The sequence below is a fragment of the Furipterus horrens genome, unplaced genomic scaffold (genome assembly GCF_987537825.1).
Source record: "Furipterus horrens unplaced genomic scaffold, mFurHor1.1.pri manual_scaffold_17, whole genome shotgun sequence".
Lineage (NCBI taxonomy): Eukaryota > Metazoa > Chordata > Mammalia > Chiroptera > Furipteridae > Furipterus > Furipterus horrens.
Window position 1 is genome coordinate 29,813,064 of NW_028327187.1, and position 144,179 is coordinate 29,957,242.

Consider the following 144,179-nt stretch of genomic DNA (forward strand, 5'->3'; position numbering starts at 1 on the left):
TGCAATCTCGCTACTGAAGAAAAAGTATTTCTGGCCCATTTAAAATACTATGGTGGCATATACCTTTGCTTTTATTTTCTGACTACCTATTAGAGTGACATATTTAAGCAAATTAAAGTCATTACTCTGTTGTCTAGAGGTGTAGTTGATCAGAAATTCCCTGAGAATATCAAGTGAGTTTAATGCTGTGTTCTTTTTCTTTATGACTTACAGTATTGGTTACTACATATTGTAAAATTTGTGGGGTGTGTAGAAAGCAAACCAACCACCTGGGACTCCTATTTGAACTTGGTGGGAAATTATCCAATTCATGACATGGATATAGGAAGCTCTAAGGAAAATATTTCACAACTAGTCTAGTTTATTTTGTTGACTGCAACTTGCCTTCCACATAATAAATGCAAAACAAAACCCATTTCTGTCATTAGATCACATAGTACGTGGTAAACTGTGTATTTTATATAAATCTCCAAATCGATGAAAAGGTGACTAGAGTAAGACTACGTCTCTACCTGACTCTTTGCCCATATTCTGTTATCAAAGACATTACTTCAGGAAAAAAACAAAATAAACGACAACAACAAAAACTGTACTGGATGGTCTGGTTCCTTGATGGAGACTAATAGTCAAGTTATTTAGCCTTTTTAGGCACTGGACACAGAGTTTCTTGAGATGAAATAGAGGTGCCACTTTAGAGAATAATCTTGCAATGGTGTGCAGAATAGATTGGAACATGAAAGAGATGGAAACACATTGAAACTAGTTGGAAAGCACAATTAAAATTCAGTTAAAACATTACTTGTTTGCATATTTTACAATTTACCATATATTAGTTAGAAATACTTAACCGCTGTTACACTGTTTAACTATTAGTCTCTCTCAACTTCAAATTTTAAATACTTTTTATCTCATACAATTACTTGAATGCATGTCTTTCTTTTTTTTAAATATGTTTTATTGACTATATGGTTACAGTTGTCCCAATTTCCCTTCCCTCTGCTCCCCTGCACTCGGTGGCCCTCCTCCATCAAGTTGTCCCCCCTTTTTGTTCCATGTCCATTGGTTGTGCATATAGTTCTTCTCAACCTCTTCCTGTCTACTCCATTCCCTCCTACTATGCTTCTTAATTCCTGTACCATCTCCCTCCCTTCCTCCATACCCCTCCCTGCTGACCTCCCCCCAATATGTTCCCCATACCTATAGTTCTTTTCCCACTCTTGTTACCTATTTAATTTGCCTTTGTTTCAATTCCCTAGCTTCTGTTGTTGGTCCTTGTGTTGCAGTTTTAATTTTAGTGTTCATGGTTTTGGTCCTCCTTTTTCTAAATCAGTCCCTTTAACATCTCATATAATAGTGGTTTGGATCTAATGAACTCCTTCAGTTTTATTTTGTCCTGGAAGAACTTTCTCTGCCCTTCTATTCTGAATGACAATTTCGCTGGATAGAGTATTCATGGTTGTAGGTTTTGAATTTTTTTTTTTAAAGAGATTCTATTTATTTTTAGAGAGAGGGGAAGGGAGGGAAGGAGAGAGGGAGAGAAACATTAATGTGTAGTTGCCTCTTGTGCGCCCCCAACCAGGGACCTGGCCCACAACCCAGGCAGGTGCCCAGGCTGGGGATTGAACCGGCGACCCTTTGGTTCGCAGGCCCTCGCTCCATCCACTGAGCCACACCAGCCAGGGCTGAGTCTTAGTTCCTTCAGGTGCATAGTGATGTCTCCTATTTCATTCCTGATTTGGCAAGCTGTCTTCTCTTTCATTCCTTGGTTAGTCTAGTCTCCTCAGGGGGAGTTTCTAGGAACCTATGAACCACTTCTGCAGTGCATGGTCTACATTTTATTGTTTCTTTGACCGTCTCATAATTTTTCATTGATTACTGGTTTGTTTTTTTTTTTTTGAGAGAGAGAAACACTGATTTGTTGTTTCACTTATTTATTGGTAGATTCCTATATGTGCCCTGACTGGGGATCAAACTTGCAACCTTGGGTATTGGGACCGGCGCTCTCACCCACTGAGCTGTCGGGCCAGGACCCCTACCGAGAGCTTTAGAGAATATATTGTAGAAACTCTGGATTCTGGCCGCCCCGTCTCCCCTCACTGGGTGCCGTTATGGGAGCTGGTGTGTGTGTGCCAAGTACCTGGCCTTCATGCATCTGTGGAGCCTGTCCCCCGAGGCCGTCGGTGTCTCTGCTAGATTTAAAACATTTTTTAATTTGTCAGCCTGGCTTCCGAAGGGCTGCCCCGGCTCAGCACAGCCCAGCAGCCAGGGAGCGGTCAGCGGCTCATGCACGGCGCGGGCAGGCCCCACCCATGGGGGCAGCGCCGTGTGTGGCCCGGGGATGCAGCCCGAGGTCAAGCAGCTCAAGTTCTTCCTGAAGACCCCCTGCCCCTCCCCGCCAGGCCGCTCTTCTCCGAGCCACAGCCGGGTCCTCAGGCGCCCTGGCCGCCGCGGGAGGGAGTGGATGGAGCCGCACAGAGAGCTCGCAGACTCCCACTTCATTACTTCCGAACGCCGTTCCGTCGCTTAAAAGCCCCGTGTTTCTCACACGCCGCGTGCCTCTGGTCAACTTCCGGGGCCCAGGACGGCTGCGTCTACCAACCCCGGTCCCGCCCCCACGCGAGTCCGGCGTCTCCCGCGGGCAGCCGCTCGGAGAAGATGCAGAGGGAGCCGCGCTGCGTGGCGCCGTGGGTGGGCGTCGCCCCGGGCCGGGGGCTCGCTGGAGGGACTTGGGGTCCGGGCACCTGCCCGGGTTGGGGGTTGAGTCCCCGACGCAACCGATTGAGGTTTCTCTCCCTCGCTCCCTCCCCTCTCTTCTAATATTTTTTAAAGCTTTTTAAAAATTAACATTAGGAATAATAAATAATAAATACAATCTTAAAAAGAAACCAGAACAGCGAAGGCGGCGACGCAGTCGGCCCCCGCGAGTCCGCACGCGACGGCGCGCCCCGAGGCCCGGGCTGGTGCCGCCCGGCTGGGCGTCATCTGCACGGGAGGCGACCGCGGGGCCCCGAGTCGGAGCGGGGCGGTCCCGGCGCCCCTGCAGCGCCGCCCCGGGAAGGGGCTCCACGCCGCCCGGTGGCCGCGCGGGAGCCTCGGCTGGGCTCTGCAGTTCCGTGGCGGGGCAGGGCGTCGGGCAGTGACCCCGCGCATAAGGCGCGGGAGAAACCGAAGCCAGAGGGAACCGTGGAACCACGAGACGCGCGGCCGTGCTCGCCGGGCCGGGGCGGGGAGGGGACCAGCGCGGGCCCCGGGAAGGCCGAGGTCCCCACTTCTCACGATCTCAGCCCCGGCCGCGGCACGGGCGGGACCCCCGAGTTGCCGCCCCGACCTCCAGCCTCTCGCCCCCCGAATTTTCATTACTTTGAATATTTCTTGCCAGTCCCTTCTTGGCTGCAGGGTCTCCCTTGAAAAGTCAGCTGATAGTCTAATTGGGACCCCTTTGTACATGATTCTTTTCTTCTCTCTTGTTGCTTTTAAGATTCTCTCTTTATCTTTAACTTTTGAGATTTTGATTATAATGTGTCTTGGAGTGGTTCTCCCTGGGTCCAGTTTTTCTGGAACTCTCTGTGCTTCCTGGACCTGTAAGTCTATTTCCTTCCCCAAGTTTGGGAAGTTCTGCTTTACTATATTTTCACATAATTTTTCAATTTCTAGTTCTTCTTCTTCGCCCTCTGGCAATCCTATAATTCTTATGTTCAGTCTCTTGTAGCTGTCCCAGAGGTTTCTGATCCTCCTCTCACTTTCCTTGCTTCCTGTTTCCTCTCTCTGCACTGGTTGACTGTTTGTTCCTTCTCTATTTGTTAATTTGAACTCTGGGTTTTATTTCCTCACCATTTGTCTCATATGTGTGTTTGTTCTTTTCAGTATAAGTGGTTTTCAATCCTTTCTCATCTTTTTTTAAACTCTTTTGTTAATTCTGTAAGCCACCTTAAAACAATGGCTCTAAACTGAGTCTCTGACAAGTTTCTTATTTGTTCATCTGTCATATTCTTCATCTGCTGCCTGGTGAGCTGTGCCACTGGGATTTCTATAGGTGTCTGCCTCATTTTGACAGATTTGAGTTTTGCTTTCTTGGGCCAGCTATAGGGGGCAGTGCCTGTGTACTCCTCACAACCCGGCAACCGGCGGCAATTTGCAACCTTTTTTGCTGCGTTGTGGCCCTTTGTCATCACTACCCAGTGACCGGTGGCGATCCGCAACCTATTTCGCAGCGCTGTGGCGTTTCGTGTGGGGGCAGGAGTTCAAGATGGCTTCCTGCCATTATTCTCCACTAGGAGACCCGGATCCGTTCTTCCGCTCTCTGGGCCTCACTGTCCGAGGCAATGCGGTGGCTGCTTTTTCCAGCATTGGAGTCGGGAGCTGCTGTGACTCGACTGCAGCCAGGATTGCTCTTCCTGCCACTGTCCCTGATGCTACTGCAAACAGCACCGCCCACCTTCACTCCTCTTACCTGCCCAATGAGCGCCACTGGTTTATAACTTTGTACTTTGGGCTTCCGTGAATTTTAATTTTCTGGAATTTGTAGTCATCTTTTGTTTTGAGGTAGTTGTATTCCTTTCTAGTTGTAGAGGGAGACCGAGCATGTCAGGCTAAGCCTCCATCTTGGCCGGAAGTCAAATGCATGTCTTTCTGAGTGTCAAAATACTCACTGTAATTGTTGAAGACAAAGGGAAACATGCTTTAATGATGCAATTACTCAGTTTTTAAGGAATATGTGAGCTAAAATGTGTCTAATTAGTAATAGCACAGATAAAAATTCAATTGCAGTTTGATTTAAATTTAAAATCAATGCTTTAATATAATAAATTAATTTTGTGCTAAAGGTAGACTACTTAAATTGATTCCAGGTTAAGATACAGATTTGATAGAATGTCACCATTACATATAAGATGTGATAGTCTGATTTCCTCAGAAAACTGCTCAGGAACTGCCTTTTGGTCCAGTGATTCCACTGCTGGGATTATACCCAACAAATCCTGAAACACCAATTCAAAAGAACCTATGCACACTTATGTTCATAGTAGCCTTATTCACAATAGGCAACTGCTAGAAACTACTTAAGTGTCTATCAGTAAATTAGGTGATCAAAAAACTGTAGAACATTTACACAATTGAATACTACCCAGCAAAAAGAAATAATTCCTGCCTTTCACAACAACATGGATGAAACTGGAGAGTATTATGCTAAGGGAAATAAGCCAGGCAGTGAAAGACAAATGCTATATGATCTCACCTATAAGAGGAACCTAATGAACAAAACAAGTATAATAGGCAAAATAAGACTAGAGGCATGGAAACAAGAAAAAGACTGACAGTCACCAGAGGGGAGGGAGAATGAGGATAAGGGGGGAAAGAAATAGAGGTGTCTAGTTAAGGAATATCTATAAATGACCAATGGACACAGACAACAGGGTGGGGATTGACTCTGGGAGTAGGGGGTGGGTAGGATGGGGAGAGCAATGGGGGAAAATTGGGACAACTGCAAAAGAGCAACCAAAAAGGCAATAAATAAGTAAGTAAATAAATAAATATAAATAAAAACAACAACAAAAGGGAGGCTCTGAATTTTGCATTTCGATTTAGTCTGAGCCAGAAGTGTTTAAAATTTGATGTTAGGTAGGCCAGTGTTCTAAATCGAGTTCTATTGTTAATGTATTGTGCAGTTACATAGTAATCACAAAAATAAGTCAGATGATTTCAAAAGCATTTCTTTTGCAATTTTGTAAAATAATATTAGGAAGTAAATGAGTAAATTGTAATAGCACAGGTGACAGGTCTAATGATTTGTTTAGCTTTCACATGTTTATTTGTGGCACTTGCATCTCCAATGCATACCTAGAAGGAGTTTAATAAACACTTTCTGAATTAATAAATAAAAATGAAACAATAGTATAACTGTAAACCATATCTAGTTTGTTCACTGCTGTATCTCAACAGTTAGCATAGTTCTTGGCACCTGGATGAAGAATGAATCAACTATATAAGTATCTTTCAAAAAATCAGCAACCTAGTGTATATTAAATAATTAAACCCAAGATTATATCTCATTTGTGAGAAAACAAATTTTTTTCAAGTGGATTTTTCCTTTTGCATCAAAAACCAAACTGAAATCACTGAGATGAATTGGTCCTGTATGGTATGTAGAAGAAACAGGATGCTATGTAGCTGGGTGGCCATGTCTAGAGGACACATATGAGAGGTCCTGAAAGTTAAGTGGCTACCAAACTGTTATAGTAGTCTTCTGTGGTATAGTTCCAGAAGCCCTATAATTTTGGGCTTGGGGATTCGTTGTGTTTTTTTGTTTTTTTTTTTCTTTTTTTTATTCAGAGTTATACAACTCCAGAAATTTCTAAGATCATTTGTGTGAATAAGAGATTCAGTGGTTGTTGCCTCTAAGAAGTGAATTTCTTGGAGCTGAGATGTTTTGGGGGATGTACTGTGTTTTCTAGAAAATTCAACCTAGGGTTTACCACATTAAAATAATATGTGCTATGCAAAGTACTCACAACAATCCATGCTAAGACACAAGTGTTCCAGGAATTTTACATTGACTATGATGATGATAATCAAGAAAGAGGAGGAGGAAGAAAGAAAAAGAGAAGAAGGAAGAAGAAAGAATAGGAGAAGGAGGAAAAAGAGGAAAATTAGAGTAGGAGAAAGGAGAGGAGCAGAAGGAGGAGCAGCAGCAGCAGCTAGAATTAATACAATGCCTGTGATGTGCCCAGTACTGTTATAGGTTTTGCATTTAATCCTTATAATTGCCCTAAGAGTGTTGGTTGTTATTATATCACCATTTTGAAGGTTAGGGGACTTAAGCACAAATATATTTTGTAAGTTTTCTAAGGTCACATAGATAGCAAATGGAAGAGCTGGACAGTCTGGCTTCAAAATGTTAACCCTGTTCTAAATTACCTCATAATCAAGTGTATTTCAAACATAATTATCTTGAAATACAAAAGAACACAATTTATATAGAAAGTAAACATTAAAAAATTAATGTTTTTTTAAATTCTCTCAGAGACTGAAATCTACCTGGAGACTTTCTTCCATGTTTTTCAAAAATAACTATGTAATTACTTCATTTACCACCATTGTTTCTGTGAGGTCATAACTGGAATTATTGCTTCTGTAGAGGATTTACTGTCTTCTCTTTTTCTTCAACTTAGATTACCTTGATCAATCCTAACTTCTGGAAGCAACTATCAAGCTTCTCCTTAGTAAAAGGGATGTACTGTGTATTTTATATAAATGTTGTTAAGAATGTATATTTGAAACTGAGGAAATTTTCAGTCTATTTTTTCTTTTAGCTTAATCATTGTGGTTTTTACTTTAAGTGACTTAAGTAAAACTGTAAGTAACCTATTGTGTCTTTACTTTTATTTAACTATTTGTGTGTAAAATTTATTATTAATAATTTTAAAAAATAAACATTATTTCCTTCAAATATACTGCAGTAAAAAAAATGTGTTGCTTTTTCAATAATTTGAATATGCCTAGGACTAAATTGTTTCCAAGGAAGTATATTAATTTACAATGAAAATCAATGAAAAAAAGATAGCTCTTTTATATAGAATTGTGCTGTGCAGGCAAGTTTTGGGATTTACATTCACTGCAAGAATGGAATTATTTTCACTTTCTCCATAATTCCCCACTGTATGAAACCCTAGTGCTTATAAATCTTTTCTTATTTTTACCACATTTTAGAGCAGTGCTCTGCTGTGGATGTGAACTTGTCAGTAAAGTTAAGGTAAGAAAAGTAGGTAGACAGAGAGATTTAATGTTTAGTAACATCAAAGATCATCAGTTCTTCCCAAAGAAGTGCTGGGGTGGTAGTTCTCTCTGAAACTGATCATACTTGTTTGTGTGTCAAATCTGAAATGAAAGGCATTTATTTACACCAACAATAAAATATCAGAGATGGAAACTAGAAAAAGATCCCATTTACTATAGCAAAAAGAACAATAAAGTACTTAGGAATAAACTTAACCAAGGAGGTAAAAGATTTGTGCTTGGAAAACTACATAACACTGAAGAAAGAAATTAAGGAAGATACAATAAATGGAAGTATATACCATGTTCATGGATGGGAAGAATCAACATCATTAAAATGTCCATACTACCCAAAGCAATTTATAGCTTCAATGCAATCCCTATTAAAATACCAATGACATATTTCACAAACCTAGGACAAATGCTTCAAAAATTTGTATGGAACCAAAAAAGACCACCACGAATAACCACAGCAATCTTGAGGAAGAAGAACACAGTAGGAGGAATCACAATACCTGATATCAAACTATATTACAAGGCCACAGTAATCAAAACAGTCTGGTACTGGCATAAGAACAGACATATAGATCAATGGAACAGAATAGAGAACCCATAAATAAACCCAGGTCTATGTGGTCAATTAATATTTAAAAAAGGAGGAAAGAGCATAAAATAGAGTGAAAATAGCCTCTTCAACAAATGTTGCTGGGAGAACTGAACAGGGACATGCAAAAAAAAAAAAAGAAAAAAAAAGAAACTAGAGCAGAAACTTAAACCATACACTAAAATAAACTCAAGAAAGATAAAAGACTTAAATGTATTCTGTGACACCATAAAAATCATAGAGGAAAACACGGGCAGTAAAATTTCAGATATTCCACATAGCAATATTTTTGCTGATATATCTCCTATTGGCAAGATGAAAAGTGAACCAAATATATGGGAAAATATATTTTCCAATGATACCTCAGACAAAGGATTGATCTCCAAAATAGGCAAAGAACTTATACAACTCCACACCAAGAAGACAGACAATCCAATTTGAAAAATGGGCAAAGGACCTGAACAAACACTTCTCCAAAGAGGACATATAGAGGGTCCAGAGGCATATGAAGGAATGGTCGACATAACTAGCCATCAGGGAAATGCTAATTAAAACCACAATAAGATACCACCTCACACCTGTCAGAATGGCCATCACCAACAAATCAACAAACAACAAGTGCTGGCGAAAATGTGGAGAAAATGGTATTCAGTGCACTGTTGGTGGAGATGCAGACTGGTGCAGCCACTATGGAAAACAGTATGGAATTTCCTCAAAAAACTAAAAATGGAACTGCCTTTTCGTCCAGCGATTCCACTGATAGAATTATACCTGAAGAATCCTGAAACACCAATTCAAAAGAACCTATGCACCCCTATGTTCAGAGCAGTGTTATTTACAGTAGCCAAGTGCTGGAAAAAGCCTAAGTGTCCATTTGTAGATGAGTGGATCAGAAAACTGTGGTATATTTACACAATGAAATACTCTGCAGCAGAAAGAAAGAGGGAACTCCTAACATTTGTGACAACATGGATGAAACTGGAAAGAATTATGCTTAGCAAAATAAGCCAGGCAATGAAAGAAAATGCTATATATTATCTAATACAGGAAACTGATGAAAACAAACAAATGAGCAAAATTTAACCAGAGGAAGGTAAATAAGGAGCAGACTGAGAATGACCAGGGGGAAGTGGGGAGGGAGAGAAGGGGAAAGGTCTAGTCAAGCAACTAATGTAAGTGACTCATGGACATCAACAACAGGGTGGGGATTGACTGTGGAGAAGGGATTGGTGGGGTAGGGGGTGCAATGGGGGAAAAATGAGACAACTGTAATAGAACAATAATAAATTTTTAAATGAAAAAAATCTGAAATGATTCAGGCTTTTTGCCATTAAAAAATGAAAATAATAAAGAGCATTGGAAACCTCCCACTGCCTACCTCCTCAGATTGATAGAGGGTAGCCTGGCACATTATTTATTATGCTTGATATTGTTCTTCAACACAGAAATAACAGACACAATATCTCTTATGATAGCAGGATTCTGGTTAGCTAAAGACAAAATTACAGACTCCTGTAACTAATGAACCTTGAACAAATTACTTCTGTAATAATCTTCTTAAGAGAATAAGTAAGGAGTCAGCCAACTTTTTTCTGTAAAGTGCCAGATAATAAGTATTAGACCTTGTGAGCCATATGGTCTCTGGTTCATCTACACAAATCTGCCATTACAATGTGAAAACAGTGTTAGGCAAGAAATATAATTTTTACATGTCATTAAATATTCTTCATTTGATTTTCAAACATTTTATAATACAAAAGCTATTCTTAGCTTGCAGACATGCATAACGTGATTGCAGTACAAATTTGGCCTGTGGGTAACAGTTTGAAACCCCCTGGAATACATATAACAAATGAACTTTTACTATAATCTCATGCCTTGCACCCCTTTCCATTAAGTGAAACCAAAAGCACCAGTTCTTGTCTGAAAGTAAAGGTGGAAACTTTTAGATTATCTATAGGTATTTCCTTTTATTCCATTTTTAAAATTGTTGTTCTATTACAGTTGTCCCATTTTCCCCCCATTACTATCCCCTGAATTGTCCACCTCCCCCCTCTCCCATACTCAATCCCCACCCTGTTGTCCGTGTCCATGGGTCATTTACATTAGTTCCTTGACTAGATCCTTGCCCTTCTTTCCCCACTTCACTCCACCCCCATCTCCTCTGGTCATTGTCAGTCTGTTCCTTGTTTCCATGCCTGTGATCTATTATGCTCCTTTGTTTGCTTTGTTCATTAGGTTTCTGTATTAGGTGAGATCATATAATATTTTTCTTTCACTGCCTGGCTTATTTCACTAAGCACAATACTCTCCAGTTTCAATCCATGTTATCCAAATATGTAAGAGTTCCTTCTTTCTTTCTGTTGCATAGTGCTCCATTGTGTAAATGTACCACAGTTTTTTGATCCATTCATCCATTGATGGGCACTTAGACTGTTTCTAGCGTTTGGCTACTGTAAATAGCACTGCTCTGAACGTAAGGGTGCATAGGTTCTTTTGAATTGGTGTTTCAGGATTCTTCAGGTATAATCCTAGCAGTGGAATTGCTGGACGAAAAGGCAGTTCTGTTTTTAATTTTTTGAGGAAATTCCACACTGTTTTCCACAGTGGCTGCACCAGTCTGCACTCCCACCAACAGTGAACTAGGGTTCCCTTTTCTCCACATTCTCACCATCTGTTGTTTGTTAATTTGTTAATGATGGTCATTCTGACTGGTGTGAGGTGATATCTCATTGTGGTTTTATTTTGCGTCTCTCTGATGGTTAGTGATGTTGAGCATTCTTTCCTGTGTTTCTGGACCCTCTGTATGTCCTCCTTAAAGAAGTGTCTGTTCAGGTCCTTTGCCCATTTTTTAATTGATGTTTTCTTGGTGTTGAGTCATTTGAGATCTTTATATGTTTTGGAGATCAAACCCTTGTCTGAGGTATCATCAGCAAATATATTTTCCCATATGGTTGGTTCCCTTTTCATCTTGCTGATATATTTTTTTCACTGAGCAGGAACTTTTAATTTGATATAGTTCAATTTCTTTATTCTTTCATTTATTTCCCTTGCCTGGGGAGATTTATTGGCAAAATATTACTGCATGTGATATCTTAGATTTTCCTGCCTATGCTTTCCTATATGATTTTTATGGTGTCCAGGCTCACATTTAAGTCTTTTATCCATCTTGAGTTTATTCTGGTGTAGGGTGTAAATTGGTCTAGTTTCTTTTTTTTTTTTTTTTTTGCATGTCCCTGTCCAGTTTTCTCATCACTACTTTTTGAAGAGGCTCTTTTCACTCCATTTGATGTTCCTTCCCCCTTTGTTAAATATTAATTGACCATATAGACCTGGGTTTATTTATGGACTCTCTGTTCTGTTTCATTAACCTTTATGTCTGTTCTTATGCCAGTGTCCGACTGTTTTGATTACAGTAGCCTTGTACTATAGTTTGATGTCAGGTATTGTCATTCCTCCTACTTTGTTCTTAGGATTGCTGAGGCTATTCAGGATCAGTTTTTATTCCATACAAATTTTTGAAGCATTTGTTCTATGCCTGTAAAATATATCATTGGTATTTTAATAGAGATTGCATTGAATCTACAAATTGCTTTAGGTAGTATGGACATTTTAATGATGTTGATTCTTCCCATCCGTGAACATGGTACATGCTTCCATTTATTTGTATCTTCCTTAATTTCTTCAGCGTTGTGTCGTTTTCTCAGTGTAGGTCTTTTACCTCTTGGTTAAGTTTATTCCTAAGTACCTTATATTTTTTGTTGTTGCTATAGTAAATGAGACCTTTTTTTTTAGTTTCTATCTCTGATAGTTCATTTTCAATGTACAGAAATGCTTTTGATTTCTGAATACTGACTTTATACCCTGTTGTTTTTCCAAATTCACTTATTAGGTTGAGTAGTCTTTTGGTGGAACCTATAGGGGTTTTTATGTACACTAATCATGTCATCTGAAATTAATGACAGTTTTACTTCCTCCTTTCCAATTTCCATGCCTTTTATTTCTTTTTCTTGTCTTACCACTGTGGCTAGAACTTCCAAAACGCTGTTGAACAGATATGAAGAGCATGAACATACTTGTCTTGTTCCTGATCTTAGAGGGTAAGCTTTTAGTTTTTGCCCATTGAGTTCGATGTTGGCTGCAGGTGTCTCATATATGACCTTTGTTATGTTGAGGCATGTTCCCTCTATTCCCAATTTGCTGAGCATTTTTATCTTAAATGGGTGCTGATCTTTCTCAAATGCTTTTTCAGAGCCTATTGATATGATCGTGTGATTTTTGTCTTTATGATTGTGTCATTTTTGTCTTTCATTTTGTTGATGTGTTGTTTTACATTTATTGATTTGGGAATATTATACCATCCTTGCATCCCTGGGTTGAATCCCACTTGATTGTCGTATATGATCATTTCAATGTATTGCTGGATCCTGTTTGCCAATAGTTTGTTGAGGATTTTAACATCTATGTTCATCAGCGATATTGGTCTATTGTTTTCTTTCTTTGTTGTGTCTTGACCTGGTTTTGGAATTAGTATAACACTGGCTTCATGGAAAGAGTTTAGGAGTCTTCCCTCTTGTTGAATTTTTTTGGAATAGTTTGAGAAGGATAGGTATTAGTTCTTCTCTAAATGTTTTGTAAAATTTGCCTGTGAAGCCATCTGCTTCAGAGCTTCTGTGTGCCAGGAGTTTTTTATTACTGCTTCAGTTTCACTAGTTCTTATCAGTTTATTTAAGTTTTCTGCTTTTTCTTAATTTAGTTTTGGAAGAATATATGTTTTCATAAATTTGTCCATTTCACTCAGGTTGTCAAATTTATTGTCATATAATTATTCGTAGTAATTTTTTACAATCCTTTGTATTTCTGTGGGATTGGTTGTGATTTCCCCTTTTTTATTTCTGATTTTATATATTTGCGTCATCTCTCTTTTTTTCTTGATGAGCCTGGTTAAGGGCTTGTCAATTTTGTTTATCTTTTCAAAGAACCAGATCCTGGTTTTATCAATCATTTGAATTGTTTATTAAGTCTCTACATCATTTAATTCTGCTCTGAACTTGATTATTTCCTTCCTTGTACTTGCTCTGGGCTTTGGTTGTAGTTGTTCCTCTAGTTCTTGTAGATGTATGGTTAGGTTGTTTTTTGAGATTCTTCTATCCTTTTTAGGTAGGACTGTACCGTATTACCTCATTTATCACGGGTATTACATTCTAGACCCCCCAACCCCCGCAACAGGTAAAAACCTGCGAAGTAGGAACCTTACATTTATTTTAGTATTTATATATATTTAAGGCTTTATAAACCATTCCCACACACTTATAAACCATTCCCAGTCCCTTATTTACCTTTTCCACTCCCTTATTAACCATTTCTACACATTTATAAACACTACTATGTTCTTAAACATATTCTACGCTCTTAAACCTATGTAACTTTATTTATTTTTTATTTTTTTATTTTTCAAAAATTTAAACACTTTTATTTATTTATTTATTTTTTTAAATATAGGCTACACTCTATTTCTTTTTTTATTGTTTGTTTGTTTACTTATTTTATTTTTAGAGAAAGGGGAAAGGAGAAAGAGAGGGAGAGAAACATCTCTGTGTGATTGCCTCTCACTTGCGTCCCCAACTGGGGACCTGACGTGCAACCTAGTAATGTGCCCTAGCTGGGAATCAAACCAGCGACGCTTGGCTCACAGGCCAAGATTCAATCCACTGAGCCACAGCAGCCAGGGCAAACCTATGAAACTTTAACAACATATGTGTACAGTACCACAAAATCCCGCGATATAGTGAAAAATCCGGGATAAATAATTAAATATAATATTTTTTAAAATCCCGCGATACCATGAGGCCATGACAAGTGAACCGCGATATAGAAAGGATCTACTGTATTGCTATGGACTTCCCTCTCAGGACTGCCTTCGCTGTATCACATAGGTTTTGGGCTGTTTTGTGTTCATTTTCATTTGTTTCCAGAAAAATTTTAATTTCTTCCTTGATCGCATTGTTAACACATTCATTATTAACAGCATTTATTCAGTATCCATGAACTTAAATGTTTTTGAGGTTTTTTTCTTGAGGTTGGTCTAGAGCTTCAAACCATTGGGATCTGAGAAGTTGCTTGATATTTCAATTTTCTTGAATGTGTTGAGGCTTGTTTTGTGTCCTACCATGTGGTCTATCTTTGAAAATGTCCCATGTGCATTTGAAAAAAATGTATATTTTGCTCCTTTGAGGTGAAATGTTCTGTATATATCAGTTATGTCCATCTGATCTAGAGTGTCTTTCAGTGCCACAATATCCTTAATGTTTCTTTGTTTGGAAGAACTGTGCGTTGTTGACAGTGACTGTTAAACTCCCTTCCTATAATGTGTTGCTGTCAATACCTTTCTTGAAGTCCTCCAAGATTTTCATTATCCAGTTGGATGCATCTATGTCAGGTGCATATATGTTTATCAGGGTTATATCTTCTTGATGGATCGTTCTTTTAAGTATTATGAAATGTCTTTTTGTCTCTTGTTATGACCTTTGTTGTGATATCTGTTTTATCTGATATATGTATTGCTACCCTAGATTTTTTTTCATGTCCGTTTGCTTGAAATATTTTTTCCATCTTTTGCTTTCAGTCTGTGTAGATATTTTGTTCTGAGGTGTGTCTCTTGTAGACAGCATACGTATGGGTCATATTTTGTTATCCATTCATCTATCCTATGTCTTTTGATTGGTGCATTTAATCGATTCACATTTAAGGTCATTATTGATAGGTACTTATTCATTGTGATTTTTTCCTTTGGTACTTGTGTTGTTCTCTCTCTCTCTCTGTGTTTCTTCATCTTCTTAAAGCAGACCCTTTAGCATCTCCTGCAATGCTGGTTTGGTGGATATGTATTCTCTTAGCCTTCTTTTGTCTGGAAAACTCATTATTTCACCTTCCATTTTGAAAGAGAACCTTGCTGGGTAAAGTAGTCTTGGTTGCCAGCCTTTGTTTTTCATTGTTTGGGATATTTTTTGCCATTCCCTTCTGGCTTGTCGTGTTTCTGTTGAGAAATCAGCTGGTATCCTTTTTGGAGCTCCCTTGTTTGTTATTTGCTGTTTTTCTCTTGCTGCTTTCAGTGATTCTTACTTTGTCTTTGAGTTTTGCCATTTTAATTATGATGTGTCTTGGAGTAGGCTGTTTGGGTTTATCTTCATTGGGATCCTCTGTGCTTCCTGGACTTGCATGACTTTTTCTCCAATCAAGTTAGGAAAATTTTTTGTCATTACTTTTTCAAACAGGTCTTCTACCCTTGTTCCTCTTCTTCTCCTTCTGTATTCCTATGATATGAGTATTATTACGTTTCCTGTTATCCTGCAGCTCTCTTAAAACCTCTTCATTCTTTTTCAGACTTTTTCCATTTTCTAGCACTGTCTGGGAATTTTTTTTCTACATAGTCCTCCAGCTCACTGGTATAAACTTCTGCTTCATCTAGCCTGCTTTTGATTCCTTCTACCATGTTCTTCAATTCAGAAATTGTATTCTTAAATTCCTCCTGGCTCTTATTGATAACTTCTATGCCGTTTTTAATGCTGGTGTAGTTCTCAGTAAGTTCCTTGTAGCTTTCCTGGAGTTATTCACAGTTTTCTTTGAGCTGCTGAACTCATTGAATGTCCCTATAATCATTATTTTAAATTCCATGTCTGATAATTTGCTTACCTCTATTTCATTTAGCACTCTTTCTGAGGATGCTTCCTTTCCTTTCGATAGGGGGTTGTTTTTTGTCTCACGATTTTTGTGACTCTTTTTATATTTTTCTGTTTCTTAGTTTGATCTGCTTTGACTTCCTGTCTTCATGTTGTGACCTTCTGTGCTAGGAGACCTACGGGATTCAGTCTCCTTGATCTCCTGAAATTGATTATCTTGAGATGTGCTTTATGACATTTATTTGGGCTTCCTGGTCGTACTTGGGTTTTGATTGTTGTTGTATTGCACTTTGTTAGGTCCTCCCTCCAGCTAGCTAACTGAGAGGCATGCCTTGTACCATGTTTTGTATACTGTTATTGAGGTATACTTTCTTTACTTCCTGGATCTGCTCCTAGTGACTCAGATTGTTTCCCAGTCTGGGCCTAGGCAGCTTGTTCAAGACTACCAGAGTTCTGTCTTTGTCTGTCTCCTTTAGTTGTTAATCTATAGGTGTTTTCTTTTCTTTTCCTTTTTCTTTTCCTTTTTTTAAAGTATATTTTATTGATTATGTTGTAACAGTAGTCCTGATTTTTTCCCCTTTGCTCCCCTCTGCCCAGTACCTCCCTTTACCCATCAATCTCACCTCCCTTAGTTCTTGCCCATGGGTCGTACATATAAGTTCTTTGGTTTCACCCTTTCCTAAGTTATTAACTTCCTCCTGTCTATTTTGTACAAAACAATTATGCTTCTTAATCCCTGCACCATTTCCTCATTTCTCACCCTTCCCCTTCCCTGCTGATAACCCTCCAAATGATCTCCATACCTATGATTCTGTTCCTATTCTGATTTGCTTAGGTGGATTTTGTTTTTAATTTTTAGATTCAGTTATTGATATTTGTGAGTTTGTTGTCGTTTTAGTATTCATAGTTTTGATTTTCTTTTTTTTTAAGTAAGTCCCTTTAACATTTCATACAATAATGGCTTGGTGATAATGAACTCTTTTAGCTTTACCTTGTTAGGGAAGCACTTCATCTGCCCTTCCATTCTCAATGATAGCTTTGCTATATAGAGTAATCTTGGTTGTAGGTCCTTACTTTTCATCACATTAAATACTTGTTGCCAGCCCCTTCTTGCCTGCAAAGTTTCTTTTGAGAATTCAGCTGATAGTCTTAGGAACCTCTTTGCAGGTAACTCTGCTTTTGTCTTGCTTTTTAAAAAATTCTCTCTTTATCTTGAAACTTTGGCATTTTTTTTAAATTTCTTTTATTTTTTGGTTTTTCAATTACAGTTGTCCCATTTTTCTCCCATTGCTCCCCCCCCAGCCCATCCCTTCTCCCACAATCATATCCCTTCCTGTTGTCCATGTCCATGAGTCATTTATACATGTTCCTTGACTAGACCCTTCCCTTACTTATCCCCCTTTTCTCCCTCCCGCCTCCCCCCTATTAACTGCTATTCTGCTACTTGTTCTATTTAGTTCATTTGTTTATGTTGTTCTTTAGTTTCCTGTATTAGATGATATCATATGGTATTTTTTTTTCTTTGCTTGGCTTATTTCACTAAGCAAAAATTCTCTCTAGTTCCATCCATGTTTTCGCAGGTGTTTTCTTATAAATTAATCAATCTCTTATTTCAAGAGGTGAAATTGACAACACCAATATCATAATAGAAGCAGATAAAATAGAAGATATAAATCAGATAATCAGAGACTACAAGGTACTGAGCATTTTCTCTAGCACATATGTCCATCACAGATCCAGCAACTGGCATTGATGAATCAGGGTATGACTATGTCTGTTGTTTGCAAAATCATATTAGACGGCTCAAACAGTAATTTTTTGTATCCCAGGTCATAAGGCTAAGTTCTGTTAGTGAAAAGCTTGGTCTTAGTATGGAACGACCTTGTTAAGAGATATGATGAAGATTTTGTTTATGGGTACAAAGGAAAACAAGTAAGATCATTTTTCCCCCTGTGATTAGAACTACCTTCTAGAACCGGTTTGTTCATTCATTCACTTATTCATTGAAGCCACTATGTGCCAAGTACTATTCTAATCATTTGATACAGATAATATCATTGAATCTCTTGCATCAATCCCCTGTTCAAATGAATTTATTGAAATTTATAGAGGTTAAATGACTTGTTCATGTTCACATGGATGATATGTGGTAGAACTGTGATTCAAATAATTGGTCTGTTGCTTGGAAATCTTGAGATCTCCCAAGAGTACTATATTGGGCCAAGTAAAAGAGAGTGGCCTGCTACTATAAGAACACATACAACGTAGGGGAAGTTTGGAGATAAATCTTATTTAAAGTGAAGAGGGTTGAAGTAATGGCTAGAATAGTTTAGTTTTCTGTTAAATGAAAGCCCATCCTCTTCTAAATTATTCCTTCTCTCTCTCTCTCTCTCTCTCTCTCTCTCTCTCTCTCTCTCAGCATGTAGAGGTATAAGCATTCTCTGGCTCATGCAACAGTTCTGATATTTAATCCTAACCTGTTTCTCATTTGATCCCTCTCTTCCATCCTCTTTCATCCCAAATTCAGCTCCTTAGGAACACTCGAAGGCATTGCCCCAGGGTATGCAAATTCTTGAAACAGCTGACTTCCTTATTGGAAGATGGGTCTATACAATGTGAGCCTTAAGGCTTGGAACTGTTCCTAGGACACAATTGAAGTCAATTTTAGGATTCTGTGATGCAGCTTGTGAGCCCCTTATAGTAGGTAGAGGTCTCTTGGGAAAGAGGTGTCAAGATCCACTGAGGAGTGGCACAGTTAGGGTAAGACTTTCTTCACTTATATAGAGAAAGTTGTGCTTTTACTTAGTTCTCCTATTGCCCAGTACAGAAGCTGAACCCTCTAGGTTTGTTGAGAGTTATGCAGGGTACTTCTCCTAGGTGACTCTATATATACCTTGGATGCTAAGCTATGTGAAGCAGGTATACAACTTTGAGAAAGGAAATTCCTAATTTATTATTTGGTTTGTGAGGCAGTTTAGTTTAATGGTTATGGTACAGAGAGATCTGATTAAGATCACTGGGGAGAGGTAGTAGGAGCCATAGGAGGAGTTTGCTGAAGAAATGGAAAGCAGTCTAGGACAGGATTGGCTGAGAAGCTGAATGCCTCCAGCACCGATGGAAATAAAAAGAGGGCTAACTCTTTGGTTCGCGAGCTTTTCTGGCTCCTGAGATGGCTCACTCTTAGTTTCTGGCTCTGGCTTGGGTTCTATGGCTCTCAGGCTCTTATTCCTCAAGAATGCCTGGATGATCATGCTGCAGCTGCCTGCATTTCCCAATGGATGGTATGTTGTATAGGAAGGAACTCTGGGCACAGCCTAAAATCAGATTGGCCTGGCATAGAGTGGTAGGTTTATTCTTTTGTTGTTCTAGAGGGAACAGGCTCTGAGACAGAAGCTTCACATTCTTCCAGAATTGTATAGCTTTTGCGTATTCTGCTGTTTTAGTTTATAAACTAACCTTATAGGAACCAATAAGGAAAAAGAAAGAAGAACTCAGGAGTTAGAGAGTTTAGCCTTAATTGACAGGTTTAAGGGATTAAAGCTGTGATTTGATGCTTTAGTGACTTCTTTTAAATAAAGACTCCTTTTCTTTATCACCAAATGTTTGCCTCTGGAATTTTGCCTAGAGGGTGGTAGCAGGCAGCAGGACCCCAACTTGCTGTTCAGTAACCGTTAGGATCAGACAAATGTGGAACTAGATTGCCTTAGTTCAAATCTTAACTCTACTGTAAGTCGTGTGACCTTGGGCAATCTATTTAGCTGTCTGTACCTCAGTTTCAAAATCAAAAACTTAGTATAACAGTATCTACCTTATAATATTTTAGAGAAAAATAAGTAAGTTAATACTTATAAAGTGGTTAGAATAATGTCAGGCTCACAGTAAGATCTCTATTAGTATTACCTATTATTTTTTTTTGTGATTCCATTAGCTATGTCATTGGCCTGATCAAAAAGAAACTCTGAAGTTTTGCCTGCTCAGAAAGTATAGTAAATGGACTAAATAGCACCTAGCCTAGAAGTGAGAATGCCCTAGTTTGGATATTGGCTCTGTCACTTGTAACATGTATGGCTTTGAAGAAGAAGCTCTGACATAATGGTGAGAAGAGTGGGTTGGCATTAGACCATATATAATGAAAAGTTTGAAAAGCCAGTTTGGTAGGAGAGAGGTATATAAGAATAGGGTAAGAAGATAAGGAAGCACCATTTTTAGACCAAGATGAAGCAACAAGAAATCATCCTTGTTTCAAACTAATGTCCTTTGGCATTATGGACAACTGTCTATAAACCTCGGCTCCTGTACTTTTTAGCTGAATGACAATTTGGGTAAATCGCTTATTCTTGTAGTTCTATAGAAAAGACCATAAACAATGACTGGTCATATAAGTGTTGCCAGAATGAGAAGAATGAATATTCATAAAATAATTAGAACAAATGATGCTTGCACATAACAAAGGCTCAATAAATGCTAAATACCATTATCATTATTATTATCACCATCATTGCCATTGGACCTTTATATTAAAGATGAGAATAATGAAGCCTAGCAGAAGAAACTTTCCTAAAGTCACTATACTAATTAGTAACTAGAATATCAATCTCCTAACAACTAAGTCACTACTGTTCTTTTTATATTAACTTCTTATATTAATAGAGCTTAGTAATTTTGTGTTATATGTAGAATATCCAGGAGGAGCATAATTCCTTCTTTTCAATTTTATAAAGGTGTTTCTTGCTAATGGTAAGGTCAGTCTTAGTCTCCTCTTTTATGCCAGAGGAGGCATACTCTGTCACGTGTGGCCCATGGACATATCCATAGATGTTAATTACCATTGGTGACTATGCTCAATAATGCATATGGGTTTTGATGATATTGCAGCCCTCATTGAAGAGCTCCTACAAGATTTTTGCCCAATGGTTGCATCAATTCCTAAGTACCTTTTGTTCCACCAGTCTCCACCAGTTCACATGTGTTCGACTATAAACATATAGCCAAAGTTTCTTAATTAGTATCAAGTAGCTCTGAGAACAATAGTATAGTTCGAAGGAACAGAGGTTGGAGCTGTAACCTAGCAAGCAGTTCTTTGTACCGAACAAAGGGAGGTCTGTCTTAGGTTTGGCCCGTTGAAGAGGAGGATCTCTCTATTCACCTCCTCTTCCATTCCACACAGCCTTCTTTTCCAAGTACCCTAGATTTTCACACTGCCCTTCTTTCTCAGAAAACCTTACCTTCTGCACAAAATACATTTTTTTCCCTACATTTACTTAATCTACTTTGTAAACTCAGAGAAGGAAAACTCTGACTCCAAAAAACCTCCGCTGCCTTGCAGCATACCTCTTCAGGGGAAAGGCTAAGGGAGTAAACCCCGACAGAAAATCTGGAGCTGGAGTCCCTAAGGCGGTTTGACGTTGTAGTCATCACCGGCAACTCCTGCAGCGCACCTGAAGCCAAGCTGTATTGACTCCGTCTTTCCCTTGGATCATTCAGCTGCGAAGAGAGGGGGGGTCTGCTGCATGGGCAACAGCAGACCCTCCATATCACCCTGCCCAGGCTCTGTAGCTTCACTGGAGAGGACACTCCAGCGTCATCGCAAGATGTCGATTCAACACGGGAGGAGACAGATACCGTGTCACTCCCGAGTCGGACTGCACAGCCATTCTCGGCGGTGCAGATAGACTCTTAAGAAGCTACACCATCGTCTCTCGAGACGGACGGCTGCCGACGACGACGACTTTGTAAACCGGACACTTTCAGGTTTGGCCAAATGATCAATGAATTTCTCCTCTGATTCAGAGGGTGGGAGACATTGCCTCTACTCTAGCCTAATCTCTCTGATTCTAGTCCAGTCTTCTTAAAAGATTAATCTGAAGCTTATTCACTAGATTCTCTAAGAATTAAGCATTAGAGACAATTTAATCTATCATATGTAGAAATATTTTTCCTAGCAGCAAGACTTTTCCTTGGCTTCTTAAAAATGAACAGAACAAATTACTGTATCATTATTAGGCTAAGAAGCATTTTCTTCTTTTCTAAGTCTGACTTGTATTATAAGACCCACCATCTCAAGTATTTCTCAAGGTGAAGGTCATTCAGCTGTACCAATCTATAAGTATAAAACTGCTTCTTCCAGTAAAACATTCAGGTGGGTTCTTTTGGAATATTTGGACACTGACATCAAGAATGTGTCCAATTAAATCATCCTGACCTGTAAGCCATGAGACATTTTGAGACAAATACTACAAAAGGTAATCCAAAGATTGTAGACTTAATCTGGATAAATTTTGTTCTGTGGCTACTGGGTAAATCAAATCAGGCATGACTACAATAGGAATATGAAGGTGATGAAGCAAGTAATTATCTATTTTTTTAATTTATTTTTTTATTTTATTTTTTGGTTTTTCAATTACAGTTGTCCCATTTTTCCCCCATTGCTCCCCCCACCCAGCCCATCCCTTCTCCCACAATCATATCCCTCCCCGTTGTCCATGTCCATGAGTCATTCATACACATTCCTTGACTAGACCCTTCCCTTACTTATACCCCTTCTCTCCCTGCCCCCTCCCCCCTACTGACTACTATTCTAGTCTTTGCCTATTTAGTTCGTTTGTTTGTGTTGTTCTTTAGTTTCCTGTATTAGGTGATATCATATGGTATTTTTCTTTCTTTGTCTGGCTTATTTCACTAAGCATAATTCTTTCTAGTTCCATCCATGTTGTAGCAAATGAGAGGAAATCCTTCTTTCTTCCTGCTAGATAGTATTCCATTGTGTAAATGTACCACAGTTTTTTGATCCACTCATCTACAGGTGGGCACTTAGGCTGTTTCCAGCACTTAGCTATTGTAAACAGGGCTGCTATGAACATAGGGGTGCATAGGGTTTTTTCAATTAGGGTTTTAGGATTTTTCGGGTATAATCTTAGCAGTGGAATCGCTGGTTCAAAAGGCAGTTCCATTTTTAGTTTTTTGAGGTAATTCCATACTGTTTTCCATAGTGGCTGCACCTGTCTGAATTCCCACCAACAGTGCAGTAGGGTTCCTGTTTCTATACATCCTCGCCAGCATTTGTTGTTTGTTGATTTGTTGATGATGGCCATTCTGACTGGTGTAAAGTGGTATCTCATTGTGGTTTTTACTTGCATCTCTCTGATGGCCAATGATGTTGAGCATTTTTTCATGTGCCTATGGACCTTCTGTATGTCCTGTTCGGAGAAGTGTTTGTTCAGGTCCTTTGCCCATTTTTTAATTGGGTTGTTTGTTTTCTTGATGTTGAGTTGTATAAGCTCTTTATAAATTTTGGAGATCAGTCCCCTGTCTGTGATATCATTAGCAAATATGTTTTCCCATATGGTTGGTTTCCTTTTCATCTTGCTGATGTTCTCTTTTGCTGAGCAGAAACTCTTTAGTTTGATGTAGTCCCATTTGTTTCTTTTTTCCTTTATTTCTCTTGCCTTAGGAGAAGTATCCGTGAAGATATTGTTACGTGGGATATCTGAAATTTTCCTGCCTATGTTTTCCTCTAGAACTTTTTATGGTGTCACGGTTTACATTTAAGTCTTTAATCCATCTTGAGTTTATTCTCATGTGTGGTGTAAGTTGGTGGTCTAGTTTCATTTTTTTTGCACGTCCCTGTCCAGTTCTCCCAGCACCATATGTTAAAGAGGCTCTTCTCACGCTATTTTATCTTCCTTCCTCCTTTATCAAAGATTAGTTGACCATAGAGGCCTGGGTTTATTTCTGGGTTTTCAATTCTGTCCACTGATCTATATGTCTGTTCTTATGCCAGTACCAGACTGTTTTGATCACAGTGGCTCTGTAGTATTGTTTGATGTCTGGTATCGTGATTTCTCCTGCTGTGTTCTTCTGTTTCACGATTACTTTTGCTATTCGGGGTCTTTTTTGGTATCATATGAATTTTTGGAGTATTTGTTCTAGGTCAGTGAAATATGTCATTGGTATTTTAATAGGGATTGCATTGAATCTGTAAATTGCTTTGGGTAGTATGGCCATTTTGATGATGTTGATTCTTCCCATCCAAGAACATGGTATTTGCTTCCATTTATTTGTACCTTCCTTAATTTCTTTCTTCAATGTTGCATAATTTTCAGTATACAGGTCTTTTATCTCTTTGGTTAAGTTTATTCCTAGGTGCTTTCTTTTTCTTGTTGCTATAGTAAATGGTATTTTCTTTTTTGCCTCTGTCTCTGATATTTTATTGTCGTTTTACAGAAATGCCTTAGATTTCTGTATATTTATTTTGTACCCTGCTATTTTGCCAAATTCACTTGTTATATCGAGTAGTCCTTTAGTGGAGTTTATAGTCCTTTCTAAGTATACTATCATGTCGTCTGCAAATAGTGATAGTTTTACTTCTTCTTTCCCAATTTGGATGCCTTTTATTTCTTTGTCTTCTTTGATTGCTGTCGCTAGGACTTCCAACACTATGTTGAATAGAAATGGGGAGAGCGGACAGCCTTGTCTTGATCCTGATCTCAGGGGGAATGCTCTTAGTTTTTGCCCATTGAGTATTATGTTGTCTTCAGGTTTCTCATATATGGCCTTTATTATGTTGAGGTATGCTTCCTCTATTCCCATTTTGCTTAGTGTTTTCATCATAAATGGGTGTTGTACTTTATCAGATGCTTTTTCTGCATCTATAGGTATGATCATGTGATTTTTGTCTTTCATTTTGTTTAGGTGGTGTATTATATTTATTGATTTGCGAATATTAAACCATCCTTGCATCCCTGGGATGAATCCCACTTGATCATGGTGTATGATCTTTTTGATGTATTGATGGATCCTGTTTGCCAAAATTTTATTGAGGATTTTAGCATCTATGTTCATCAGTGATATTGGTCTGTAGTTTTCTTTCTTTGTTGTGTCTTGACCTGGTTTTGGAATTAGGGTTATACTGGCTTCATAGAACGAGTTTGGGAGTCTTCCCTCTTCTTGTATCTTTTGGAATAGTTTGAGGATGGTAGGAGTTAATTCTTCCCTAAATGTTTTGTAAAATTCGCCTGTGAAGCCATCCGGTCCTGGGCTTCTGTGTGCTGGGAGTTTTTGATTACTGCTTCAATTTCACTAGCTGGTATTGGTCTATTCAGTCTTTCTGCTTCTTCTTGATTCAGTTTGGGAAGACTATAGTTTTCCAGGAATCTGTCCATTTCCTCTAGGTTGTCAAATTTCTTGCCATACAGTTGTTCGTAATAATTTCTTATAATTCTTTGTATTTCTGTTGTATCAGTTGTGATTTCTCCTCTTTCGTTTCTGATTTTATTTATTTGGGTCCTCTCTCTTTTTTTCTTGATGAGCCTGGCTAAAGGCTTGTCAATTTTGTTCATCTTTTCAAAGAACCAGCTCCTACTCTTGTTGATCTTTTGAATTGTTACTTTAGACTCTATGTCATTTAATTCTGTTCTGATCTTGATGATTTCCTTCCTTCTACTTAATCTGGGTTTTGCTTGTTGTTCTTCCTCTAGTTCTTGTAGCAGTAGGGTTAAATTTTTTATTAGAGATTCTTCTAGCTTTTGAGGTAGGCTTGTATTGCTATGAACTTTCCTCTTAAGACTGCTTTCGCTGTATCCCATAGGTTTTGGGTTGTTGTGTGTTCATTATCATTGGTTTCCAGGAACTTTTTGATTTCTTCCTTGATGTCATTGTTGATCCATTCATTATTTAATAGCATGTTATTCATTCTCCATGAGTTTGAATGTTTTTGAGTTTTTTCCTTGAGGTTGATTTCCAATATTAAGCCATTGTGATCTGAGAAGATGCTTGATATAATTTCAATTTTCTTGAATTTATTGAGGCTTGTTTTGTGTCCTACCATGTGGTCTATCTTTGAAAATGTTCCCTGTGCACTTGAGAAATATGTATATTTTGCTTCTTTGGGGTGAAAACTTCTATATATATCGACTAAGTCCATTTGATCTAAAGTGTTGTTCAGTGCCTCAATATCTTTGGTGTTTCTTTGCTTTGAAGATCTATCCATTGTTGACAATGGGGTGTTAAAGTCCCCTACGATGAGTGTGTTGCTGTCTATATCTTCCTTGGAGTCTTTCAAAATTTTCCTTATATATTTGGGTGCTCCTAAGTTGGGTGCATATATATTTATAAGGGTTCTATCTTCTTGATGGATTTTTCCCTTAAGTATTATGAAATGCCCTTCTTTGTCTCTTTTTATGGACTTTGCTGTGAAATCTGTTTTGTCTGATATAAGTATTGCTACTCCGGCTTTTTTTTCATGTCCATTTGTTTGAAATACTTTTTTCCATCCCTTTACTTTCAGTCTGTGTAGATCTTTTGTCCTAAGGTGGGTCTGTTGTAGACAGCATATATGTGGGTCATTCTTTCTAATCCATTCGGCTATCCTCTGTCTTTTAATTGGAGCGTTTAATCCATTTACATTTAAGGTTATTACTGATAAGTACTTATTCATTGTCATTTTTCCCCTTTGTACTCGTGTTCTTCTCTGTCTCTCTCTGTTTCTTTATCTTCTTAGAGCAGACCCTTTAGCATCTCTTGCATTGCTGGTTTGGTGGAGACGTATTCTTTTAGTCTTCCTTTGTCTGAGAAACTCCTTATTTCGCCTTCCATTTTGAATGAGAGCCTTGCTGGGTAGAGTATTCTTGGTTGTAGGCCTTTGTTTTTCATTGCTTGGAATACTTTTTGCCATTCCCTTCTGGCTTGTAGTGTTTCTGCTGAGAAATCTGGGGATAGCCTTATTGGAGCTCCCTTGTATGTTATTAGTTGTTTCTCTCTTGGTGCTTTTAGGATTCTCTCTTTGTCTTTGAATGTTGCCATTTTAATTATGATGTGTCTTGAGGTGGGCCTGTTGGGGTTCATTTTCATCGGGACCCTCTGTGCTTCCTGGATTTGTGTGACTCTTTCTCTTCTCATGTGAGGGAAGTTTTCTGTCATTAGTTTTTCAAAGAGGTTTTCTATGCCTTGCTCTTCTTCTTCTCCTTCTGGAATTCCTATGATACGGATATTATTACGTTTCATGTTGTCCTGCAGCTGTCTTAGAGCCTCTTCAGTCTTGTTCAGTCTTTTTTCATTTTGTTACATTATCTGGGAGTTTTTGTGTACGTTGTCCTCCAGCCCGCTGATCCGATCTTCTGCTTCCTCTAGCCTGCTTTTTATTCCTTCTACTGTGTTCTTCAATTCAGACATCGTATTCTTCATTTCCTCCTGGCTCTTATTGATAGTTTCCATGTCCTTTTTGATGCTGGTATAATTCTCAGTAAGTTCCTTATAGTTCTTCTGGAGTTCACTGTATTTTTTTCTGGAGTTCTTTGTAGTTTCCGCTGAGCTCATTTAGCTTTTCCATAATCCATGTTTTAAATTCCGTATCTGATATTTTGCTCCCCTCTATTTCATTTAGCAGTCTTTCTGGGGACTCTGCCTTTCCTTTCGATGGGGGGTTGTTTCTCTGTCTCCCCATTTTTGTGATTCCTTTCGTTTGTTGGTGCTTCTTAGAATGATCTGTTCTTCCTGGATATGCCTCTGGTAGCATCAGATCATGTACCAGACTGGCCCTAGGCAGCTTATTGGAGACTTCCAGTAATCTACTGCCTTTGTCTCTCTTCTTTAGTTGTTACTATACTCAATCTGTAGTTCGGCGTCAGTCTTAAGGACCGTGGATGTGGCAACTTAATTCCTTTATGCAGGGCTTTTATTTCCCCTTAGTATGATGCCACTTGGAGGGGAATGGTCTGTCTGCTGTACTGGGGCTGAGTCAGCACTGGCTGGTCCTGGGAGGGGGTTAGTGTAGCTTCCACTTACTCCTTCACCCTCCTGGATCTCTGCCTGCATTGTCCTTGATGATATTTCTTTAATCTGTCTGGTTGTGTTTCAGCTACTTTTTGGTGGATCTTTTTCTCTGGTTAGTTGATTGAGAGTCACTCTGCCCACCTTGTCTTGAGATCTTTTGTGATGGTGCTGCTAAAACATAATCACACAACCCAGGCAAGAAACTCACACCCTCCAATGTCTCCCCCAAATACAATCGCACTATAGACTGCAAATGATCCCGTGTTAATATACTTGTGGAGATACTGGGACTCTTATTTCGTAGGAGAAACAGAAAGGAGTTGTTTTAAATGAAGGAAGGGTAATTTTTGAGCTGGAAGTTGATAGAGTATTAATATTAGCAATTGGGATCAAGGTTATGTAGGAGAGCTATTAACACTTACACTGTCTGTTTGAAAAGGAGGGGAGGGTTACAGTGTGGAGAGAGAAAGTGGAAGTGTATGGTATTAGGATTATATAATCGGTATATACTATATGATTAGCGTGGGAGGTAGGGTAGACACAATAGACATCCAGGTAGACAGACAGCCAGAAATTGAAAGAGAGGGCTGGGGAGGTTAGAAGGTAGGAAACAGATTCAGAGAGAATTTTTTAAGAATAAAAGTACAGAGTAGAAAATAGAAAGACAGGAAGGGAGAGAGGAAAGAGAGAGAGAAAGTAGAGAAGAGAAGGGTAGGGGAGAGAACGAAAGAAGAAGGGGAGGTAGAGGAGAGGGGACTGGATTAAAATTCTTTTTTTTAAAATTATATATAATAAAAAAGATTAGGAGATTAAAACATGGTATAAAGTTGCAAGATAGAGAGAAAGGGTGAATATAGAGAGAAAGGAATAGGAGATAGGAAAGCAAGAGGGTTTGGGAGGAAAAGAGCTCAGAGGAGGGAAGGAAATCAGGAAGAAGAGGAGATATTAGGGAGGGGAGGGTTGAAATTGAAGAGTTGACAAAAGATAGGATGAAGGAGAGAAATACAAGAGGTAGAGAAAGAAGTGAGGGAATGGGGTAGAAAAAGAGAAGGGGTAAGAATGGGAGAGTAAAGGGAGAGGGGGATAGATTAGAATTATAATTTGAATATTAAGAGATTAGAATATAAAGTGGAATAGGGAGAGAGAGAGAATATGTATAGGGAGCGAAGGAAAATAAGGACAAGAGATGAAAGAAAAACTAATATAGACTGAAGGGGGACAAAATAAAGAAAGAAATTTAATAAAGTTGAAGGTGCGTAGCGCAGAGAAAGGAGAGGGTGAGAAAGGGAGAGAACTTAAAATTATAAAATTTGCTGAGAATAAGATGAAGGGGAGACATCCTAAGGAGAGAGAAGCGAGGGAAGGGGAGGGGAGAAAAGGAGAGAGAATAAGAAGGGACTGACGTTAGGGGTAGTTAGGGGGAGAGTGAGAGATAAATGAATGAGGATTTTAACTCAATTCAACTTTTATGCACAGTCTCTGGGTATTTTTGGTTTGTTTGTTTTTTGGTTTTTCCTTGCTTCCTTCCTGAGTCTGTTCCTATTCAAAATTGCATGAGTTTCAAATCTTTTCCGGTTGGTTGGCTGGCTGTGGGAGGGTTCTGCTTGATTCTGGGATTGCTAGTCTTTTTTTTTTTTGTGGGCCTACCACCGCTCTGCTGTGAACTGCGTTTAGTTGTCCCCTCCTGAGGCAGCCTCAGCCCTCCTCAGGTTTGTCCAGCTACTCCTCCCCTCTGTTGGTCCAGCCTGTGCCTGCCAGCAATCCCCGCCCTGCCTCCAGTCCTGTCTCTATTCCCAGGCTACAGCTTCTGCTCTCTTCCCTGTCTATCTGCCTGCTCACTCTATCTTTCTTCCTGCCACAGCACCGTCCCTTTGTTTTGTGGGATTCTAGTGTGGTCGGTCAGCGCAGCACTCTCCTTCCCCGGGGCTCTCTGCCAGTCTGGAGCTCTGCAGCAGCCCTTCCCTGCGGGCCCTTCTCCCTGCCCTAAAACCGTCTCCCCTCCAGAACCTCCGCCTCCGCTCTCTTCCCTACTTACACACCCTGCCCATCCTATTTCCCTCCTAGTCCCAGACCGGCCTTTGTTCTGTGGGATTCTAGCGCGACTAAAGAGCAAACACTGGTTTCAAGAATGCAGTTCTCCCCCGGTCCGGAGTTCCGCAGCAGCTTTTCTGTGCTGCCGGTCTACTTGCCCCAAACCTGTCCCTTTGTTCTGTATGGCCCTAGCGCCAGTGCTGGGCTCGCCCGGAGTGCCGAGCTTTCGGTCGGAGGTTGTAGCTGAAGATGTTTACCTCTAGACTCAGGTCAGTTTCTCCCAGTCCTGGTTGTTCACTGTTCTCTCCCTCCTCTGGCTTTTCTGGCCAAATCCTCTCCCTAACTCCCTACAAGAATTCACTCCAGGCTAGTGAGCTCTCCGGCTTGATACTGCAAACGAACGGAGTCTCGGAATGACTCAGCCTGCAGTTTGTGATAAACCCCTCCACCCCCCTCCACGCTGCTCCCACGATCTCCTCCCCGGGTCTCCTCCCCGTTTACGTTATCAGATATCCAGACTGACTCAATTACTCACTCCTCTCCGCATTTGTTCCTGGATTCTGTCCTTGACAGGAGAGAGCTGAGAACACTGTCCCTACTCCGAGGCCATCTTGGTCCCCCCTCATGTGCAGGGAGATTTTTGATTTCTGTTTCAATTTCCTTCTTCGTTATTGGTCTGTTGGGACTTTCTACTTCTTCTTGATTCAGTTTTGGAAGGTTATATGTTTCTAGAAATCTGTCCATTTCTACTAGGTTGTCAAATTTCTTGCCATATAGTTGTTTGTAGTAATTTCTTATAATTGTATTTCTGAGGTATCAGTCGTGATTTCTCCTCTTTCATCTCTGATTTTGCTTATTTGGGTCTTCTCTCTTTTTTTCTTAATGAACCTGGCTAGAGGCTTGTCGATTTTGTTTATTTTTTCAAAGAACCAGCTCCTAATTTTGTTGATTTTTTGGATTGTTCATTTAGTTTCTATGTTCTTTAATTCTGCTTTGATCTTGATGATTTCCTTTCTTCTTTTTCCCTAGGCTTTGTTTGTTATTGTTGTTCTAGTTCTGGTAGCTTTAGGGTTAGATTTTTTATTTGAGATTCTTCTAGTCGTTTCAGATATGCCTGTATTGCTACGAACTTCCCTCTTAGGACTGCTTTTGCTGTGTCCCACAGGTTTTGGGCTGTTGTGTGTTCATTGTCATTAGTTTCTAGAAATTTCTTGATTTCCTCTTTGATGTCATTGTTAATGCATTCATTATTTAATAGCGTGTTATTCATTCTCCTTGAGTTTGGGTGTCTTTGATTTTTTTCCCTGAGGTTGATTTTTAGTTTCAAGGCATTGTGGTCTGAAAAGATGCTTGATATGATTTCAATTTTCTTCAATTTGTTGAGTCTTGTTTTGTGTCCTATTATGTGGTCTATCTTTGAAAATGTCCCATGTGCCTTTTAAAAGAATGTATATTTTGCTTCTTTGTGGTGAAAAGTTCTAAATATATCAGTTAAGTCCATGTGGTTTAGTGTGTTTTTCAATGCCTGTATATCCTTGGTGTTTCTTTGCTTGGATGATCTGTCTATTGTTGATAATGGAGTGTTGAAGTCCCCTACTATGATTGTGTTGTTGTTGATATCCTTCTTGTGGTCTTCTAGTATTTGCTTTATGTATTTGGGTGCTCCTATGTTGGGTGCATATATGTTTATCAGTCTTATATCTTCTTGATGGATTGTTCCTTTAAGTATTATGAAATGTCCTTCTTTGTCTCTTTTTATTGCCTTTGCTTTGAAATCCATTTTGTCTGATATGAGGACTGCTACCCCAGCTTTTTTTTCAGGTCCATTTGCTTGAAATATTTTTTTATATCCCTTTACTTTCAGTCTATATAAATCTTTTGTTTTGAGGTGTGTTCCTTGTATACAGCAAATATGTGGGTCCTGTTTTCTTATCCATTCTGCTACCTTATGTATTTTAATTGGAGCATTTAATCCATTTACATTTAAGGTTATTATTGACATGTATTTATTCATTTCCCTTTGTATCTCTGTTCCTCTACTCTTTTCTTTTGTTTTTTCTCTTACTTTTTCTTAGAATATTCCCTTTAGTATCTCTTGCAATGCTGGTTTGGTGGAGATGTATTCTTTTAGTCTTCCTTTGTCTGAGAAACTCCTTATTTCACCTTCTATTTTGAATGAGAGCCTTGCTGGGTAGAGTATTCTTGGTTGTAGGCCTTTGTTTTTCATTGCTTGAAATGTTTTTGACCATTCCCTTCTGGCTTGTAATGTTTCTGTTGAGAAATCGGTCAATAGCCTTATTGGAGCTCCCTTGTAAGTTATTTGCTGTTTTTCTCTTGCTGCTTTTAGGATTCTCTCTTTGTCTTGGAATGTTGCCATTTTAACTATGATGTGCCTTGGAGTGGGTTTTGGGGGGTTCCTCTTGATTGGAACTCTCAGTGCTTGTTGGACTTGCATAACTTTTTCTCTCATCAGGTTCAGAAAATTTTCTGTCACTATTTCTCCTATCAGTTTTTCAATTCCATGCTCCTTTTCTTCTCCCTCTCTTATTCCTATGATCCTTAAATTATTTTTTCTAATGCTATCCTGTAATTCCCTTACATCTTGTTCATATTTTTTAATCTTTTTTCATTTTGCTGTATCGTTTGAGAATTATTTCCTACATTATCCTCTAACTCACTAATACAATCCTCTGCTTCATTTAGTCTGCTTTTGACTGACTCTACTGTGTTGTTCAGTTCAGAGATTGCATTCTTCATTTCTTCCTGGTTCTTGTTGATAGTTTCTATGTCTTTTTTTATGCTGGTATAGTTCTCTGCAAGTTCCCTGTAATTTTCTTGGAGCTGTTGGTAACTTCCTTGGAGGTTGTCATAGTTGTTTTTGAGGTTTTTGAGCATATTGAGCTTCTTTACCACCATAGTTTTGAATTCCATGTCTGACATTTGGGCTATGTCTATTCCATCTACCTCTCTTTCTGGGGATTCGTCTTTTCTTTTCATTGAGAGGTTGTTTCTGCATCTTACCATGTTGGATTCTTCTTGTTTCTTTTTGTTATTTGGATTTGTCTGCTTTGCCTTCCCACCTTTGTGGTATGAGATTCTTTATGGTAGATCTGGAAGTTTCAGTGGTGCAGTCTCTTTGATCCCCTGAGCCTGATGTTCTTGGTGTACCTTTTATATCGTTTGTTTATGCTGTCTGGTTATATGTCAGATGCTTTTTGTTAGGATCTTCTTTCTGGCTAGTTGATTGAGAGTCACTCTATCCTCTTTATCTTGAAGTCTTTTGTGGAGATTTCAGTTCAGCCTTTGTGTGTTGTGTTGTTTTTCTGTATCTACGGCTGGTCTACTGAAGTGGGTCAGAGGTTCTTGTTCCTTGCAGCAATGAGCCCCCACACTGCGCGTTCCTTCGGTGTCTGTTGGAGCTAGCCAAGGTGTCTTTGCAGGCACGCCTGTGAGAGGTTAACGTTGGCCGAAGATCTTGCCTCAGGCTTGTTGCGTAGTGCTCAGGGTGTTTCCCAAGGTGGTCAGGGAGTTATCCTCAGGTCTGCTGCACTGTGCTCCAGGAGATGGACTCTCGTCTGCCAGTGCTGGGCCCCAGACACTCATGTATAGTGGAAGTGAGTGATTGGTGCCTATTGATGTCGGTGAGGTATTTTTGCACTTGTGTGCCCCTGCTCACCCAAGGCAGCCAGGGATCTAACCTCAGCGCAGCACTCCGGGTGAGTGTCTGTGAGTCGCTTCTGCCTGCTGTTCCTTGCAAGACCCTGTTCGCCCAGGGAAGCTGGGGAGCTAGCCTCCGTGCAGCGCTCTAGGTGAGTGTCTGTGAGTTGCTGCTGCCTGCTGTTCCAGCGCCACAGCCGCCCACCGTTCCGCAACCGCCTGGGCGTGTAGTAGCCGAGCCCGAGCGAATGCTCTGCGTTCCGGCCTGGCACTTGGGCTTGGCTCCCACTGGAGCTGGCCAGGGGCAGCTGCACACACTCTTCTGTGTATCCAGAGGTCCCTTCCTGTGCCCGTTTGGGCACTGATCTTATGTCTGTTGGGGTATGCCCGAGCGGCCCCTGGACTCTCGGCCCTGCGCACCTGGGCCAGTGAATGATGGCACTTCCCTATGCGCGCCCCCGACCCAAGGGGAGGGTTGGGGAGTGAGCACGTGCACCTCTGCACCTGCGCTCCTCAAGAATGTACTTTCACCCCCAAACTTTTCCCCCCTCTCCATAGTTCACAAGAGAAAAATATAAAGAAAAAAATTACCATTTCACTTGCTCAGCAGCACGGTGTCTCCCATCTTTCAGCGCCTATGCCACCTGGTCGAGTCCTGTCTCTGCCAGCCGGTAGAGATCTGCTTTCCTCCTGACTTCCCTCTGGGGAAGCCTGTGGTCGCCAAAAAGCCTTTGTGTCCTCTCAGCCGCAGCTCGGGCAGCCGCCCCAGTCAGGAATCCCGTTTTGTCCCTTTTTCTTCTTTCGCTATCTTCACTAAACAGGTTGTTCCCAGATGGTTTTTCTCTAACCAGCAGTGCCGAGGATCAATTCCTTCCAGTATCCAGCTGCTCACTGAGATGTTCTGTCTACAATTAGTCCAAACTACAGACGGGTCTCAGGAGCCTGAGAGTGCAGCCTCCCCTCACTCCTCCGCCATCTTCCTCTGCAAGTAATTATCTGGACTAGCCAAGTCTGTACACTAATTGCTTTCACTTATTGGACCTTTCAGGTGAAAGCCCATCTTGGTTTAAAATATTTGGATAAATTCTCCAGTTTAAAATTTCTCTTTAACAAAGAAACCCTTAAGGCTTTGAGTCCAATAAACCTTGACTCTGTTCCAGACATAATGAAAAAAAAAAAAAAAACTTTTAGGCCTTAGCACCACATTGCTTTATCAATCCTCCTTGTTGTTTCATGTTGAAATCCCTTAATGGTAAAATGCAGCACCATTTCCTTAGAAAAGAAGAAGGCATCTGATAAAGATGATGGATACACAGAAAAGATGAGTGGAAGCAAAAACCACTCTCTTCTCTGTGTGGGAATAAGGGACACTGACTTTATCAGGCTTATTATCACTTGCTATCATCAGCCATACTATCAATAGGCATATATTGATTTGTTTCCTTCCTCATTTTATAAATTGCAGTGAACTGATTGAGATAAGAATACATACAAGACACAGCCAGAGCCTGATGCAGACAACGTCAAGTTGATCAGATGTGCTTTGAGCACTATGCTTCTCTTTCCCTTGTTTTGCTTTTCCTAGTGCCTTCCTGGACATCCAGGAACATTTCACTTGGCTGTACTGTGCTCCTTTTCACATCTGCCCATGTGGTTCATAACTCTAGGGCCTGCTTCCTCCTGAATGTATTTGAACTAAGGTTGTTGATTACCTATAGTCGATAATGTAATAAACTTTCTAAACCTATATTTACACTATCCTTCACTCATGGGAGTGAGTCAAGTGGGTTTTCTAGTCATTGTGGTAGAACTAGTAGGAGAGAAATTTGAGGTCAGGGAGGTCTTTTCAGTACTCATCAACCTATCCCACAGAGGCCACTGCCTAACCGAACCATACATAAGGATAAATCCAGAATAGGCCATGTTTACCATACACAAAATAGAGAGAAGGAACATAAAGCATTAGGATATATATTTTACTATGCTCAGTTTCTTGAGCTTAACTTACATTTAAACCTTAAATAAAAATACATTTTTCAGATAAAGGTTAGAAAACAGCATTTTTAAAAACTTGAATGCACTTATGAACCACCAGAAAGAATTCTGATGAAATTCAGATTTAGACTAATCTGGGATGGTACCTGAGATTCTGCATTTCTAATGCAAGCATCTAGGTGATACAGATGCTGCTGATCTGTGGGCCACACTGAATGACACAGACTTCTACAGAATGTGTTCTCAGTCTGGATTCCATAGCACTGAAGATTTTATCTATATGCCTCAAGGGCTAACTCATTGGGTTGAATGGGTAACCAAGGACATGAAAGTCTGGAAAATTTTTCCTTTACTCTTCCTAAATATATGCTTAACTTTGATATGTTTAATATAACACGGTCTTATATAATATTTTATTAGAGAGATAATAGGATTTGGTTGCTAAAACTGCAAACAAATAAACAACAACAATAAAAGAGTGATCTCAAGTATTTCACAAGGTAAAGGTCAATCAATTAAGACAAGTTATAATAGTAAAATGGTACCTGGCAAAGAAATATTGAGGTAGATATCTCTGGGTTATCTTAATACTTATATGGGTATTCCCAGATTAAAATCCAAATTTCCTAGTGGACTGATCCAAATGACAAAGTAAATTTTATAAAATGGAAAATATAATTTGCCTGTGATTATACTACTAGTCAGTTTCTTGTTGTAAAAGAAAGAAAATGGAACTAGATGTCAGGAGATCTACCTTTTAGTATGGCTGTATACCTAGATATAGATGACCTAAGACATGTTATCACCTCTATATGTATATATTCTCCTTGGTAAAGGAAGAAAATGATCCCTACTCTAACCACTCCACAAGATTGTTTGAAAATGGAATAAAATGATAGATAGACTGTTACAGGGCAAAAGAAGGAGCAAGGAGAGCTGTTAGGAGACTGATGAAATAATTCACAGAAGAGATTATAAAGGCTTGGCTAGCATGGTAGAGATGGAGGTAGTGAGGTCATATTTTGGTATGTAAGAGGCAAAACAAATACGATTTGTTGATGAAATAGATGTGCAGTGTCAGAGAGAGGTCATTTAACTGATCAGGGTAGTTTTGACACTAAAAATAAAAAGTAATCCCTACCAGGAATTAGTGAATACAAAGTAATAAATTTTATAAACATTTTGATGTAAAATTCTGGATTTGTTTCTAGGGAAGGAAGAAATGTCCATTTTGAAGTAGAGCAACAGAGGTATGCTCACATGATCTTTTGCCAGACCCACATCACTTCCCTTTACCTCTGAGGCTTGTTTTCTAGAAAAATGGCAGAACTCCTAATGAAGGAACCATTTGACCTTATGGAAATTTCATAGATTGTTAATGAATCCAGAATGAGGATTCACTTCATGAATATATTTGGGAAAATAACTGAAATAAACTGGACTGATCTTTGTTTTGTTTTGAGAAATGCAGTCTTGTCTTTAACCCTTCAGCTTTATGTGGCTACTCTGCATTCAGTTACCTATTCAATGCTTTTTCAAGGCTGTTGAATTCTTGGTGATGAAAGTCAGTTAAGGCTAAATCTCCTTTCAGGTGTACTTCATTTTCTAAAACTCTTGCATTGCTGAATGCTATGTTATGGAGGAAAGGGCATATTTATCTTGATTTATTTGTAAATCAATTACAATTTTAACTACCTTTCTGTATTTAAAAAAATTTACTAAATTTCTACTATGTGTTTGGTATTGTACCAAAAGCCCAAGATTCAAACAAAGGTACGGCACAAGACTTGACTGCAGGAAATATCCAGTCTAGTCTAGTCTATGGTACAATAAACAGGTATATATAATATGGTATTAAATCTTTTTTAAAGATATATGTGGAGTGTTATGGGAACACAGGGGAGGAATACCTAATCCAGACTGGAGATTCAAATATAGCTACATGGAGGGAGTAATTTATGAGATGGATTTTAAAGAAGCAGTAAGAGTTATATAAAGAAAGAGTGGAGGGGAGAAGATCATTCATCTAGGCAGACAGGGCTGTAGTGCAATAACATGCTATAAGAACTTGGCATGTTTAGAGAACAACTAGTAGTTGAGCATAGCTGGTGCCTGTGTGGTATGACAGAATATGAGGCTTGAGAAGAGAGCAGAAGCCAGACAGTGAATGGTGTTATTTGCTAAGGTAAAAAGTTTGGATTTTATAAATCATGATAGCTTGTATTTACTGAGGCTTACTGTGTGTAAGTTTCTTTTATATACACTTTATTGTTATATGCTCTTATATAAACTTTATATGCATTATCTAATTGAACACTCATAACCATATGACACAATATTATTATTACTATTTTATGAATGTAGAAACTGAAGCTCAATTACATAATTGCCCAAGATCATTGAGTGACAGATCTAAGATTCAAATAGAATCAATTTAGTGTAGAGCTCTTGCTCTTTACCAGTATACTCTATACACTTTGTTGAACTTGAACACCATAAAGAACCTACAACAAATTAAAGATCACTGCCATTTCTTTGATGTTCCTTCCACTGAGAGGTCAAATCTATGCCTTCTTTTGAATCTCAACTGATTATTCAGCTGTCTTAGCCAAAAGGATATGAAAAAATGATGCTATGTCAGTTTCCAAGCTTAGACCAGGAGAAAATGGATGCTTCCAATTCTTGTGTGTTTATACACTCTGAAAACTCTGAGCCAACATGGTCCTAGTACTTTGAGGTTGCCATGCTGGAGCATCCATGTATAGGTAGTTAAATTAATAGCTCCAGGTGAGTTTAACTTTTCCAAGCGTACCTATCAAAGCACCAACTCTGAATAAAGTCACTTTACATTGTCCAGAGCAGTCTATCCATCTGATTAACAACACAGAATGACCTTAGTTAGCATCACTTACTTGGAGCAGAAAAATTCCCCAGCCTAGCCCTGCTGAAATCCTAACCCACATATATATATATATATATATATATATATATATATATATATATATATATGATGGTTGTTGTTTTAAGCCATAAAATTTTTACATAATGTTGGCACAATTTTTTCTGAAGTGATACATAGAGCTAAACTATTTAAGGATTCTAAGTGGGTCAGATACATGTTAAATTCACAGTAAAAGTCTATTTGATGTTGAAATAACTGTTTATACAGCCTAAAGTGCCTGACATATAGCAGTCACTTGAATGATTGAATTAAATGTGTGCAGTATCAATTCAGAGGGTGTGTGTGTGTGTGTGTGTGTGTGTGTGTGTGTGTGTGTGTGTTGGGTACTCTATAGAGGTTGTGCTGACAGTAAAGCTGGGACTGAATAGTCTGAGAAGAGGAAACTCTCCACCATCCTTTGGGGTTTGTCCTCTTATTACTGGGCTCATTGGTCTGAGATTTGGCAGGAATAATCTCATTTTTGAGCCACTTTAGTCACCAGCATTTTATACTTTAGAGACTAAATTCCCATCTCCCTCCAATCCTTGGCATGCATTTTTGGTAGATTATTTCCTTTGTACTTTTTTCAGCTTCCTGTAAGAGCAGAGAGAATCAGAGAGTTGAGAAAAGTGAAGTATTTCCCTAAGTGTGCAAGTCATTTTCAATCAAATGTCAATTTTAGCATGTAGAATAAACTATGAAATGCAACATCTGAGTATTTGGAGAATGTTTAAATCTCTAAAAGCTCATTGCAACTCAAATATGAGCCATGAAGGCATAGCTGTTTGTATAGCAACCTCAATATTTTCCCCTCAAAAAATACCCTAATACACATTTATACCCACTATTAGAATATGCATTTAAAACCCCAATACATATTAATGAACCATAAATGTACTTTAAAATTTCAAGGGTCTGGTTTTAAATGCACAAGATATAATTTGGAGTAAAATTATGGAACTTCCAAATTTTGAAGGGAACACAGAATTTTTGGTAATATATTTAGTGTCTGCTTGTATTGAAATCTCTCATGCCCTTTTGTATTTAAAAAGTAGTTTTCACTTCTGAAAGAGATCTTACTCCTTCCTTCTAGAAAGACAACTCCCTTTCTTCCTTCCTGTCCTTCTCCTTCCTTCCTTTTTTCTCCTCTGTTTCTTCTTCTGCTCTATGCCTCTCTCTCACTTGTTTCAAAGACAGATTTGTCTCAGAAGAATGAAGATTTATACCCTATATCAATCATTCACTTTTCACTAGCCCAGTGATACATCTTTGCTGGGAGAGCTTTTATCCTTTCCAGCAGCTGAAATAAAGTGAATAATGTAACTACTTCTAAGATGAAAGTAAGAAGATTTACCTGAAGTGCCAAGTAGAAATGGGTACAAATGGACATAAGCTCAACTTTTGCTTATCATTCTAGCCCAGATAGTGGGCTGAACCCACATACTCTCTGCCTTAAAAAAGGAGATAATTTGTAGAGGAAAGGCCAGAGACACTTTTTGGAAATGGATTGAAAATAGCAGAATTAAACATGCCTATATCATAGTCAGAGCATCAGCTAAAACTTTTCTGTGAAACCTTCTATGTTGGTAATGTGATCCAAAACCAGTTCAGTAGAAACATCAGTAGAGAACAGGGTGAACAGTGGTTTAAAATTATTGCTTTGAAGTAAGCCAGGCCTGGCTGCACACTTCACTCAGTCCTTAGCTCCTATATGACCTTGGTTAAATCACTTTTCTATTCTGGGCTCCATTTTTATTATCCATAAAATGGGGATAATATACTACTTACCTCATAAAGTTATCATGAGGATTCACTGAAATAGTATTTAGCAAATTGCCTGGCACACAGGAAATGCTCAATAGATAGTAAAAGTTGATTTGCTATTATGATTATGACTTCTTTGTTAAATGTAAAATGGCTATTTCACATACATAGACCAGTTAAGGGGGAAAAACACTGGGGTAAATTTCAACAACTGCCTAATAAGGAAAAGACGAGTAACATTTGTTGAGAACTTACATAGCATAACATATATCCTCACAACAAGAAGGCAAGTAATTTTCCCAAGGATATTTAATTAGTAAGTGATAATGATTGGGATTCATACTTTGCTTTGTCTAGTTCCAAAGCCTGTTTCCTCCACCTCCCCATTATACCTCACAATCAATTATTTTCTGTGCATTTTTCCAATTTTTGTCTATATATACTAACTCTTTATTTAAGCATTGTTGGTCCACAGTGTTAAACACTACCGATCATTTGGCCTCCTAAAGTTATCTGTGTTTTAATTCATTTTCTCCCATCACAAAGAAATAGATTAATAATTTCTTAAAGGGCAGGAACCATAACTTTAATTGCTTTGTGGTGTGCATAGATGCTATATTTTTTGAATGACAACAACCAGGTTGTCTGAATTCCTACAAATTGATTTATGCATATCTATCTATAGCACAAAGACACAGAATGAGAGTTTTGTTTTTTTATATTACTTGCTAAGCAAAGCTACTATTTTTTCTTGAATATTTATAATTATTTAATTAAATTAAAAATTCAAGGATCCACTGTCCTCCAAATCTTGTAACTTTCTTCTGATTTCTTCGATATCTTCTAGAATAAAGCTTACTTGTTTATACATCCTTATAACATCCTTCACCCTCATTTTTCTTGTAAAACAGAGCTAATATATGTAACATATAGGTTCTGGGGAGAGGCATTAAGTTAAGAGAAGCAGCAGGGATACATCAAGTGTTCAGTAAATGTTAGTTTTTATTTATTTTTTTTGGTAGCTCCTTTTGAGGTAAAGGTGTGCCGTTATTTATTTATGGAGATAGGTTCTGTCTGTTATAGTGAGAATGGGTTACCCTGGCCCTAGGATTAATGAGCATGAGGCATATGGTCAAGGTTTGGAAAGACCTTAGCTTCCGTACAAGACCAAACCTTTTTATTGCTATGCAGGAAAAGAGAGTAAATCAGTACTTTGGGTGACCACAACTATGATGGGAAACAATGAACCCTATTTTTATAAGGTAGCAGCTGAGCACTTGTTTATTTATCCTTCTTGGACATTAGTGCCAGATTCTTTCAAGCCTACCTGAAAACAAAGGAACAGCATCTTTGGTTTGGACAGAAATTTTGATAGAGCTACTGAGGCCACAGAAGAGGGGAAAATGTTGTCCAATAATTATTTTTATATGCCTGACTTTGTACAAATTTATTCAGTTTCTTATGGAAACTTTTAAGTTCAAAATGACTGATTGAAGAAGATATACGTATAGGTTATGAATATGTGGGTAAGCTAAACATGCTAGCCATACCAAGGACTTTTGGAAACTTGTCATGGGATATTGGGCACTCTGTGCTAGCAAAGCTTATGTCTTGCTTTGAGGTTCACAATTTAAGAAAAGTGCTGGGAAGAGTCCAGGAAAGAACATTCTACCAAGTTCACCAATTTCTAGGTTTTTTTTCTGACGTGCAAAGGGAACCAAATAAACTCAAATCATGCTGTCCAGTCAGGCTCAGTGATCTGTCTTTCCAAGCCCCTCTGACCCTTCCTGAGTCTACATTGGACTCAAGGGAAAAGAAAGGAAATGTGTTTTTTTTTTTTCAAAAGAGCACACTGGGAATATATCTGAAGGAAACCAAAACACTAACTTGAAATATCACAAGCACCCCTCTGTTCATTGCAGCATTCTTTACAATTACCAAGATATAGAAGCAGCCCAAGTGTTCATCAGTAGATGAGTGAATAGAACAACTATGGGATATTTTCACAATGGGATACTACTTAGCTGTAAAAAAGAAAAAAAATTACCACTTTCAACAGTATGTATGGACCTGGAGAACATTATGCTAAGTAAAATAAGACAGTTAGAGAAAGACAAATACCATATAATTTCACTCATATGTGAAATCTAATAAACAAAATGAACTAACAAGCATAACACAGACTCATAGAAAGCAAAATGACAACTAGGAGAAAGGGTTAGGGGATGGAGGGACCAAGCAAAACAGAAAAAGGACTCATGGACATGGAAAACAATGTGATGATTATCAGGGGCAGGGGGTATAAGGGGACTAAATGATAATGGAAAAATACAGTAAAAATAAAATAAAATAAATAGGGGGTGTCTAAGATGGCTGCAGAGTAGCTGGAAGCTCCGTCCACTTGCTCTGAGACCTAGACCGGTCTTGAAGCTAAACCACAGAGCAATCAACTCAAAAATTGAGCGAAGACTGAGAGTGTGTGAGAGAGTGAATACACAGACAAGAGTGTGGGGAGTGTGTGTGTGTGGTCAAGGGCCTGCAGCCTGCAGAACACTCAGAGCAGGTGGCCAGGGCTCTCCTAGCAAAGCAACTGTTTCCACCCTTGCTCATACCAGCACTTCTGTCTGCGCAGATTTGGGGTGACTGCAAATCAACTCAGGAGCCACAAGCTGCAGGGGCAGAGAGAGATGGCTGTGAGGTGCTGGCTGCAGAAACAGTGTGCGGGAGTAGGACTGCCCAGGCTAAGAATCTCTGGAAATAGCAGGGATAGCACCCCACCCCTCGCCCATGTTATAGTATCTCTGCAGGACTCTTCGCAGCACCATCTGGTGAGAGATCCAGACAGAAACTTGATCTAAAACTGTTGGAAGTTCTGGCAGGCAGTGGCTAGACCTGACTGAGAGAGAGTCTGATTTTTGGGGAGGAATAGCATGGAGAGAACAGGTCCCCTAGAGGGAAATCAGGAAAACTATAATAGAATAACAATAAAAAATGATTTAAAAATAAACTAAAAATAAATTAAAAATAAAAAGTGTATACTTGGATGGTTCACACCACTTTAGTGAGAAGTAAAAATTATAGTTTGAGACTATGCTTTTTTCTCTTCATGGGGATCCCAAATGAATTTAGCAACTCAGTCTAATATGTCAAAGGGATTTACCAATGGGTAAACTTAGAGTCATCTGTTGATACAGCCATCTTTGATCTTAATAGGTTCATTTTCTTGCCTTTTTTCCTATTCTAGGCATTCTAGTACCTAATTACTAATAGTCCATTGTTGTTTGTATTAGTTTATGCCTACGTCTTCTTTTTCCATTCATGCATTTATTCAATATCCATTTATTAAGCACCTACTTTTCTTCCTTTTTTTTATTTATTTATTTTTTCAAACACTTCTTAAAGTTTTATTTATTTTCTTTTTAGAGAGAGTGGAAGAGGGGGAAAAAGAGGGAGAAAAACATCCATGTGAAAGAGAAACTTTGATCAGCTGCCTCTCATAGGTCCCCAACCAGGGACTGGAGACTGTACCCACAACCCAGGCATCTACCTTGACTTGGAATCCAACTGGAGACCGTTCGCCTTGCAGGATTACACCCAATCAACTGAGCCATGCTAGTCAGGGCTCAAAACACCTTTGATTTTATTAAGGGACACACACAAATTTGAATGCTTAGTGATATTATTTAAGAATTGGCTGTCTTCAAACTGCCTGTATGTTTCCAATACTTCCTTATGTATTTTGAATACTGCATATATTTAACATATCTTGAATCTTCCAGTAGCATGGTACGACTTTCAGTGTACATCTCAATAAAACTACTTGGGTTTTCATTGAAATATTTTTTTATTTTTTTCATGTGTCCTTTTTTTTTTTTTTTTTTTTTGTTCACCTACTTGTGTTTTTCAGCCATTGTTATAAGAGCTTCTGGGACACTTTGATTTGCTTTTTCCAGAATTTTAATAAAATCAGGGTCAATCTTCCAAACATTTTTAGTCATGAGAGTAATGGATATACCAGTCTTCCCTGCTTTTTCAGTACACCCTATTCTGTGTACATATTCTTCAATATTCTATGGGAAATCATAATTATATATGTGTGTGACATCATTAACATGAAGACCTGGAGATGCTGCCCTGGCTGCTGTGGCTCAGTGGATAGAGCGTCGGCCTGCGAGCCAAGTGTCGCGGGTTCGGTTCCCAGTCAGGGCACATGATTAGGTTGCACGTCAGATCCCCAGTTGGGAGCGCGAGTGAGAGGCAACCACACAGTGATGTTTCTCTCCCTCTCTTTCTCCTTTCCCCTCTCTCTAAAAAATAAATAAATAAACAAAAACATCAACAAACAAATAAATAAATAAATTATTAAAAAAAAAAAAAGACCTGGAGATGCTAAATCAGTAGCGATCAGTATTTTCACACTTCCACTTTTAAAGTCATCTAATACGTCCCCATGTTTACTCTCTTCTTTATCCCCATGCAGTGATTGTACAGGTAGGCCTTGGATGCTTAAATAATTGGTAAATCATCAGCAAGCAACATGTTTTCAGCTGACAAACATAATGATTTTGTCTTTAGGTGATATGCTTTGTAGGAATTCTTGGGTTAGAGATAATTTTTCTTCTTCTGTGAAATAATTATATTTTGCTTTACTGTATTTATAGTAACTAGATCCAGAGTACAAATATAAACAATCACAGGCTCTTTCAAATAAGATTGTGTAAGTCAACAAATGGTGTTTGGCCAAGTTGTATTTGTTATAACAGTCTGTTGGTATATGTACACATCTAACAAAATATTCATTATCTGCTGCTCAAATTCCAGATCTAGCTTTTTATTAGCTTCATCTAAGACTAAGTAGGATATGCTTCTTAAGTTGAAAAAGTTATTCTTTGCAGATCATTCAGTTGTCTGGGAGTTGCAATAATGGTATCTATGGCTGTGGCGATGTCTTTTTCTTGTTCTTTTCTATCTCTCCCACCATACATGCAAATACTTTTAATATTTTTATATGAATACTTAGAACATTCAGTTTCCACCTGGAGAGCTAATTCTCTAGTCCATGTAAAGACTAGCATGCCAGGACTATTCATTTGTTTTCTATGAGTTGGTTGAGAATTGATGTGAATAAACCCAGACAATAAAAAAGACAATGATTTCCCTGTTCCAGTTTGGGTGACTCATATAAAATCTATCCTTTGTAGAACAATTGGCATGTCTGTGATTGAACTGGTGTTGGCTTTTAAAATCCTGCTTTTTAAATGTTTTTCATCAAATCAAGATAATCCTGGAAAGCATCTTCAAATTTACAAGTCGGGTTGGGGCTAGAACGTTTTTCACCATCTTTCAAGTCATTACATATTATATTGACATTTTCCTTTCTCCAAATGTCTACCTGCACTTGAGACAGTGAACTTGTTGTTTAGATTCCATGTGAAAGTGTTTAGTTTTTTAAATTGGTGGTAAGTCTGCCCATTTTCCCCCCAATCTGCAACTTCTGCCCTAATTTGATCCCAGTCTATTAATGGCCAAACTTCTCTAACAATGGTATCTGTGGTTAAGTTTCTTCCAATAGAGGGTTCAGATGCAGCATTATCAACACCGTATTCTGAATTGTAGCTTTCTTTTTGCTTTTTTCACAACAGTTTTTATAGCTGCTTTAGCCTTTGCTTTCATCTCCTTATTGCCAAAAATTTTTACCTCTGAGTCTGAATCACGCCTTATGATCTATATTTTGGTGTTTGTCATACTCTGGATGTATTTAATTTTTGATTTGCCACAACCAATCATTGCATCAATCATATTTTTTTTTTAATTTAAAGGCAAGAGGAGGTTCTTGGGGGCCAGTGGCCCTAGACTCCAGGTGACTAGAAGAGCCACCACAGTCCCCTTTCCCCCTTTCTCCTGCTTTTGCCTCCCTTGCCATTCCTGCAGGCCCTGCCAGTTCTGAAATGGCTTAGAGTTGGCTCCGCCCTCTTCTACTCTGGGGCCCAAACATTATAGGATGATAGAGTTTATATGGACTTCTCCTCGCTCATCTTGGGTTAGGAGAAGATGTGGCCTGAGGTCTCTTTCTCTTTAAGCTCTTCAGCAACAGAACATACTGCTCCTTTTATAGGTAGCTATATAGTGTTACCTAAGGAAATGTTTAATAGGTTGCCAAGGAGGGGATTTGAAGACATGACCAATCACAGGTCTGGGGCTAGGGTGAGGAAAACAGGCACCTCTGAAGCAAAATTTAAAGAGACAGTCACTCTCAGGGGCTGAGCCTATAGGCCTTTATAAGAGCTTGAGAATATTTTCTCATCATCAGTGTCATAGGTGTTTGAATTGCCTTCCTCATGCTAGTACTAGCTCAGCTTGGGAGTGGACTTGAAGCATGCTTTGAGCTCATCCAAATAGACTTTTTATAAGCCAATTATTTTCATAGGAAGAAAAAAATAGTGGATTAAAAAAAATCAACTTGTTTCACAAAGTTTTCTTTTTGTATAACAATAGTTGGTCTAGATAAATTCAACTCCTTACATTCTACTGTAACTTAAATTATACCATCAGAAGCCTGTTAGGTGTACACTTTGACACTGATTCTTTGGCTAAACTCCACCATTTGTTCAGGCAGCTTCTATATATTATTTCAGGGATGCTGGTAAAAGGGGAGGGAGAGGGGGATCTAAGGAACCTTAGGGAGTGTTTTCAGTAGTTAGTTTTCTCAATGCCTCACTTTTTTTCTTCCCTGTGGTTCATAGATACACAGATCTTAGAACTGAAAAGCTATGTAGAAGTCATGTATTGGGTGCAATGTAGAAGACACCCTGGTAGTAATCTAGGCAGGTGGATATTCTGCTTATATTTAAACATTTCCAGAGGCTAGGAGTTCACTTTATGTTAGGTAGAAGCTAGAAATGAGCAGCCATAGGGGAGATAAAGGCAGGGCCCTCACCATTACAATCTAACAAAGAACTTAATGCAGAAGGCTGGAAGCAAAAGGAAAACATGTCTCACCAATTAACTCAGCATTCCTGAGCCTGTTTTGTTGAGATTTCCAGGTGTCCTGAGCATCACAAGCAAAATACTGTAGGAGAAACAGGAGTAGTCATTGAGATCCTATGCTGGGAAAGGGACCTTCTGTAACAACTTCACTAACTAAGACAAAGAGCCCTTACTAACTGAGAAAGAAAGTCTTTGTAGCTGTATATTATACCCAAGGGGGGAAGGAGGGGAACCTAGAAGCTGACTAAGTTATATATCCCCTGAACTCCAATAGTCAGCATACTTAGATTAGCTAAGTACCCACTTTTAACCTCAGCTCAAATGTATAGAACAAACTCACTAACTAACAAACGAGTTTATTTTCTCTATACCTGGGGAATTTAAACTAGCTGGGTGCCTGCTTGGAGCTTTGTGCTTGTATGTTTCATAAGTAAACATTATTTCTTTTCTTGGGTCTCTCTCCCTATCTGTAACATTTTCTTCAAGGATATCTATTCATTAAGGCATTTTAATGGTTACAAAGATAGTGTTGAACTTAAATATACCACCTCTTATATTTTTAGGTCCTCCAAATTCTTATTTAGACACTGAGGATAAAAATATGAGTAAGACCTGGTGCCTGCCTTCAAGTAACTTACAGTCTAGTAATACTTCAATTATTCTGTAAGATATTCCAGGATGGAAGCCATGACTTCTCCTTTTTAGTACCTACATAAAATTGTAAAAACAAGATGATGCAATACATATATATGTATTTTTTTCCTTTATTGGTAGGAAATTATTACCTAGGTTAACATGTTCGCTGGGCAACTTCAGCTTTACCATTAGTGGCTCATTACTCATTTGTTTAAATGTCTTTACCCACACTTACTGGTGTACACAGCCCTCTTTTCCCAGATGTTAAATCTCAGAGAAGAATGGCCAGTTCTTCCCAAACTATTTTATCATGGTCTGAACTGTGTTGTCTCCAGAGAAGAGCAGGTAGTCACATAGGTACTCTAGTTTCCCACCCTTGTCCCACCCAGGGGCAAATTGAACTGTTTGTTATTGTGGAATTCATAGCAGTTAATCCTTTATAAACTCTCCAAAGCACAATGTAACTTTCCAGAGCCTTAATTTATTAGCAACCCACTGGTGAAGGTAACACTGGCCAAACCAAGAGTCTGTGCTTTGTTTTTTGTTTCTTTGCCGAATTAAAGATTCTAAGGAAAGCAGAACAATATGGGGATTCAGAAAGTGTTTTTCTGGTAAAAATGAAGTGGGCAACATAAAATTTACTGGAGCATTTCATGAACTTCCATATAAAATTCTGACTTGCCTTCTTTCCTCTTCTTAAGTCCTCTCATTGGGGTGATAAACCTGTGGGCAAAGAAATAATTTTTAATTGTTATTTAGAGAAGTAATTTAATTCCAATCATGAGGAAAAGACTGAGCTCATATCCAATACAAGAAGGCTGCAGTACTAATTTATGTGAAGTTATCTTTTTTCTCTAGGTAACTGATTATGAATAATCTTGGCAAAATATTTGTTTTGAATTGATGATCTTGAACAGTAGCAATTTGTTATATTGACACTTTTCCTTGCACACTTACAAAGAGGTAGTTATTTGCAGATACATTGTCTTCCTCTTCACTGAGGACCTGTTTTGCTCTGGGTATTTTTCAGATGACATGAAAAGAATGGAAAAATTTAGGCCTGAACTGAAGGTCAGAATTGATTGATTGGCTGAAAACCAGCCTTTGATGTACAGATTAGATGGTAGATCTTGCTGAAAACTTCCTCTCTCTTTCTTTCCCCCTTCCTCCCCCTGCCCCTCATCATGCACACAGAAACTGAAAGATAAAAATTTATAGGAAAATATTTTTTTCTTTTAAATAGCATATATAATTTTTACTTTATACTTCTGTATTTATATTTTTTTTTCTAAAATCATCTTGTTCGGTTAGCATATTATAACACCGGCTTATAAATTGTTTTCCTGCCCAGGTAAGATTGTAAGAAACTTATAATGATAACTGTGAAAAAATTATATATATAATAAATTATATATAGTATATATAAAACGTACTATATTTAAAATTGCTAAAGCTGTTCAATTCAGTGTCTGTAAATAATAATAACTGAATACAAAATTTTGAATGTCACTAAAATTAGACAAGTATGTTGACCATTGTCTTCTGAGATGGCCAAGTCTAATTGGCTCTGTGAGGAAATAAACAAAAAACAAACTAAAAACAAAAATAAATGAGTTCAGTTAATATGTTAGAACAATGTAGCCATTTTGGATTCAATTGGGAAAAATAGGATATAATTCAACTTTGGAAAAACCTATGGTTGCTGGAATCAATATGAAAGTGATTATTTGTTTAAAAGACTGGTGTAATTTTGTGACATGACTCTCCTTTTGGAGTGCCTCAGTATCTGCAGGTCAGCCAACTCAGGGGGAACTTCATCCCCGTCACTGAAAAAGCTGATGGTGACAATCCAGTATGAATCATCTGGGTAAGAGATCTCAACCTCCAGGCAACGAAGAGTGAAAGTGAACCTAGCTTAAATTTATTAGGCTGTCACGACTTCGTGATGATAGATGGAAATCTACCAAGTATACCATGGGGCAAAAATAATAATGATAATGTCTACTGCTAAGTGTAGAAGATATTTCTGGATAAGTAGGTGTTCTCTATTCTCATAAACTTTTTAAAACTTTCTGGAGGACAATTTATTTTTCCAGTTTTATTGAGATATAATTGGCATACAACACTGTATAAGTTTAAGGTATACAGCATATTATATACATCAATATATAATATGAAATTACTCAAATTTAGTTAATATTTATCACCTTATATAATTACAAAATATTTGTTGCTGAATAGTATTCCACTGCACATGCATACACCACATTTTCTTTATACATTCATCTGTTGATAGACAGTTAAATTGTTCCATATCTTGACTATTGTGAATAATGCTACAATGAACATGGAAATACAGAGTGATCCCTTTGACATGGTGATTTTGTTTGAATATATACCCAGAACTGGAAACGCTGGGTCATATGGTAGTTCTTTTTATAATTTCTTGAGAAATATCCATCCACACTGTTTTTCATTGTGGCTGCACCAATTTACATTCCCACCAACAGTGCACAAGGGTCCCTTTTCCTCTACATCCTCCCAGTTTGTTATCGCTAATCTTTTTGATGATGGCAATTCCAACAGGCTTGAGGTAATATTTCATTGTAGTTTTTGATTTGTATTTTTCTATTGATTAGTGATGCTGAGCACATTTTCATGTACCTGTTAGCCATTTGAATATCTTTGGAAAAACGTCTACTTAGGTCTTTTGCCCATTATTATCATTATATTTATCATCTTGAGACCTTTTATTTTTATTTTTAAATTATATATATGTATATATATATATATTATTGATAATGCTATTATAGTTGTCCTGATTTTTTCCCCATTGCTTACTCGTTCACCCAGCAACCCCCCACTCCCTCAGGCAATGCCCACACCATTATTCATGTCCATTTTAAAATTAAATTATTTTTTTGCTATTGAGTTGTATGAGTTCTTGATATTCCTTGAATGTTAACCCCTTATCAAATATATGATTTGTAAATATTTTCTACCATCCTGAAGGTTACCATTAAGTATGTTAGTTATCCTCTTAACTACACCCTTCTTTTTCCATGCTTATAATCTATTTTTGAACCTTACTGATTATTGTAAAAATGTGTTGTTTTACCAAGACTTGATGGTTGAAAGTATTGTTAATTGTTTTAATAGTATAATATATGTATTTACACTACATATATTGATTTATGCTTACAGAGAGAAACTATTTATTGAATAAATTTCAGAAATTTATGATATTCAAACAAACTATGCCCTTAAGTATAAGATTTCAACAGGCATCCCTGGTTACTTCTTTTTAGTGTTTCTGTACAATTATTTTACATAATGTTTATGTTTTTTGTAGTCTTTTACTGGTTTTATTAGCCTATGCTTTCCCCCTTCATCTAGATTTTAAAGTTCTTGAAATCAGAGGATAAATTTTCTATTTCCCCTGAATACAATAAGATTAAATTAAAGAAGAAAGAGAAAAGGGGAAAGTTACTGCTGAATCAATGTGCCATCCAAAGCCAGAGTGGAGACTGGGGAGAGGTGGTGTTAAAAGGTACATTTACTTGAAGCTGTGAGGTAATTTTAACACATCTGCCTCAGTTTTTATCTGGGGCAGAGTTCAACTAAAATTATTTGGCTTCTTTCAGGAAATGACTACTTGTTATGGGCTCAAGGCTCTTAATATCCATTAAGAGGTATAAAATAGAGCAGTGAACAAATCATATCTGTCTAAGGTTAAAGTTCAAATCAGCTCAATAATGCCAATTTATGGAACCCTTTAACCTTATAGACTGTGAATCTTTTTCAACTATTCAGCTAGTTATGACCTACCTGCTACTCTCCACCATAGCCAGCCTCCTTGAACATAGCCTATTTCTTGCCTACTTAGATCTATAGATGCCCCACTTATTTAATGGAAAATATAGTGCTAGTACCTCCTAACCATCTACATCTTTTTGTCAACCATACCTCAGGTAACAAAAGCTGAAGTGGTCAGTTGTACATTTTAGGTTAATCCATGTACGGGAAGATTAAGTACTGGTTTATTGGGAAATGATAATGCAGATTAAGAGGATATAGCATGATTATAGAAATATTTACTTTACAAGAAACTGAGTGTGCATTTAGGAAAAGAAATTTTATTTTGGCCTGAGGACATGCCTGAGAGTGGAGTTCCAAGAAGCCTTGAAACAGTGTCAGACTTTAGCACCATGAGCTAACTGGAATTGATTTTGTTTCATGGTAAGTGTTCCAATATCATTTTCCCAAAAAATAATGCTCAACTTTTCCATAATTACATATTGAAAATTCTACCCATTTCTAACTACTCTGAAGTACTACCCTTGTCATATATCAAGTCTCTATATATGTGTATATGTGTCCCTGGTTCGATCTTCCAGTCAGGGCACATCAGAGAAGGAAAACTCTGACTCCAAAAAACCTCCGCTGCCTTGCGGCATACCTCTTCAGGGGAAAGGCTAAGGGAGTAAACCCCGACAGAAAATCCGGAGCCGGAGTCCCTAAGGCGGTTTGACGTTGTAGTCAACACCGGCAACTCCTGCGGCGCACCTGAAGCCAAGCTGTATTGACTCTGTCTTTCCCCTTGGATCCTTCAGCTGCGAAGAGAGGGGGGGGTCTGCTGCATGGGCAACAGCGGGCCCTCCATATCACCCTGCCCAGGCTCTGTAGCTTCACTGGAGAGGACACTCCAGCGTCATCGCAAGATGTCGACTCAACACGGGAGGAGACAGATACCGGTTATAAGCTCATCCGATTGGAGAAGGAGATGAGCACCAGGGGTCTCCTCTGACGGTGGGAGAGGTCATCGCACCTCACTGGACAGCTATCGCCCGCCTCAAGCTGGGCAGCCCCCAGCCAATTAGGTGCCGTCTCGCCATGGCTTGCCTGCTCCTCTGGGTGCGTGGGGATCAGAGAGGCGTCTCTCGAAAAGTGGGCCACAAAACCCTCGCATCAGGCAATTCCAAGCAAAAAACAAGAAAGAAGCCTCCAGCTCTTCGCCTCGCTAGCTGGAACATCAGGACCATGTGTCCCGGACTTACTGCAAACCTTCCGTGGATCAATGATGCCAGGAAAACCGCCGTCATCGACAGGGAACTGGCACGACTAAACATCGACATTGCGGCTCTACAGGAGACCCAGTTGGCCGACAACGGAACTATCAGAGAAACCAACTACACCTTCTACTGGCAAGGAAAGTCTCCGGACCAACCAAGACAGCACGGTGTTGGGTTCGCTGTGAAGAACACGCTTGTTAACTCCATAGAGCCACCCACAGGAGGCACAGAGAGATTACTTACCCTCCGATTGTCAACAACTTTCGGCCCAGTCAGCATTCTTAGCGCGTATGCCCCAACCCTCTGCGCTACCACCGAAGAGAAAGAACAGTTCTACCATGCACTGGACGAAGCGTTATCCAAGATCCCCAGAAGTAACACTCTTTATCTCCTTGGAGACTTTAACGCAAGAGTAAGAGCCGACCACATGGCCTGGCCCACCTGCCTCGGAAACTTTGGGAGAGGAAAGATCAATGAGAATGGTCAGCGACTGCTTGAGCTTTCGTGTCACCATGGCCTGTGCATGACAAACACATTCTTCAAGTGCAAAGAGATCCACCAGGTGTCATGGAGGCACCCCCGCTCCCGCCACTGGCACCAGCTTGACCTCATCATCACCAGAAGAACGGATATTGGCAGCACCCTCCTCACCCGCAGCTACCACAGTGCAGACTGCGACACGGACCATGCCCTCGTGGTAAGCAAGGTGCGCATAAAGTCGAAGAGGTTGCACCACTCCAAGATGAAGGGTCGCCCACGCATCAACACCAGTTGTGCCAGCAACCCAGTTAAGACCCAGCAATTCATCAACAAGATGGAAGATGCACTCGGCGAGGGAATGGCGGCAGATGACATTATCGAATCCAATTGGTCACGTCTCCGCGACGCCATATACAACTCCGCCATTATTGCTTACGGGAAGAAAGAGCGGAAGAACGCTGACTGGTACGAGGCTCACTGGGAAGAAATGGAACCCGTGATCGACGCTAAGAGGAAGGCCCTATTGGCTTACAAGGCCACGCCCACTCCCAGTACACTTCAAGCTCTACGGGCTGCCAGGAACAAAGTCCAGAAGACCGCCCGCCACTGTGCCAACACCTATTGGCTAAACCTGTGCAGAAGCATCCAGGAAGCCGCCGATATAGGCAACGCATGAGGAATGTATGAGGGTATCAAGAAGGCAACGGGCCCAATCCCCTTCAAGATCGCCCCCCTTAAGTCCAAGACAGGTGAGGTCATCACTGACCAGGAACAGCAAATGCGGCGGTGGACCGAGCACTACCTCGAGCTGTACACAACGAGGAACACTGTAACAGACACTGCTCTTAACGCCATCCCAGACCTACCAGTCATGGAGGAGCTAGACATCCCACCTACTGCGGCAGAGCTCGGCAAAGCCATCGACCGCCTCGCTTGCGGGAAAGCACCAGGAAGCGACGGAATCCCTCCAGAAATCCTAAAGAGCGGGAAACCAGTCCTGCTACAGCCGCTCCACCATCTACTCTGTCTCTGCTGGAAGGAGGGTTACATCCCCCAGGATATGAGAGACGCCAACATTATCACCACGTACAAGAACAAAGGAGACCGCAGCGACTGCAACAACTACTGGGGCATCTCTCTCCTCAGCGTCGTCGGCAAAGTATTCGCCCGGGTCGCTCTTGCCCGCCTGCAGACCCTTGCTTCCCGCGTCTACCCAGGGTCCCAGTGTGGCTTCAGAGCTGGCCGATCAACAGTGGACATGATCTTCTCCCTACGCCAGCTGCAGGAGAAGTGTCACGAGCAGCATAAACCACTCTACCTCGCCTTTATCGACCTCACGAAGGCGTTTGATCTGGTCAGTCGAAGCGGACTCTTCAGCTTGCTACGGAAGATTGGCTGTCCACCACATCTGCTTGCTGTGGTCATGTCCTTTTACGACAACATGCACAGCATGGTGTCCTACAACGGCGCAACCTCTGAGGCCTTCCCAGTCAGCAGCGGAGTAAAGCAGGGCTGCGTCCTCGCACCTACGCTGTTCGGAATCTTCTTCTCCATGCTCCTCCAATACGCCTTTAAGGACTGCAGCGAGGGTGTCTTCATTCACAACAGATCTGATGGCAAGCTCTACAACCTGGCCCGTCTACGAGCCAAGAACAAAGTCAAAGAGGTGCTCATCCGTGAGATGCTCTTCGCCGACGACGCAGCCTTGACATCACACTCCGAAGAGGGACTCCAGCAGTTAGTCACTTGCCTTTCCCACGCATGCAAGGAGTTTGGACTAGCCATCAGCCTGACGAAGACGAACGTTATGGCTCAAGGCACGGGGACTCCCCCATGCATCACCATCGACGGATACACCCTGGAGGTTGTCAACGACTTCACTTACCTCGGGTCCACCATCTCGAGCTCTCTGTCAGTCGACTTGGAGGTCAATCGGAGAATCGCCAGGGCAGCCACAGTTATGGCCAAACTGAACCGGCGAGCGTGGAACAATTCCAGCCTCACTGAGAAAACCAGACTGCGCATCTACCAAGCCTGTGTACTCAGCACTCTCCTCTATGGCAGCGAGACATGGACCACCTACTCAAGGCACGAAAGGAAACTCAACAGCTTCCACATGAGGTGCCTGCGACGCGTCCTGCATGTCGCCTGGCAGGATAAGGTCCCCAACACCGAGGTGCTGAAGTGAGCCAACATGAGCAGTTTGCATGCAGTTCTTAGTGAGAGACGCCTCAGGTGGCTCGGCCATGTCAAAAGAATGGATGCAGGCCGTATTCCCAAAGACCTCCTCTACGGCGAGCTAGCAGAAGGCCAGAGGATGACAGGGCGCCCAAAACTGCGGTTCAAAGACATCTGCAAAAAGGACATGACACAATGCTCCATCAATCTCAACACATGGGAAGTTCAAGCAGACGACCACCTAGCCTGGAGGCTCACGGTCAGACAAGGTACGTCACGCACAGAGACTGCGCGCAACGAAGAGGCGGTCCAGAAAAGATCGAGGCGGAAGCAGCGTCAACAGCAGCAACAACAGCCATCTGCCTTCACCTGTAACAAGTGCGTCAGGGATTGTCACTCCCGAGTCGGACTGCACAGCCATTCTCGGCGGTGCAGATAGACTCTCAAGAAGCTACGCCATCGTCTCTCGAGACGGACGGCTGCCGACGACGACGATAAGATTGATAATACTATTAAAGAGCGATTCCATGAACAGGACTTGGCAGATGACAATCGTCGGCAGCCGTCCGTCTCGAGAGACGATGGTGTAGCTTCTTAAGAGTCTATCTGCACCGCCGAGAATGGCTGTGCAGTCCAACTCGGGAGTGACACGGTATCTGTCTCCTCCCGTGTTGAATTGACATCTTGTGATGATGCTGGAGTGTCCTCTCCAGTGAAGCTGAAGCTACAGAGCCTGGGCAGGGTGATATGGAGGGTCTGCTGTTGCCCATGCAGCAGACGCCCCCTCTCTTCGCAGCTGAAGGGTCCAAGGGAAAGACGGAGTCAATACAACTTGGCTTCAGGTGCGCCGCAGGAGTTGCCGGTGTTGACTACAACGTCAAACCGCCTTAGAGACTCTGGCTCCGGATTTTCTGTCGGGGTTTACTCCCTTAGCCTTTCCCCTGAAGAGGTATGCCGCAAGGCAGCGGAGGTTTTTTGGAGTCAGAGTTTTCCTTCTCTGATGTGCCCTGACTGGAAGATCGAACCAGCAACACTTAGCTCGCAGGCCGACGCTCAATCCACTGAGCCAAACCAGCCAGGGTGGCAGATGACAATAAACACATGATAAATACTATTGTATTTTTTGTAATTTTTCTAAATTTCTTATGTGTTGCTGCCTAAGATTTGAAATGGTAAAGAACTCTAATAATCACACATACTTGCACACACACAAACACACACATGTGCATACTCACACGTTATTTTGAAGATCCATTGCCTTTCCCACATTTGTATAACTAAAAGCTGCTGCAATGGTCAGAACTGAATGGTCCGTGCCTTGATCCTTAAACATCAGTAAGTACATGAACAAGATTTTTGATAAATTCCCTCATAATATTTGTGTGCATATTGGCTAATACTGTAGTTTTTACAAAGGTAGTATCAAAACCATAGTGATTGAGTGCCAGGTAGGTCATCGTTTTCTCTTTTCATCAGTTATTCAGTGAAATATCAATCTTGGTAACATGGAACAAATGAATGAAGTGCTCTTGAAACATATGAATGACAGCATGACAAATCCTATAGATCAGAGCTGATGTTCCAAGAAGCCATTTTTGATATTTAGTGGTGATTTTTCATATTGAGAATTGGGCTAAGAGGGAGCAAAGTGGCTGGTCAAAATAGAGCTTTCTATCTGTGACTTATGACGATATTCACTTAAATGGTCTATATATTACACTAACCTGTTACAGGCCCAGGACATCTAATGCAAAGAAGATGTCGGGCAAATAATTTACAGCCTGTTGTATGGATAATGAAGCGTCTTGTGTGCATACTCTTTCCAAACTGCAGATTCTATCAGAGGTTTTCAGAGCCAAGATTTCCATTCACTCAGCTACTAATATAGGCTAACATTTTTCAGTTAGTTGGGTGAATTTCATATTACCATTAAAACACTGGTGAGAATGAAATTTTGGTCTGTTTAATCACACTTGGAATATTCTTTAGCACTGTGACTATATTTTTTAATTTTTTTTTTTTTGTACGCAGAACATACAAGATCCCTTGATGTGCATGCTGTGTGTGCATGGATGGGGTGGGGGAAGGGAGACACTCTCCACCTGCCTTCTTCAAGCTTACAATCCATTGCAAATTCTTGGAACTTATAAATTAGAAGGCTCAAGTCACTGGTCTCAAAATGTGGTCCCCAGAGCAGCCACACTAGAGCTCCTAAGAACTTGTTAAATATGCAAATACTCAGGCTCATCCCAGAGGTACTGAGCCAGAAACTCTGGAGGTGGGTCCCAGCAATCTGTGATTTTTCCAAGCCCTCCAGGAGATTCTGAAGCAGGCTTAAGTTTGAGAACCACGGACCAAAGTTATAACCCAGCTCCCTGAGTAACCTTGAGACTTTGTGTCCAAAAGGCAGGACTAACAACAGTTTCATCGTCTGTAAAATGGGAATAAAATTGGAAACTACTTCTTTGGGTGGTTGGTTGCAAAGATTAAATGAAATACTGCATATAATGTGTTTAGCGAATTGCCTACCACATTGTAGGCACTCAAATATCCACTAATATTAATCTTCCTACCAAATCTAAGAGATGGGTTCTACTACTATCACCATTCAATAGCTGAGGCTCCTAAAGGCTCAAAGAGGTTTGTTTTTTTAAGTATGTTTTATTGATTACGTTGTTACAGTTGGAATATTCTTTAGCACTGTAACTATATATTTTTTAATTTTACTAACCCTTTTCCCCCAGCCTTGGGTGTTCAAAGGAAAAAAAAAGTCAATATGGTTTTAGCATAATATTAAGGTAAAAATCCTCCCAGGGTTCTATCTAAGAATAAAAAATATATACAATCCAACCAAACAAAATGAGACCTACCCAACTGTTCTTATTCCTGTCAAATTCAGAATCCAATTCTGATAAAAATGTGCAGGAATAGCTTTAAAGTGAGCAGAATTTTCCTTCTCCTTTACCTTAAAATATCAGGGATCTGGGCTAGCCCCCTTACTATCTAACCTTCTTTAATGTTCCATAGTTCTAATGTCACAAGTTGTAAGGGGCGAAGCCTTAGGTATTCATCAGTACGGGGTGACCCATTTAACCACGTTGTGGTGCTGTATGTGGGGGAGGGGTCAGAGAGGGAGTAATGCCGCTTGCTCAGCAGTTACCCCTTTTCGAGACACTTCTCCCACTTTCGTATGGGACTGGTGCCTCTCTAGCTATTGCCCTTGCTGTTGTTCCCAGAGTGGGTGGGTCTGTGGACATTCTAGGATCATCGGGGTCCTTTAAATAAGTGAACTTTGCTGACAGACTGGCAGTTTCTGACTCTCCCCCAACATCCACTGGTTTGCACAGTCAGAATCAAAGAGGCTTGATTTTCCCTGGCGCTGGGACTGTGAGCTGTGTGTCTGGTGAGGAGCTGGGAATGCTCCCCAGGTGTTCCTCCTGACTTTTTAAAACAAGTGACTGCACTTTCTGCTGTCCTGTCATTGTCACCACCGCTGCCGCCGCTCCTGCCGCCACCACACCGCACCCTTTCCACCTTAGCTCTGCCTCTCCTACCTGTCTGGATGAGTATTTGTTCTTTTTATCTTTGTTTGCTGGACTTCCATGCAGTTTGATTTTCTGGAACTTGTGGTTGTTTCTAGTTTTGAGGTAGTTGTATTCCTGCTTAGTTGTGGAGGGAGATGCAGAGTGTCTGTCTACACCTTCATCTTGGCCAGAAGTCCCTATTTATTTATTTATTTTTGGTTTGAGTTCTGTACTTTTTAAATTTGTTGTTCTATTACAGTTTTCTCATTTTCACCCATTGCTGTCCCCTGTCCCATCCACCCCACCCCGTTTCCCACAGTCAAACCTCACCCCGTTGTCCATGTCCATGGGTCATTTATACTAGATCCTTGACTAAACCCTTCCTCTTCTCCCCCCCATTAAATCATTTTTATTGTTATTCTGTTAGAGTTGTCCCTTTTTTTTTTTTTGCCCTTTTCCCTCCTCCACCCCATACCACACCCTGCTCACACATTAAATTCCCAAAATGTTGTCCATGTCTGTGGGTCATTCATACATCTTTTGTCTAGTCCTTTCCCAGTCTTTCTACCCTTATCCCTATTCCCCTCGCCCTTGGTCACTTTCAGTCTGTTCCACGTTTCCATGCTTGTGGTTCTATTTTGTTCATTAATTTATTTTGTTCATTAGATCCATCTTATAAGTGAGATCATATAATAGTTGTCTTTCACTGACTAACTTATTTAACTTAGCATAATACTCCCCACTTTTTTTTCCATGCTATCACAAAAGATAGGAGTTCATTCTTTCTTTCTGCTGTGTAGTATTCCATTGTGTTCTAGCACTTGGCTATGAACATAGAGGTACGTAGGTTCTTTTGAATTGGTGTTTCATAGTGGCACTATTTACAATAGCCAAGTATTGAAAAAAAAAAAAAAACAGCCTATGTACCCATCAATAAATGAGTAGATAAAAAAACTATGGAACATAAATTATTTATTTCTAGAATTTTCCATTTAATATTTTTGGACTGTGGTTGACCATAGGTAAATGAAACCCAAGAAGGTGAAACTGGAGATAAGGGGAGACTACAGTAGACATTTTTTCCAAAACAGGATTGTCTAAGTCTAACAGTTAATATCAATCTAAGTATCTTTTATGAAAATGTATTTTTTTCTTATTTGCTTAACTTTGTAAATTTTTTAAAGTATATTTTATTGATTATGTTGTTATAGTAGTCCCAATTTTCTCCCTTTGCTCCCCTCTTCCCAGTAACCTCTTTCCCCCAACAATCCCACCCCCTTAGTTCATGTCCATGGGTCATGCATATAAGTTCTTTGGCTTTACCTTTTCCTATATTATTCTTAACTTCCCCATGTCTATTTTGTAGCAACCAATTATGCTTCTTAATCCCTGCACCATTTCCTTATTTCTCCCCTTCCCCTTCCCTGTTGATAACCCCCCAAATGATCCCTATACCTATGATTCTGTTCCTATTCTGACTTGCTTAGATGGATTTTGCCTTTATTTTTAGATTCAGTTATTGATAGCTGTTAGTTTGTTGTCATTTTAGTGTTCATAGTTTTGGTTTTCTTTTTCTTAAGCAAGTCCCTTTAACATTTCATACAATAATGGCTTGGTGATAATGAACTCTTTTAACTTTACCTTGTTAGGGAAGCACTTCATCTGCTCTTCCACTCTCAATGATAGCTTTGCTGTATAGGGTAATCTTGGTTGTAGGTCCTTACTTTTCATCACATTGAATACTTGTTGCCAGTTCCTTCTTGCCTGCAAAGTTTCTTTTGAGAAATCAGCTGATAGTCTTATAGGCACCTCTTTGCAGGTAACTCTGCTTTTCTCTTGCTGCTTTTAAAATTCTCTCTTTATCTTGAAACTGGCATTTTAATTATGATGTGCCTTGGTGTGGTCTTCTTTTGGTTAGCTTGTTTAGGGCTCTCTGTGCTTCCTCGACTTGTATGTCTATTTCCTTCACCAAATTTAGGAAGTTTGCCTTCATTATTTTTTCACATAAGCTTTCAATTACTTGCACTTCCTCTTTTCCTTCTGGCACCCCTACGATTTAGATGTTGGCACATTGAAAGTTGCCCAAGAGGTTCCCAAGCCTCTCCTCATTTTTTTTCAATACTTGTTTCCTCATTGTGTACTGGTTTGCTGTTTTTTTATTCCTTATGTTCCAAATCATTGATTTGAAGCCCAGTTTCCTTCCCTTCACCATTGGTTTTATGTGGATTTTTCTTTGTTTCACTTAGCATAGCCTTGACTTCTTCTCTTATGTGTTTGCCATACTCAAGCATATCTGTCAAGCCTATGAGCATCTTTATCACCAGTGTTTGGAATTCTGTGTCTATTAGGTTGGCTATCTCCTCATCACTTAATTCTCCCACTGGAACCTTGATCTGTTCCCTCTTTGGGGCCATTCTTCTCTGTCTGCTCATCTTGACAGGCTCCTGTGTTTGTTTGCCTCTGTGTCTTAGGTAGAGCTTTCATTCCTGTTATGTTGTAAGGGGTGGAGCCTTAAGGATTCATCAGTACAGCGCGACCTATTTCACCACGTTGTGACGCTGTATGTGGGGGAGGGGTCAGAGAGGAAACAGTGCCCCTTGCCCAGCACTCGCCCCTTTTCCAGGCACTTCTCCTCTTCTGTATGGAACTGGTGTCTATCTAGCTGTTGCCCTGGCTGTCATTCCCAGAGTGAATGAGTCTGTGAATGTTCTAGTACCATGGGGGTCCTTTAAACAAGCAGCCTCTGCTGAAAGGCCATCAATTTCTGCCTCCACCCCAACCACCACTGGTTTGCACAGTTAGAAGCAATGAGGTTTCATTTTCCCTAGTGTTGGGACTGTGAGCTGGGTCCAGTTTTGTGAGGAGCTGGGAATGCTCCCCATGTGTCCCTCCTGACTTTTTAAAATGTGTAACTGTGCTTTCTGCTTGCCTGCCACTGCTGCCACTACTGCCACCACCACACAGCATCCTCTCTGCCATGGCTTCGCTCCACCTACCTGTCTGGATGAGTATTTTTTATATCTTTGTTGGACTTCCATGCAGTTTGATTTTATGGAACTTATGGTTGTTTCTAGTTTTGAGGTAGTTGTTTTCCTTCTTAGTTGTGGAGGGAGATGCAGTGTGTGTGTCTACTCCTCCATCTTGGCCAGAAGTTGACCATATTACTTTTAAGTGGCAGCACTAAGCATTAGTTATGCTGGTCTGCCCAAGTATGTGGCAATAAAAACTGTATAGCACCACACACAATAATCACATATTTTATTTAAACCACTCATTTTCTTTGTACTTTGTCTCTCTCTCTCTCTCTCTCTCTCTCTCTCTCTTTTTTCTTTATCATTTATGTTACTCAACGTTAAAGTATGCCCTCTTTGGAATTGGTTGGGTCAAGAGTACTTGAAATGGACAGGGTGAAATCCATTTATGTTCCAGTTAGAAATTTATGCATTGGTGTGGGAAGTCTACAGTTTATTTTCTGGTGGTTGTGATCAATATGAATTAGAAAGGATAAAGTATTAACTATACCTTATAAGAACAAATGACAAAGGTATTTGTAACACTGAAATGGGAATGAAGCTATTAAGTATTGTTGACTGGTTTCACTAGCTCTATTGAGTCAATGTGCTTGCTGTAAGTAGACTGGTAAATATACACAATTCAGCCTTCTGGCATAGAAAACAACTTTGGCTTTGCTTCTGTTTGAATTAATATTGGAATATAAGCTTCACTGGAGCAGGTATCTATCTTGTATATGACTCATCACTGTATCTCTAATTCCTTAAAGACTATATGGTACCATAGGTTCTCAGTATTTTCTGAATTGAATGAATGGATGCAATCCTTATTTTTGACAAGAAACTGCATATTTTTAGCCTGCATCATTGATTTAATTTAACTCATGCTTGAATTCTTACTAAGCACTCTGTGAACCTCTTAACCTCCTGGATTGGTTAGAAGTCAGCAGCACAATATACATGCAGAATGGAATTCTTGAGTCTGGATGGCAGTGAAATGTACCAGAATGGAAGTTATGATACCTGGCAACCATACATGTCCACATGCATAGACTAGGTGCTTGAAGATAAAGCCAATTTTCCATGATGGAATAAACTTCAGTTGAGTATCCTGATAATAGGATAAAAGGTAGTGAGTATCTCACCAGGAGGACCATCAATATTAAAGGAGGTAACCTAAATAGGGAAACAAACAAAAAATAACAACAAGAAGAATATAAAAAATAAAGAACAGATAGTTTCTGTCCTGGAGTAATTCTTATTTGTGGGGAACAGCTCCTTGTGGTTTCTGGCATTGTAGCCCTGTCCATGGGCCAGGCTTTCCCCTCCTCAGGAAGTCTCTAAGTCTCAACTGAACACTGGAAGGTTGTGCAAGAGACAGGACTGAAGGCCAGTCAGAAGGTTTCCATGGGAATTGGATTTAAAGAATGCTTATTATGCTTTGGAGCCTTGCTCTGCTTTTCTTATCCCTTAGTTAACTATAAATAATCTCTAGCAAGGAATGTATGAAACCTTGCACCTAATGCCAATGTGGCATAAAGATGTTTAATAAACTCTAACACAGACTGGTCACTGTGCCCTCTATATTGATACTTGTAATCTGTACCTGTCAACTGTAATCCAGGTGCCTAAAAACTATTGATGATTTATAAATTTTGACCTTGTATCTCCCATGTGTACACTTCTCAATAAAAAGCATGAGGGATGGAGGTCTTGTGCTTTCTCCACTAGACGGAACAGCTGCTTCCCTTTCCCCCCAGACAAAATACCATGTCATGGATAACTTTCTTCCACCGTGGTTATGAAACCTCTGCTGGACTGAGTAATTTTCAACTGAGCCAGGGCACTAGAGGCAGCTCAGCCTCATCTGGTGCCCAAACGTGGGGCAGGTCAGCCTCACTTATTTATTTTAAATTAAGTATTTATCAGTGCTGCTGTATATACATCAATATTAGTCCTCAGTAGTGGTATTGTCACAGATTCTGTGGGCATTTAATTTTTACCAGATTGACTTTTATACCTCTAGCTTTATCTGAATTTCTGTTCTCAATACATCACTTTCTCTGATGTTAAAATTTTGTGATATTCTTCTAGTTTCTCTAATTTTTTGAACTTCCAATTATTCAATGAGTCCACAAAAATACTTAATGGTGTATATTATTAGGCACTGAGGCTATAGTAATCCAAAAATAAATACAGTCCTAACTATTCTAGAACTCTCAATTTTCTATACCCAGGCACAAAATAATATCATGACAATTTTTGACATAAAAGTACTTCTTGTCCTCTCTCAACTATGCTTTTGTACCACTCAACATCAAATCTCTTCCATCTTCTTAGTAAGTATTTGTGTTTTGTTAACATAATCTAAGTCTATAAAAAGTGGGACATGATGATTAATTTTATGAGTCAACAAGACTAGGCCATGGGGTAGCCTGATATTCTTTCCATCAACTATTATTTTGGATATTTCAAAGAGGTATTTTGGGATGAGAATAACATTTAAATTACTAAACTGAGTAAAGTAGATTGCCCTCATTCAATCAGTTGAAGGCCTGAATAGAACAAAAAGACGGACCTTCCTGAATCAGAAAGAATTCTTCCTAACTGATGCTTTCAAACTGTAATATCAGCTTTTACCACCTTTGAACTGTAAAGCATCAGTTCTTCCTGGTTTTCGAGCCTGTGCAGCTTCAGACTAGAACCACCCCATCAGCTCTTTTGGTTCTCAGGCCTTCAGACTGAGTCTAGAGCTAACCATCATCTCTTTCTGGGTTTCCAGGACTCACACATAGATCTTGGGACTTGCTAGCCTCCACAATCATAAGAACCAATTCCTTATAATAAATTTCTTCCGATTGTCAACATAAGAAATGTTCAAACCTGTAGACAATTTTTATTACTTTATTTGGGCCAAAGTGATAACATGCTAGGAACAAGATCTCAAATACTACAGGAAATGATACTTTCACAGTTTCATTTTTACATTTGTAATTAAGGAGGAATTTAAGAAAGATTTCATGAACTTGAGAGAAAGTAAGGCAGGGAAATCTCTAAGATTGAATTACAAATAGTTAACAAGATTATGTTCTGTCTTGAAGGTGGTCATACTTCTGAGGGGTTTGAAAAACAGATATTTGAAAGGTGTGTTAACCTAAATGTATTAAAAAAAAAAAAAAAGGAGACAGGACTTGCTTAAAGCAAAGATCACATTTTACTAAGGAAGTTATAAGACTGAGACATAACTAACCACCATGACCTGCTCAGTTCTGTTTCTCTGAAAAATCTTAATACATGGGGCTCCTGAAAAGATATACCACAAGTTTTCCATAATTATATAGGGGTGAGCAAAAGTAGGTTTGTAGTTATGAGTATGTGAAACACAGAGTTTATTCTTGTATTTTATTTATTAATTCTTATATTATTTGTATTGTAACTGTAAACCTACTTTTGCCCACCCCTTTACTTCTTCAAGTCCAGTTTCCCAAAAGTAGCCTTGTTCAAAGCTTGTGCAAAATATGAGAACATAAATAAGGTCAATACTCCCTCTCTTGTGACCTACCCTCATTATCATATTTTATTCGCTTTGTTGTTTTACCAAATTAAGATAATAATTTTAGCTAATCAGATAGCTTATGCGAGCTAACCATGCCCTTCATTACATACCTTAATTTGAGCCTCCAAACTAATCATTTTCACATATTCAATTTATGATTAATTTCAGAAACTGAAACAATTCAATTGTGAAAGATTTTTTTTTTGGCCATAATACTTTTCTCTTAGACTTTCATAGTGAGTGGGGTTTTCCCTAGTGACTGTTAATACCACTAACTTATTTCAGGTAGACAGTGAACATACCTCCAAATTATGGCAAAAAATAATATTGTACATGTGTATTTGTGTTGAAGGCAATCTGTAGTTAAGACCATGGAATATAAGCATTAGTAAACTTTTACTTTTTTTTTTTTGTTTTGGTCTGTATAGAGACCAACTCACAGTTCATACTTCAGTTTAGCAGGAAACAACAGGATTATCATGCAGTAAAATCTGCAAAGGATTCCTTCTAAAAGAGTATATATTAGAACATATTTTCCTGAGTTGATTATAATATGAATGATATTTAATGCAAATATTTAAAATATGCTGAGATTGTGATATCTCCTTCCTGTATCCTCTGTCCCTACCTTTCTAATACCAAAGGAAGTAACTTTTTCTGAATCATGATGAATATTTTATAATGATTACAATATCAAACTTTTTTTAAGCAGATGATTTTCTCAGATGATAATTTCTGTACATCAAAGTGTATATTTTCAAATTGTGCACTTTAAAATTTTGACTGGAAATATCACCTTTAATGTATGTTTCACTTGCTCCTGGGGGATAGGAAAAATCATTACTAATTTATATTCCTTAATGACCTGAGAGTTTCAGAGTTGGGTGAACCCAAGGGAACTGCTAAGAGATAGATATTTTATTCTAATTATGCCTAGTACATGCTGAAAGTAGGTCCATTGTGACAATTATATCATTGTCAAGTTGCTAGACCTCAGGTTTTTTAATTTGACACTATGATCAAACACTGCCTCACTGAATTCATGATAAGAAAAATGAGATAAAAGATGAGGGCAGAGAAAAGTAGATTTTCATGATCTCTACTCGATATAGAGATTGCTATATTAAAAGAAGAAAGAAGTGAAAAGAAACTAAACCTGAGGTAGGTAAATGATGTTAATTGACTTTACCCTGAGCATTTTCCTTTATGGCCTTCATGTCACAAACTTAAAAATGGGAGCAGCAGAGATCTGAAATTCAATTTGGATTGTTATTACCAAGCTCCACTTGAATAATTGGTCTGTTTAGCGTTTTCTGTGTAGTTTAAACTTCTACGAGAATTACTGCTGGAACCTGGGTTAATAACTGATTTTCCAAAACCAAAAACCATGGTGATACTTGTCTGAATACATTTTTTTTCTATCTACAGTGATAGGCTTTTATTTTTGTTAATTTATTTTAATAGATAAAATGTATTAACTTTCTCTGACTTGTTGGGATATGGGGAGAATTGAATATAAGTTGAAAGAAAACCATTTTATTACTTCCTATATATACCATGTATTGAAGGGAATAATTATTCCCAATACTGGTACAATTCTGTTTCTGGAAGAAATACATAGATTTATTTTAGGTTAATAATCTGAATTAGCTGAAGTTGTGAAGCCACGTTAGAGCTTGAAGAGAAAGGTGTATCATTTCCAGATTTGTTTCTCATGATCCTCAAGTATGAGAGCTCAAAAAGACCCACTTAACACTAATCCAACCTTCAAGCAATAGATAAATTATCTTGGATCTGTAGTTAGTCATAATAAAGATTCTGAAAGTCTTTAATAATTAACGTCAATTTAATGCATAATCATTGGCCTTCAAAAGATAACTCTCTCAATATTTTAAGACTTAGAATCCCATTAATGAACAAAGTAGCTACCCTAGCATTGATTAACTCAATAAATGCATATTGAACCACATGAAAGGCAGGATCATTAAATTTATATACATACACACTGTTCACAGAGAGAGTTACATTGTAGCATGAGGAATAAAGCAAATACGGAAAAATCTAAAAAATATAACAGGATGAGCTAAATGTCATAAACATAAGTATAATTATTGTCTAAACTGGAATGTTTTTGAGAGTAAAAGGAGAACTATTAATAAATATATCAGTAAAGCAGATAATAACCCTCAATGATCTAAGGAAATGAATATTTACTCACCTTACCAATGATTGATACAGGCAAAATGCTCTCAGGGTTAAGATACTCAAGACCTCTTAAACCTATAATGATTATGGAAGTTTTTATGGAAGAGGTAGCATCTGAAATAAACTTTGAAAGACAGATAACAACAGATAGGTAGCTGTAGGAAGAAGAAATTTTAAATGGTGGAATTAAACAAAGTAATGGTGGGTTTGTCATAAACAAAGTCCTGGTGGTAAGGATGGGAGAGGTCTGCTTAAGGAGAAACAAGCTGTATACCTTGAATTAGGACACAATAGAGATAGTAATTAGAAGATGAAACTGGAGTAGTTGGTTAGGAACATAATACGTGGACTCCAGAGCTTTGAATTTTATGCTAAGGAGTTTAAACTTTATTTCAGTAGGCATTGTGGCTTTTTAAAAACATAATTGTGTTACTTGAAATATCAGTGGTCATTATTGCCTTTACTATTTAGGATTGGTTGCATTTTCTAATTAACCTGATCGAGAATTAAAATCTTAAAGGAAACCAATGTGATATGGGTCTGTTCAATGGGCTACGGGGTGGTCTTGTAGGGGTATTCATGGGTGGGAGTCATGTGGTCAAGTGGCCTTGGCAATGGGCAGTGCAAAATGGAAAAAAAATTTTAAAGAAGATGCTTTGCAGAAGGTTCATGTTTATTATCAGTTCTTCAGTTGCTTAATTGAATAACTGTTTTACACAGTGGGGAGTGTATGATGAATTCATTCCCTCAGTAGGTGGTACAAGTTGAGTATTTTAAAGTAACTATTAAATGAAAAAAGTCTGTGGCATTTGACCTCAGAGGAAACAGCCAATAAAGAAAGAGTCTTGCTTGGGTTGGCTTCAATGGCTTCAGTTGTTGATAGCTGTGAGTTTGTTGTCATTTTAATGTTCATAATTTTGACCTTCTTTTTCTTAAGTAAGTCTCTTTGACATTTCATATAATAAGGGCCTGGTGATGATGAACTCCTTTAGCTTTACCTTGTCTGGGAAGCACTTTGTCTGCCCTTCCATTCTAAATGATAGCTTTGCTGGATAGAGTAATCTTGGTTGTGGGTCTTTGCTTTTCATCACTTTGAATACTTCCTGCCAGTCCCTTCTTGCCTACAAAGTTTATTTTTAGAAATCAGCTGATAGTCTTACAGGCACCCCTTTGTAGGTAACTCTCTACTTTTCTCTTTCTGCTTTTAAGGTTTTCTCTTCATCTTTTACCTTTGGCATTATAATTATGATGTGTATTGGTGTGGTCCTCCTTGAGTCTATCTTGTTTGGGACTCTCTGTGCTTCTTGAACTTATATGTCTATTTCCTTTGCCAACTTTGAGAAATTTTCCTTCATTATTTTTTCACATAAACTTTCAATTTCTTGCTCTTCCTCTTCTCCTTCTGGCACCCATATGATTCAGATGTTGGCATGTTTAAACTTGTCCCAGAGGCTCCTAAATATCTCCTCATTTTTTTTCTATTCTTGTTTCCTCATTCTGTACTGATCTGCTGTTTTTTCTTTCTTATGTTCCAAATCATTGATTTGAAGCCCGGTTTCCTTCCCTTCACCACTGGTTTTGTGTGGATTTTCCTTCATTTCATTTAGCATAGCCTTCATTTCTTCCCTTTGTGTTTGCCATACTCAAGCATATCTGTCAAGCCTGTGAGCATCTTTATCACCTGTGTTTGGAACTCTACATCTGTTATCTGTCGGCTCATCTGTTAGGTTGGATATCTCCTCGTCGTTTAGTTCTCTCACTGGAACCTTGATCCATTTCCCCTTTTGGGACAGACTTCTCTGTCTCCTCGTTCTGACAGGCTCCTGTGCTTGTTTGCCTCTGTGTCTTAGGTAGAGCTGTCGCTCCTGTTGCATTTAAGGGGTGGGCCTTAGGGATTCATCAGTACAGGAAAACCTGTTTCACCACATTGTGGCACTGTATGTGGGGGAGGGGTCAGAGAAGGAACAATGTGACTTGCTCAGCAGTTGCCCCTTTTCCAGGCACTTCTCCCGCTTCCGTATGGGACTGGCATCTCTCTAACTATTACCTTGGCTGTCATTCCCATATTGGGTGAGTTTGCAGATGTTCTAGGACCATGAGGGCCCTTCTAACAAGTGAACTCTGCTGAGAGACCAGCAGTTTCCTCCTCTGCCCCAACCCCCACTGGCTTTCACAGTCATGAGCCATGAAGCTTGATTTTCCCCAGTACTGGGACCGTGGGCTGCATGGTCTGGTCTGGTGCTGGGAGTACTTCCTTGGTGTCCCTCCTGACTTTTTTAAATGTGTGACTGCACTTTCCATCAGCCTGTTGCTATCAACACTGCTACGGCCACCAAACTATATCTGCTCTGCTCCAGCTCTGCTCCTCCTAACTGTCTGGATGATTATTTCTTCTGTATATTTTTGTTGGACTTCCATGCAGCTCGATTTTCTGGAACTTCTGGTTGTCTCTAATTTTGAGGTAGTTGTATTCCTTCTTAGTTGTGGAGGAAGACTAATTGTGTCTGTCTAGGCCTCCATCTTGGCTGGAATTCCATTGTTTGAATTTTTAATGTTAACTACGTAACTATTCTTGTAATAAAACCAACTTATAGCATTTTTTATTAAATTTCTTGGATTCAAATAGCTAATATTTTATTTAGGTCATTGGCCTATGTGCTCTTGAGAAAGAATGCTATGTATTTTTTTCTTTCTATTAAAGCCCTTTTCAGGTTTTAAGTCTTTTATGTATCTTGAGTTTATTCTGGTGTGTGACATAGGTTGGTAGTCTAGTTTCATTTTCTTGCATGTTCCTGTTCAGTTCTCCCAGAACCATTTGTTGAAGAGGCTCTTCTCATTCCATTTTATGTTTCCTCCCCCTTTGTCAAATATTAGTTGACCATAGAGGGCTGGGTTTATTTCAGGCCTCTCTATTCTGTTCCATTGATCTATATGTCTGCTCTTATGCCAGTACCAGACTGTTTTAATTACACTGGCCTTACAGAATAGTTTGATGTCAGGTATTGTGATTTCTCCTATTGCATTCTTCTGTCTCAAGATTGCTGTGGCTATTCTGGGTCTTTTTTGGTTTCATATAAATTTTTTAAGTATTTGTTCTAGGTCTGTGAAATACCTCATTGGTATTTTAATAGGGATTGTGTTGAATCTATAAATTGCTTTGGGTAGTATGGGCATTTTAAAGATGTTGATTCTCCCCATCCATGAACATTGTATATGCTTTCATTTATTTGTATCTTCCTTAATTTCTTTCCTTAGGGTTATGTAGTTTTCTGAGTACAGGTCTTTTACCTCCTCGGTTAATTTATTCCTAGGTACTTTATATTTCTTGTTGCTATAGTAAATCGGATTTTTTCCCTAGTATCTATCTCTGATACTTTATTGTTTGTGTATAGAAATACCTTTAATTTCTGAATATTGACTTTGAACCCTGCTATTTTGCCAGATTCACTTATTAGGTCGAGTAGTTTTTTTGTGGAGTCTATAGGTTTTTCTATGTATGGTACCATGTCATCTGCAAATAGTGACAGATAAACTTCTTCTTTTACAATTTGGATGCCTTTTATTTCTTTTTCTTGTGTAGTTGCTGTGGCTAGAACTTCCAAGATTATGTTCAATAGGAGTAGAGAGAGTGGACACCTTGTCTTGTTCCTGATCTCAGGGGGAATGCTTTCAGTTTTTGTCCATTGAGTATGGTGTTGGCTTTGGGTTTCTCATATATGGCCTTTATCATGTTTAGGTATAGTCCCTCTATTCACATTTTGCTGAGAATTTTCATCATAAATGGGTGTTGTACTTTGTCAAAGCCTTTTCGGCATCTATTGATATGATCATGTGGTTTTTGTCTTTCATTTTGTTTATGTGGTGTACTACATTTATTGATTTATGAATATTAAACCATCCTTTTATCCCTGGGATGAATCCAACTTGATCATGCTGTATGTTTTTTTTTTTTTTTAATGTGTTGTTGGAACTGGTTTGCCAATATTCTGTTGAGGATTTTAGCATCTATGTTCATCAGTGATATTGGCCTGTATTTTCTTTCTTTGCTGTGTCTTGACCTGGTTTTGGAATTAGGGTAATACTGACTTCATAGAAAAAGTTTGGGAGTCTTCCCTCTTCATGGATTTTTTGGAATGGTCTGAGAAGGCTAGGAGTAAGTTCTTCCGTAAATGTTTTGTAAAATCCGCCTGTAAAGACATCCAGTCCAGGACTTTTGTGTGCCAAGAGTTTTTTGATTACTGTTTCAATTTCACTCGTTGTTATCAGTTTGTTCAGCCTTTCTGCTTCTTCTTGATTTAGTTTTAAAAGATTATATGTTATTAGAAATTTGTCCATTTCATCTAGGTTGTCAAGTTTCTTGCCATATAGTTGTTTGTAGTAACTTCTTACAATCGTTTGTATTTTCTTGATATCGGTCGTGCTATCTCCTCTTTCATTTCTGATTTTGTTTATTTGGATTCTTTCTCTTTTTTTCTTGATGAACCTAGCTAAAGGCTTGTCAATTTTGTTTATCTTTTCAAAGAACCAGCTCCTACTTTTGTTGATCTTTTGAATTGTTAGTTTAGTCTCTATGTCATTTAATTCTGCTCTGATCTTGATGACTTCCTTCCTTCTACTTGCTCTGGGCTCTGTTTGTTGTTGTTGTTCTAGTTCTTGTAGCTTTAGGGTTAGATTTTTTATTTGGTATTCTTCTATCCTTTTTAGGTAGGCCTGTATTGCTATGAACTTTTCTCTCAGGAGTGCTTTTGCTGTGTCCCATAGGGTTTGGGCTTTGTGTGCTCATTATCATTTGTTTCCAGAAACTTCTTGATTTCTTCCTTAATGTCATTATTGACCCATTCATTAGTTATCAGCACATTATTCATTCTCCATGAGTTTAAATGTTTTTGATTTTTTTTCTTGAGATTGATTTCTAGTTTCAAGGCATTGTGATCTGATAAGATGCTTGATATAATCAATTTTTTTGTATTTGTTGAGTCTTGTTTTGTGTCCTACCATGTGGTCTATCTTTGAAAATGTCCCATGTGCATTAAAAAAGAATGTATATTTTGTTTCTTTGGGGTGAAAAGTTCTATATATGTCAATTAAGTGTATTTTGCCTCAAGTGTTTTTCAATACGTCAATATCCTTGATGTTTCTTTGCTTCAAAGATCTGTCCATTGTTGACAATGGGGTATTAAAGTCCCCAATGATGAGCGTGTTGTTGGTGATATATTTTTTTGTAGTCTTCCAATATTTTCCTTATATACTTTGGCGCACCTATGTTGGGTTCATATATGTTTACAAGTGTTATGTCTTCTTTTTTAAAAAAATTCTTTATTTGTTTGTTTTATTTTATTTTTTAGAGAGAGAGGAAAGGAGAAAGAGAGGGAGAGGAATATCACTGTGTGGTTGCCTCTCACTCAAGCCCCTAACTGAGGACCTGACGTGCAACCTAGTAATGTGCCCTGAGTGGGAATCAAACCAGTGACAATTGGTTATATCTTCTTGATGGATTTTTCCCTTAAGTATTATAATATGTCCTTCTTTGTCTCTTTTTATGGCACTTGCTGTGAAATCTGTTTTTCTGATATAAGTATTGCTACCCCAGCTTTTTTTTCATGTCCATTTGCTTGGAATAATTTTTTCCATCCCTTCACTTTCAGTCTGTGTAAATATTTTGTTTTGTAGTGTTTCTCTTGTAGACAGCATATATGTGGGTCATGTTTTCGTATCTGTTCCACTACCCTATGTCTTTTGATTGGAGATTTTAATCCACTTACATTTAAGGTTATTATAGACAGGTATTTATTCATTTCCCATTGTACATGTGCTCCTCTCCTCCCTTTTTCTTCCCTTTATCGTCTCTTGCAATACTGGTTTGGTAAAGATGTATTCTTTTAGTCTCCTTTGCCTGGGAAACTCCTTATTTCACCTTCTATTTTAAAAGAGAGCTTTGCTGGGTAGAGTAGTCTTGGTTATAGGCCTTTGTTTTTAATTGTTTGAAACATTGTTTGCCATTCCCTTGTGGCTTGTAGTGTTTCTGTTGGGAAGTCAGTTGATAGTCTTATTGGAGCTCCCTTGTATGTTATTTGCTGTTTCTCTCTTACTGCTTTTATGATTCTCTCTTTGTCTTTGAGTGTTGCCATTTTAATTATGATGTGCCTTGCAGGAGGCCTTTTGGGGTTCATCTTCATTGGTATCCTCTGGGATTCCTGGTCTTGCATGACTTTTTCTCTCATGAGGTTAGAAAAATTTTCTGTCATTACTTTTTAAATCAGGTTTTCTAACCCTTGCTCCTCTTCTTTTCCTTCTTGTATCCCTATGATTCTAATCTTGTTTTGTCTCATGTTGTCCTGCAGTCCTCTTAAACCCTCTTTCCTCTTTTTCAGTCTTTTTTCATTTTGTTGCATTGTTTGGGAATTTTCTTCTACGTTGTCCTCTAACTCATTGATCCAATCCTCTGCTTCATTTAGTTTGCTTTTGATTGATTCCACTGCATTCTCCAGTTCATAAATTGTATTCTTCATTTTTTCCTGATTCTTATTGATAGTCTCTATGTCCTTTTTTATGCTGGTGTAGTTCTCAGTAAGTTCCTTGTAGCTTCCCTGGAGTTCTTTATAGTTCCCCTGCAGTCTGTTGTAGTTTTCTTTGAGTTTGTCGAGTTCATTGAGCTTCCTCATTACTATTCTTTTGAATTCCATGTCTGATAGCTTGCTTGCTTATATGTTATCTATCCCTCCTTCTGTGAATTCCTCGTTTATTTTTGGTGGAGTGTTGTTTCTGTTTGGTGGGGTGTTATTCTGCCTTCCCATTTTGTGCACTGGTCCTGTTTTTTCTTCTTAGATTGATCTGCTTTTATTTTCTGCCTTTGTGGTTTGATCTTCTTGTATACAGTTGTTGAGCTGCTGCCTCCAGTTGATGCCACTTGGATGGGAGCAGTCTGCTTAAATGATTTCTCCTGTAGCACTTGGGATGCTTCTGTACTGAGAACTAGTCCGCTGCTCTCCCAGCTGTTTCTCAAGAGCCAGCACCCAAAACTTATTACAAAGTGTGTCTAGTCATTTCACTGTCCTTTGGCCTCAGCCAGAGGCAAGTGCCTTCCTTTATGAAGGCCAGGGGCAGGTTGACCCGTTGTGCACTGTGACGGGCAGATCCTAGTCAGACTGGTTGCTTTTCTTTTCCAGCGGAGAAGGAGGCTCTACTGTCCCATGGGTGGGTTTGTTGTGGGCCTATTGGGGTGGCTTGCGTGTTGGTTTCACACCCATTGGGGGGGTGGGTCCGGGTGGCGCCTGTGCCCATGTGTGGCGGATGATGAATTGGTTTTGTGTCCATTGGGTCGGGGCCCTGGGCACCTGCGTTGTGGCTGTGGGTGCCTATGCATGGTGGCTGGCCTGCTAGGATTGTGCCTGCTGGGGCGTGCTTAGGTGGCACCTGAGCACGGCGACCAGCGAGTTGGTCTGTTGCCTACTGGGGCGGGCCTGAGGTTCCTGAGCATGGCAGTGCTATGTGCGCCTGTGCGCTTTTGGGCGCACCCCAGTGGCACCCGTGTGCGGTGGCTGGAGCATTGGTTTGGCACCTATTGGGGCGGGCCAGGGGTTCTTGCATGCAGTGGCCAGTGCACCCGGGGAGTTGGCTTTTTGCCCATTGGGTTGGGGCCATGGGCACCTATGCGTGGGGGAAGTGTGCGTCTGTGAGCTGCAGCCAGCCTGCTGTTCTTGCGCCCGCTGGGGCGTGCCCAAATAGAGCCTGGACAAGTGGCTGGCGTGTTGGTTTGGCGCCTATTGGGGCAGACCGGGGGTGTCTTTGTGCAGTGACCGATGCTAGCCTCACGCCCAGTGGGGCATGACAGGTTATATCAATTTTGTGCCTGGTTGGGTGGGGCCACGGGCACATGAGTGCGGCAGTGGTGGGCATCTGTGCCAGGTGGCTGGTATGTTAATTTTGTGCCTGTTGGGGCAGGCCTGAGGGGCACCTGGGTGTTGCGACTAGAGAGTTGGTTGCATGCCTGGGCAGAGAGACCAGGGCACCTTCCTGTGCACGTTCGCATGACCAAGGAGGAGGGTTGGGGAGTGGGCGAGTGCGCTTCTGTGCCTGCACTCCTCAAGAATCTCATCCCACCCCTAGCCTCTCCTCCCCTCTCTGCAAAAAAACAAAAGAGAAAAAGAAAAAGGAAAAGCACATTTATACATACACAGCAGTACACTGTTTCTTGTCTCTCAGTGCCAGATGCCACCTGGCCCACTCCTGGCTCTGCCAGTGGGCAGAGCCCCGCTCTCCTCCTGATTCCTCTCTGGGGAAACCTGGGGTCACTAAAATGTCTTTGTGTACTGCCAGCCACAGCTCGGGAAGCCAACCCAGTCAGAAATCCCATCTGGTCCCTTTCTCCTCTGCTATCCTCACCAAACAGGTCACTCCCAGATGGTCTTCTCTCATCCAGCAGTGCCAAGGCTCAACTCCTTCCAGTATCCAGATGTTAACTGACATGTTCTGTTTGCAATTAGTCCAAACTACAGACAGGTCTCAGGAGCAAGAAAGCACAGCCTCCCTCACTCCTCCGCTATCTTCTTCTTCTGATACTGCTTTTTTTGTACTTACTTTTTCTTAAAAAGTCTTTCTGGGGCTCATGCATTTTGTTAAGCTTTTTTTAAAAAAATCACTAGTTTTATTGATGCTCTCCTTTGTATGTTTATTTCTGATTTCATTAAATTCTGCTTTCATCTTCATTAATCCCTTTCTTCTACTTATTTTGTTATTAGGTTGCCTATTTTTTAAATCATTTTTGAGATAGATATTTAATTGATTTTTATGCTTTCTTTTTAAAAAATATAATATTATAAAATTGTAAATTCCCCTCCTAGGCATGGTTTTAAAGATGTCCTACCAGATTTGATAATATTCATTATATTTAGTTCAAAAAAATTCAATTTTTCTTCAGATTTCTTCTTTGTTCCATTGGGTATTTAGAAGTGTGTTATTTAATTTTAAATAATATAGTGATTTTTTAGTTATTTGTAATTTATTTCCAGCTTAATTACATTGTAGTCAGAAAACATGCTCTGTGTGATTTCAATAATCATAGAGATGCTGTAATATAGCCTGATGTATTAAATTTTGGTTAATGTTCATTTACATTTGAGTAGACTGAGTATTTTTTGCTCTTTCTGTGTAGTGCTTATTGATATGTCAATTAGGTCAAGTTATTCAATCATATTACTCATATCTTAAACATAATTACTGATTTTGTATGTGTTTGTTTTAATAGTTATTAAGAAAGATTAAATATTTCTCTGCAATTATGTATTTCTCTATTTCTTATATCTATAATTTTTGTTGTTATGTACTTTTTAAACTTTTTATTGTCAACATAATCAATATCCAAATCTGCAAAGAATTTTTATAAGAGTATATTTGAACCAAACTAATGACATTGTCAGGAAACAAGATCTCAAATGTTCTGTAGAGTGACAGTTTTGAAGTTTTTTTTATGCATTTGGAATTAGGGAGGGAGAGATAGTAAGGGACATTACATTGAACACGGGAGAAACAAGGTGGGTATTGGATAATAGGATTATGTGCTTTTTTGAGGGTGGTTATTCTTCCCAAGGATCTCCTAAAAGAGGCATTTAAAAGGTGTGTTAACCTCTATACTTAAAAAAAAAAAAAGAGCGGAGCTTGCTGAAAGCCAAGATAATGTAGTTATTAAAGAGGTTACATGCCCGAGTCATGACTAACCACCATGAGTTGCCCAGTTAGGAATTTATGATCATATCATGCTGTGATGTTAATTTCAATTAGCTTTATTACACTGCCCCTTTATTCATCTATGGTATAAGCTAATAGGAACTAAAACTTTGGGATTATTACATCTTTTTCATGCATGGGGCCCTTTAACATTGTAAAGTATCTATATTTTTAACATTTCTTTTAATATAGCCTACAAGTTATCTGAAAAATTATCTGTTTAGATTTTTGGAAAGTTTCTTTCTTTTTTTAAAAAAAGTATTAATTTTTAGAGAGAGTAGAAGAGAAGGAGAAAGGGAGGGAAAGAAACATCAATGTGTGGTTGCCTCTCAAATGGCCCTAACTGGGGACCTGGCCCACAACCCAGGCATGTGCCCTGAAATGGAAATTGAACCAGTGAACTTTCATTTTGCAGGCTGGTGTTCAATCCACTGAGCCACACTAGCCAGGGATAGTAAGTTTCTTTATTTCACTTAAATTAAATTAAATTAAATTAAATTAATTCATTGATTTAAACTTACTTATTTTTAGAAAGAGGGAAGAGGAGAAGGGAGTGAGAAAGAAAGGAAGAGAAGCATCAATGTGTGGTTGCCTCTTGCACGCCCCTGACTGGAGACCTGGCCTCCAACCAAGGCATTTGCCCTGACTGGGAGTCAAACCAGTGATGCTTTGGTTTTCAGGGCAGTGCTCAATCCACTGAGCCATACCAGTCAGGGCTTACTTTCATTTTTAAAGATATTTTCACTAGATATAGACTCCCAGTTTAGCAGTTTCTTTTTATTATCTTTTGCTATATCTCATTCCTTTTGAGAAGACAATTATGAATCTTATTGTTGCTTCTTTGAAAGCTATATGTTTTTATCTCTCTTTTAAAAATGGTATTATTGTCTTTGAGGTACACAGGTATTGCTTTTATTATATTTTTTTGTTTGTGATTCATAGCAAAACTTGCAAAATTCTACATTGATAGATCTTGACATATTTATTCTGCCCCAGTCTCTCTCTCTTGTGTGCTCTGACTACACTTTTAGCTCTCTTTAATGTCTAGTTTACATTCATTATGTTTTTTACTTTATGTTTATCTTTCCCTCTCTTTGTGACTCTAATAGGTGGAATCATACTACTCAGTTATTTCCAGTTTACGTTTTTTCTAATATGCTTTGAAAACAGACCCATTTATTGAATTCTTAATTTCTGTTTTTTAAAAAATAATTAATTAATTTGTTTGTTTATCTGTTTATTTTTAGAGAGAAGGGAAAGGAGAAAGAGAAGAGAGACACATCGCTGTGTGACTGCCTCTCACTCATGCCCCCAACTGGAAACATGACATGCAACCTAGTTATGTGCCCTGACTAGGAATGGAACCAGCAACGCTTGGTTCACAGGCCGATGCTCAATCCACTGAGCCCAGCAGCAAGAGTTAATTTCTGTTTTTTGTTTTCTCCATTTTATATGTGTATCTTAATGTATGCATTGATAACTTCAATAATTAGATGTTCCGTGTGTTGCTTTCTGCCATCTTTTTAATCTCTTGCTTTCTGGTCACTTTATCAATTTACCAGTGTCTCTAGTCTTTTCTATTTAAAATAATGTTAAAATTATTGCCATAATTTAAAAGAATGGCAAATGTTTTTGTTTTGTTTTTTTTCCTTTAGAAAGGACTTACTTTTATGTCTAATGGACAATTAAGGAAGGGCAAGATCACCTTAAGCAAGTCTCAAATGGAAATTATTTTAAAACTGAGTTTCAGAAAGATCAAAGATGGTGGAGGAGTAAGTGGAAGCTACATTAACCTTGTCCCAGGACCAGTCTGGATTTACACCTTAATTTTGGAGAAATCATCTGGAATAACCAACCAAACACTAGCTGGAGAGAAGTCTTATAACCATGGAGAGACAGAAAAGGCTGCAAAATCACAACGTGACCGGTAGGGAGTGCAGAGACGTGGAAGGGCTGACTGGGTTTCCACGGGTGACACCTGAAGGGACTGAGAAACAGCTCAGCAGCCGGGATTTTTCCCTGAGAAGGGAAGGGTCTTAACCCCTAGCTGGGCTTCCCAGCTTACAGCAACAGAGTGGAAAGTAAAATAGTATCCAGCTGTGAAAAGCAAAAAGCCACAGGGTTTCTTGATAGCTGGAGACAAACAGCTCAAGAAATAGAGCACTTAAGTGGATCACATATGAAAATATTTTGCCCCCACTCATTCTGGGCTGAAGCAGTGGGAAGGCAGAGAGGACTGGAGACACTTGGGGGAGTTTCGCGTGGTGGTTTTGAGGGGAGAACTCGGGGAGCAGCTGACCGGGTCCCAGTGCTGACTCATCCCCAGTACTACAGGCAGACCATTTCCCCCAAGTGGTGTCAGCCTGAGAACAAACCAAACACGCCTACAGCAATTAAGCTGTCCCACCCTCATTCCTTAATCCTGATGGCTGCCCATAGATTGAATAGATTAACCAATAAAGGGGACAGACAAAGGTGGTAGATCCCAGGAAGTCTCCAACAGGCTTCCTAGGGCGAGACTGGTACATGATCTGATGCCACTAGGGGCAGATCCAGGAAGTGCAGATCATTGTAAGAAGCACCAATAAACAATAAGAGTCACAAAATTGGGGAGACAGAGAAACAACCCTCCATCAAAAGGAAAGGTAGAATCCACAGAAAGAGTGCTAAATGATATAGAGGGGAGCAAAACATCAGATATGGAATTCAAAACATGGATTATGGAGAAGCTCAATGAGCTCAGCGGAAACTACAAAGAACTGCAGGGAAACTACAAGGAACTCCAGAAAAACTACAATGAACTTAGTGAGAATTACACCAGCAGGAAAAAGAACATAGAAGCTGTAAATAAGAGCCAGGAAGAAATGAAGAATACAATCTCTGAATTGAATAACGCAGTAGAAGAAGAAATTAAAAGCAGGCTAGAGGAAGCAGAAGATCGAATCAGCGAGCTGGAGGACAATGTAGACAAAAACTTTCAGACACTGCAACAAAATTAAAAAAGACTGAACAAAACTGAAGAGGTTCCAAGACAGCTGCAGGACAACATGAAACATAATAATATCCATATCATAGGAATTCCAGAAGGAGAAGAAGAAGAGCAAGGGATAGAACCTCTTTGAACAACTAATGACAGAAAACTTCCCTAACATGAGGAGAGAAAGAGTCATGCAAGTCCAGGAAGCACGGAGGGTCCCAATAAAGATGAACCCCAACAGGCCGACTTCAAGACACATCATAATTAAAGTGGCAACAAAGATAAAGAGAGAATCCTAAAAGCAGCAAGAGAAAAACAGCAAATAACATACAAGGGAGCTCCAATGAGGCTATCATCAGATTTCTCAGCAGAAACACTACAAACCAGAAGGGAATGGCAAAATATATTCCAAGTAATGAAAAACAAAGGCCTGGAACTGGGAATACTCTACCCAGCAAGGCTCTCATTCAAAATGGAAGGTAAAATAAGGAGTTTCCAAAACAAAAGAAGGCTAAAAGAATACATCTCCACCAAACCAGCATTGCAAGAGATGATAAAGGGAATGTATTAAGAAGATGAAGAAACAGAGAGAGACAGAGAAGAACACGAGTACAAAAGGGGGAAATGACAATGAATAAGTACTTATTGGTAATAACCTTAAATGTAAGTGGATTAAATGCTCCAATCAAAAGACGTAGGGTAGATGAATGGATTAGAAAGCATGACCCACATATATGCTGTGTATAAGAAACCCACCTTAGAACAAAGTATCTACACAGACTGAAAGTGAAGGGATGGAAAAAAGCATTTCAAGCAAATGGACATGAAAAAAAAAAGCTGGAAGAGCAATACTTATATCAGACAAAGCGGATTTCTCAGCAAAGGCCATAAAAAAGAGACAAGAAGGATATTTCATAATACTTAAGGGAAAAATCCATCAAGAATATATAACCCTTATAAATATATATGGACCCAAATTAGGAGCATCCAAATATATAAGGAAAATTTAGAAAGACTCCAAGAAAGATGTAGACAGCAACACACTCATAATAGGGGACTTTAACACCCCATTGTCAACAATGGACAGATCTTTGAAGCAAAGAAACAACAAATATATTGAGGCTTTGAACAACACTCTAGATCAAATGGATTTAGTCGATATCTATAGAACTTTTCACCCCAAAGAGGCAAAATATACATTCTTCTCAAGTGCACATGGAACATTTTCAAAGATAGACTACATGGTAGGACACAAAACAAGCCTCAACAAATTCAAGAAAACTGAAACTATATCAAGCATCTTCTCAGATCACAATGGCTTAAAATTGGAAATCAACCTGAAGGAAAAATCTCAAAAACATTCAAACTCATGGAGAATGAATAATGTGCTGATAACTAATGAATGGGTTAACAATGACATCAAGGAAGAAATCAAAAAGTTTCTGGAAACTAATGATAATGAACACACAACAACCCAAAACATATGAAATACAGCGAAAGCAGTCCTGAGAAGAAAGTTCATAGCAATACAGGCCTATCTAAAAAAGCTAGAAGAATATCTAATAAAAAATTTAACCCTACAGCTACAAGAAGTAGAGGAGAAAAATCAAGCAAAGCTCCAATCAAGTAGAAGTAACGAAATCATCAAGATCAGAGAAGAATTAAATTACATAGAGACTAAACGAACAATTCAAAAGATCAACATAAGTAGGAGCTGGTTTTTTGAAAAGATAAACAAAATTGACAAGGCTTTAACCAGGCTCATCAAGAAGAAAACCGAGAACCCAAATAAATAAAATCAGAAATGAAAGAGGAGAAATCAAGACTGATACCACAGAAATAAAAAGGATTGTAAGAAATTGTTACAAACAACTCTATGGCAATAAATTTGATAACCTAGAGGAAATGGACAAATGCCTCGAAACATACAGTCTTCCAAAACTGAATCAAGAAGAAGCAGAAAGCCTGAACAGATCAATAACAACTAGTGAAATTGAAGCAATAATCAAAAAATTCCTGACAAACAAAAGTCCTGGACAGGATGGCTTCACAGGTGAATTCTACAAAACATTTAGGAAAGAACTAACTCCTATCCCCCTCAGACTATTCCAAAAGATCCAAAAAGAGGGAAGACTCCCAAACTTGTTCTATGAAGCCAATATTACCCTAAATCAAAAAAAGGGTCAAGACACAACAAAGAAAGAAAATTACAGCCCAATATCACTGATGAACATAGATGCTAAAATCCTCAACAAAATATTGGCAAACCGGATCCAGCAACACATTAGAAAGGTCATATACTGTGATCAAGTGAAATTCATGCCAGGGATGCATGGATGGTTTAATATTAGCAAATCAGTAAATATAACGCACCACATAAACAAAATGAAAAACAAAAACCACATGATCATATTAATAGATGCAGAAAAAGCATTTGATAAAGTACAATACCCATTTATGATGAAAAAACTCAGCAAAATGGGAATAGAGGGAGCATACCTCAACATAATAAAGACCATATACGAGAAACCTGAAACCAACATCATACTCAATGGGCAAAAACTGAGAGCATTTCCCCTGAGGTCAGGAACAAGAAAAGGATGTCCACTCTCTCCACTCCTATTCAACTCAGTCTTGGAAGTCTAGCCACAGCAATCAGACAAGAAAGAGAAACAAAAGGCATCCAAATTGGTAAAGAAGAAGTAAAACTGTCATTATTTGCAGATGACATGATAATGTACATAGAAAACACTATAGACTCCACAAAAAAAACTACTCGACCTAATAAGTGGATTCAGCAAAATAGCAGGGTACAAAGTCAATATGCAGAAATCTAAGGCATTTCTGTACAACAAGAATAAAATCTTAGAGATAGAAACTAAAAGATAAATCCCATTTACGATAGCAAAAAGAAAAATAAAGTACCTAGGAATAAACTTAACCAAGATGGTAAAAGACTTGTACTCAGAAAACTACATAACATTGAAGAAAGAAATTAAGGAAGATACAAATAAATGGAAGCATATACCATGTTCATGTATGGGAGGAGTCAACAGCATTAAAATGTCCATACCACCAAAAGCAATTTATATATTCAATGCAACCTCTTTAAAATACCAATGACATATTTCACAGACCTAGAAAAAATACTCCAAAAATTTATATGAAACCAAAAAAGAGCCCGAATAGCCACAGTAATCTTGAGACAGAAGAACACAGTTGGAGGAATCACAATACCTGATATCAAAATATACTACAAGACCAATGTAATCAAAACAGTCTGGTACTGGCATAAAAACAGATATATAGATCAACGGAACAGAATAGAGAGCCCACAAATGATCTCAGATCTATATAGTCAACTAATATTTAACAAAGTGGGAAGGAACATCAAATGGAGTAAGAAGAACCTCTTTAATAAATGGTGCTAGGAGAACTGGACAGGGGTATGCAAAAAAATGAAACTAGACCACCAACTTACACCATACACCATAATAAACTCAAGATGGATCAAAGACTTAAATGTAAGCCGTGGCACCATAAAAATCCTAAAAGAAAAACATAGGCAGGAAAATTTTAGATATCCCATGTAGTAACATTTTCACTGATATATCTCCTAAGGCAAGGGAAATACAGAAAAGTATAAACAAATGTGACTACATCAAACTAAAGAGTTTCTGCTTAGCAAAAGAAAACATCAGCAAGATTAAAAGAAAACCAGTCATATGGGAAAATATAATTGCCAATGATATCTCAGAAAAGGAATTGATCTCCGAAATATATAAAGAACTCATATGACTCAACACCAAGAAGACAGACAACCTAATTTAAAAATGGGCAAAGGACCTGAACAAACACTTCTCCAAAGAGGACATACAGAGGGTCCATAGACATATGAAAAAATGCTCAACATCACTAGCCATCAGAGAGATGCAAATAAAAACCACACCTGTCAGAATGGCCATCATCAACAAACAACTTGTGCTGGAGAGAATGCAGAAAAACGGGAACCCTGGTGCATTGCTGGTGGGAATGCAGACCAGTGCAGCCACTATGGAAAACAGTTTGGAATTTCCTCAAAAAACTAAAAATTGAACTGCCTTTTGAACCAGCATTTGCATTGCTAGGATTATATCTGAAAAATCCAGAAACACCAATTCAAAAGAACCTATGCACCTCTATGTTCATAGCAGCACTATTCACAATACCCCAGTGCTGGAAACAACCTAAGTGCCCATCTGTAGATGAGTGGATCAAAAAACTGTGGAACATTTACACAATAAAGTACTATGTAGCAAAAAGAAAGAAAGAACTTCTACCATTTGCGACAACATGGATGGAACTAGAGAGAATTATGCTTAGCAAAATAAGCCAGGCAACAAAAGAAAAATACCTTATGCTGTCACATATTACAGGAAACTAACGAACAACACAAACAAATGAGCAAAATTGAACCAGAGGTATGTAAAAAAGGAGTCAGCTAACAGTAACAAGGGGGGAAGGCGAGAGGGAGAGAAGGTGATAAGAAGGGGAAAGATCTCGTCAAAGAACATGTATAAATGACCCATGGAAATGGACAACTGAATGGGGACTGAATGTGGGAGAAGGAGGCTACAGGGTGCAGGAAAGCAAGAGTGGGAAAAAAGTGGGACAACTGTAATGGAAAAAGAAACAAAAAATATTTTAGTGTGAGAAAAATGAAAATATGAAGAGTGGAAATGGAGTTCAGTGAATATTAGAAGGACAAGGATTTTACTTCACATTGTATATTTTTCTCCCTATCTGATCCCTCCAGAGTTTGGCATTCTAAACAAGTAAGTAATGACGTAAGGTTCTTTGCATAAAACTAATAAGACCAGTTGTGAATAGAGGGTTATTTTATTTTTTACCACAGCATTGACTTGAATATCATGTCTAAAGGAGACATGCTTGGGCTCTAGTTGTTACCAAAATGCCCTGAGGAAGTGGGATTGACTTTCAAGGGTAATAAAAGCCCACGAGACAAAAGGCCTGGTACTGTGGTTGGTTGTGCGGTCCACAGCAATCATTCCAGGGAAGGAATAAAGGTTTTTTTCCTGAAAGATGGCTAAAAGGGACGTTAAGGCACAATGGAAAACCAGAAGGACTTGGAAAAGACAGGTGCTTATAGGCAAGGCTGAAAGCCAGCTATGTGACTCAACTTCTGTGTCCTGAAGGAAAAATTGAAGGTCACCCTAAATGTTCCTTGACTAAGTTATTGCAAAGCAAAATTAAAGATCATAAGTGATTATTTTCTGCTGTTGTTTTGTTTATGCAAATGAATAGGGTAAATTAAAAATGGACTTAATGCAGCCCCTCTAATGACAAGGAGAATAATCTTAGGGAGAAAAATCGTGATTCAAGGAAAATCATAATGCTCAGTGGTAGACTATAAAGTAGTGCAGCTAACTATCTTTAAAGTTTCTTTTAACTTAAAATTTGTTTTCATTTGAAAGTTAAACTATGTCTGTGGTATCATCAAAGATGTTTAATTTATAGGCAATAAGAATGTCAAATGCCTTTCAACTGGGTGTCTTTCCAATAAGACAGTATTACAGATTTAGAGACTTGTTTGTGGGTTATGTTACATAAATTAATATGTGTTTTCTGTTTTAAAAGGGAATAAGCCTATGATCTCATTACCTGAGTGATTGTCTGTATGTGTAGGCCTCACTTAATCCTGTCTGCAGCGTTGCCTCGTGAGATTCAATGGTTTGGCTGAACCAAGTGGCTGGGTTGGTGAAGTATGGGGTGCCTGTGGGATTCACTTTAAAACTGGTTTCTCTTTTCTATCCTAATAGCTTGGACAGAAAGAGCCCAGAGGTCTGAGAGGGGGGAAACCTAAAATATTTCCCTCAGCCCAAACTAATTATAATGGGCAAAAGGGTTTTGGACAGGTGAGATCCGCCTGTCACACCTTCCTCCAACGAAGCCTTTTTTTCCCCAATGTAGGACATTAAAAACTTAATTCCTGCCTTTTTTCATCTAGTGGTTATAAATTGAATGATGTCTTTTAACCCTGTTGCCAAATCTGTTGCCCACAGAATACAACAAGGACGCCAGCCTGTTAAACCAAGCATGCCGTTGTCTGGGGACAGCCAACTGACCTGGAGTCTGCACGATCCTTCCCCGTGTGGGAAGGCCACCCTCCTCTCCACACGCCATCTCTTATTAGGGATTTCTGGACCCAAGGGTAGGTAGGATGATGACCATGTTCAGCTTGAAGCAGCTAGAGAAGCTCGAGACCTTCTCCCATTGTCTTTTATAAGATTATAAAGGGTCTTAAGTCTGAGAGGGTGGGATTGTTATTTTTTATTGCTAAAATAAGTAATCATTTATTTATTAAAAAAAGAAGAATATATGAAAGGGTAAAGCAGGAGAACTTGTATGTATGACCCATGGGCATGGACTTGAGGGTGGATTTCTGGGGGAGGGGTGGTGCTGGGTGGAGGGGATCGTCGTATCGTCGGCAGCTGTCCGTCTCGAGAGACGATGGTGTAGCTTCTTAAGAGTCTATCTGCACCGCCGAGAATGGTTGTGCAGTCCGACTCGGGAGTGACACGGTATCTGTCTCCTCCCGTGTTGAATCGACATCTTGCGATGACGCTGGAGTGTCCTCTCCAGTGAAGCTGAAGCTACAGAGCCTGGGCAGGGTGATATGGAGGGTCTGCTGTTGCCCATGCAGCAGACCCCCCCCTCTCTTCGCAGCTGAAGGGTCCAAGGGAAAGACGGAGTCAATACAGCTTTGCTTCAGGTGCGCCGCAGGAGTTGCCGGTGTTGGCTACAACGTCAAACCGCCTTAGGGACTCCGGCTCCGGATTTTCTGTCGGGGTTTACTCCCTTAGCCTTTCCCCTGAAGAGGTATGCCGCAAGGCAGTGGAGATTTTTTGGAGTCAGAGTTTTCCTTCTCTGATGTGCCCTGACTGGAAGATCGAACCAGCGACACTTAGCTCACAGGCCGACGCTCAATCCACTGAGCCAAACCAGCCAGGGTGGAGGGGATCAAAGGGGAGAAAAATTGGAACTATTGTAACAATATAATAAATAAAATATACTTAAAAAAATGAGTTCTATTCCTGGTTCTGGGTTCTCCTTACTACTAGAGAGTACTGTTTCAGGAGTCCCATTTGCATGACTGGCGTGCTTTCTATGGCTGTTTTTTCTTGACATGGTGATAACACCATTTCTTACCTTTCTTATTCCATGGGATTTCTGAAAGCTCAGTTTATCTATGTAGACTGCCAGACACTGCTTTCTGTTTCATTTAGTAGTTTCACTGTTGCTGTTTAAAATTTGGCAAATACTTCAATGAGAAAAAATAGAACTGAATTTTGGGCTCAACTCTTTTTTTATTCTTCTTTCCAACAGAATCTTAGACTTTCATTCAAGACTTTATTGTTAAAATAATTCTTAAATTCACTCTAATAGATTAATTTTTAAAATATTTTCTTCCTACTGCTTTTGGCAGGAAGTTATGTCTATCATTAGATAGTCTATTCTACCTGAAAGAAATAGTGCCCCAAATATTTTAAAAATAAGTGAGAGGTCACAAAGTTTATATGGTTTGGATTTTCAAGGCACATAGTTCACATAATAATTTTATCCATTCAGTCATACAAAAAGAAGCTTTGCAAATGCATGTTTTAGTCAAGATGATAGGGAATGCACCGTGGGATATGCAAAAGTAACTTTGATATGAACCCTGAACTGATTTTAATAGCTTGCCTTCAAATGAGGTGTATGATTAAACTCCTTGTACTTGTAGTTGGAGAGAAAAAAATGATGCTCATCCTAAAAACTTCTGACAGAAAATGCAAAACCATGTTCATTTGCATCTGTCGCATAAAATATTTTAAGTGCAGTGGAGGACTTATACATAAAAGGATGTGAGAAAAAATTCAGAAAAATATGAGTACATCTAAGTGGATAATCTGAAAGATTCCATGGAGCAGGAAGCATTTAAGCTAGGCCTTGTAGACTAATTTGAATCTGAATATGCAGATATGAGGGAAAGACGTATCAGGGAAAGGAAATGATCTTACTAAAAACACATGAGTGCAAAGATATGAAGTAAATTCTGAGAATGAATAGTAGACTATATTAAATGCAGTGTAGAATATATAAAATGTTGGGATATGGGTCTGAAAATGGAGGGTGACGTGTTTAAGATTTTGGAGTCCTAAATCCCAATGTTAAGAGTTTTATTTTACTTATTTATTTATTTATTTATTTTGCTTCCCCCAATATTATTTTTTAATAATATTATTTTTTTAAATAAAAAATAACAATCCCCCCCTCTCAGACTTAAGACCCTTTATAATCTTATAAAGGACAATGGGCAAAGGTCTTGAGCTCCTCTAGCTGCTTCATGCTGGGCATTGTTGTTGTCCTATATATCCTTGGGTCCAGAAATCCCTATTAAGTGTTGGGGTTTGGAGGGAGGGTGGCCTTCCCACATGGGGAAGGATCGTGCAGACTCCAGGTCAGTTGGCTGTCCCCGGACAATGGCAGGCTTGGTTTAACAGGCTAGCATCCTTGTTCAATCCATAACCACTAGATGACAAAAGGCAGGAATTAATTTTTCTTTTTTTTTTTTTACTGTGTGGTTGCCTCTCACTCGTGCCCCCAGCTGGGGCCTGATGTGTAACCTAGTCATGTGCCCTGACTGGGAATCGAACCAGCGACACTTGGCTCGCAGGCCAATGCTCAATCCATTGAGCCACAGCAGCCAGGGCTCATGAATTAATTTTTCAATGTCCCGCATTACGGAAAAAAGGGGCTTATTTCGAGGAAGGCATGCCAGGCACATCTCACTTGTCCAAAAGCCTTTTACCCACTATACTTAGTTTTTGCTGAGGGGAATATTTTAGGTTTTCCCTCTCTCAAACCTCTGGGCCCTTTCTATCCAAGCTATTAGGCTAGAAAAGAAAAACCAGTTTTAAAGTGAAGCCCACAGAACACTCCATGCTTGACCAACCCAGCCACTTAGTTCAGCCAAACCTTTGAGTCTCAGGAGGCAGCAATGCAGATAGGATTAAGTGAGGCCTATACATACAGACAATCAGTCAGGTAATGAGATCATAGGCTTATGCCCTGTGAAAAAAGAACACACATGTTAATTTACACAACCTAACCCACAAACCAGTCTCTAAATCTGTGAGACTGTCTTATTGGAAAGACACCCAGTTGAAAGGCGTTTGAAATTCTTCTTGCCTGTAAATTAAGCATCTTTAATGATGCCATCGACATATTTAACTTTTAAATGAAAACAAACTTTATATGAAAGAAACTAAAGATGGTTAGCTGCACTAATTTATACTCTACCACTGAGCTTTGTGATTTTCCTTGAATCACAATTTTTCTCCTTAAGATTACCCTCCTTGTTATTTAAGGGACTGCATTAAATCCATTTTCAGTTTATCCTGTTCATTTGCATAAACACAACAAGAGTAGCAAATGATCACTTATGATCTTTAGTTCTGCTTTGCTGGAACTTACACAAGGAACACTTAGGGTGACCTTCAGTTTTTTCTTCAGGGCACAGAAGCTGAGCCATGGTCCTGCCATTCAGCCTTGCCTATAAACATCTGTCTTTTCCAAGTCCTTCAGGTTTTCCATTGTGCCTTAAAGTCCCTTCTAGCCATCTTTCAGAAAAACAACCTTCATTCCTTCCCTGGAAAGATTGCTGTGGACCGCACAACCAACCACAGTACCAGGCCTTTTGTCTCGTGGGCTTTTATTACCCTTGAAAGTCAATCTCAGTTTCTCAGGGAATTTTGGTAACAACCAGAGCCCAAGCATGTCTCCTTTAGGTATGACATTCCAGTCAAAGTCTTGGTCAAAAAAACCTCTATTAACAACTGGTCTTATTAGTTTTATTCAAAGAACCTTATGTCATTACTTACTTCTTCAGAATGTCAAATTCTGGAGGGATCAGATAGGGAAAAAAAGATATAGTGTGAAGGAAAATCCTTGTCCTTCTAATGTTCACTGAACTTGCATTTCCATTCTTCATATTTTCATTTTTCCCCCATTAAGATTTTTTTGTTTATTTTTTCATTACAGCTGTCCCACTTTTTCCGTCTTGGTTCCCTGCACCCTGCCCACCCCTTCTCCCACAGCCAGCCTCCACCCAGTTGTCCATATCTGTGGGTCATCTATACATGTTCTTTGATTAGGCCCTTTCCCTTCTTACCCCCCTTCTCACTACCCCTCCCCCAGTTGTCACTGCTAGTCTATTCCTTGTGTACCTACCTCTGGTTCAATTTTGCTCAGTTGTTTGTGTTGTTCATTAGTCTCCTGTAATAGGTGACAGCATAAGGTATTTTTCTTTTGTTGCCTGGCTTATTTCACTAAGCATAATTCTCTCTAGGTCCATCCATGTTTTTGCAAACTGTAGAAGTTTCTTATTTCTTTCTGCTACATAGTACTCCATTGTGTAAATGTATCACAGTTTTTTGATCCACTCATCTACAGATGGGCACTTAGGTTGTTTTCAGCACTTGGGTATTGTAAATAGTGCTGCTATGAACATAGGGGTGCATAGATTCTTTTGAATTGGTGTTTCAGGATTCTTTGAATATAACCCTAGCAATGGAATTGCTGGTTCAAAAGGCAGTACAATTTTTAGATTTTTGAGGAAATTCCATAGTGTTTATATCAGCAATTTAACTTTACCAAATATTTTACTTCTCTAAGACCTCCTATATCAATTATTTAACTTATATTTTACCCTGTTTTTCTCTTTTTTCAAATGTATTTATATTAAATTAAAATAATTATATTAACTGTTTGTTCTTTATTTGCTTATAAATGAGAATGTGTCTTCTTTGAGCCAGCCACTTACTATCCACTAGTCTTGGTCTCCTTGTGGTACAGTAGCACAAATTTTCCAGAAAGAACTATATGTATTACCAGAAACGCCTATAGATTGAAGAAATAGAATGTCTCACACATAACTCACTATGAATGAATTTGATATGCTTTTAATTTAGTGATTCCAAAGCTTATGGGATTCAGAATGATAGAAGGTATTAATGAACTTATTTATACATAGACTATTTGTTATAGGTTAAAGAAAGAGCATTGCTCAAATACTAACATGCTATTATTTTTTCAAATGTATGTAGATGTTCATGTTGTTTGTTTTTTTGCACATAGATGTCAAATTGTTCCAACATCATTTGTTAAAAGTCTGTTTCTTCTTCATTGTATTACCTTTGAACATTTGTCATAAATAAGTCAACAATATTTGTGTTTGTCAGTGTCTGTATTCTGTTCTATTTCCTTGATCGGTGTGTTTATTCCTGTTCAGTACCAAAATCTTGATTCTTATATTTAAGTTTTTATATCTTAAAATCAGATAGAATAAGTTCTTCAATTTTATTCTTTTTCAAAATTATTTTTGCTATTCCTGCCTCTTTTCTTACTCAGATAAATGTCCAAGTCAGCTTGTCCCTATGGCCAAAAATCCTTTTAGAAATTGCAGGTAAAATACATTAAACATACAGATCAGTTTATGGAATTTGACATCTTAACTATATGGATCAGGTTGACATATCTAGTAATTTTTATTGCGATATTGAACATTTGAATATTATATTGTTCATTGTTGACTGTCTGAATTTTTGTCATCTTTCATGAAAGGTGTTTGGTTTGGTTTTGGCAAAAAATAATAATAATAAATAAATAAGTAACCTGCAGATAAATTCGATTTCCTAATTTTAATATTTTTCTAAGGAAGTTGTTGGTTAACTTTTATTCCAAGGAAAGTTCAGCTTTACTGCTAAGGGGTGATTCCCCTGGGATGTCCACTGAATGACCCTGGGATTGCCAAGGACTCTCTGTTCTGGCTTATTGGAACTCAAAATTTTCCTCACAATTTGAATTCTAGGAATTGCTTAGCTTGCAACTCTGGTCATTTTTTAATGCAGCCTGATTAAGGTTTTGCATTATGCATTCTCAAGAGATGGCTATCTAGATGCCTGGAGCTCTTTTCTGTGTATCTCTCACCAGAATTCTATCTTACAAATTCCAGGCTCCTCAGTATCTCTAGACTCTCATTTCCATCTCTTCAAATCAGCAAGGTCCCTGAGCTCGATTTGGATTCTCTCTTTATATATCTATATTCTCACATGGAAATTGCCTCCAGATTGAATGCTGGAGTTCTTGTGGCGCTCACTTTGTTTCCTTTCCCTCAGGAATCCAGGTCTATGCTGTCCATTGTCCAATGTATAAAAAGAGCTGTTTTATGTATTTTCCCCAGTTTTCTAATTGTTTAAGGAGTTAAGTATGGTCTTTGTTATTACAATGTAGCCAGAGTAAAAGTCAGTTAATAGATTGTTGCTTACTATTTTTTATGCATCTATATTGATTGATATAGTTACCAGCAATAATCTTTCTGAGAGTTCTTTAACATTAACTATAGATATACTGCTATTATAGTATTGATTTAAACAATTTCTAAATCAAAACTATAGGCCTTTGGACTACTAATCTAACACACTTGAGACATTCTTCTACCTCATGTATGTCCTTGTTTGTGCACATTGACTGAACTTCTCATATCTTGAATATCCTCACCTTTTTCTCCAACCTTGCCACTTTGACAGAGAAGCTTTCCATAAGTGGGTCTCAAACTTGAATACTTCCATTGGCCAGAAAGTTGATTCAAAATTGGGACTATCCAAGCTTAATTTATGTGGTACCTATAATTTATATAGACTATGATAGTGAGCCTGCATTGCTCATTATGAAGATTTGTGGCAAACTTAAACTAAAGACACCCAAATTTATTGAAAACAAATCTCTGGTGTGAACACTTTAAATATGTAATGTCATGAAAGACAGCAAAAATTTGAACTATTCCAGTTGAAAGTAGGCTAAATAGGCATGAGAGCTAAATGCAATCCACAATTTTAAATTATACACTTGATTAGAAAAATTGACATAAAATAAAATATTGACAAGATGTGAATATATGGCTTATGTTAAATGATAACAGGGCATTCAATTAAATTATCTTCATTTCATCATTTTACATGGTTGGGTAAAAGAAAGTTCTTATCCATGGGAGATATATGCTGTAGCATTTTGAGTTAAATATTCACCATGTCTTCAAAATGTTCTTAAATAATTTTGGGGAGATATATAGAGAGAGAAAAGAGAAGAAATGAAAAAATACATGTGAACATGTACAAGTCAATAAAATGAAATGTTAGCATTTGGTGAATCGAGGTAAAAATTTGTGGGAGTTAATTTTATTATTACAACTTATGTAGCTTAGAACATGTTTTAAAAATGAAAATATTGAAGGCAATCTAAGCAAATAAAACCAAACAAATAAAAAATAACACTCGAGGAGGTAAGATGGCGGAGGAGTGAGGAGAGGTTGCGGTTTTAGGCTCCGGAGACCCGTCTGCAGTTTGGGCTAATTGCAGACAGAACATCTCAGTGAGCAGCTGGACATTGGTGGGAATTGAGCCAAGGCACTGCTGGATTACAGAAAATCCATCTGGGAACAACCTGTTTAGTGAGGATAGCGGAGAAAAAGGGGACGAAACGGGATTCCTGACTGGGGCGGCTGCCCGAGCTGCGGCGGGAAGCACACAAAGGATTTTTGGCGACCACAGGCTGCCCGGAGAGGAGGCAGGCGGAAAGCGGATCTCTGCCCGCTGGCAGGGACGGGACTCGACCAAGTGGCATTGGCGCTGAAGGACAGGAAACAGCGTGCTGCCGGGCAAGTGAGAACATAATTCTCCTTTATATTTTTCTCTAGTGGACGGTGGAGATGGGAGGAAAGTTTGGGGGTGGTAGGCCGTTCTGGAGGAGGCCAGGCGCAGAGGCGCAATCATCCACTCCCCAACCCTACCCTTGGGTCGCGGGGCGTGCATAGGGAAGTGCTCTCACTCACTGGCTCAGGTGCGTTGGGCCGTGAGTCCAGGCATCCCTCGGACACTCCCCAACGGACATAAGATCAGTGCCCCTACGGGCACAGGGAGGGCCCACTGAACAGGCAGAGAACCGTGCACAGACACCCCTAGACAGCTCCCGTGGGCGCAGGGCCCCAGGCCGGAAAGCAGACCACTAGCGCAGGCTCTGTTTGTGCCCGCCCAGACGGGTGAGGGAAGGCAGGCGGCTGCAGCACGGGAACAGCGGGAGGAGGCGACCCACGGACGCTCGCTTCCACTGAGCACATGTCCCCAGCCCTGCCCTAAGAGGCCAGAGAACAACTCCCTGTGCTCGGCTCAGCGGGACTGAGGGCACGGGGCAGCGCGCGAGCGCGAAAGCACCTCAGCCCGTGGTCAGGGGGCGCCAATCACAGGGAAAGCTCTCGGGCCCTCCGCGACTGCAGGGACGCGCGCAGGGATTCCTCGGCATGAACTCGGAACTGCCGCAGCCCAGCGACAGCAGGAGCCAATCCCGGTGAAAGCGCTCGGGCCACCCGCGAGTGCAGGGACGCGCGCAGGGATTCCTCGGCGCGAACGCGGAACTGCCACAGCCCAGCGACAGCAGGAGCCAATCCCAGGGAAAGCGCTCGGGCCGCCCGCGCAGGCAGGGTCGCGCGCAGGGACACCTCGGCGCCAACGGGGAACCACCGTGGCCCGGCAGCAGTGGGCTCCAACCGCGGGGCAAACTCTTGGGCCGCCTGAGCGCGCAGGGGCTCGCGCGCAAGGGCTCGAGCGCAAGGGCACCTCAACTGGCTCCAGCGGGCAGCAAGGGAGCGCGCCGTGCCGGCAACCGCGGGCGCGCCCCATAGCGGCAACCAGGGGCGCACACCAGTCCTGCAAAAAACAAGAACCTCTGACCTGCCACACTAGACCAGCTGCGGACCCAGAAAAAGAAGGCAACACACCAAGGCTAAAATGGAGTAAAAACATCGTTTTTAAATTTTTTTTTCCAAATTTTTTCTCCCAAATTTTTTCTCCCTTGTTCTTTCTTTCTTCCTAATCATTTCTTTTCTTTCCTTCTTTCTTTATTCTTTTCCTGGGGTTTTCTTTGGGGGGGTGTTTGGGGGGTATATATATTTTTTTTCAATATTTTTTTTCCTCTCTCTTTTTTCTTTCTTTCTTTCTTCTTTATTCTTTCTTTTCTATCTTTCTTTGTTCCTTACTTTCTTACCTTTTGGGGTTTTTTGGAGGGTTTGTGGTAAATTTTTTATTTTCTTCTCTTTCTCTCTTTCTTCTTCTCTTCTATTTTCTTGGGGATTTTTTGGGGGGGTGTCTTTCCTTCACCTCTTCCAATAATAACAAACTTTATCTCTAACGTGTTGCATATAACCTCTCCTTCTCATCCTTTCTCTTTAACCGTTGTTTATTCGTTTGTGTGTCTAGCTTAGCCCCCCTATCACTCTAAATAATATAATATAATTACTATATAAACCCAAATACAATACAATCCCACTTTCTTACTATATTATGTATTTTTCTATCCTTTTCTTCTATTTTTATTAACATACAATGTAAATATTACTAACTGGCTTGCACAGTCTCAAATATTAATAATCTATCACCCCCTCTATCAAAAATTATATTTTTCTTCCCCAAAAACAACTCTTATCTATTCTTCTTATAGTATAAAAGCTCAAATCTCTTTACATTTATATTAATACGGGCTAGTAGGCTAACGATAGCAGGATAGAGTGGGGGATACTTTTTGAGGGTGTGGGTCTCCTGCCTGGGCTGTGTGTTTATGTCTTTAACAGCATATCCACAAAAGAACTCAAGACAAAGCAGATAGAGTGATTCTCAACCAACTAGCCAGAAGGAAGATCCTATCAAAGAACATCTGAAATATAACCTAACAGCATAAACAAACGACATAAAGGGTAACTCAAGAACATCAGGCTCAGGATATCAAAGAGACTGCACCACTGAAACTCCCAGACCTTCGATAAAGAATATTACACCACAAAGGAGGGAAGTCAAAGCAGACTACCACCCCAAAAAAAATAATAAATAAATAAATAAATAAAAAGAAAAAGAATCCAACATGGTAAGAGGCAAAAATAACCCCTCAATGAAAAGAAAAGAGGAATCCTCAGAAAGAGAGATAGATGAAATAGACATAGCCCAAATGTCAGACATGGAATTCAAAACAATGGTGGTAAAGAAGCTCAGTATACTCGACATCCTTAAAATCAACTATGACAACCTTCAAGGAAGTTACCAACAGCTCCAAGAAAATTACAGGGAACTTGCAGAGAACTACACCAGCATAAAAAAAGACATAGAAATTGTTAACAAGAACCAGGAAGAACTTAAGAATACAATCTCTGAACTGAAAAACACAGTAGAATCAGTCAAAAGCAGACTAAATGAAGCAGAGGATCGGATTAGTGAGTTAGAAGATAATGTAGAGAAAAACTCCCAGACAATACAGCAAAATGAAAAACGATTGAAAAAATATGAACAAGATGTAAGGGAATTACAGGATAGCATTAGGAAAAATAATTTAAGGATCATCGGAATACGAGAAGAAGAAGAAAAGGAACATGGAATTGAAAATCTGATAGGAGAAATAGTGACAGAAAATTTTCCGAACCTGATGAGAGAAAACGCTATGCAAGTCCAAGAAGCAATGAGAGTTCCAATCAAGAGGAACCCCCAAAAACCCACTCCAAGGCACATCATAGTTAAAATGGCAACATTCCAAGACAAAGAGAGAATCCTAAAAGCAGCAAGAGAAAAGCAGCAAATAACATACAAGGGAGCTCCGATAAGGCTATCAACTGATTTCTCAACAGAAACATTACAAGCCAGAAGGGAATGGTCAAAAATATTTCAAGCAATGAAAAACAAAGGCCTACAACCAAGAATACTCTACCCAGCAAGACTCTCATTCAAAATAGAAGGTGAAATAAGGAGTTTCTCAGACAAAGGAAGACTAAAAGAATACATCTCCACCAAACCAGCATTGCAAGAGATGCTAAAGGGAGTGTTCTAAGAAAAAAGAAGGAAAAAACAAGAGAGGAGAGGAACAGAGGTACAAAGGGAAATGAATAAATACACGTCAATAATAACCTTAAATGTAAATGGATTAAATGCTCCAATTAAAAAACATAGGGTAACGGAATGGATAAGAAAACAGGATCCACATATTTGCTGTCTACAAGAAACACACCCGAAAACAAAAGATTTACACAGACTGAAAGTAAAGGGATATAAAAAAATATTCCAAGCAAACGGACCGGAAAAAAAAGCCGGGGTAGCAGTTCTCATATCAGACAAAATGGATTTCAAAGCAAGGACAATAAAAAGAGACAAAGCAGGACATTTCATAATACTTAAAGGAACAATCCATCAAGAAGATATGACTTTGATAAACATATATGCACCCAAGAGAGGAGCACCCAAATACATAAAGCAAATACTAGAAGACCACAAAAAGGATATCAACAACAACACACTCATAGTAGGGGACTTCAACACTCCATTATCAACAATAGACAGATCATCAAAGCAAAGAAACACCAAGGATATACAGACATTGAACAACACACTAAACCACATGGATCTAACTGACATATATAGAACTTTTCACCCCAAAGAAGCAAAATATACATTCTTTTCAAGTGCATATGGGACATTTTCAAAGATAGACCACATGATAGGTCACAAAACAAGCCTCAACAAATTCAAGAAAATTGAAATCATATCAAGCATCTTTTCAGATCACAATGCCTTGAAACTAGAAATCAACCTCAGAAAAAAAAATCAAAGACACCCAAACTCATGGAGATTGAATAACATGCTATTAAATAATGAATGGGTTAACAATGACATCAAAGAAGAAATCAAGAAATTTCTAGAAACTAATGATAATGAGCACACAACAACCCAAAACCTGTGGGACACAGCAAAAGCAGTCCTGAGAGGGAAGTTTATAGCAATACAGGCATATCTGAAAAGGCTAGAAGAATCTCAAATAAAAAACCTAACCACAATGCTACAAGAACTAGAACAACAACAACAAACAAAGCCTAGGGCAAGAAGAAGGAATGAAATCATCAAGATCAGAGCAGAACTAAATGACGTAGAGACTAAACAAAGAATCCAAAAAATCAACAAAACTAGGAGCTGGTTCTTCGAAAAAATCAACGAAATCGACAAGCCTCTAGCCAGTCTAATCAAGAAAAAAAGAGAGAAGACACAAATAAACAAAATCAGAAATGAAAGAGGAGAAATCACGACTGATACCTCAGAAATACAAATGATAGTTAGAAATTACTTCAGACAACTGTATGACAAGAAATTTAGCAATCTAGAAGAAATGGACAAATTTCTAGAAACATACAACCTTCCAAAACTGAATCAAGAAGAAGTGGAAAGTCTCAACAGACCAATAACAAAGAAGGAAATTGAAACAGTAATCCAAAATCTCCCGGCACACAAAAGCCCTGGACCGGATGGCTTCACAGGCGAATTCTACAAAACATTCAGGGAAGAACTAACTCCTATCCTCCTCAAACTGTTCCAAAAAATCCAAGAAGAGGGGAAAATCCCAAACTCTTTCTATCAAGCCAGTATTATCCTAATCCCCAAAGCAGGTCAAGACACAACAAAGAAAGAAAACTACAGGCCAATATCACTGATGAACATCGATGCTAAAATCCTCAATAAAATATTGGCAAACAGGATCCAGCAATATATCAAAAAGATCATACATCATGATCAAGTGGGCTTCATTCCAGGGATGCAAGGATGGTTTAATATTCGCAAATCAATAAATATAATACATCACCTAAACAGAATGAAAGACAAAAATCACATGATCATTTTAATAGATGCAGAAAAAGCATTTGATAAAGTACAACACCCATTTATGATGAAAACACTCAACAAAATGGGAATAAAGGGAGCATATCTTAACATAATTAAGGCTATATATGAGAAACCTGAGGCCAACATCATACTTAATGGACAAAATCTGAAAGCATTCCCCCTGAACTCAGGAACTAGACAAGGTTGTCCACTCTCTCCACTCCTATTCAACTCAGTCTTGGAAGTCCTAGCCACAGCAATCAGACAAGAAAAAGAAATAAAAGACATCCAAATTGGGAAAGAGGAAGTAAAACTTTCATTATATGCAGATGACATGATAGTATACCTAGAAAATCCTATAAACTCCACTAAAAGACTACTCGATATAATAAGTGAATTTGGCAAAATCGCAGGGTACAAAATAAATATACAGAAATCTAAGGCATTTCTGTACACCAACAATAAAATAGCAGAGACAGAGACAAAAAAGAAAATACCATTTACTATAGCAACAAGAAAAATAAAGTACCTAGGAGTAAACTTAACCAAAGAGATAAAAGACCTGTATTCTGAAAATTACATAACATTGAAGAAAGAAATTAAGGAAGAAACAAATAAATGGAATCAAATACCGTGTTCTTGGATGGGAAGAATCAACATCATCAAAATGGCCATACTACCCAAAGCAATTTGCAGATTCAATGCAATCCCTATTAAAATACCAATGACATATTTCACAGACCTAGAACAAATACTCCATTAATTCATATGAAACCAAAAAAGACCCCGAATAGCAAAAGCAATCTTGAGACAGAAGAACACAGCAGGAGGAATCACAACACCAGATATCAAACAATACTACAAAGCCACTGTAATCAAAACAGTATGGTACTGGCATAAGAACAGACATATAGATCAGTGGAACAGAATAGAGAGTCCAGAAATAAACCCAGGCCTCTATGGTCAACTAATCTTTGATAAAGGAGGAAGGAACATAAAATGGAGTGAGAAGAGCCTTTTTAACAAATGGTGCTGGGAGAACTGGATAGGGACCTGCAAAAAATGAAACTAGACCACCAACTTACACCACACACAAGAATAAACTCAAGATGGATCAAAGACTTAAATGTAAGCCGTGACACCATAAAAGTCTTAGAGGAAAACATAGGCAAGAAAATATCAGATATCTCACGTAACAATCTCTTCATGGATACATCTCCTAAAGCAAGAGAAATGAAGGAAAAAATAAATAAATGGGATTACATCAAACTGAAGAGTTTCTGCTCATCAAAAGAAAACATCAGCAAGATGAAAAGGAAACCAACCATATGGGAAAACATATTTGCCAATGACATCACAGACAGGGGACTGATTTCCAAAATATATAAAGAGCTGATACGACTCAACATCAAGAAAACAAACAACCCAATTAAAAAATGGGCAAGGGACCTGAACAAACACTTCTCCGAAGAGGACATACAGAAGGTCCATAGACACATGAAAAAATGCTCAACATCATTAGCCATCAGGGAGATGCAAATAAAAACCACAATGAGATACCATTTTACACCAGTCAGAATGGCCATCATCAACAAATCAACAAGCAACAAGTGCTGGCGAGTATGTGGAGAAACGGGAACCCTACTGCACTGTTGGTGGGAATGCAGACTGGTGCAGCCACTATGGAGAACAGTATGGAATTACCTCAAAAGATTAAAAATGGAACTGCCTTTTGAACCAGCGACTCCACTACTAGGATTATACCCGAAGAATCTTGAAACACCACTTCAAAAGAACTTATGCACTCCTATGTTCATTGCAGCACTGTTTACAATAGCTAAGTGCTGGAAACAACCTAAGTGCCCATCTGTAGATGAGTGGATCAAAAAACTGTCGTACATTTACACAATGGAATACTATGTAGCAGAAAGAAAGAAGGAACTCCTGCCATTTGCTACAACATGGATGGAACTAGAGAGAATCATGCTTGGTGAAATAAGCCAGGCAAAGAAAGAAAAATACCATATGATATCACCTAATACAGGAAACTAAAGAACAACACAAACAAAGGAACTAAATAGAACAAAGAGCAGAATAGCAGTCAATAGTGGGGAGGGGAGAGGGAGAGAAGGGGGATAAGTAAGGGAAGGGATTAGTCAAAGAACCCATATAAAAGACTCATGGACATGGACAACGGGGAGGGATATGATTGCGGGAGAGGGGGTGGGTTGGGTGGGGGAGAGAAATTAGGGGAAAAAGGGACAAGTGTATTTGAAAAACCAAAATAAAAAAAAATAACTCATTACTAAACAAAATAGATCTATATGCCAGAGTTACTGACAAACTACTATAAAATTTATTAGTCTTTAATATATCCTTTATATATTTGGATCCTCACAGTAGCTCCTATTTCTGTAACACAAGCTTGATTACATTTTACTTTCTCTTATTTCCTGTGTGCATGTTTTTTGTTTTTTGTTTTTTCTTTTTTTACTATTGAAAAAGCTACTTTAAGGTGGGTTCTAATCTCTGTCTTATTTATGTATTCCTACAGGAGTTGGGGAAATTTGGAATATTTTGAGCACAACGTGTTCCATGAATAATTCTTTAATCTGTTAAACTTACATGAATTTGGCAGGTACACCAAAATGAGAACTTTCTATGTTGTGTTTGGAAGTTCCTATTATCATTAGCATTTTTACTGAAGTTTTTACTCCTAAGCAATCATGACAGTCATGTAATCTCTCTTCTCTTTAAATGATTCTAAGACTGAGAGAAACTCAGTGGGAGTTTGGCCAGAAGGAGGAAGTATTCCAGAGCACAGAAAAATGTCATTAGTATGTATATTCACACACACACACACACACACACACACACACACATCACTCTCTCTGTGCTTTCATTTCCAGGCCCAGTTAGAAATTCAAAAGTGGACCCTTACTGAATTGCTCTAAGTGAAACAGCCTGATCAAAGCACTGACATGTTAGTGAAGCTCTAAAAAGTTTCAGTGAAAGATCCTCAAAGGACTGAGTCACAGTTAACTAATGTTTTGTTTTAGGAAATGTCTACACAGAATGTTAGATCAAAGAGTATTAAAAAGGTTTTCCTTGTATGTGACCATTTCAGAAGATATAATCAATCTTAACAATTCAGAGCATCCATGTATGAGCTGCATTCATCAGTCACCAGTGGGGTACATATATTTCATAATCAAGGCCCTATACATTGCCTGTGTACTGGTAACTCAGTCAAGTGTAGTATTAATGTATCCTGTAGTATTGGGAAAGTTAGCCATAACTAAGGATGTGTCTTCATTTTGATTAGGTCACTACCAATACAGGACCAAGTTTTGTATCCATTAATTCAAGTAAAATCACAAATTCCCATGGTGAATAGCTAGCTCTATTAGATTATATGTGTATATATAGTCTACAATGTGATGTTTTTATACATGTTTACATTGTGAAACAATTACTACAATCAAAGTAATTATCATATCAATAACTTCCATAGTTACCATTTTTTTAATGAACAATCACCTTATCAGGGGGTAATCATGCCCTTAAAATTTATCTTAAATTGATCTGTAGTGGGGAATTAATACAGATAGATACATGGCTTAAACTCTCTTCACAGAGAGTTGTTAGGAAAGACCGTATTGCTTAATGAATACGGAACCCAGGAAAAGGGAGTTGTTAAGAGCTCTTACTAGCAATGAGAATATTCTGATATTCGGCTTATTTAGAAATATTTCTTTTCAAGGGGTGAGAATTTCTCTATAACTTTGTTGCTTTTAAGATTTTCTCTGTCTTTGGTTTCTGGAGTTTTATTATAGTGTGTCTTATAGAATTTTGCTTTGTAATGAAATTTTAGAGTGGTTTGTTAGCTTTATGAACTTGGATGTCTAAATCTCTCCTCAGGTTTGGGGTTTTCTCAGCCATTGTTTATTAAATTAAGTTTTCTCCCTCTTTTTTTCTCTCTTCTCCTTTGAGGACATGAGTAGAATATTTCTCTTAATGGTTCCCCTCAAGTCCCATACACTTTCTTTGTTCCTTTTCATTCTTTTTCCTTTTTGCTTCTTTGACTAGATAATTTCAAATGATCTGTCTTTGAGGTCACTGGTTCTTTCTTCTGCTTGTTCCAATTTGATTTTGAAACTTCATATTGAAGTCTTTAGTTCAGTCAGTGTAGTCTTCAGATCCAGAATTTCTGTTTGTGTATGTATGTGCCTTTTTTTTTTTACATTTTCTAGATCTTCATTAAACTTCTCATTTTGTTCTTATATTGTTTTCCTGGTTTCATTAAATTGTTTACTTGTGTTCCCTTATAGCTCTTTGAGTATCTCTAAAACAATTATTTTAAATTCTTTGTTTTACAATTCCTGTATTTCTATTTGTTTGAGGTCAGTAACTGAATTAATTGTTCTTTTTTAGTGGAGTCATATTTTCCTGATTCTTCATGATTCCTGTAGCTTTGTGTAGGTGGTAGGTGACTGAACATTTTCAGAACCAGTTATTTCTGACTTTGGTGAGAAAAGACCTTCAACTGTTGGTGGGAGCATACTAGAGCATTCTGTGACCCTGGGTCTAGTAATGCAGGGTAGAAATATAAGGGGTGTGTGGTGGCTCCAGTTTTGGGGGGCATTGTTACTCATTAGATCATATCACTGGGATCCACAACATTAACAACTCTGTGGTTCTTGGTAAGTGCTTCAGAGGGTCCACAGAGGTTGAAAGGGTAGTATAATTCTTCAGCAGTGACTCCAAGTCCAGTGGCTAGGGACCAGAACCAAGGCAGGCATTGACAGTGGCTGAATTGAATAGTGTTCACTACTTGGTTATGAGGGCTAACTGATAGTGTCTGTTTGGTGGCAGGGGAAAGTTGCAAACATGCATTTAGTGGTGGGAGCCAAGGAAAGTAACAAGGGTTATGGCCAACTTCAGGTTGCAATTGACAGGGGCCTGAGTTGTCAGTGTGCACTACCATTGCTGCTGGTTCTCACCATAGGCATATGGTAATGGAGGCTGGTGTTGGGAGTCAGTCTAGGGGCATGCAAATGCATTGCTGGAGGAGCTAGTATCACGTTAGCACAATGGTGCAGACTAGCAATAGGAGAAAAGGCTGAATCTTGAACCACACGCAGCTACAGGGACCCTGACTATCAGCATGCACTCCTATAGCTGCACAGTCTATCCACAGGTATGCACACAGCTGTGGAGACTGGTGACAGAGGTCAGGTTAGGAGTGTGCAGATGCACAGATGGAGGGAGTAGCAGCAGATGAGTCCAGTAAAACAGGAACAGGGTACAGGTATTCTCCACAGTCCATGGTTTGGGGGAAGTGATACAGCTTTTAAGATACTTTGCATATCTATGGCAAGTTGATAGCTAGATAATAGCTGTGCTATTGCCTTAGGGCAAAAGGTGTATGTGACTTCCAGGATTTAAAAGGGAGGGCAGGCAACCTTGAGAAGAGGAGCATGATGGATGAGCATGTTGTAGCATCCTTGTGAGAAAAAAGTAGTTAAGCAGTTTGTAATCAGGATTTGGCCATTTGGCCTAGGCTGGTAAAAAAGCAGGCATGCTGCTGCTTTGATCATGCTTGTTCTAGCTGAGTCTGAAGCCACCAAGGACTCTGCCTTGCAGACTGGGACTCTATCTGGATTCTTGGAACTTGGGATGTATGGAGAGAACTTCACCATGATCCAGTGTAACACAGCACATAGTTTCCTGCACTATTATATGGGAGCTGAAGATAACATATCCCAGATCCTGAAGGAGAAAACTGACAGATAAGGGATTGGGAACTATTGTACTTGCTTTTGGTTTATAACCTTTTGGGGAGCAAGAGAAATGCTGGGTGTTGTGGGAGAAGAGGGATCCAAGCAGGAGTGCTTCCAGCTCCCCCAAGGTTGAAATATTGTAAATGAAGACCTGTTTTTCTCAATGATAATTGTTGGGTAATACACAAAGGTGTCACATGAATGAGCTCCACTTTTTTCAGTAACAATACAGGCCAATAGCTATGAAGGCCCCCACTGTCAGGGTGCATCGCTGCTGCCACACAATATCCTTACTGTGTTCATACAGCAGTGGAAGCTGGTGTTGAGAGTTAGGCTGAAAGCAGGAAGATATACACCTGGGGGATAGTTGTATGGAAGGCCAGTGGTGTAGGACAGTGACAGGAGATGGGACCAAATCCTGGTGCACAAGTAGCTTGAAGGCCTTGACTATTTATATGTACTTCCAAGGATGTAAGATCTTACCATGGTTGTACACACAGAGATGGAGGCTGCAGACAGGTGTCAAGCCACCAGCAACAAGCAAAGGCACAGGGGTTGGGGCTACCCCCAATTGTGTGCATCATGGTGGGGTGTTACTTGTGTGCTTCTAGGCTGGTGTCTTGCACTCACATAGCCACAGATGCCTGGGCTGGCTTCTGGTGTGGGTACTGAACTCTGGTAGAGGTGGAGTAGGTGTAAGGAGCAAGGAGGGACTTGGGCGGCTGGCATCAGCAAATGCAAATACCCTTGGTGCAAAAACTGGTGGAAACTGCAGGGTGTCTGCATGAGTCTGGTCACTTGTTTCTTGAATTGTGAAAGTTTCTGGGGTCCTCTGCAGAGCAGGATACGGTGGTTGATCCTACTACATAGCTGATATTGGTAGCTCCTGCTTTTCTTTATTTCCTTTTTTTTTTTTTTTCATTACATCTCAGCTTTGCAAATCTCTGAATGGAGTGAAACCAAAACATATCTTTCATGATTTGTCCCAAAAGACTGGGGAAACTGGTTGTTCATCCTTCTTACTCTTTCCCAGTGAGGGAAATTCCAGCCCATATGTTTCCTATTGACACTGAGCAAAGCTGGCTTTGGGTATGGAATGACACAGACACCATGAAACTCTTCTTCTTACTGGTTTTGTCCAATTATTCTCAAGTTTTTGTTCCACTATATTATAGAAGTCTCTTTTAATCTTTAATTAAGTTTATTGAGGTAACATTGGTTAACAACATATAAATTTCAGGTATACGACATTAGAATCCAGTATCTTTACATTCTATTATGTGCTCAACATGAAAAATCTAGTTTCCTCACATTACCATATATTTGAACCTCTTCAGCCAGTTTGCCCTCCACCACCCTCATTCCCCTGTGCAACCAGTATTCTGTTGTCTGTATCTATAAGTTTGTTTTGCTTTGGTTTTTTTTTTTTTTGTTACTTTTTTGTTTTATATTCCACATATTAAGGAAATCATATGGTTTTTGTTTTTTTCATCTGATTTATTTTACTTAGCATGATACCCTCAAGATCTATGCATATTATCTTAAGTGAACTCCAGAGCGCTCCTGGAGCTCTTTTTGTTTTTGGATTGCTATCTGCTTGTTGATATTTCAGGGGTCCTCTACTCTGTGATCTTGGTGATGTCTCTCTTTTCTCAAAGATACTCTTTAAGAGGAAGTGCAGATCATTCTAAGAAGCACCAACAAACAATAGGAGTCACAAAAATGGGGAGACAGAGAAACAACCCCCCATCGAAAGGAAAGGCAGAGTCCCCAGAAAGAGTGCTAAATGAAATAGAGGGGAGCAAACTATCAGATATGGAATTGAAAGCATGGATTATGGAGAAGCTCAATGAGCTCAGCGGAAACTACAAAGAACTCCAGAAAAACTACAGTGAACTCCAGAAGAACTATAAGGAACTTACTGAGAATTATACCAGCATCAAAAAGGACATGGAAGCTATCAATAAGAGCCAGGAGGAAATGAAGAATACGATCTCTGAATTGAAGAACACAGTAGAAGGAATTAAAAACAGGATAGAGGAAGCAGAAGATCGGATCAGCGAGTTGGAGGACAATGTAGACAAAAACTCACAGACAGTGCAACGAAACGAAAAAAGACTGAAGAAGACTGAAGAGGCTCTAAGACAGCTGCAGGACAACATGAAACGTAATAATATCCGTATCATAGGAATTCCAGAAGGAGAAGAAGAAGAGCAAGGGATAGAAAACCTCTTTGAAAAACTAATGACAGAAAACCTTCCTAACATGAAGAGAGAAAGAATCATGCAAGTCCAGGAGGCACAGAGGGTCCCAATGAAGATGAACCCCAACAGGCCTACTTCAAGACACATCATAATTAAAATGGCAACATTCAAAGACAAAGAGAGAATCCTAAAAGCAGCAAGAGAGAAACAACTAATAACATACAAGGGAGCTCCAATAAGGCTATCCTCAGATTTCTCAGCAGAAACACTACAAACCAGAAGGAATGGCAAAATATATTCCAAGTAATGAAAGACAAAGGCCTACAACCAAGAATACTCTACCCAGCAAGGCTCTCATTCAAAATGGAAGGTGAAATAAGGAGTTTCCAAGACAAAAGAAGGCTAAAAGAATACATCTCCACCAAACCAGCATTGCAAGAGATGCTAAAGGGTCTGCTTTAAGAAGATGAAGAAACAGAGAGAGACAGAGAGGAACACGAGTACAAAGGGGGAAAATGACAATGAATAAGTACTGAAAGAAAGAAGGAACTTCTACCATTTGCAACAACATGATTGGAACTAGAGAGAATTGTGCTTAGCGAAATAAGCCAGGCAACAAAAGAAAATTACCTTATGCTATCACCTGTTACAGGAAACTAATGAACAATACAAACAAATGAGCAAAATTGAACCAGAGGTATGTAGACAGGGAATAAACTAACAGTAACAAGGGGGGAGATGGGAGGGAGAGAAGTGGTAGGAAGGGGAAGGGTCTGGTCAGAGAACATGTATAAATTACCCATGGACATGGACAACTGGGTGGAGACTGAATGTGGAAGAAGGGGGGGCAGGGTGCAGGGAAGCAAGAGGGGGAAAAAAGTGAGACAACTGTAAAGGAAAAACAAACAAACAGAAAAAATTTTAGTGGGAGGAAAAATAAAAATATAAAGAATAGAAATGCAAGTTCAGTGAATATTGGAAGGACAAAGATTTTCCTTCACACTGTATATATTTTCTCCCTATCTGATCCCTCCAGAATTTGGCATTCTAAAGAAGTAAGTAATGACCTAAGTTTCTTTGCATAAAACTAATAAGACCAGTTGTTAATAGAGGTTTGTTTTTTTTTTTTTAACTAAGACTTTGAATGGAATGTCATGCCTAAAGGAGACATGCTTGGGCTTTGGTTGTTACCAAGAAGGCCTGAGCAACTGGGACTGACTTTCAAAGGTAATAAAAGTCCACGAGATAAAAGGCCTGGTACCTTGGATGGATGAGCGGTCCATAGCAATCTTTCCAGGGAAGGAATGAAGGTTGTTTTCCTGAAGGATGGCTAGAGGGGACCTTAAGGCACAATGGAGAACCAGGAGGACCTGAAAAAGACAGGTGTTTACAGGCAGGGCTGAATGCCAGGTATGTGGCTCAGCTTCTGTGCCCTGAAGGGCAGACTGAAGGTCACCCTAAATGTTCCTTGTGTAAGTTCCAGCAAAACAGAACTAAAGATCATAAGTGATCATTTGCTGCTCTTGTTGTGTTTATGCAAATGAACAGGATAAATTAAAAATGAACTTAATGCAGTCCCTTTAATGACAAGGAGGGTAATCTTAGGGAGAAAAATCACAATTCAAGGAAGATCACAATGTCCAGTGGTAGGCTATAAAGTAGTGCAGCTAACCGTCTTTAAAGTTTCTTTTCATTTAAAATTTGTTTTCATTTGAAAGCTAAACTATGTCTGTGGCATTATCAAAGATGTTTAATTTACAGGCAAGAAGAATGTCAAATGCCTTGGAACTGGATGTCTTTCCGATAAGACGGTCCTACAGATTTAGAGACTTGTATGTGGGTTATGTTACATAAATTAACATGTGTTTTCTGTTTTCAAAGGGCATAAGCCTATGATCTCATTACCTGAGTGATTGTCTGTACATATAGCCCTCACTTAATCCTGTTTGCATTGCTGCCTCCTGAGACTCAATGGTTTGGCTGAACTAAGTGGCTGGGTTTGGGAAGAATGGGGTGGTCTGTGGGCTTCACTTTAAAACTGGTTTCTCTTTTCTATCCTAATGGCTTGGACAGAAAGAGCCCAGAGGCCTGAGAGGGGGGAAACCTAAAATATTTCCCTCAGTCCAAACTAAGTATAATGGGCAAAAGGGTTTTGGACAGGTGAGATGTACCTGGCATACTTTCCTCCAAAGAAGCCCTTCTTTTCCCTAATGTGGGACATTGAAAAATTAAGACCTGTCTTTTGTCATCTAGTGGTTACGGATTGAATGATGTCCTTTAACCCTGTTGCCCCCAGAATACAACCAGGATGCCAGCCTGTTAAACCAAGCATGCCATTTTCCGTGGACTGCCAACCAACTTGGAGTCTGCACGATCCTACCCCTTGTGGGAGGGCCACCCTCTCCTCCACACCCCCACTCTTATTTGGGATTTCTTGACCCAAGGGTAGGTAGGACGACGACCATGTCCAGCTTGAAGCAGCTAGAGGAGCTCTAGACCTTCGTCCATTGTCCTTTATAAGATTGTAAAGTGTCTTAAGTCTGAGAGGGAGGGATTGTTATTTTTTATTATTAAAATATTTAACTAATTAATTAATTATTAAAAAAAAAAGAAGAATATATGAAATGGTGAGGCGGGAGAGTTTGTATGTATGACCCATGGGCATGGACTTGGGGTGGGGATTGTTGGGGAGGGGTGGTGCTGGGTGGAGGGGAGCAAAGGGGAAAAAATAGGAACTATTGTAACAATATAATCAATAAAATATACTTAAAAAAAAGATACTCTTTAAAATTCCCCATTTATTTCTTTTTGAGCCTTTACTTGTTCAAAATATCTTAGTAGAGCAATATCAAGAAGAAAACTCTTGGATCTAGTACAGTTATAAAATAAACAAATTGCCATGTCTAGTTACATGGAACAAGATCAATTAGAAAAGTAAATAAAATACTACAGATGGCCATGTCAAATCTTCTTCCAGACTAGAACCTACAAATCCTATGAAGGTCATGAAGTTGTCCCTTTCTTCTTCAGCTGAATAGTTTTCAAGGAAATTGAGCAAGGAATGAAATATATCTGTCTTTGTTAGCTAATATGGGGGAAAGCATGCCGAAGACTTCTGAAAATAATTTATGTCTTCAAGTCAAGAACAGATACTTCATTTTTGTTGGGTCTAATAGGGGTAATTTAATTTTGAAGAAAATCTTCTGTGGTTCATTGAGGGAAATTTTCAGTGAATTTCCCAGCTGTGTGTGTGGCTCCAGAAATCCTCTTTTCCCTCTCTATCCATCAAAACAGTTTTTAAGGCAAGTAGGTCTCCCACATTAGATTGTGAACTCCTTTCTGAGCAAAAGCAATGTTTATTAATCTTAGATATTTCCCTCCACAAGGCCAGTATAGTATCTGACACAGAATAGTTGCTCCATAAATAATTGCTAAGGAAAATCAAACCCATCTAAGCTTCATGCTACCTCCTCAGGGCCCTGTGGCCTTAAGGAGAAAATGACTATTGATAGTTTAATCATGTAAAAGGTATGTAAAAGAGTTTATGTGTTACATCTCTTGAATAAAAGGCAGCTTCATCTACTTGCAAAACACAAATCTCCAGAAGGCTCTTATGAAGTGAATAAAATTATGGAAATGTACTGGCAGATTAGAGCAAATAAAGTGAATTTTCTGTGAAGACTGAATTCACTTTAGATGTATGAAGAGTCTTGCTTATAGGCTGCCTCTAAACCCTAGTACACTCATCAGAATAATCTGTGACCCATAAAGAATTGAAAATTTCATAGATTAATTTCTCAGTGACTAGATTATATATTAACATGTAGAATGCAGTGAATTATAAAGATATATTTAAATTTGCTAATTTTGTGAGTTACAGCTTTTTGAAATTGGTGCTGTGACTCTAGTGCAAAGATCATTCTGTGTACTATACAACAAATCACCCTAGGCCCTAACAATGTTTACTGATGCTCCAAAATGGGTGGGACAAAAACATACATTTGAAAGGGCATAAGAACAGAGTACCTAGTGTGTCTGAGGTAGTCAGTCATACTGGAGTCACCATCAGCAAAGTTGAGGAAAAATTTGTGAGCCAGGGATCCCACAGCCACTACTCTGGCATATTTTACATAAACTACTAAAGATGAAACTTTGCCTCCTACACCTAATAAAGACCCTGATGAAGGCAGATTAGGCAAAATTATATAACTTTTGCAGTTTTCAAAGTCATATAAAAATTAATCAATTTTGCATATTCATAGTCAATGAAAAGACTACATTTTATTCAAGTGAAAAAGTGAGCCACCATAATTTCTGTTTATGAGACTATAGAAAACAATATGACACATGTAAAAAAAGTTTTCACAAGTTAACTTGTGTGCCATCTCTTGCACTTAAGATTTTGGTCTATTATTTTATTTGTACAGTGACAGGAATACCATATCAAACAAGCTAATGAAGTGAGGTTTTTCTCAATTGTTAAAAGGGTGTTTCCTTTCACTCCACTTTCCAGAAGGATGGGTCTCTGTTTTACTTCCAGTACAAGTGTGAAGGTCTCCTAATAACCATCTAACATGGAACTAGCCTGGATGGATATAGTGTTGAACTTTGACCTACCTTGAAACCAGCAGCCACCTAGATCCCCAGCTATCACATTATGCAAATTTTTCTTTGTGTGGGCCCATATTTAGTGTCTTTAGTACTACCTCTTTCTGAATGCCTGAAGGAATAAAAAAACACAACCTCACTACTCGTCCTACCACTGACATTCTGGGATAAATTACCATAGGACTAAAAGTGTGCCTGTGGCATAAGAAATGTATATTGAGCATTTGTAAGATTATAAAAATAATTGTGATAGATTCTTTATAAATTAAATGGGATATATGCTTAATATATAGCAAAAGTACTGAGTAATTCATTTGAGAAAATGTTTTAATTATTTTCTGCGTCATCCATATAACATGGCTTGGGTACAATTTTTCATATACATTAAGCCTGGCTTGAAGCTAGCTATTTGCATGTCTAAAATACTCCAACAAAATATTGATTTGAAACCACAGTGGAAAACCCCTCAAAATTAGTAATTTATGTTTGCCCTTATTCTATTCTCCAATCTGGAACAAGAACACTGAACTCTCCTCTGCAACTCTCACCCAAAATTAACATAAGTATACGTAAGCACATGCACCTTGAAACTGAGTATTGAGAGTTTCTAGAGACTAAATCATATCTCCTTCCAACAGTTATTTGAAGATTTTTACACCTTCTGGTAATATTTACTTAATCATACATCGTAATTACATAACTGCGCATTGTAATTATGTGATTACATGTGTTTACACTCAATAGAAAATTAGATACAATCACCCTTAGAACATAAACACATGATGACAAAAAGTTACTTGATGGAAACCAAGAATCTACATAGGAAGTAAAATTGATTAAATTATATTCTTATTCTGCTATTCTGAGTCTTTCTGTCTGGTAGTTTTCATGATATAAGACTAACAAGGCATCTTTCATTCAGGATGAAGAACAAGCTTTAGAAAAGTATACTTACTGAAGCAAATAGAAGTGAAAAAAGAATCAGGAAAACACTGTATGGTTAAATTTGATAGGCTCTCACTATGAATTAATACTGAGATTATATTTTTTAATTTATATCATTTTTGATGATTTAAAAACTTATTGGGGTTTTGACAAATGGGGTATCATTACATGTAGACAGCATTTTAGAATGAGAGGCTTGCATGCTTCCATTTTTTCTGCCCAGTCATTCAGTCACCCATTCCTTCATCTATCACATACATATATGTTGAGTACCGTCCACGTACTGGGGCATGAGTTAAACACTGGTCTATGTCCTTATTCTTCAATCAGCACCTCAATGCTTTTACCTTTTTCCACAGCATGTAATGCATATGTTTCCCATCGAAACCTTCATTTGGTGTCTATCTCTATCAGGTCTTGATGTCACCTACGTCATAATGAGTTCTCAGGGTCTCAGAAGCTAAAAAAAATCATGTTGAAGTATTCAGGAGGTAAGGGGTGTTTTCAGTACTGGTTCTGACAGGAAGAGTCAATAGTGTTCCTTTCTGGAGGTCATCATATGTTCCAGGCACTGTCTCTACTCAAGTTTAAAGCTGTAAGCCAAGGTAATATATCCAGTCTTTGAGTAAAATACCCTCCTAATGTGTATGTCAACCACTCTCACTAGATTCTGTGTTCCTTGAAGAAATAGATACCATCTGAATAACATCCAGTGCATAATAAAGGATCTTTCATGGGACAAGTTCCCTGTATATGCTTGCTAATTCTCTGAATGAAGAGAAAATAATAAGCCCAGCCACCCCTGCCTATATTTATTTTCTGTAATAACCAAAAGTGAGATTTTTTCACATGAGTACTATTCATATATTTCTGAAATCTTTAAATCAAATATATATTGTTCATACTCTATTTTGCTTACCAACTACCAATTGTCATCATTATTCTAGAGGTGCTTGATTTAAATATATGCTAACTCTTCAATTGAAAGATAATATTAAAGGGAAGATGGCGGAGGAGTGAGGAGAGGCTGCGGTTTCAGGCTCCTGAGACCGGTCTGCAGTTTGGACTAACTGCAGACAGAACATTTCAGTGAGCAGCTGGACACTGCCAGGAGCCGAGCCAAGGCACTGCTGGATTAGACAAAATCCATCTGGGAACAACCTGTTTAGTGAGGATAGCAGAGAAAAAGGGGACCAAATGGGATTCCTGACTGGGGCGGCTGCCGGAGCTGTGGCTGGATGTACACAAATGCTTTTTGGCGACCACAGGCTACCCGGGAGAGGATTTGGCAGGAGACCGGACTCGACCAAGTGGCATTGGCACTGAAGGACAGGAGACAGCATGCTGCCGGGCAAGTGAGAACATAATTCTCCTTTATATTTTTCTCTAGTGGACGGTGGAGAAGGGAGGAAAGTTTGGGGGTGGTAGGTCATTCTTGAGGAGCGCAGGCGCAGTGGTGTGCTCATCCACCCACTAACCCTCCCCTTGGGTCACGGGGGCGTGCATAGGGAAGTGCCCTCATTCACTGGCCCAGGTGCGCAGGGCTGCGCGTCCAGGTGCCTCTCAGACACACGCCAACAGACATAAAATCAGTGACCCAATGGGTGCAGGGAGGGCCCACTGGACACGCAGAAGACCATGCCCAGTTGCCCCTGGCCAGCCCAGTGGGTGCCAGGCCGAAGGGCCAGGCCGGAATCCGGAGCGCAGAGCACTTGCCCAGGCTCTGCGCGTGCCCACTCAGGAGGTGCGGGAACGGTGGGCAGCAGTGACTCACAGACACTCACGTCTACTAAGCACAAGTGTCTGCGGCCCTGCCCTAAGAGGCGAAAGACCTACTCCCGGAACACGGCTCTGCAGGCCTGAGGCTAGCTCCTCAACCGCTTGGGTGCACACCTGCACTCGAGCCAAAAAACACCTCGAGGGCTTTCTTGGAGCGTGGCCGGCTTCCTCGGAGCGCAGCACGGCCGGCTTTCTGGGAGCTCGGCGTGGCAGGCCGGAGCTTAGTTCCCGGTACACCTTGGGCGCCCACAAGCCAAAAAAAACACCTCGAGGGCTTTCCCGGAGTGCAGCGTGGCCGGCTTTCTCAGAGCGTGGCGCATCCAGCTTTCTGGGAGCGTGGCACGGCAGGCCGGAGCTTAGTTCCCCGAACACCTTGGGCGAGCACCGGTACTCGAGCCAAAAAAACACCTGGAGGGCTTTCCCAGAGCTTGGCATGGCCTGCTTTCTAGGAGCGAGGCGCGGCAGGCCTGAGCTTAGTTCCCCAGCCACCTTGGACACGCACTGATGCTTGAGTGAAAAAAAACACCTCGCCAGCTTTCCCAGAGTGCAGCGTGGCCTGCTTTCCTGGAGCGCGGCATGGCAGACCTGAGGTGGGCTCTTGGCTGCCTTGCATTGCGCCCTGCCGGCCACCTCGCGCACACCACTGCTGCAAGGAATAGGAATCTCTGACTCATCACATTAGACCAGCTGTGGACGCAGAAAAAGAAGATGACACAAGAAGGCTGAACTGACATCTCCACAAAAGAATTCGAGATAAAGTGGCTAGAGTGACTCTCAATCAACAAGCCAGAAGGAATATCCTAATAAAAAAAAAAATCTGAAATATAACCAGACAGCATAAACAAATGATATAAAAGGTACCCCAAGAACATCAGGCTCAGGAGATCAAAGAGACTGCACCACTGAAACCCCCAGATCTACCATAAAAAATCTCATACCACAAAGGTGGGAAGGCAAAGCAGACAAATCCAAATAACAAAAACAAACAAGAAGAATCCAACATGGTAAAACGCAGAAACAACCTCTCCATGAAAAGAAAAGAGGAATCCCTAGAAAGAGAGGTAGATGGAATAGACATAGCCCAAATGTCAGACATGGAATTCAAAACTATGGTGGTGAAGAAGCTCAATATGCTCGAAAACCTCAAAAACAACTATGACAACCTCCAAGGAAGTTACCAACAGCTCCAAGAAAATTACAGAGAACTTGCAGAGAACTACACCAGCATAAAAAAAGACATAGAAACTATCAACAAGAACCAGGAAGAAATGAATAATGCAATCTCTGAACTGAAAAACACAGTAGAATCAGTCAAAAGCAGACTAAACGAAGCAGAGGATTGGATTAGTGAGTTAGAGGATAATGTAGGAAATAATTCTCAAACGATACAGTGAAATGAAAAAAGATTGAAAAAATATGAACAAGATGTAAGGGAATTACAGGACAGCATTAGAAAAATTATTTAACGATCATAGGAATAAGAGAGGGAGAAGAAAAGGAGCATGGAATTGAAAAACTGATAAGAGAAATAGTGACAGAAAATTTTCCGAACCTGATGAGAGAAAAAGTTATGCAAGTCCAACAAGCACTGAGAGTTCCAACAAAGAGGAACCCCCAAAAACCCATTCCAAGGCACATCATAGTTCAAATGACAAGATTCCAAGACAAAGAGAGAATCCTAAAAGCAGCAAGAGGAAAACAGCAAATAACTTACAAGGGAGCTCCAATAAGGCTATCGACCGATTTCTCAACAGAAACATTACAAGCCAGAAGGGAATGGTCAAAAATATTTCAAGCAATGAAAAACAAAGGCCTACAACCAAGAATACTCTACCCAGCAAGGCTCTCATTCAAAATAGAAGGTGAAATAAGGAGTTTCTCAGACAAAGGAAGACTAAAAGAATACATTTCCACAAAACCAGCATTGCAAGAGATGCTAAAGGGAATATTCTAAGAAAAAGGAAGAGAAAAAACAAAAAAAGAGTAGAGGAACAGAGATACAAAAGGGGAATGAATAAATACATGTCAATAATAACATTAAATGTAAATGGATTAAATGCTCCCATTAAAAGATATAGGGTAATGGAATGGATAAGAAAACAGGACCCACATATTTGCTGTCTACAAGAAACACACCTGAAAACAAAAGATTTACATAGACTGAAAGTAAAGGGATATAAAAAAGTATTCCAAGCAAATGGACCTGAAAAAAAAGCTGGGGTAGCAGTCCTCATATCAGACAAAACGGATTTCAAAGCAAGGGCAATAAAAAGAGACAAAGAAGGACATTTCATAATACTTAAAGGAACGATTCATCAAGAAGATATAACACTGATAAACATATATGCACCCAACATAGGAGCACCCAAATACATAAAACAAATACTAGAAGACCACAAGAAGGATATCAACAACACACTCATAGTAGGGGACTTCAACACTCCATTATCAACAATAGACAGATCATCCAAGCAAAGAAACACCAAGGATATACAGGCATTGAACAACACACTAAACCACATGGACTTAACTGATATATATAGAACTTTTCACCCCAAAGAAGCAAAATATACATTCTTTTCAAAGGCACATGGGACATTTTCAAAGATAGACCACATAGTAGGACACAAAACAAGCCTCAACAAATTCAAGAAAATTGAAATCATATCAAGCATCTTTTCAGACCACAATGCTTTGAAACTAAAAATCAACCTCAGGGAAAAAAATCAAAGACACACAAACTCAGGGAGAATGAATAACATGCTCTTAAATAATGAATGGGTTAACAATGACATCAAAGAGGAAATCAAGAAATTTCTAGAAACTAATGACAATGAACACACAACAGCCCAAAACCTATTGGACACAGCAAAAGCAGTGCTAAGAGGGAAGTTCATAGAAATACAGGCATATCTGAAAAGGCTAGAAGAATCTCAAATAAAAAACCTAACCATAAAGCTACAAGAACTAGAACAGCAACAACAAACAAAGCCTAGGGCAAAAAGAAGAAAGGAAATCATCAAGATCAAAGTAGAATTAAACGACATAGAAATGAAACGAACAATCCAAAAAATCAACAAAACTAGGAGCTAGTTCTTTGAAAAAATAAACAAAATTGACAAGCCTCTAGCCAGGCTAATTAAGAAAAAAAGAGAGAAGACCCAAATAAACAAAATCAGAAATGAAAGAGGAGAAATCACGACTGATACCTCAGAAATACAAACAATTATAAGAAATTACTACAAACAACTATATGGCAAGAAATTTGACAACCTAGTAGAAATGGACAGATTTCTAGAAACATATAACCTTCCAAAACTGAATCAAGAAGAAGTAGAAAGTCTCAACAGGCCAATAACAAAGAAGGAAATTGAAACAGTAATCCAAAATCTCCCTGCACACAAAAGCCCAGGACCGGATGGCTTCACAGGCAAACTTTATAAAACATATAGGGAAGAACTAACTCCTATCCTCCTCAAACTATTCCAGAAAATCCAAGAAGAGGGAAACATCCCAAACTCTTTCTATGAAGCCAGTATTACTCTAATCCCAAAACCAGGTCAGGACACAGCAAAGAAAGAAAACTACAGGCCAATATCACTGATGAACATAGATGCTAAAATACTCAATAAAATTTTGGCAAACAGGATCCAACAATACATCAAAAGGATCATACACCATGATCAAGTGGGATTCATCCCAGGGATGCAAGGATGGTTTAATATTCGCAAATCAATAAATATAATACACCACCTAAACAAAATGAAAGACAAAAATCACATGATCATATCTATAGATGCAGAAAAAGCATTTGATAAAGTACAACACCCATTTATGTTGAAAACACTCGGCAAAATGGGAATAGAGGGAGCATACCTTAACATCATTAAGGCTATATATGAGAAGCCTGAAGCCAACATCATACTCAATGGACAAAAACTGAAAGCATTCCCCCTGAAATCAGGAACTAGACAAGGCTGTCCACTCTCCCCACTTCTATTCAACATAGTGTTGGAAGTCCTAGCCACAGCAATCAGACAAGACAAAGAAATAAAAGGCATCCAACTGACCTGGAGTCTGCACGATCCTTCCCCATGTGGGAAGGCCACCCTCCCCTCCACACCCCCACTCTTATTAGGGTTTTCTGGACCCAAGGGTAGGTAGGACGATGACCATGTCCAGCTTGAAGCAGCTAGAGGAGCTTGAGACCTTCGCCCATTGTCCTTTACAAGATTACAAAGGGTCCTAATATTTGAGAGGGGGGGGATAGTTAATTTTTACGAACCAGGGGTATGGACTTGGGGGGGATCGCTGGGGGAGGGGGGTGCTGGGGGGAGGGGAACAAGGGGGAGAAAATTGGAACTGTTGTAACAATATAATCAATAAAAAAACATTTAAAAAATTGGGAAAGAAGAAGTAAAATTATCACTATTTGCAGACGACATGATAGCATACCTAGAAAACCCTATAAACTCCACTAAAAGACTACTTGATATAATAAGTGAATTTGGCAAAATCGCAGGGTACAAAATAAATATACAGAAATCTAAGGCATTTCTGTACACCAACAATAAAATCTCAGAGACAGAAGCAAAAAAGAAAATACCATTTACTATGGCAACAAGAAAAATAAAGTACCTAGGAATAAACTTAACCAAAGAGATAAAAGACCTGTACATTGAAAATTATGCAACATTGAAGAAAGAAATTAAGGAAGATACAAATAAATGGAGGCAAATACCATGTTCTTGGATGGGAAGAATCAACATCATCAAAATGGCCATACTACCCAAAGCAATTTACAAATTCAATGCAATCCCAATTAAAATACCAATGACATATTTCACGGACCTAGAACAAGTCCTCCAAAAATTCATATGGAACCAAAAAAGACCCCGAATAGCGAAAGCAATCTTGAAACAGAAGAACACAGCAGGAGGAATCATTATACCGGACATCAAACAATACTACAAAGCCACTGTGATCAAAACAATCTGGTACTGGAATAAGAATAGACATATAGATCAGTGGAACAGAATTGAAAGCCCAGAAATAAACCCAGGCCTCTATGGTCAACTAATCTTTGATAAAGGAGGAAGGAACATAAAATGGAGTGAGAAGAGCCTTTTTAACAAATGGTGCTGGGAGACCTGGACAGGGACGTGCAAAAAAAGAAACTAGACCACCAACTTACACCACACACGAGAATAAACTCAAGATGGATTAAAGACTTAAATGTAAGCCGTGATACCATAAAAGTCCTAGAGGAAAACATAGGCAGGAAAATTTCAGATATCACACATAACAATATCTTCACCGATACATCTCCCAAGGCAAGAGAAATAAAGGAAAAAATAAACAAATGGGACTACATCAAACTAAAAAGTTTCTGCTCATCAAAAGAAAACATCAGCAAGATGAAAAGGAAACCAACCATATGGGAAAACATATTTGCCAATGATATCACAGACAGGGGACTGATCTCCAAAATATATAAAGAGCTTATACAACTCAACATCAAGAAAACAAACAACCCAATTAAAAAATGGGCAAAGGACCTGAACAAACACTTCTCCGAAGAAGACATACAGAAGGTCCATAGGCACATGAAAAAATCCTCAACATCATTGGCCATCAGAGAGATGCAAGTGAAAACCACAATGAGATACCACCTTACAGCTGTCAGAATGGCCATCATCAACAAATCAACAAACAACAAATGTTGGCGAGGATGTGGATAAACAGGAACCCTACTGCACTGTTGGTGGGAATGCAGACTGGTGCAGCCACTATGGAAAACAGTATGGAATTACCTCAAAGAACTAAAAATGGAACTGTCATTTGAACTAGTTATTCCATTGCTAGGATTATACCCGAAATATCCTGAAACCCTAATTCAAGAGACCTTATGCACCCCTATGTTCATAGCAGCCCTGTTTACAATAGCTAAGTGCTGGAAACAGCCTAGGTGCCCATCTGTGGATGAGTGGATCAAAATACAGTGGTACATCTACACAATGGAATACTATGTAGCAGAAAGAAAGAACTCCTGCCATCTGCGACAACATGGATGGAACTAGAGAGAATTATGCTTAGTGAAATGAGCCAGGCAAACAAAGCAAAATACCATATGATATCACCCAATACAGGAAACTAAAGAGCAACACAAACAAACGAACTAAATAGGCAAAGACTAGAATAGTAGTCAGTAGGGGGGAGGGGGGAGGGAGAGAAGGGGGATATGTAAGGGAAGGGTCAGGTCAAGGAACGTATATGAATGACTCATGGACATGGACAATGGGGAGGGATATAATTGTGGGAGAAGGGATGGGCTGGGAGGGGGGATCAATGGGGGAAAAATGGGATAACTGTAATTGAATAACAAATAATAAAACTTTTAAAAATAAATAAATAAAAAATAAAAATAGAAAAAAAAAGAAAGAAAGCTAATATTAATGCTAGATGTCTTGCAATAAACAGATGCCTAAACCCCAAGGGAATCTGCTTTTTAATGAAATTTTGTGGTAAATATTTTCTAAAAATATAATCACAAAGTTAAAGGATCTTGTTGTTGGAAAGGAACTTTGAGGTCATCTGGTTCAATCTTCTAGCTTCTACTGTGTGTAGAATCTATACTATTAGACCTTTGAAGATAGGCATTTAGCTTAAATATTTTTAGAGCAAAGGAGTTCAATGTTATACAAGCCAACTCACTGTGTTCTCTCCATGGACCTTACATTAAATTAAAATTTTCCTCCTTTTAACTTCACATTGCTCCTAATTCTACTCCAGGGACTACACAGAATAAGTTTATATCTTCTTCCATGAGATAATTCTTCAAATAGGTAACTGCCAAATTTACTCAATTTCTGGCTCCATTTATTTGTTTGCTTTTGCCGCCAAGATGTTGTCAGGTTTTCAGATAATCTTTTTATTCCATGGTTTTGTAACTCTTTAGCCCCATACTTTCCTGGTTTTCAGTATTCCTCTGAAAATGTAAGGCTCACATCTAAATACTTATTCTTGCTTGGCTTGACCAGGCCATGGGGCAGAGAGCTTGTTAAACTGTCCTCCCATTGGGGAAGGTATATTTATTCCCAAGTGCAGAACTATTCTTTATTCAATTATATCATTTCACCCATCATTCTAGTCTGTTAATATATCTTTGAATTATGATTGTCATATTAACGATTTGTTTCTGCTTTGGTTGATTTGTAACTGTGGTAAATCAGTGAACTTTTTGGGACTACTCCAAGTTATTGATAGGGTGTATAAGACTTATGACAAAAATTTGTTTGTCCAGGTTGCCACTGGTTTATTCATTGGGGTGCATTCTCTGGCAATGGTCATACAACTTCATAAGTATATATTTAACTGAATCCAGTTATCATCATTCTGTGTAGTTGCCAGAGTTATCACCTCTCCTTTTGTAATCTACCTGAACTCTAGTTGTAGAATTTAGCACATTTGCCAGGTAAATAACACTATGAAAAAAATGAACATGAATTTTTAGCAAACCCATATTGACTGCTTTCATAAAAGCCATCTGTTAAATAACCCATTCTTTAATTTTGTTAGAAATCAACATTTATATTTCTGTATTTTTGTTCCAGAATGCAACATTTTTCTGGTTTTGAGAATCAAACCATTTACCCATATCTAGTCTTGTAGTACCTATCTCTCATTGCTAGTCATTTTTCAAAGACTAATATGAGCAGTATAGCACTTGTAAATATATATTCTTATGTCCTTCACAAATGAATTAATCAGTCATATTTATATCAACCTAGTGCTGCTCTCTTATACTCTTCAAACATTATTTAGTTTTTAATTCACTCCCAAGAATACTATTTGAACCCTTCCAATATGGGGATATTTATATGAGATCCACTTCTAAGTTGTGTCTCTATAGATACATTTGTAATGACTCTAGTATCATAAAACCCCTGGGGAGCATATTCATTGAACATACTCACTGTAGGTTAAATCTGAATAACCTGTGTTAAAATTGCCCTAGCACCTTTGGAGTTCTCCATCTTCTCCACACTTACTATACACCAAAGATTTATATATCTTTTCAATCCTTATGTTCCCTTCTTAATGCACCTGTCATCTCAAGGCACACAGACACCCTTCTTTCCAGTGCCCTACTAGTCATTAGCAGAGCTTTTCATTCTTTCCTCATCGTGCTGGTATCCTAGGGTTCTCATATTGATTTCTGAACTCTGGAGATCTCTTGTGGTATCCTACTAGGCCTAGACAAGGTTCTAAAATTTGGACATTCTCTTAGGCTAATTCTCTCACAGCACCAAATAGTACCCTTGGATTCAGATCTCTGCCACATGACAGGTAAATTAGTTTCTACAACTAAGTTAACTAAATATAGGATACCACTCATCTCATGTTTCAGAATGTTTTAAGCCTGATAAAATGTGCATGACTCTGAAGACTGTTAAATGTTCCTTGGGATAATATTAATTACAGTTATCAATGCATACTGAGAAAGAGGAAGTAGAAGATGGATGTTTTTGAACACATAAGTCTTCCAGTGGTGTCCCCTAGAATGAAACACTATATTGATACTCACTTATTCTGTCATGAAACTTTGTAGGCAACGGTGTGGTTGAGGGATTTTCCACTGATTTACACCATACTTGTGACAAATTGAATGATAGACAAAATATGACACGAAATTATTCTGACTCAGTAGATTGAATTACAAACACCAGTCTCCTTTGGGCCCTTAACTGCTGGCTGTGGTCTGTTTCCTAGGGTATAATATTGGGATTTAATGTTCTAATCTTGGTTCTTTCTTCTCCAGAGGCAGTGAATAGTCTTGTGTCACCTTCTCACATCTTTGTTTGACATAAAGGCTGAGAAAATACTATTCTCATTCTTGATGGAGTGAGAATGAGTTTATTAGAGCAGAATAACTTTCTCTTTCCTGGCTCTAGCTTAAGTGTATCTGCATTTCTCTTTTCTATGTCATTTTTCCTCATTTATGAACTTTCAGGGAGAGAAAAAACAGGTGCTACTGCTCCCTTTATTATAAATTGCATGGCCAAGTTATCCACAATCCTGAGAAATTAGTTTTTTTTTGTTTTTTTTTTGTATATGTGGCATATAATTGACTAGAATATCCCATTTAATCAGATCACTTCCAACGTGGTGATTATTAAGGAAGATCTTGAAAAGAAATACAGCCATAAGGTCCAACATGTCATTTTCTGCTTGCAAAACAAATGCATCACACACACACACACACACACACACACACACACACTTTTACATACGTAGGAGCTGACTTCCTAAATATATCCCTATTTTGTCAACTTTGCCACTATAGAACATGAAGTTGAAGTCAGAAAGAGAGATCAAAAGCATATAATTGACTTGATGTAACTCTAGAGTTTCTGTGGCTTTATCATTCTGCCTTCTTTTCTTATGTACTTCAGCATAGATACATTGGCATCTCATATGATTTGGCAATGCATAGGGTCACTTAAATATATGAAAACTCTGGATTTAGAGAGTTACATTGTTGGGGGCACTAGAGAACTGATAGAAGACAGGCAGGTAAAAGTACTTGCCATAGGTTCTTTGTATTCAGAGCTTGATACCAGGATCTTCAGTGAGGACAGAGTCATAATAGAAAGAAGTAGGTTTAAATACAGTTTCTCAACTCTTCCTCACTTAATTTATCTGGAATTCTATTTTATCTATAAACTGTAGGATTATTGTGAATAACAAAGAAAATAATATGTGCAAAATAAGCTACTGCAATTTTGGCCACAAAATAACTATGAAAATAAAATTATTTTTCCAAAGAAGTGGGGGAAGAGGTGGTAGCCAAAAAATCAACCATTTATTGAAATTTTACATAATCAGTTGGAAACAAGGGACAAGATAACATGGATTATGTAGCTTTTAGAATTCTTGTTTATTCCCTATATTAGACTATAAGCTCACTTATGGCAGTCAATGAATTGAAGAGGGAGTCCATAAACGCAAAAAAGTTTCTCTGCTAACTACATAAGCTTGAGGGGCACTGTAATATTACTGTTGTGAATTTAAAGTTTTCAACATCAGTCATTATGAAAGGGATTCTTCCTATACTGTGCTCCCTGGCAAGTTTGGTGCTTTGATTAAAAAGGCACAAAAAATTGAACTCCATAACTCTAATTCCCAGAGTGATTTTGTTATAGTACTATGTTTTACTTCATTTAATTCTCATCAGCAGTTTTTTGCTATAATGTCTACATTTCTAAGATAATTTATCTTATTTAACCAGATTTTATCCTCAGTAGATTTTTCAAGAAAAATCAGTAGTTGTACTCTCTGAGTTCTTTCTTGCTTAGGACATTCTATAGCTTTATTTATTTATTTATTTATTTATTTATTTATTTATTTATTTATTTTATTGTTGACACTATGACAGATGTCCCCAATTTTCCTTTTTATTCTCCTCCATCCAACCCCCCCAGCCTTCACCACATTGTTGTCTGTATCCTGGGCTATGCATATATGCATATGTCCATATTACTCAAAGCAATCTGTAGATTCAACTCAATGCCTATTAAAATACCAATGACATATTTCACAAATCTAGGATAAATATTTAAAAATTTATATGAAACCAAAAATGTCCCTGAATAGTCTCAGCAATTCTGAGAAAGAACAAAATTGGAAGAATCACAATACCAGATATCACACTATACCACAAAGCCATCGTAATCAAAACATCCTTGTATTGGCATAAGAACAGGCACATAGAGCAATGGAACAGAACAAATGTTGGGGTCCCCTTGAGAAAGTTTTGAGACTTGGGCCCAGCACAGGCCAGGCAAAGGAAATGAAGCACGTAAGACCTGACTGGAAAACTAGGAAGGCTGAGTACGTATATTCCTCGATGGAAATCGGGCCATGAGAAAATGCTTTATATTCTTTGAAGCTTGCTCTGTTCTTTTACCTCACTTGATTGCTTTATCATACCAGCAGCAGAGGTTTTAACTTTAACTCAAAATGAACTCACCCTCCCTATTTTATGGCCATCTGAAGTCTTTGTGTCCAACACACCCTGACCTGAGGGAGATCTTAATGTTCCTTCTATTGTTATCCCTGAACAATATCTGTTTTCTGTAATCAGCTCTGTTTAACATTGATTAATGAGTTTTACATGCATGCCAGATGTCCTTAAGCTTACTGCATTCAGTAAAAGACCTAGGAGGAAGGCAATTGAGGCATTTGTCTCTCAGGCATTTGCTGGCTTCCTCTGCCCTAGCACAAGCTTCCTGGGGAGTCTTCATTTTATCCATGACACCAGGGGATCTCTGTGGGTTGGGGGTTCCCAACAAACAAAGAGTCCAGAAATCAACCCATTCCTTTATGGTAAAATATTTACCAAACAATGCAAGAGCATACAATGGAGTAAAAACAGTTTCTTCAATAAATGATGTTGGGAAAACTGGACTGGTAAATGCAAAAAATAAAATAAAAATAGACCACCAACTTATATCATACACAAGAATAAAGCCAAAATGGATAAAAGACTTATCTGTAAGTCATGAAACCATAAAAATCCTAGAAGAAAACATAGGCAATAAAATCTCAGACATCTCTTGTAGCAATATTTTTGCTGATATATCTCCTAGGGCAAGGAAAACAGGAAAAAATAAGCAAATCAGACTACATCAAACTGAAAAGCTTCTGTACAGCAAAAAAAGCATCACCGAAATGGAAAAAAAGACCTCCTATATAGGAGAACATATTTGCCAATGATTCCTGAGACAAGGGTTTGATCTCCAAAATATATAAAGAACTTATACAACTCAAAACCAGGAAAGAACCTGAATAGACTCTTTTCCAAAGAAGACACGCAGGTGTCCAATAAACATATGAAAAACAGTCAACATCATTAATCATCAGAGAGATGCAAATTAAAACTTTAATGAAGTTTCGCATCACACTTACCAGAATGGCTACCATCAATAAATCCACAAACAAGTGCTGGCAAGGATGTGGAGAGAAGAGAACCCTAGTGCACTGTTGGTGGGAGTGCAGACTGGTGCAACCATTGTGGAAAACAGTATGAACTTCCCTCAAAAAACTAAAAATGGAATTGCCATTTGATCCAGCAATTCCACTTTTGTAAATATGTCCTAAGGATCCTGAAACACCAGTTCAAAAGAATATATGCACCCCAATGTGTATAGCAGTATCTTTACAATAGCCAAGATCTGTAGCCTTTATTTTACAGGGCATCTTGGCCAGGTATCATATATTTTGATTACCCTTTATTTCATGCAGAACTTGGTAGATATTTTTCTACTCTCTTCTGGCATTGAATGTTGCTGTAGAGAATTCTGATATCAGCCAAATTTTTCCATTTATACATAATATGTTTAATATTAAAATGCATAGATTTCTTTAACATTGAAAGCCAATAACTCAACCAGACTATGCATTGATTAGAGTCTCCCAAGTTATTTTCTTTATCTTTGTGTGTGTGTGCGTGTGTGTGTGTGTGTGTGTGTGTGTGTGGAACATGATGTACCATGTTCTGCAGGATCAGTTTGTTCTAAGAGGAATTTTCATATCTATAAATAATTTAGGTTTCCCTGATTAGATTGTCTTACCTAATGCATACACAATAAACACACAATCATTATTTTTAATGGTTTTATTATTTATCTTTTATCTGGGTACTTGTATTCAACACAGGTCATTTATTTTCACCAATTAGATTTTAATTTATATCTGGTCTGCTTCATGAATATTAATGTTTATAAGTCCTTTAATAGTATTTTTTAAATTAATTTATTTATATTGGGGGGAGACACCCAATCTATAAAAATTCCATTCTCTCAGACTTAAGGCTGTTTATAATCTTATAACGGACAATGGGCAAATGTCTCATGCTCCTCTAGCTGCTTCAAGCTGGACATGGTCATTGTCCGACTTACCCTTGGGTCCAGAATTCCCTAATAAGTGTTGGGGTGTGGAGGGGATGGTGGGCTTCCCACAGGGGGAAGGATCTTGCAGACTCCAGGTCAGTTGCCTGTCCCCAGGCAACGACATGCTCAGTTTACCAAGTTGGCATCCTTGTTGTATTCTGGGGGCAACAGATTTGGAAACAGGGTTAAAAGGCATCATTAAAACTATAACCACTAGGTGACAAAAGGCAGGGATTAATTTTTCAATGTCCCACATTAGGAAAGAAAACAAAAGCTTCTTTGAAGGAAGGTATGCAAGGCACGTCACACCTTTCCAAAACACTTTTTTCCACTCTACTTAGTTTGGGCTGAGGAGAATATTTTAGGTCTCCCCCCAGATCTCTGGGCTCTTTCTGTCCAAGCCATTAGGATAGAAAAGAGAAACCAGTTATAAGTGACACCTACAGACCACCTCATTTTTTACCAACCCAACCACTTAGTTCAACCAAACCAATGAGTCTCAGGAGGTTGCGATGCATTCAGGATTAAGTGAGGCCTATACATACAGACAATCCTCAGGTAGTCAGATCATAGGCTTATGCCCTATAAAAAAACACACACACATGTTAGACTTCTGGCCAAGATAAAGGCATAGACAGACATGCTGCATCTCCCTCCACAACTAAGAAGAAATACAACTACCTCAAAACTAGAAACAACCAGAAGTCCAGCAAACAAAGATATAAAGAAGAAATACTCATCCAGACAGGTAGCAGGGCCAGAGCCAGGCCAGAGAGGACACGGTGTGGTGGTAGCACAGGGGCAAGAGCAGCAAGCGGGCAGAAAGCACAGTTACATGTTTTAAAAAGTCAGAAGGGACACCTGGGGAGCGTTCCCAGCTCCTCACCAGACCGCGCAGCTCACTGTCCCATAACCAGGGAAAATCAAGCCTCATTGCTTCTGACTGTGCAAACCAATGAAGGTTGGGATAGAGGCAGAAACTGTCGGGCTCTCAGCAGAGTCCACTTGCTTAAAGGACCCCCATGGACCTAGAACATCCGCAGACCGACCGACTCTGGGAACGATGGCCAGGGCAGCAGCTAGAGGGGCGCCTGTCTGGTGCGGAAGTGGGATAAGTGCCTGGAAAAGGGGCGAGTGCTGGGCAAGTGGCATTGTTCTTTCTCAGACCCCGCCCCCACATCCAGCGCCACAACATGGTGAAAGAGATCACCCATTACTGACGAATACCTAAGGCTCCACCCCTTACAACATAATAGGAGAGGCAACTCTCCCTGGGATATGGACACAAACAAACACAGGAGACTTCTGGCCAAGATGGAGGTCTAGACTGACATGCTTCATCTCCCTCCACAACTAAGAAAGAATACAACTACCGCAAAACCAGAAAAATCAGAAGTACCAAAAAATGAATAGAAGTCCAATGTATGAAGTTATAAAGCAGTGGTGCTCATCTGGACAGGTAGGAGGGACGAAGCCGGGGAGGAGAGTTCAAGCTGTGTTGTCCACGGGAGCAGCAGTGATGGAGGCAGGACAGCAGTAAGCACAGACACCCGTATTTAAGGGGAGATGAGAAGCGCCTGGGGAGCACCCCTGGCTGCAGACCAGACCCATCAGCTTGCGATTCCAAAGCCAGGGAAGGCAGACCTCCATTGCCTTGGACTGTGAGGCCCGGAGTGGGTGGGGCAGAGGCTCCAAGTCTCTCAGCAGAGAATGAATAGCAGGAATCCACCTTGGAACCGCACCTCCCACAGAAAATTCCACAGCATGGTGGGACGTATCGCTCGGTTGTGACGAGTGCACAGGGATTTGCCCCCTATAGTGTAGGAGGTTGTGACAGCACCACCCAGGAAGCAAAGGTAAACACAAAATTCTCAGGATGGCATAGATCATGATAGAGATCCTGTGATGCAGCTGACAAGACAGCAAATATATAATCTAACGAAGCAGCAGATAGGCAGTCTTTCTGTTCAGAGCTTTGGTTATAAGAATGCTTACAGACCTAACAGCAGATATTAAACAAGATGGGGAAGGAATGAAGGCTAGTCCTGCTGAAATGAACAAAAACACATACAAAACTAGTGGTGAGAAAAAGAAAACCAGGGATCAAATCAACAAATAAGAACATAGGAAAGGAACGAACAGTCAACCAGTGCAGAAAGAGGAAACGAAAAGTTAGGAAAATGAGGAGAGGCTCAGAAACTTATCAGACAGCTCTAAGCAGGCCAACATCCAAATCATAGGGCTGCCAGAAGGTGAAGAAGAAGAACTAGAAATGGAAAAATTATGTGAAAAAATAATGAAGCAGAACTTCCCTAACTTGGGGAAGGAAATAGACTTAAGGTCCAGGAAGCACAGAGAGTTACAAAAAAACTGGACCCAGGGAGAACCACACCAAGACACATATCATCCAAAAGTCGAAAACTAAGGATAAAGAGAGAATCTTAAAAGCAGCAAGAGAGACGAGAATTACATACAAAGGGGTCCCAATAAGACTATCAGCAGATTTCTCATAAGAAACTCTTCAGGCAAGAAGGGACTGGCAAGAAATATTCAAAGTAATGAAAAGCAAAAACCTAAAATCACAATTACTCTATCCAGTGAAGCTGTCATTCAGAATATAAAGGCAGAGAAAGTGCTTCCAGGACAAAGTAAAACTGAAGGAGTTTATCAGATTCAAACCACTATTATAAGAAATGTTAAAGGGACTTGTTGAGGAGAAGGAGGACCAAACCTCTGAACATTAAAATGAAAACTGTATCACAACAACCAACAACAGAAGCTAGGGAATTGAAACAAAGGCAAACTAAGTAGGCAGTGAGAGTGGAAAAAGAATTATAGGTATGGGGAACATTACGGGAGGAGGTCCACAGGGAGGGGCAAGTGGGGAAAGGGAGGGAGATGGTACAGGAATTAAGAAGCATAGTAGGAGGGAGTGGAGTAGACAGGAAGATGTTGAGAAGAACTATATGCACAACCAATGGGCATGGACTAAGGGGGCATGACAACTGGAGGGAAGGGGGTCACTGGGTGGAGGGGAGCAAAGGGAAAAGAAATTGGGATAACTGTAATAGCATAAACAATAAAGCATATTTTTTAAAAATCACATGTTAATTTATGCAACATAATCCACAAAACAGTCTATTGATCTGCAAGGCTGTCTTATTGGGAAGACATACAGTTACAAGTCATTTGACATTCTTCTTGCCTGTAAAATTAAGCATCTTTCATGACGTCACTGATCTAGTTTAACTTTCAAATGAAAACAAACTTTGAATGAAAGTAAACTTTAAAGACAGTTAACTGCATGAGTTTATAGTCTACCACTGAGCACTGTGATGTTCCTTGAGTTACAATTTTTCTCATTAAGATTACCCTCCTTGTCATTAAAGGGACTACATTAAGTCCAGTTTTAATTTATCCTGTTCATTTGCACGAACATAAGTGCAGTAAATGATAACATATGATCTTTAAGTCTGCTTTGCTGGAATTTACATAAGGAAATTTTGGGGGGACCTTCAGTTTGCCCTTCAGGGCACAGAAGCTGAGCCCTGTACCTGCCATTCAGTCTTGCTTGTAAACACCTTTTTCAAGTCCTTCAGGTTTTCCACTGTACCTTATGGTTCCTTCTAGCCATCTTTCAGGAAAACAACCTTTGTTTCTTCCCTGGAAAGCTTGCCATGAACCGCTCAACCAACCAAGGTACCAGGCCTTTTTTCCCATGGGCTTTTATTAACTTTGAAAGTCAATCCCAGTTCCTTAGGGCTTTTTGGTAACAACCAGAGTCAGGCATGCCTCCTTTAGGCATGACATTCCAGTAAAAGTCTTGGTTAACAAAACCCCTATTTACAACTGGTATTATTAGTTTTATGCAAAGAACCTTATGTCATTACTTCTTCAGAATGCCAAATTCTGGAGGGATCATATAGGGAGAAAAATATACAGTGTGAAGAAAAATCTTTGTTCTAATATTCACTAAAATTTCATTTTCATACTTTAAATTTTCTTTTGTTCTCTTTCCTACATGTGAACTTTTTTGGGGGGGGCAGTGGGGGGGATTTGCTGGCTCATTTATTTTTTTATTTTGCTTTATTTTTTTCCTCTTTGTTTGTTTTACTATTACAGTTGTCCCACTATTTTCCACATTGCTTCACCCCATCCTGCCCACCCCTTCTCCCATAGTCAATCCCCACCCATTTGTCCATGACCATGAGTCATTTATACATATTCTTTGAGTAGACCATTTTCCTTCTTACACTCTTTCTTTCCCTCCCACCTACTCCCTTGTCACTGTTAATCTTCTCCTTGTTTACATGTATCTGGTTTAGTTTTGCTCATTTGTTTTTGTTGTTCATTAGTTTCCTGTGTTAGGTGATAGCATAAGGTATTTGTCTTTTGTTGCCTGGCTTATTTGGCTAAGCATAATTCTCTTTAGTTCCATCCATGTTGTTGCAAATGGTAGGTGTTCTTTCTTTCTGCTGCCTAGTACTCCATTGTGTAAACGTACCACAGTTTTTTGATCCACTCATCTACAAATGGGCACTTAGGTTGTTTCCAGAACTTGGCTATTGTAGACATTGCTGCTATGAACATAGGGGTGCATACATTCTTTTGTTTATTATTGATAGGTTCTTATTCATTGTCATTTTTCCCCTTTGTACTCGTGTTCCTCTCTGTCTCTCTTTGTTTCTTCATCTTAAAGCGGACCTTTTAGCATCTATTGCAATGCTGGTTTGGTGGAGATGTATTCTCTTAGGCTTCTTTTGTCTTGGAAACTCCTTATTTCACCTTCCATTATGAATGAGAGCCTTGTTGGGTAGAGTAGGCTTGGTTGTAGGCATTTGTTTTTCATTGCTTGGGATATTTTTTGCCATTCTTCTCTGGCTTGTAGTGCTTCTGTTGAGAAAACTGATGATAGCTTTATTGACGCTCCCTTGTATGTTATTAGCTGTTTCTCTCTTGCTGCTTTTAGGATTCTCTCTTTGTCTATGAATGTTGCCATTTTAATTATGATGTGTCTTAGAGTGGGCCTGTTTGGGTTCATGTTCATTGTGACCCTCTGTGCTCCCTGGACTTGTGTGACATTTTCTCTCATCAAGTTAGAAAAGTTTTCTATCATCACTTTTTCAAACAGGTTTTCTATTCCTTGCTCCTATTCTCCTTCTGGTATTCCTATGATACAGGTATTATTATGTTTTATGTTGTCTTGAAGCTCTCTTAAAATGTCTTCATTATTTTTCTGTCTTTTTTCATTTTGTTGCACTCTCTGGGAATTTTTTCTATGTAGTCACCCAGCTCACCGGTCTGATTTCTGCTTCCTCTAGCCTGCTTTTAATTCATGCTACTGTATTCTTCAATTCAGAAATTGTATTCTTCATTTCCTCCTGGCTCTTATTGCTAATGTCTATGTCATTTTTCATGTTGGTGTAATTCTCAGTAAGTTCCTTGTAGTTTCCCTGGATTTCTTTGTAGTTTTCTTTAAGTTCACTGAGCTCATTGAGCTTTCCTATAATCCATGTTTTGAGTTCCATGGTTGATGGTTTGCTTTTCTCTATTTCATTTAGGACTCTTTCTGAGGATTTCTCCTTTCCCTTCATTGAGGGGGCTGTTTCTCTGTCTTCCCATTTTTGTGACTCTTCTTGTTTGTTGCTGCTTCTTACATTGATCTGCACTTCCTGGATCTTACCCTGGTGGTGTCAGATCATGTACCAGTCTGGGCCTAGGCAGCCTGTTGGAGACTACCAGGAATCTACTGCCTTTGTCTGTCTCCTTTAGTTGTTAATATATTCAATCTGTGATCAAACAGCAGGCCTAGGCACTGAGGGTGGTGCAGATTAATTCCTGCAATTCGGGCTTTTGCTTTCCCTCAGGCTGATGTCAATTGGAGGGAAATGGTTTGCCTGCAATATGAGGAATGAGTCAGCACTGGACCCAGTCGGCCACTTCCTCAGTTCTCTCCTCAAATCCACCGCCCCAAATTCTCCCCAAGAGTCTCTAGTCCTCTGCCGTCCTGCCTGAGCCTCAGGTAAGTGGGTGTCAAAATATTTTCGTATGTGATCTGTTTAAGAGCTCTTTGTCTCCAGCTGTTTCTTCCTGGCCAGCAAAAAACCCCTGTGGCTTTTTGCTTTTCACAGCTGGATGCTATCTTACTTTCTGCTCTGTTGCTGCAGGCTGAGAAGCCCAGCTGGGGGTTTAAACCCTGCCCTTCTCAGGGAGAACCGCCAGCTGCTGAGCTGTTTTTCAGTCCCTTAAGTTGCCACCCAAGGGAACCCAGCTAGCCCTTTCATGTCTCCACACTTTCTACCAGTCACCTAATGAAGTGGTCTTTTCTGTCTCTCCGTGGTTATGACTTCTCTCCAGCTAGTGTTCAGTTGGTTATTCCAGATGAGTTCTCCACAATTAAGTTGTAATACCAGATTGTCCCTGGGAGGATGTTAATGTAGCTTCCACTTATTCCTCCACCCTCTTGGATCTCTCTAATAGTAGTGTGTTGATCCTTGGTTTGGTTTGTTATCTCAGTAATCTCACTTATCTCAATGTGATGTTTTATTTTCTTATCTCTGAGACTTTATTTTACTGAAATAATGTTGTATTATATTCTTCTATAGCACAAAGCACTCACAGGGAATTTTCTTCCTGTCATTGGAATGTCTTTTTTTTTTTCACATTGGATTATTCAATCGTTTTTTTTTTTTTTCCACGCCTTATGTTAAGTTCTCCAGAAGTAGCACCTGATAAGGTGGATTATTGGGTAATTTATTAAAGAAGGGAGTACTTCCAAGGAAAATCCACGGAGGGATGGGGAGAAACCATGCAAATGTGTGTCTTTGGTGAAGTCAATTCATGTAGGAAAATTCCAGAATGTACGTTACAGCTCAAGTTTCTTCAAAACAACTCAAAGAAAAGTGCTTCCATACTCTTTTCACCCATAGCTATTGGTTAAACCCCAAATTGATTAGAGTAGAGATGGAAGAGCAATTTATTCTTGAGTGCTCCCATTCCTAGGGAACTACAGGCAATATGAACCCTAGTAGCCCAAGGATAGATCTCTGAGAAAGAGCGTTACATGCTGGTTGTTAGAAACAAATCCATATCAAAGCAAAGGACATAAAGAAGCTTATAAGAAATGACTTGAGGAAATATGGGAGGAGCGCCACCACTCTGGGCTACATTTGCTGTATTACTTTCATGTATTATTCTTTAATAGGTTTCATAGTTGTCACACAGTTCAGTTTTTGATATTGCCTATTAGTCATGCTTATTATGTATAAACTCAATTCAGATCATTTATTCATTCTCATATAAAATACATAATGATGTATTATAGAATTGTACATCTGAAACCTATATAACTTTATTGACCAATGTCACCCTAATAAATTCAATAAAAAAGAAAATAAAAGAATTACTAAAATATTGGAAAGCCTCTGAGGAGTGGGAAATGATGAAGTAAAACATGTCAGGACCTGCTGATTTTTGTAGCAAGCATCTAGAGCTTTTAAAAATGTAAATGATGTACACATGTCATTAATTTTGATAATTCAAAATATTAATTAGGTTAAGTAAAATTTGTTATTCATTTTTGAATAAAAAATAAGCATGAGATAATTTTTGAAAGTGCAAAATAAAGATAAATACAATTTCTTTTATTTCCTTCCGATTCTATCTGAAACTTGTTCTTTTTTAAATTGAATTTACTGGGGTGACATTGATTAATAAATTTATATAGGTTTCAGGTGGACAATTCCATAATATATCATCTGTATATTGTATTGTGTGTTCACCCCAAGTAAAGTTTCCTTCAAGTCCGCTTCCATTGCCATTTATCCACACTATAGCCTCTTCTACCTCCTCTGGTAATCACCATTCTGTTGTATGTGTCTATTTTTTTTTCTTTATCTAATCCCTTCATTTATTTAACCCAGCTTTGAAACTCCCTCCCCTCTGACAGACAGCACTCTGTTCTCTATCTATGAGTCTGGAAATGGAACTCCATTATGACCCAGAAATTCTACTTCTGTAAATATACCCAAAGAATCCTGGAATACTTATTTGAGAGAATATATTCACCCCTATATTTATTGCAGCATTATTTACAATAGTCAAGGTTTGGAAGCAGTGCAAGTGCCCACCAGTAGATTAGTGGATAAAAAAGCCATAGTATATTTACATAATGGAGTACTACCAAGCCATAACAAAGAAGAAAATATTACCATTTGTGGCAGTGTGGATGAACTTGGAGAACATTATGCTACGTGAAATAAGCCAGTCAGAGAAAGACAAGTGGCACATAATTTCACTCATATGTGAAATCTAATGAACAAAATAAACTAACAAACAAAATGAAACCTGTTGTTCTTTATTGCCCAAGTATATTTTGAGAAATGGAGCATACAATGTTGGGATAGTTAGGTTGGGAAGAGCTTCGCTGTTCATGGATATAACTTTGTGTGGCTGGCCTGGATTCTGTTATTGCTTCAAAGATTGTATAATAGGTCCTATATCTGGATTCATTCTAGCAATTTGGGGGATATAATATTGTATATCATATTTCTCTATCAGGATATGCTTTTACTTTAAATCAATTCTACAATTTGTCATAGAGCCCTAAAAAATGTCAGGGTTTTTTTGCTAGTACTGAGTTATTGTTTATAGTAGATATGAACTCATACTCAAAGATTTTACCTCAACTTTTTTCTTGAATTTGCCAATCTACTTTCTCCAGATTTGGGGTTCATTCATTAAAATATTCTACATCTTTTCCTTAGAATGGAATTTATAAGAGCAAGCCTCACAGAACTACATTATATGTTTTGTTTCTTTCTTTGACTACCACTTTTCAAAGTTTATAACATGTTTTTATTTATTTTTTCTTTATATGGATGCCACTGTGGAATCTCTTTCACTTTTTTATTTGTTAATTGAGGGAGAGATATTCTATGATACCATTTTATTCTGCCATTATAACTGGGGTATTTACTGTCTTCTCCATTGAAAGATTTACTGTTAGTTTTGATAAAATAGAATAAAAACCCTCCTGTCAAGTTTTCATCATATGTTTACATTTTTACCTGAATATTACAGATATTGAAAACCATGTCATACTCTTCTTTGTATCAGTCAACTTTTTAAACTTGTTAATATTGCTTAGTTATAAAAATCAAATTTAGACAATAAACAGTTTCTTAAATATTCTGTAATCAAAAGAAGTAATTTCTAAACAACACTTCATCATAATTAACATAATTTTAGTCATAAATTTTAAGTGGTTTCACCCCAAGAATGCAAAGCAGAACATTTATTAGCCTTTTACACTCTTCCCGTGAACGCTTTATGATGGTTAAATCAGAATAGTGGAGGAGGGAAGATGGTGGAGGAATGATGGAGGCTGAGCTTGCTTGATCTCAAGACCAGCCTGCAGTTTTGGCTCATTGTGGACAGAGCATCTCAGTTAACATCTGGATATTGGCAAGAGTTGAGTCTTGGCACTGCTGGTGGCAGAGGAGGCTGTCTCAGAATGACCTGTCTAGTGAGGATCATGGAGTAGAAAGGGGCGAGACATGAATTCTTGCTGGCTAGGCTCTCTGGGTTGTGATTGGTGGTGCACAAAGATTTTTCAATGCTCCTAGGTTTCCCCTGAGAGGAGCTGACGGTGGAGATCAAGGCTCTGCCTGCTGGCAGAGCCAGGAGTTGGCCAGGAAACATCTGGCTCTGAGAGACAAGGAACAGCATATTGTGTGTCTGTATGTTTGTGTGTGTGTGTGTGTGTGTGTGTATGTGTTTTATTTTTTATTGTATTTTATGGATTGGGGAGGAAAGGCAAGGGGTGGGGCAAGATTCTTGAGGACTGCATGCACAGTAGAGCACTCGCTCACCCCCCCTTTCTCCCCACACCAGTCTTCCCACCCGGACACCCCGCTGGCCCACCTTCAGCCCACTCTGGGACTATGTGCAGCAATGACCCAGGCCCACCTGCCCTGGCAACCTGCTGGCCCACCGTTGGCCTGCCCTCAGCCAGCGAAGGAGTGCACTTACCCAGGCTGCTGAAAAAGGAGGGTGAAATGAGCTAGAGGTGCTTTGGAAAAGTTTGGGGTGCTGGTTCTGGAAAAGGAGCTGCTGGAGCAGTGGACCGGATACCAAAGCAAACTCATCTGCAGTGCTACAGGAAAAAAATCTCTTAAGAAGACTACTCCCCTCCAAGTGTCATCAGCTGGAGGCAGCAGCTTAACAACTGTATACAAGAATGTCACACTACAAAGGCAGGGTATAAAAGCAGATCAATCTAAGAAGCAGAAGCAAACAAGAAGAGCCACCTACAATGGGGAGAAAAAGAAACAACACCCTATCAAAAGGAAAGGAGGGATTCCCAGAAGGAGGGATAGAGAAAATAGGGGCAAGCAAACTATAAGACATGGAATTCAAAACAATGGTAATGAGGAATCTGAATGAACTCAATAAACTCAGAGAAAGCTATAATGAACTCCAAGGGAACTACAAAGAAATCCGGGGAAGCTACAAGGAACTTACTGAGAACTACACCAGCATAAAAAAGGACATAGAAACTATTAATAAGAGCCAGGAGGAAATGAAGAATACAATTTCTAAACCGAAGGACACAGTTGAAGGAACCAAAAACAGGCTAAATGAAGAAGGTCAGATCAGGGAGTTAGAGGACAACATAGCAAAAAATCCCAGAAAGTGCAACAGAATGAAAAAGACTGAAAAATAATGAAGAGGTTTAAAGAGAGTTGCAGGACATCACTAAATGTAACAATATCTGTACTTATCATAGGGACACCAGGAGAAGAAAAGGAGAAAGAGATAAAAAACTTGATTGAAAAAATAATGACAGAAAACTTCCCTACCATGAGGAGAGAAATAGTCTCATAAGTACAGGAAGCACAGAGGATCCAAATGAAGATGAACCCAACAAGGCCCACTCCAAGACACATCATAATTAAAATGGTAATATTCAAAAACAAAGAGAGAATCCTAAAGGCAGCAAGAGAAAAACAAAATATAAATATAAGGAGCTCTGATAAAGCTATCACCTGAATTCTCAACAGAAAAACTACAAGCGAAAAGAGAATGGCAAAAATATTTCAAGCAATGAGAAACAAATGCCTACAACCAAGACTATCCTACCCAGCAAGGCTCTCTTTCAAAATGGAAGGTGAAATGAGTTTCCCAGACAAAGGAAGACTAAAAGAATACATTTCTACCAAACCAGCATTGCAAGAGATGCTAAAGGGAATGCTTGAAGAAAAAGAAGAAAAAGAGAGAGAGAGAGAGAAGCACATGTACAATGGGAAGTAAATAAATACATGTCAATAATATGCTTAAATGTAAATGCATTAAATGCTCCATCAAAATACATAGGGTAGTGGAATGGATGTGAAAACATGACCCACATATATGCTGTCTACAATAGACCTACCTCAAAACAAAAGATCTATACAGACTGAAAGCGAAGGGATGAAAAAAAGTATTTCAAGAAAATAGACATAAAAAAAAAAAGCTGGGGTAAAAATGCCTATATCAGACAAAACAGATTTCACAGCAAAGGCCATAAAAAGCAACAAAGAAGGGCATTTAATAATTCTTAAGGGAACAATCCATCAAGAAGATATAACCCTGGTAAACATGTATGCACCCAACAGAGCAGCACCTAAATATATAAGCAAAATCTTGGAAGCCTACAAGAATGATATCAACAGCAACATACTATTGAAGGGGACATTAACACCTTATTATCAATAATGGACAGGTCTTCAAAGCAAAGAAACAACAAATATGTTGAGGCATTGAATAACACTCTAGATTAAATGGACTTAGTTAATATATATATAAATTTTCACCCCAAAGAAGCAAAATATACATTCTTTTAAATGCACATATGAGGCGGAGTTGCCCCTAATGCCATAGGCTCAGTTGGAAACTGCTCTGTCCAGCAGAGGTTTCTTGACCACAGTGGAACAAACCTATCCAGGATACTGTATTTTGTCTGGGGGGTAGGAAGGTGTCTTCTCTCTCTAGGGGGAAACAGCAATCAGACCTCCATTCCTCATGCCTTTTATTGAGAAGGATACACATGGGAGATACAAGGTCAAAATTCATAAATCCTCAATAGCTTTCAGGCACTTGGATTACAGCTGACAATAACAGATTATAAATACCAGTATAGAGAGCACAGTGACCAGTCTGTGTCAGGGTCTATTAAACATCTTGGCGCCACACTGGCATTAGGTGCAAAGTTTCAAACATTCCTTGCTAGAGATTGTTAATATTACATTAAGAGTTAAGAAAACAAGAGCAAGTTCTAAAGCATAATAAGCCTTCTTTAAACCCAATTCCCATGGAAACCCTCTGAGCAGATTTCGGTTATATCTCTCATGTAGCCTTATGTTTAGAATTAAAGACAAGCCTGGGGGTGGCAAGTCAAGATCATGGCTGGGGCTACAATTCCCTAAACCACAAGGAGCAGTTCCCAACACACATAGAACATTTTCAAAGATAGACCACATGGTAGGACAGAAAAAAATACCTCAACAAATTTGAAAAAATTGAAATTGTATCAAGCATCTTCTCGCATCACGATGCCTTGAAACTAGAAATCAACTTCAAGGACAAAAATCAAAAACATTCAAACTGATGGAGAATGAATAACATGCTATTAAATAATGAACAGGTTAGCAATGAGATCAAGGAAGATATCAAAAAGCTTCTGGAAACAAATGATAATGAACACACAACGGTCCGAAACCTATGGAAAACAGCAAAAGTAGTCTAAAGAAGAAAGTTTGTAGCAATATTGACCTACCTAAAAAAGGATAGAAGAATATCAAATAAAAAAATGTAATGTGACAGCTACCAGAACAAGTGGAACAACAACAAACAGTTCCCAGAGTGAGTAGAAGGAAGGAAATCATCAAGATCAGGGCAGAATTAAATGATATAGAGACAAAAGAAACAATTCAAAAGATCAATAAAACCAGGAGTTCATTATTGGAAAAAATGAATAAAATTGACAAGCCTTTAGCCAGGTTCATCAATAAAAAAAGAGGACCCAAATAAACAAAATCAGAAATAAAAAAGGAGAAAACACAACCAATACAACAGAAATACAAAGGGGTGTAAGAAATGACTATGAACAACTGTATGACAAGAAATTTGACAACCAAGATGAAATGGACAAGTTTCTGGAAACATATATCTTCCAAAACTGAATCACGAAGAAGCAGAAAACCTGAACAGACTGATAACAATGAGTAAAACTGAAGCAGAAATCAGAAAATTCCCGGCAAACAAAAGCCCTGGACCAGATGACTTCACAGGTGAATTTTACAAAATATTTAGGGACGAACTAATGCCTATCCTTCTCAAACTATTCCAAAAAATCAAAGAAGAGGGAAGACTCCCAAACTCTTTCTATGAGGCCAGTATAACCCTAATTCCAAAAAACAGGTCAAGACACAACAACAACAAAAAACCTACAGGCCAATATCACTGATGAACATAGATGCTAAAATCCTCAACAAAATATAGGCAAACCGCATCCAGCAACACATTAAAAAGATTGTAGACCACAATCAAGTGGGATTCATCCCAAGGATGCAAGGATGGTTTAATGTTTGGAAACCAATAAATGTAATAACCACATAAACAAAATGAAAGACAAAAATCACACAAAGATATCCATAGATGCTTAAAAAAGCATTTGATAAAGTACAACACCCATTCATGATGAAAACACTCAGCAAAATCGAAATAGAGGGAGCATACCTCAACATAATAAAGGCCATGTATGAGAAACCTGAAGCCAACATCATTTTCAATGGATAAAAATTGAAAACATTCCCCCTAAGATCAGGAACAAGACAAGGCTGTCCACTCTCTCCACTCCTATTCAACATAATGTTAGAAATTCTAGCCACAGCAATCGGACAAGAAAGAGAAATAAAAGGCATTCAACTTGGAAAAGTGAAAGTAAAACTGTCATTATTTGCAGATGACATGAGAGTGTACATAAAATATCCTATAGACTCCATAAAAAAACTACTCGACCTAATAATTGAATTTGGAAAAATAGCAGGATGCAAAGTCAATGTTCAGAAATCAAAGGCATTTCTGTACACCAGCAATAAAGTATCACATATAGAAACTAGAAATAAAATCCTATTTACTATAGCAACAAGAAAAATAATGTAGCTAGGAATAAACTTAAGCAAGAAGGTAAAAGACCTGTACTTGGAAAACTACATAACAATGAAGAAAGAAATTAAGGAAGATACAAATAAATGGAAGCATATACCATATTCATGGATGGGAAGAATCATCATTAAAATATCCATACTACCCAAAGCAATTTATAGATTCAATGCAATCCCTATTAAAATACCAGTCACATATTTCACAGACCTAGAACAAATACTTCAAAAATTTAATGAAATCAAAAAAAGACGCCGAATAGCCACAGTAATTTTGAGGAAGAAGAACACAGTAAAAGTAATCACAATATCAGACATCAAACTATACTACAAAGCCACTGGAATCAAAACAGCCTGGTACTGCGATAAGAACAGACATGTGGAAAAGAATAGAGAGCCCAGAAATAAACCCAGGTCTTTATGGTCAACTAATATTTAACAAAAGGGGAAGGAACATAAAATGAAGTGAAAATAGCCTCTTCAACAAATGGTGCTGGGAGAACTGGACAGGGACATGCAAAAAATGAAACTATACCACCAAATTACACCATACACCAAAATAAACTCAAGATACATAAAAGACTTAAGTGTAGGCTGTGACACCATAGAAGTCCTAGAGGAAAACATAGGCAGGAAAATTTCAGATGTCCTATATAGCAATATTTTTGCCAATATATCTCCTAAGGCAAGGGAAATAAAGGAAAAAATACACAGATGGAACTGCAATGAACTAAAGAGTTTCTTCTCAACAGAAGAAAACATCAGCAAGATGAAAATGGAACCAACCATACCTCAGACAAAAGGTTGATCTTCAAAATATATAAAGAACTTATACGTCTCAACACCAAGAAGAGAGACAACCCAATTAAAAAATGGACAAAGGACCTGAAAAAACACTTCTCCAAAGAGGACATACAGAGGGTCCATAGGCATATGAAAGAATGCTCAACATTACTCGCCATCAGAGAGATGAAAATAAAAACCACAATGAGATACTACTTCACACCAGTCAGAATGGTCATCACCAACAAATCAACAAACAATAAGTGCTGGTGAGGATGTGGAGAAATGCGAACCCTAGTGCACTGCTAGTGGGAATGCAGAGTGATGCAGCCACTATGGAAAACAGTATGGAATTTCCTAAAAATACTAGAACTGGAACTGCCTTTTCTTAAGTGATTCCACTGCTAGAATTATACCCAAGGGACCCTGAAATACCAATTCAAAAGAACCTATGCACTTCTATGTCGATAGAAGCGCTATTGACAATAGCCATGTGCTGGAAATAGCCTAAGTGCTCATCTGTAGATGAGTGGATCAAAAAACTGGTACATTTACACTATGGAATACTATGCAACAAAAAGAAAAAAGGAACTCCTACCATTTGCGACAATATGGGTGGAACTGGAGAGTATTATGTTTAGCAAAATAAGCCAGGTAGCAAAAGACAAATACCATATGTTATCACCTAACACATGACACTAATGAACAACACAAACAAAAGAACAGAATTGAACCAGTGGTATCTAAAGAAGGAGCAGACTAACAGTTACCAGGGGGGGCAGCAGGGGCAGAGAAGGGGAATAAGTAGGGGAAGGATCTAGTCAAGGAACTAGTATAAATGACCCATGGACATGGACAATGTGGTGGAGATTAACTGTGGGAGAAGGGGTGGGTGGGGTGAGGGGAACCAATGGGGGAAAAAGTGAGACAACTGTAATTGAAAAACAACAAACAAATTAAAATTAAAAAAAAATAATCAGAATGAGCAACTAAAAAAAAAAAAAAATCTGAATAGTCACAGCTGTGCCTTGGCTGAAACTGAACGAATGTACTCACAGTGTCTACTTCTTTCTTACTGATGTTCAGGCTGCTGGATATGCTTTGTAGATTGTTTGAGTAATGGCAGAGAGGACGAGGAACTAAAAGAGTACCATAAAAGTTGTTCAGTGTGGGAAAGGGGAACAGCCTGCATAAACATCTGTGAATGTTTACTTTTTTATTATGATGTGAAATTCTCTATTTCATACCCTTAGAATGCTAAAACCATCATATAATCAGTAAAGTTTCCCAAGATATATGTCCTGGTCAGTGTCTGTTCTGGCTATGATACTTCTCTGAAATTATTGCTACTTTAAGAGGGGAACCCATAAATGTAACAATTCAGAAAGGATGTTGTATTATTGGAATGTTGAGTAAGGAAGGCAGAAAACTAGTTTCTTGCTCCTTGAGATCTTTAAAAGGTAAGAAAAGCACTAGTTTTTACCTAGATCATTTGATTATTATACTTGTGAAACAATTTTTCAAGGAAACTAATTCTCTTGTTCCTATTTATTGCTACTCAGCCAGGTTCAGTTTCTAAGGA

General features: G+C 38.9%; 1 pseudogene; it reads right to left on the bottom strand.

Annotated features, from left to right (window-relative positions):
• Positions 1–44,100: 44,100 nt before the first annotated feature.
• LOC149990767 (putative ATP-dependent RNA helicase DDX53) lies at positions 44,101–115,092 on the bottom strand (annotated as a pseudogene).
• Between the last annotated feature and the right edge of the window lie 29,087 nt (positions 115,093–144,179).